Source organism: Macrotis lagotis, chromosome 6 (assembly GCF_037893015.1).
Source record: "Macrotis lagotis isolate mMagLag1 chromosome 6, bilby.v1.9.chrom.fasta, whole genome shotgun sequence".
Classification (NCBI taxonomy): Eukaryota; Metazoa; Chordata; class Mammalia; order Peramelemorphia; family Peramelidae; genus Macrotis; species Macrotis lagotis.
Window position 1 is genome coordinate 82,826,352 of NC_133663.1, and position 144,179 is coordinate 82,970,530.

The 144,179-nt window shown below is 36.5% G+C and overlaps 2 protein-coding genes across 11 annotated transcripts; one reads left to right on the forward strand and one right to left on the reverse strand.

Moving 5' to 3' along the window:
• Window positions 1–16,224: 16,224 nt before the first annotated feature.
• Window positions 16,225–47,841, reverse strand: FASTKD2 (FAST kinase domains 2). 5 transcript variants are annotated; one of them, XM_074191520.1, is made up of 13 exons: window positions 46,788–46,951; window positions 43,190–43,239; window positions 42,142–42,990; window positions 39,210–39,313; window positions 38,579–38,687; window positions 37,843–37,966; window positions 36,274–36,413; window positions 28,572–28,744; window positions 27,266–27,429; window positions 23,304–23,522; window positions 22,262–22,349; window positions 18,417–18,531; window positions 16,226–16,705 (listed from the first exon to the last, which is right to left on the reverse strand). In XM_074191520.1, the coding sequence occupies exons 3-13, from the start codon at window positions 42,895–42,897 to the stop codon at window positions 16,595–16,597; spliced, it is 2,103 nt and encodes a 700-aa protein (XP_074047621.1). In that variant the 5' UTR covers window positions 42,898–42,990; window positions 43,190–43,239; window positions 46,788–46,951; the 3' UTR covers window positions 16,226–16,594. The 5 variants fall into 5 exon arrangements, with proteins under 5 accessions (XP_074047624.1, XP_074047621.1, XP_074047622.1 ...); XM_074191523.1 differs by lacking the exons at window positions 43,190–43,239; window positions 46,788–46,951 and having other exon boundaries at window positions 16,225–16,705; window positions 42,142–42,551; window positions 42,802–42,891; XM_074191521.1 differs by lacking the exons at window positions 43,190–43,239; window positions 46,788–46,951 and adding an exon at window positions 47,359–47,841.
• Window positions 47,842–48,532: 691 nt separating this feature from the next.
• Window positions 48,533–92,627, forward strand: MDH1B (malate dehydrogenase 1B). Of its 6 annotated transcripts, none has more exons than XM_074191524.1 (13): window positions 48,544–48,731; window positions 52,695–52,807; window positions 61,608–61,742; window positions 62,787–62,929; window positions 63,838–64,337; window positions 76,478–76,619; window positions 77,799–77,962; window positions 81,663–81,802; window positions 84,903–84,954; window positions 86,206–86,289; window positions 88,989–89,024; window positions 90,086–90,122; window positions 90,777–91,645. In XM_074191524.1, the coding sequence occupies exons 1-12, from the start codon at window positions 48,710–48,712 to the stop codon at window positions 90,088–90,090; spliced, it is 1,536 nt and encodes a 511-aa protein (XP_074047625.1). In that variant the 5' UTR covers window positions 48,544–48,709; the 3' UTR covers window positions 90,091–90,122; window positions 90,777–91,645. The 6 variants fall into 6 exon arrangements, with proteins under 6 accessions (XP_074047629.1, XP_074047625.1, XP_074047627.1 ...); XM_074191526.1 differs by having other exon boundaries at window positions 86,206–86,283; XM_074191527.1 differs by lacking the exon at window positions 52,695–52,807 and adding an exon at window positions 54,606–55,723.
• Window positions 92,628–144,179: the final 51,552 nt, after the last annotated feature.

Sequence of the window (144,179 nt, forward strand, 5' to 3'; positions counted from 1 at the left end):
AAATCCTTAGCTTGGGGCAGCTAGGTGGCACAATAGAGAGCAAGCTAAACCTAGGGCTAAGATTTGAGTTCAAATTCTACCTCAAATACTCACTAGCTAGGTAACCCCTGGTCAAATAGTTTGATTTTTCTCATTTGTAAAGTGAGGATAATTGTACCTAGCTCACAGGGATATTGTGAGGATCAAATAAGATGATAAAAGGAAAGTGTTTTACAATTGATATAAAATAAAAAGCACTATAGAAAAGTTAACTTTTAGCCTGATAATCTGAGTCTTCTGTGTTCTAGATCGAATGTTACTTTCAACTTTATCTCTCAATGCACTTTTTGAGTACTCTGGTTAACCCAAACTCAATCATTTTAAAACATTTTATTGGTGTTTTTTTAATATTCTAATCACTTTCAAATGACATTCTCCTTCCAAAATTACACCCCCTTGTTACCAAAAAAAGTATAGCTGAGCAAACCTAATCAATATATTTGCTATTTCTGACATTGCATGCCTCATTTAGCATCCATAATCCATCACACACCTAATGAGAGGAAGTTGGCATGCTTTACCATTAGTCCTTTCAAGTCATAGTCACCTGCTGTTGTTCAGTGATTTTCAGTTCTGTCTAACTCTTTGTGACTTCATTTAGGGTTTCCTTGGCACAGATACTGGAGGGTTTGCCATTTTCTTCTCCAATTCATTTTAGAGATGAAGAAACTGAGGCACAGATGGTTAAGTGACTTGCTGAGGGTCACATAGCAGGTGAGTGTCTGAGGCTGGATTTGAACTCATCATCTAGGTGCCCTCAGTGAATGTTAGAAAATGAAGCTCCTACTTTATAGCTGAAGAAACTGATATCCAGAAAGAACTGAATCCATTTCCAGTTAATGTAATGCATTTTACAGTGCAAATCTTTCCAGATTTCATTTCTGTCATTTAATATTAGTTATCTCTCTTTACCTTGAGAAACATGCCAGTTTGAGAAGCATTTCATCTGATTCCATCCAAGCCATTGATAAATATTTTGAAAAGTACAGGCAAGTCAGGTAGAGGTGGAGGGAAGGGGTCCTCTAATGGCTGTTTGAATACAACTTAACTTTGGTCCACATTTCTTCATTTTGTTGTGAAGGATAATATGAATTTTTTCTCTCAAATGTGTTGCTAGTCTGGTGTTAAAGCTTTCTCTCATTTTTGTCATTAATTATTAGGCATTGATGTTCACTTACTGTACCTCTTTATACCTTGTTCAGACTTCCAAAGAAATAATTTGCTGCTCTCTCCCACCTCTCAATACATGTTTCTGGGTTACTAAAAATGCTAACAAAAAAGGCCACAGTTTAATTCCATAGAAAGATCACACTTGAAGAGTTGTAATCCACTGCACCCTCCCCTTCAGAAAATCACTTTTTTTCAGAGCCTAAGTGCAGTTACCATGACAACCATAATGCAAAATCCGCACCATCTTTATGAATTGCAAATTCCTCTAAGGGTGTGAACTCCCCCCCACACTATTTTTTAACTGTCTCATGTACATTATTCCAACAATATGTTTAAACAAGAGTTTGTTGGTTTTTTTGGGAAACCATGCATCTCTAAGAAACAAGCTTTGTTTAGAACCCTTAAATCCCATTGTTCTAACTGAATGGAACTAGATTTGGGAAACAAGCCTTATTGTTTTTTTAGCCTAGTCTGAGTTTTAACACAGCTCTTATTTCATTTCAAGGACACCTCTTCTCCTCACAAGACACAAAGATGGTGGAATAAAGCACAATCAGTATTTGATATGGTCAACCCTGGATGGTAAAGGGCAATCTAAACTAAGTTTAGAAATCACTGAATGGGGCGGGGTATGGGGGACCAGCGGTTTCAACTTCCTCTACCACTAAGCTTATGATGAAAAACAAGAATCAGATGGAGGAATTTCACGGTTTTCTATTCCTTTTTTTCTTCTTTGGCTAGATGTATCAGTGAACAGTTAAAAAAAAGCATCTCTGACTATCTTGCAGTATTCACTCATCATCAATTATTTGGTTTCGGATGTTCACATCAAAATAGCTTATTCAGCATCAGTGTCCTTTGTGGTATTATGTCTTCAAAGCTCTGAAATTTAGAGCTGAAGAGGCTTTACAGATCTAGTCATAGTAACACAAAATCAAAGAACTTGAAAAGAATTCAGAGGTTAGCCAGTCCTATCCATAACTAAAAAAGACTCCCCTCTACAATGCCCAACAAGGGGTCATCCAGCTTCTGCTTGGAGACTTTCAACAAGGGGCAAGGCACTCCACTTTTGGATAGCTCTAAGTACAAAGAAGCTTTGCATTGCCTCAAGTCTAAATTTGTCTCTTGGCAATATTGATCCACCTGTTACTTGTAGTTCTGCCTTCTTCCATCTCTCTTTAACATTACAGCCCTCCAAAATCCTTGACAACAGCTCTCATCTCCTCTATGTCTAACTAATGATGCCTTTCCTTTTTTGTAATTGGGAAACTGGCTTTTTAAATCCAAGTAGAGGATGTTATATTTATCCCTCATAATATTGTTATATTTGCTTCAATGTTCTAAACCAGTGATATCAAACTCAAAGTTGAAAAGGGGGACACTAAACCATACGATAATGATCTCAGTGACTTAGAGAACCCATCTCCCTCCTCTCAGTCACTTTTCTTTCTCTCTCTCTCTCTCTCTCTCTCTCTCTCTCTCTCTCTCTCTGTCTCTCTCTCTCTCTCTGTCTCTGTCTCTGTCTCTGTCTCTGTCTCTCTCTGTCTCTCTCTCCATCTCTATCTCTCTCTCTCTCTCTCTCTCTCTCTCTCCCCAAGCAAGATCATCTATTTTTTTTTTACTCAAATGGGGTCTCCAGGTTGCATGGTAGATATAATGCCCAGGACTAGAGTAAGAAAACCCTGATATCAAATCCTCTGGTGTGACCCTGGGCAAGTCACTTAACCTCTGCCTCAGTTTTCTCATCTGTAAAATAAGGATAATAAATAGGATCTACTTCCCAGGGTTGTTTTGAATATCAGGTGAGATAATAATTGCAAAGTGCTTAGCACATAGTAATGCTATATAAATATTATTTACTATTGTTATTAATTAAAATGTTAACTATCACAGGGTCAATCACAGAGCTGTAGGGGCACAACACTAGAGATCTTCCAGGTTGAGATAGGATCATTAACAATTAAGTACTTTATGGGTCCAAATATTCAGCCAACTCTAAATTCATCTAACTATACTATTGTCAAATACCCTGCTAAAATCTAGGTAGATATTTACGTAAATTGCACCTATAAAAATCTGCCAGACTAGTAATTCCAGATTGCAAATCCTCTTTAAGCATCAGTTTCTGATGCTGTAAAATGAAGATAAAAGTGACTATTCCATCTTAAAATGTGTAAAAGGAAAGAAAAGCAGGGTATAGTCTGACAATCATCCTAGCAAAATATAGTTACTAAACTGGTAGATAGATCAAAATTGATCTCCAGCAATTCAGATTCCTCCTCCCACAAAAAAGTGAGATTAGTCTGACACTATATTATAATTAACATCCCTTCAAAAATATGTTCTGGAATTTTTCCAGGAAACAACATCAAGTTCACAGGTCTTTTAGTTTGTAGATTCCTCTTTTATCCCCCACACACACCTTTTTTGAAAAAAAATTTGATATTTATCACCCTTCAACCCACATTAACTCTCTCATTCTCCATATTTAAACCTCCCCAATAGAATGTAGGCTTCTCAAAATTTTATCTTTAGATACTTAGTGCCATATTTAATAAATGTTTATTGAATTTCATTTCATTTCATTGATTTATTTAATTTAAATCTGACTCTGTCACTCCCACCCCCAATTCATAATGTCCCTCCCTGTTCACTCCAGGATCAAATGCAAAATCCATTAGCATTAAAGTCTTTCACAGAGGCATCTAGGTGGTGCAGTGGCTAGAGCATGGGCCCTGGAGTCAGGAGTACCTGAGTTCAAATCCAACCTCAAACACTTAATAATTACCTAGCTGTGTGACCCTGGGCAAGTCACTTAACCTCATTGCCTTAAATAAATATTTTTTTTAAAAAGTCCATAACAACTGGCTTCTTCCTTCCTTTCTATTCTCCTAGTTCTAACACTTTACTGCCCTCCATGCCGGCAGTTCCAGACTATTTGCTGCTCTTTACACACAACAGTCCACCTGCTGTGCCCCCTCACCTAGATGCTCTTCCTTATCATTCCTTATCATTTCCACCTTTTGCTTCCCTTGGCTTCCTTCAAGATTCAGCTTAAATCCCATTTTCCACAGGAAGTCTTTTCTACTGGCGGATGCCAGCCCCCCCCCCCCCAGTGCCTTCCCCCTGAGAATACTTACTCTTTAGATTATATATATTTTGGATTTACTTTTTCCCCCTGGTTTTCTCCCCTCAGTAGAAAATAAGCTCCTTAAGGGCAAGAACCATATTTTTTTGCTTTTCTTTTTATTTCCCAAGCAGAGCAAAGTGCCTGCCACGAAACAAATTGACAAGTAATCATTTTTTGGTGGGGCAATGGGGTCACAAGGTCACACAATTAGTATCAAGGGTATCAGGCTGAATTTGAACTCAGGTTCAGTGCTCTGTCTACCACCTAACTGCCCCAGAAAAGCCATCTTAATTACCATATGGGGTCCTTGAGCCAGAGGGTCATCCTGCCATATTTTTCATAGTACTTAGAGAAGATTCTGAGAGTGAGGGGTGAGAAGCCAGAATCTGGTGTACTCCACACACAGCATATGATTGCTATCAACTAACAAGTGAGGAAAAGTTTGGGGAAAAAAACAAATCTCTCAGGGGAAAAGCATGCAGAAAATAGAACATTGCTACCTTTCCAAACTTGGAGTTCTAACAAGAACCTGGTATGTTCCCTTCACTCTGAGTAACTCACACCAGATGTTAACAGCTTCTCAGACCCGATCGAGGGCTATAGAACCAAGCAACTCATTTATTTAAGAATGTCAAGCATATGGAGCTCATTAGGTCCCTCCCTCCAAAATGTTACCTGGGTCGCATTTGTTTGGAGGTGCCATGGAAGGGGCTGAGCTGCAGGTATAGCTCCTCCAGCCAGTCTAAGACTAGGTAAGGCAGACAAGGTTGCTATCAGTTTGGCTGGTGGTTTGCCCAAGTTGGCATGGCGCATCCCAGGAGTGGCAGCAGGAGGGTCAGACCCTGACCCTGCCATTCACTTCAGAGGTAGAGTTCAGAGTTGGCTAATAGGTCTCTTCTGTCCACCCAGGTAGAGAAATGGGAACTATTCAGGGTCAGACAATGATAAAATATGCCAATACTGGAAAAGAAATGCAGAATCAACACATTCAAATGTATTCTGGGAAAAGAAGGGAGGGGAAGAAAAATGGCAGGGAATAAGCTAGGGTGGCAGTGGATAGAACACCAGCCTTGAAATAAGGAGGACCTGAGTTCAAATTTGGCCTCAAAATCTTGACACTACCTGCGACCTTGGGTGAGTCACTTTACCCTGATTGCCTCATATCCAGGGCCATCTCCTGTCATCCTGATTTATATTTGACCAATGGACACAGATGACTCTGGAGGAGAAAGTGAGGCCTGACAGCACAGAAATCCCCCCCCACCCACCCAATCAAATCCACTTCATGTGCACCTCCCTGATGCCATGGTCTTCTTCAAGAATGAAGGACCTGGGGCAGCTAGGTGTCACAGTGGATAGAGCACTGGCCCTGAATTTGGGAGTACCTGAGTTCAAATCCAGCCTCAGACACTTAATAATTACCTAGCTGTGTGGCCTTGGGCAAGCCACTTAATCCCATTGCCTTGCAAAAATAAAACTTAAAAAGAAAAAAGAATGAAGGACCAACAGCATTAAGTGATTATTTGGGGTTTGTTTGGTTTTTTAACAAATATTATCACATTTTGATCCTTATCACAACCCTGGAGGTAGGTGCTATTGTTATTCACATTTTAAAGTTGAAGAAACTCAGAGGTTAAGTGACTAGCCCAGGGTCACACAAATGGTAAGTGGGTTGAATTTGAACTTGGGTCTTCCTGATTCCAGGCTCAGCACTCTATGAACTGTGACACCACCCCACTGCTCAGGGAGGCTGCACTTTGATTTTTAAAAATGTCTCAAAACAGTTTTAATATTCCTTTTTTGTAAGTTGTGCTTAAGGACCTGGGTCACCCCAAAAATCATTTTTGTATTTCTTTGTTTTATTTGTCAATGAAAGCATCATGGATACATCTATATACACTCTTTGTTGATATAATGGAAAACCTAGTTTACAGTGGACACAATACATTGTTGATGCTAATTGACTTACTAAATGAACTTGTAAAAAATGAAAAAAAAATCTGGGTTCAAATCCTTAGTGACCTTGGGCAAAAAACTTAATCTCTTAGGAAATTGGTTTCCACTTCTGTGAAATTGGGGTAATGATTTAACATTCTGCCTCAAGGGTTTGTTGAGAGAAAAGTAGACTTTAAAGTGATATCTGGATGTTACTACAAATAAATTTTAAATGAAATATTGCTATTGTGATTACCCTGCTCGCAGGTGTGCAGGAAGTGGGAGCACATACCCGCAGGTGACCAAATTCTCCTCTTGTCAGACAGAGGCACAAACGCTTAAATAGCAATGAGCAATTGACATTTTTCTAGTAGTTTGGATGTGACTTCATTTGTGTGGAAAATATTTTGTAATTGTGTTTATGTAGTTCCTGTGTTTGTCTTGGCAGGTAGACTCCCTTAGTCCTTAATATTGTTTACAATTAGGACAGTGGTTCTTTTTGTTTGTTTATCTGTGTGTATTTGTGTGTGTGTGTGGGGGGGCAACAAGGTTAAGTCTCGCCCAGGGTCACCCAGCTAGTAAATATCAAATGGCTGAGGCCAAATTTGAACTCCTTCTGCCTCCAGGGCTGATGCTCTCTCCACTGCACTACACTCAACCATGGTTCTTTTAAAAGCAATGGCAAATGGTTTCTGGAAAATAGTGAGAAGAGACATCTGACCAACCTAAGCACCACATGAGGATAGGAAAGAAATGGTGATCCTTCAGAGATGCCATCCTTTGTCGCAGAATGCAATCTGGTCCTCATGAGAGAAGTTAGTAGAATAATACTGACAGACATCCCAAGTTCATTCCTACCTCCCCAGAATGCCACATCTTCCTTACTTTCTACCCTCATCACTCTGCTATACTTCCTCCTGACCTTATTTCTATCTACCCCCAACCTGCACCCCCTCCAGACCAAAAGCATAGAGTCCCCCCCAATAAAACAAAGTTTTGGGAATCTCAAAACCCACAAAGAGGCAAATTTATCCCTCAACTCAACTCTCTGTCTCTCTCTCTGTCTCTGTCTCTCTCTCTCTCTCTCCCCCCACCTCCAACAATTCCATTCTGTTATCACAACCCCCTTTGCTGCACCAGTGTTTAATCATGACTAAATTACTAAACAAAGAAAAATTCTCTCCCCAGTAAGCACAAATGATCACAAATGAAGACACTGTGTGCCATAGCACCATGTAACATTATATGATATTACGTGTCATATTAGGGAAAGGTTTATTGCAACAGAGACTTTTGCTAATGAGAATGTTTACCCTCCTCAGATCCCAAACCCATCACACAAGCTTAATGAAGTTATATCATAATGGGGAGGGGGGGTGGGAAGGGGAGAAGAGAGAGAGGGAAAGGAGAGAGAGCAGGAGCATCAGACTATTGCCTTTAATTTGTGAAAGAAGAGAGTCCTCCTTTCTTTGCCATAATCAAAAGGGATCCAGTCTGAGGAAGGAAGGATGCTAGTGTTAGGAGAAATCTGATCAGTTGAGGAGAGAGAAGGTGCATCAGGGTCTCAGCTCAAGGAAAGAGACCTTATACAAGTCTTAATTAAATTTCACATCTCTACTAGCACCTAGTAGGGCTAGCTATCCATTAAAAGGACCCAAATTTAAGGATACTTTGAGAGAGCAAGATGTGTTACTTGATCCAATGGATTTTTTTGCTTGTTTTTTTTGCAAGGGAATGGGATTAAGTGAATTGCCCAAGGCCACACAGAGCTAAGTAATTATTAAGTGTCTGAGGTCAGATTTGTACCCAGGTCCTCCTGACTCCAGGACCAGTGCTCTATCCACTGTGCCACTTACTGCCCTGATCCAATGCATTTTTAATCCATGAAGTAAAGAGATAGTAGAATGACCATTTTTATTTCAAAATAAAATTATAATATATAATATGTAATTATATTTAAAATGCACAGATAGGGGAAATTATAGTAAAATTATTATATTTTTATTTGTATCAATTGATACGTTAATTTCTCATGTTAATAAATATTTGTTGAATTGCTTTTGGAAACATTTCTTCTCTTCCTCTTTGCCTTAAGAAGAGACATCAGTTCTCTTCCTGTCAGTCTTCAAAATAGCATAAGGGACAGGGTTCTGAACCTGAAATCAAGAAATCTTGGGTTCAAGTTGACTATCACTTAGCTCCTGTGTAACTCTAAGCAAGTAATTTCACCCCTCTGAGAATCAGTTTCCTTAGCTGGAAAATAGATAAAATGAAGTCTTGGGCACCTATATCCCAAAGTTGTGAGAATTAAAGACAGGCAGAGTTTTGCTTATTTTTAAGTGCTACCTATTCATGATTATTCAATTTCTATAGGTGAAATGGGAATAAATTTCCCTAAAGAAAATTCAGAGGATTAATCAAGTTCTAAGCTTTTCAGATGAAGAGCCTCAATAACTTGTGAGACTTGGAATTCAATGGAAACTGCCTAATGAGTGGGAGGCTGACATTGAACCTATATTTTAGTAAAATCACTTTGGCAGCTGCATGAAGAGCAGAGTAGAGTAGGGAAGACAGGAGGTGGAGAGCTGGGCTGGAATGCAGGTCTTTTCAAATCCAAGACTGCCCACTGTACCAATATGCCATGGACATGATGAAGTACCAGCTCTTACAAAGGTCTACAGCCTGGGTTTAAAGGACCAGTTCTTTCACTTCTTGGCTAGGCAAGCTTCAGCAAAGTCAATTCCGTTTCATCAAGTCCGATGCTTCATGACGCATTTGGGGTTTTCCTGGCAGAGTTACTGGAGTGGTTTGCCATTTCCTTCCCAAGCTCATTTAATAGAAGAGGATACTTGAAGCAAAGTTAAATGATTTGCCCAGGGTCACACAGCTAGTGTCTGAGGGGAGATTTGACCTCAGGAAGATGAGCTTTCCTGATTCCAGACCTAGCACTCTATTCAGTGAGTCACCTAAACATTCCTCATCTATAAAATGGGAGGGATGATGAAGCAGTACCTGCCTCACAGGCAGTTTTCAGGAAATTGCTTTATAAGTCACAAAACCCCTTAAAAAGGTTGGATGTTAGTAAAAGGAGCGCCAGACTTGGAGCAGAGGACATGAGTTCAAACTTCAGGTTCCACACTTTCTACTTGTCTGACCTTGGGCAAGTTACTCTGGTCTTTGGCTTCCTGCTCTGTAAAATAAAGAAGTTGGACTAAATATCTGCCAAAGACACCTCTAAATTCGAAACTGAGAAATCCACTGTCAGATTATCTATTGTTTAGCTCTATGTCTATTCCAAATTGGTTCCAAATCTGAGTCTCCATCAACATAAGGAGGGAAAGGTCATTTAAAAATCAACATGAGTTTCTTTGAAGATTTGAGATTTTTTTAAAATAGAAAAAAAACCCTTTCCTTTTGATGACAAATGCCAAATCTTCCCCAGAACATAAAGGAAGTCAAGGATTTGAGTTTCAGAAAAGGAACATAGCCCAGTCTTCTCCCTGTCTTGCCTCCCAGTCCTTTCTGGCCCTTCCCCAGCCCAGAGCTGGAACTGCCTGTCCCTTGTCTCACTCAGGACCTGGCTGTCCTGTTACAGGGTTTGTTGTCAGTTAGCATCTGGGCAGCATATTGAATTAATTTCTTTGGTAAAAAGAAGATAGAGTGAATAATATTGCAGGCTGACAAGTCTTATGTCTTTTAGGAGAAATACAAAGCATCACAGGAAACAAAGATGTCTGCTACTAATGTAGGGTCAAAATTTGCAAACGTGTTCTCTGTGTGTGTGTGTGTGTGTGTGTGTGTGTGCATTTATTACCTTAGGTACTGTGTCCTTCAGTGCTAGTGAGTGGGTTTTGGTCTGTTTGAACAAATCCAGTGATTAGGAGGGGGAGTATTAAGGACCACCATCACTACTAACAAATCTAGGCAAACTGAACCCTACAATTTATTAGCATTTTGAACTCTGAATCCCAACTCAGGAAACTTTGGTCAATCCTTGTAACAAGGGATCTCAAGCAAGACCCCAATGCTGGATCATTTAGAAGTCAAACAGATCCACCAGATGAAAAACCCTCTCCAAAATAAATTTCCCACTTGCACTTTTGCAACGATTGAGCACCACCTAGGGGATATTTGAGCACATTTCTTGGTTTGTTGGTAGGTTTTGTTTTGTTATCTTGAGTGCACAACTTCCCTTTAAAATAGCACAAAAGAAATCAAGACATCCTCTGCCTTCTCTTCACCAGTCCATGTAGTCTTTCAAATCCTCAGGTGACAAGAACTGTCCAATTGCCCTGCTGATCCCTCACCAGCTATGTTCAGTATCAGCTGTCTATACTTTCAAAAGTACTTTATTGTATCAATGGTACACAGGTGAGGTGGATGTCTTGATTTGAAAGAAGTCCAGCCTAGCTCTCCACCTCCTGTCTTCCCTACTCTAATCTGCCCTTCATGCAGCTGCCAATGTGATTTTACTAAATTATGGGTCTAACCATGTCAGCCTCCCACTCATTAGACTTCAGTGGTTCCCAATTACATCTATGATCAAATAGAAATTCCTCTGCTGGGCATTTAAAGCTTTTCAAAACCTGGCCCTTTCCCACTTTTCAATCTTCTTACTTTTAATTCACCTTGATGTGACTTCCAGGCATTCTGGCCAGTTTGGAACTATCATTTTTCTTTTCTTTTTCAACCTAAATATATCCGTTTGCTCCACATGATACTCATATAACCCTGAGCCTCAAAACCTTGAGGATTCAGCAGTGCCCTCCGGAACACTGGTTCTATTTCCAGTTCATTTCCTGAAACCATCTTTGGGGTGAGAAATCACCATAGAGGAAGGCTCCATCTTCCTTGATACCAATTGCTATCAATGGACAGGTAAAACCCAAAGCCCTGGGACAGGTAGCATTCCTCAGACCACTGGTTCCACTTTAACCCTCTACCAGTCATCAAATGTGGCCTGGCAATTGCTTCTGTGGATGCTGCAGCCACAGTTATCAAAATCCTAGAAGAAGAGTTCTTGCTACTGTGTTAAATGGTTCAACACCAGAAACTGATTTTAGCATCTGTTTTGCCAGTGTATCAAAGAATTATACCTTTCCATGTAACTTGCAGCTGAGACTTTCTATATGATTTCTCCCCCTGCCCCATTAAAATAAGAACTCATTAGTAGATGATGCTTCCTGGGCCACCATACAAGACTGTTGGTGAAGCCAGTGCTCAGTGTATCACAGTGGGGCACTCAGGTCTTAGAGTACCTTCCTCTTAGCTAAATGTGGTTACCATGGTTTGGGGAGATTATATTGTAGTATGTGGTGAAGAGTCCCTGAGTTCTCATTTTATGATACATGTGGAGTCCTAGATAAGGTTTAACATCAAGAAATCCCATAAATCAAGTGCCAACTTCCCTAGGTTCCTAATTCACCAGCCCCATATCAGACACTGGATTACAGTTTCTTGATTTATTTTTTCATGAGATTTAATATATGACCAATTTTTTGAAAGACATGCCAAAATTGAATGTTGTCCAAGACACTTTGCAAGAGCACCGTTACCATTGCACAATCTATTTTTGATTATCCTTGTCTGATTTACTTTATTAGTAATTTTCTAAGTCATGAGAAATTCATCTTCAATTATAGTTTTTTTTTTACCAAAAATAGTATTCTAATATTATTAATTATCCATCTTATTCTCCAGTCTCAACTCTAAATGATTTTTGGTTCTTCTTTAAATAAAAACCACCCTCAAATGACAGACTTGTCACCATTAAGAATATTCAGGACGTGCCATTGGCTCTGATGGTAATTCTAAAATAAATGTTGGGTCCCTGCCCTCAAGGAACTTAGAATTTGTGTGAAAACAGAAAATGAACTAAGGTATTATGAGATGATACTCTAATATGACAGATTTTTATACAAACATACTTGAATGAAAACATCTAAATCAGAGTTCTTAATCTCTTAGGGTTCTATGATAGGTTCAGGTCCAGGTTAACGTAGATGGGAAAAAATGCTCCCCCCCCAACTTTAATTGAAATTTAGCATTTCTTTTAATTATTAAAAACTATTATTCTGAACAGTTTGAAGTTTCACCAGACTGCCAAAGTGGATATATGACACAAATGATGTTCAGAACCCCTGAGCCAAATAAATGGTTTTCATTACCCATCCAAACTGTCCTCTAGCAAGTCTATGGTTAGAACAACTTTTCTATCATTTTTAAAAATTTCTAGTGTCTCCCTTTCAAAGTCTATGACACATTCTTTGAAATCACCTCAATTACAACAAGTCTTTTGTCACTAAAGGGTGGATTTGATTAAGTAAATTATAAAATTATTTTTCTATGTATCATCTACAATATCTAACATAGTACTGTGCATACATTTGGCAATTAATGTCTATTGAATTATGTCAGAAGAAACTTCTGTAAATGGATTAGCTTATCTTCCCAAAGAAAAATTGACCCATACTTTTTCTGAATACTAAGAAATCATGATGATGAGTTATTTCTAACTTGAGGTCCTCAAACAAACTGTACTCTTGGATAGGTAATATGTTACTACAAGAATCAGGAAGACCTGGATTCAAATTTGAGTCTGGATAAAGTTTCTTAAATTTGTTAACCTCAGTTTCTTCAGCCTAAAATGAGGATTAAAAATCATATAACATTTAATACTTACTATGTTGCTATAAAGAAAGAAGATAATGCATATAAAGAGTTTTGGGAATCTTAAAGTGTTAGTGGCAGTTATTATTTGTAGTATTTATAGTTATTTCTGCTATCATTGTTATAGAGATGTCCAAAATACAAATTCAGAGGAAGAGAATTATTTCAAAACATCTTATAAGGAAAGCCTCAAAATCTTGGCACAATTTCAACTAGAATTCCTAGAAGAAATGAAGCAAGAGTTATTTTTTTAAAAAGTTTAAAAAAAAATTTGTAACATAATGAAATCATTAAAGGAAAGAATTCAAAAGAATTAAAAGCTCAGGCCAGAAAGACTAGGAAGGGAATTAACAACTTACCACAAAAGTTACAAAATCTTATCCAAGCAATAAACACTCTGAAAATCAGAATGTGCCAAATAAGTTCTGCTAGTGATTCCATGAGACAAGAAATAGTTCAAAACAATAGCAAGACTGAACAATGAAAGAAAATGGGATATACAAAAACAAATGACTTGGAAAATAGACTAAGGTGGGTTAATTTACGAATCATTGAATTATCTGAAAATTATGACAAAAAAAAACCTAGACATATCAAGAAATCATGAAAGAAAACTACTTATATTTCTTAGAACTAGAAAGCAAAAATGAATTCACTAGTCACCTCCTGAAAGAAATCCCAAAGTGAAAATTTCCAGGAATACCAGGGCAAAAATCTAGAAATTTCTAGGTTAGAGGAAAAAAAATACTATAAGCAGCCAGAAAGATTTTAAACACTGAGAAATCAGACAGCATTAAACAAGATCCAGCAACCACCACTGTATTAAATAATGATACTTAAAAAATAAGTTTATAAATAAGAATCTCTTATCTGGCAAAACTATACAATCTCATAGGAGGAAAAAATTCATCTTCAACAAAATAAAGCACTTTTAAGCACCGTTGCCAGAGCTGAGTAGATACTTTGAAATACAAACACAGGATTCAAGAGAAATTTCTTAAAAATCTTAGCAAGTAATCATGAGACTACAAAGGATGAAGTGTTTACATTCTGATAGAGGGATACTATTATTTAAGTAGCTTCACAGAATATTATCATCAGAGGTCGTAAGAGGAAATTCAAAAAGAGGGCTTGGGAATACTTTGGGTGATCTTAAGAGAGGAATGGGAAAGGAACATACTAGAGGGAAAAAGAGGATGGATAGGGATAGTTCACATAATTGGAATGTGCAAGCAAGGGAAAAGGGCAGGGCACTTGAAACTCACTTTCATGATAACTAGTCAGAGGCAATATACATAGACTCAGTAAACAAACCATGGAACAATCCTTCCCCACAATATGATCAGATATATTTAATGTGGAAAGGCACAATGGCAGGAGCAGAACTCCCATGCTGAAGGAGGTAGACAAAGGCCTTGATGAAAAGCACTGGTTCTTCACTGTCTAATAACGATTTGAAATTTTTAAAAACTTTACTTGTCCCCTCCCCTAACAAGTTCTACAAATTTATTTGTTAATGTACAAAAGTCTAAGTGTTGCATTTCCCAGAATTAATGGATACATTCGTGGCTTCAATAATAGTGCATTAGGGCAAGTCTTCAAACCTTTTTGATCATGTACCCAAATCAGTTAAAAAAAGTTTGAGTATGTACCCTTCAATATACATATATTTACTTATTTATAAATATACATGTACTGTTTTTAATATAATTATGAAACTTAACAGAAATTAAGAATAATCACAATAGTGAATATTTATATAGTTTCAGTTAGGGCTTACAAAGTGCTTGACATGTATTACTTCATTTGACAATCACAATCCCCTGTGAAATAAGTGCTATTATTCCTCACTTTATAGATGAGGAAACTGAGGCTTAGAGATTGGGGGGTGGGAGAGCTTAACTCAGGTTGTACAGACCAAGACTGCCCAAAATAGGATTTGATGAGCTAAAGAACATTTGATCTTAAATTAATAAGGCAGAGAGATATAGTTAAACGTGTGCTTTAAGAAAATCATTTTGGTGGCTGTGGATGGAATGGAGAGGCGAGATATAACAAAGAACAATTAGCAGCCTGCTGCACTAGTGCAAGCTAAAAGGTAAAGAAAGCTTGACCTTGGGAAGTGGCTGTATAAGTAGAGCTGTGGAAAGATGGAAGAGAAACTGTTCAAGTAGAAGTGACAGTTTGAGAAAGAGTAAGGAGTTAAAGCTTGGTGGCTGAAAAGATGATGGGGAATTTGAAAGAGGGAAACGTTTCTGGGGAAAGATATCAAATCTGTAATTAAAAACTCAATCCCACACTATTCATCCTGGGTGATTCACTGTGTCCCCTGTCATTGCTCTGGGGTGCAGAGTCCACCATCAATTCTCCAAAACTAACTTTAACATTCAGTGGTTACTCATACAGACTTCTCACATAGGTCACAATGATGCAGGTGACAAAGTGTTGTACTTGAAGAAGGCAGGAAAATTTCAGATTAAATCCTACGTTTTATATTTACAATTTTGTGACCTGGGCAAGTCACTTAATCTTCTACCTCTTAAAAACTGTTAATATTGATGATCTTTTTCTTATTTATTTTTACCCAAAAAACTAAAGAATTGACAACTCAATTTTATCAACCTGGAAATCATCATGAGACACTTTAAAAAATAACCAAAATAGGTTTTCATTATTTATATTTCTTTTTAGACCGTACTATGTATGGACAACTATAGATTATACTTGACAAGGCAAAGAATACTCCCTGTCACAGTAGTTTTGTCTTAGTAGTGGAAGAAATGTACTTTATAGGGTAGCAACCCAAGATGGCAGCTAGGTGGTACAGTGGATAGTGCTAAAAGCAGCCCCTATCCCAGAGCTACTGTGAGGCTCTAGAGAGAGAATATTTGTTATAAAGCAGTTGACAATGGCATATAGAGGGTACTCTATCAATGTTAGCTATTTTTTTTTTTTAGGTTTTTGCAAGGCAAATGGGGTTAAGTAGCTTGCCTAAGGCCACACAGCTAGGCAATTATTAAGTGTCTGAGACCAGATTTGAACCCAGGTACTCCTGACTCCAAGGCCAGTGCTTTATCCACTACACCACCTAGTCGCCCCTATGTTAGCTATTTTTGTCTTAATCATCATCATTACTACTTACAGCAGCTACTGGCAAGCTGAGCTGGCAGCACACTGGGGGAAGCTCCATTCTTAATATGTTATACTTATGGAAAAGAATGAAAATCAACTTCTAATAGCAAGTACAGATAAAAAAATCTGAATTTTTATACTAAAAATGCTGTACAACTTTTAGTCCAGGTCTAAAGAGTAATTTAATGAAACTCAAAGCAGGGTCTAACTATAACTTGTTATACAGTTTGGTAGTTTTATGGCGCATTAAACACAAAACATTTTAATGATATTTTATCTGCTTTGAAATTTTTATTTAAAATTAATTAAAAGAAAATTCCTAAACTAAAATTCGTCCAGGTAATTTTTAGCAGTGCACAAATCTAAATGCACCATCTTTTTCAATGAATTACCCAAAACACATCCTTTAGCAGTAGATGTAGGAACAAAAATCAGGCTTTAGTAAATACAATCCATCCCTGAGTTCCTTCTCATAATGGAAACTCATTTCCCATGAAGTCTTCTTTTTATTTTAACAACTTATGTTGCAAATTCAATAGGAGTCGGTAAAGATTCTGGTGAGAATATTTTGTTCTTTAGAAATGTGACTGCCTGGTCCATATCCAATTTCTTAATCTCCCAGGTATTGACCTTACAAGAGAAAAGAGGCAAAAGTCAGTTTTTACCCAAAACAATTAACAAGACAACACAAACCAGCTGACTTAGGGAAGAAGACCTGCATGTAAGGACACAACTGTAGACCCAATTGTTGCTTTCTAAGAACTTGCAGTGGACCATTCAAAAAAGATCTATTTTCAAAGTGACTCAAGCTCATAGTGCCAAGTTTGGAAGAAAAACCCCTCCAGGCACCAACAAATTTAAAAAGGCTCCCTTCTCTAGTGGGAGAACATGAGGCATGAATGCTATCTAAAAGCATAGACACCCAACCACCATGTAAATTCTTTTCGGCCCTACCTTTCATATCTTAACAATAGACTCTCTCCAAACCTCAACAGTGTTCAAGTGCACTGTAGCTTGTAATGTATGGTATATTTTAAATGCTCTCTAAGCCTATTTTTTGAGGTTCAGTTTTATTCTTGGGACATGACCATCAGAGGCTGAATTCAATTGAGACCATCATGTAATCTAAACCTTTCTTAAAAACATTTTGGCTAATTCAAAGGAATCTAGAGTTACTACAAGACTATCATGCTCAGAATGAAGTTATTAAAGAAAAAATATATATACATATCTACACAATATAAGCATATTTGTATATATGTATATATGTATTATATATTTTAAATATGCATCTATGTATGAAGAATACAAGGACCAATCAGTTTAAGTGGGCAAACACTTCTCAAAATGTTTAGATGTCTATGATAGTGAAGACAGACAGGAGGAAATGACAAGTCATCACTTCCCCTGAATTTTAAACTGCTCATCACAAGGACTGCCACATAGGGGTGATTAATAATGCCTGTTCCCTTCCCTTCAGACCCCAATGGAAACAGTCCAGGTCCCTGTACACAAAAGCCTCAAGAAAAACAGAGCTTCCAACCCAGTGTCCACAATCATTATCCTGGAAAAAAATTCCTGTGGAGATGCCACTTGCTAAGTATTCCTGCAGCTGCTACAAACACAGCCATCTAAAAATCCACCAAGGTCCTTGGCACTGTCAAATGGTTCATTGTCAGAAACTGATATTTTTATCAATGGAAATGGCATAAAAGAAGAGATATTTCCATTATCTTTGTCATTGTTCCCTAAGGATCATGAAACCTTCCCACCTGGCTTACAACTGAAACATTCTCTGTATTATATTCTCCAACAGAATTCGAATCCCTCTAGAACAAAGCCTGACTTATTTTTCTACATGTACATGTCTACAAAGCACTTTGCATAGGGTTTTGCTTCATTCACTCAGAGTGAATGGGAAACATACTCCATAACTGACCCCCATTTTGTCTTCCAGTGATCATGGACTTGTTTACAATGTGTAGGAAACAGAGTTTAATAAAATAAAAAAGGTATTCAGCTGAGAGGCTACTTTACTATTATTAAAAAGTCAGTAAGTCAATCCAAAACGGGTTTTAATCTTTTCTTTTTGTGGAACCCTTTGATAGTCCAATGAAATCTATGTAGCCCTTCTCAAAATAATGTTTGCAAATACATAAAATATCTTGATTACAAAAGAATTTAACTATCCTAAAATATTGTCATCAAAAAACAAGCTAACTTCAGATGTAATACTTGGGTCCTACACAGGCCCTTCTCAAACCCAGAACCAGTTTTTTACTTTGTCTTGATTGGTAGTGATTATTTTCAAGTGATGAGCATGGGCACTTTATCTTCTTACCAAGATCACATGAAAACCCAAGGCTTTTAAGTGACGCATCTTCATTCCCAGTACTCCTCTGGGGTGAGAGGTACTAAAACAGAAAGCAGATCTAGGAACACAAAGCAAAGCCACTCTGCAAACAAAATATACAACACAAGAAAACAGTCACTGGGACGTTCCTACTGTCACAGATTTAGAGCTCAAAGGAAGTTCTGGGACAATCTAATCCAATCCCCCTCCTTTTAAAGGTGAGGAAACTAAAGCCTGAAGGGAAGTGATTCATCCAAGTTTTATACAGCTAGTAATTATCAGGGTGGAATTTGAACACAGGTCTTCTGACTTGAAAATCATTGGCTATTCCATTGTAATATGCTGTCTCCATAAAATAGTGTCACCATAAAAAAAAAACTACATTTTGAGAACAGTTTGAAAATACTACACATGTTAGATTAGTAGCAGTAGAATGGTACAGTGGGACAAAGAAGTGGGCTGGGAATCAAAGGATTACAGTCCTACTTCAAGTCCTGCTTCAAATATCAACTAATTGTGTAATTGTGAAAAAATCCTTTAAACCACTCAATTCTCTGCTTCCTGAGATTTAAAAAGAAACTGGAACAATTGACTACTAAGGTCTCTTTTGGGTGTAAAAACGTGAAGATTTCAGACTCTAATATTTTATATATATATATATATATGTGTGTGTGTGTGTGTGTGTATATATATATATTTCATTTTAGAGTGTTTACAATATATTAGTTTACTATAATATACAAACAACAGTCACTCACTAAGCATTTTTGAGATATTATACTTAAAAAGCTGAGTATAACTTTTAAAGATTTCACTTTCTTTGTTCTACTATCTATCCTCAAGTGGTCTTTTTATTCTACAGATGTTCCCAACTTTAGAAATAAACATAATTTCTACACCATTTCAAATGTTCAAAACTGAGAATTAAATCAGTTAAGTTAGGCAGTAATTATTATAAAAAGGATTCCTCCATTTAAAAAAATATTCTTCAAGTATAAAATGCCTTATTTTGTTAACTACATGAGAGGGTTGAAGAAACTGGGAATAACTGCCAACTCAAGATGAATTAGAAATGAAAACAGAGCATCTATGAATTATTATAGTGGATACCATTAGAAAAATAGGATTGCAAAAAAGTGTTCAAACAATAAAAAACAAACCCTCACAGAAAGCTAAAAAAGGAAAATAGGTATGGCTGTGCCAGCATGTCACTGAAATTTGGCCTGAATATCAACTTTGGCAGGTGTGGCAAATAAAGACTAGTAATCTCTGAATAGACCACAATGATCTATGCCATGAGTGAGAAGCTTGAGCATGGACAATGCTGAACAGTCCTCTATGTCACCTCCTCTCTCCTCAGAAGGATCATCTCTGTCCTGAATACAAGGGGACAAAATGGTAAAAGCTTCATGGAAAATCCCAGGGGAGTGTCTAAATGATCCTGCTTTTAATTCCTTATCATGAACTAACAGGCAGCAGTGAAGTCTTTGGAAAAGACAAATTTGTTTGACTGGCCAAGAAAAAACAAAACGGTGGGCTGATTTTGCCTGCTTTTCATCACTAATCTCCTCTCTGTCCATTCTGAAATGTGAAACTCAGGGACTATAAAAGCAGTCACTGCTGCTCTCCTCTGCTAGAAATGAGCTACTGCTAACCTTGAAGACTGTAGGGAGGCTTTTTTATCTGCCCCCACAGGAAGGTTCAGCTCAATGCCAAAATCTACCTCCTCTTCTTCCTATTTGCTGACAATTTTTTGCTGACAATTGATTCTTCTTATCCCAGTAATTACTCACTCTCTCTCTCCAAATATATATACATATATGTATATATATATGTGTGTGTGGTATATGTAACTATGCATGTATGTATATATGCATATCTACATATCACTATGGCAGGCAAGAGGCAAATTTGTTCTCACTATATGATCCTGGGAAAGTCACTTTAATCTCCCTGTCTAAGAATCTTCAGTTATAAAATGGGAACTAAAAATAGTTTCTACCTGCTAAGGTTGTTGGGAGGATAAAATGAAGTAATATTTGATACAGTACACAATAATGCAGTGAAGAAAGTCCCAAATCTGGGTAAGAATGCAGGAAGGAAGATTTCCTAAAGTAAAGAGAAAGTCCATCAAAGGAAAAGAGGCAGCAGTTGGAAAATAGATCAAAAAAATCTTGCTAAGTTTTAATGTCTTCATATGCCTCAAAGGAAAAAGTGGTCTGACCAGAGAGGGTGTCTTCTCCTAAAACAAACATATTCTTTGTTCTAGCAAGATAATACAAGTATGGAGGAACAAAGACAGAAGTTGTGGTTTCCTAACTTCCAAAATACAACATAAAATTACTTCATTTATATAAAAACTAAGGTCCATCTATCTCTTAGCGTACTTTAGTAAGGTCAAATGCATGGGTCAAGACCCTTCTGAAGCTGCTTCAATTCTTTAAGGTCACTAAGAAATTATGAAATCCACATATTAGGAGGGTAATGACAGACAGATGTCCAAGAGAAAAAAAGGAGAGTGAGGATCTTGAAATCTTTATCCAAAGAGAAATAGAATAAAAATTGGGACATGAAAACTACAAGGAGATGTGTTTTAACTCAATTTATCCAAAGTTATCAAGTTATCCAAAAACACAGCATGAGCTCCCTCAGGAGATGGGTCTATTTCTTATTGGTCTTAATATGGAGGTATGATCACTTGCTAGGGAAGCTATGCAGGATATTCATAACCCTAATAAGGGGTTGGCCTCCCAAGGTCCCTAAGTCTGTGAATTTACTATGTCAAAATCTTTCAGAGCCAGTTTAGAGTAATATTACTGTATGATTTAACCTTAAAATCTTGTAAAATAATGTTATCTAATTTGGTGTTTTTTTGAAATCCTTTGGCACTTGTAATTCAAAAAGCAGCTCAAATACCACTCCTGATATTTCCCTTAAACTTAAAAGGTAAAATGAAAATTCCTTCTTCTGATTGGCATGCTGTGCTTGGCTTGGGAAGAAGGTGGCAGAGCTGGGTAAGAAGAAGCTAAATTTCAGAGTAATTCCAAGAGTATAAAAATGAGAAGGTAGTTTTCACCAGATGCTGAATGACTTCACCCAGAATGCTCTATATGGAATTCTTGCTGCAAATTGGGCTTGAGCTATAGGATCTCCAAGTTTCCTCTAAATTCTGCACTATGAGTTCCCTGATGATGCAGTCTCTCACTCTCTTAAGGTTGATTCATACTACGTTTTGGGCTATAGTGACTTGTCTATGATTCTTTTATTCCATCTTGCAAAACTAAAAATGCTTCAGGACTCATAGCTCTTCAGTACCCTATGCCTTCCTGACTGGACTTTTGATTGGCAGTCAGGCTACATTGCTTTCAGACCTCTCTCTCACATGGCCCTTGCCTCTTTTCCTCCACAACCACCTTTTCAGTTTCCTTTTGCATGCTGTCTTCCCCTATGAGACTGTAAGCTCCTTGAGGACAGGGACTTTGTTTTTATTTATATCTTAAGCTCATAAAAAAAATGCCTGTCAAAAAATAGTCATTTGACATTGCTGCCTGACCATGGCTATTTTATAAGCTCAAAGTGCTCAGAGGGCTTCTCACATAGAAGTAAGGATAATTACTGGTCATATCCATCCTTTAATAATTCTTCTATGGAATGAAGTAGAAAGAGCACCAGACCCAGCTAGATTCTGCCACTGATCATATAACCCCCAGTATCTTGGTCTAGTCTAAAATTCTACAAACTGATGAACTATCATTATTAGTGCTAATATTGTAATAGAACATTCTGGAGTCAGATTAAGAGAATACAGCAAATAAAGAGCATCGCCCAGTAACCTGAGGATATCTGGTTTGGTCGTGAACACATCTGCTTCAGAAATTGGAAATAATTGGCTTCTCTTAGAGTCCATTCTCAATTCAAAATCTGAAAAAAAAAAAAGCATTCAGATATTAAACCATCAAGTGTTAACCAAAATGAAAACCTAATCTACTTCAAGAATCAATACTAGAGAAAATTCACAATTCTTTTACTTATGATTTATCTCAGTCCTGAGAAGGTGCTACTTGAGTCTGGGGCTGGGATGGAGAAAGAAAGGTCAAATATAAAAGGAGAAAGAATGAAAAAGAAAGAACATGGGGAGTTTATTCTAAATGCTAAATGAAAATCTAACATGTTGCTCAATAATGAAAACTACTGTTAGGTTCCTATTTAATGTTAGTCTCTGATAAAGTAAAAAAAACAGTAAAAAGATTTTAAACAAATGAATCAGCACCTCACAAACTAGTTTTCAGATGTGTTTGAAAACCTCAAGTAGACTGACCAAGAACAGAACATTTGCTACTTCATGTCATAGGCTGCCTCTCAGCATTTTCCAGTAACTGATACTGAATGAAGTACTTTTACACTAGAAAAATATGGGATAAACACCATTTCACATGTGTATACATGTAGATGCTTTAAAAAAAATCAGCTGCACCTACTTTAGATGTCAGTGACAGAAGGCAAGAATTCTTTTGTATTAGTGAGGTGTGAAAGCACTCCATAAACTTTAAAGTGCTAATAGGCTGAAAAGGTGGATTAGTTAAGTCTGACACAGGATTATTTCATTTTCTTGCTTTATAAGGATCCCTATCCTCTTAAATGCTAACTGTTTTGCTACATATTACATTTCAAGTCCAAAGTAAAGGGGTAGGTGTGTACATCTTCTCTATTATGTTATGCCTTGAATAGCTAGAAAAAAATAAAATTCTCTTAATGATCAAGATTAATTAGGAAGATTATAAGACCACTAATAGATGCTACTAGTGTAACAGCACAAATTAACAAGCTCTTCTTTAACTGAGAAAAAAATTAATATAAAGCAAATAATTCCCTTACCAACAAAATAATTATATGGCAGCTGTACATTTTTTAAAAATAGACTCTTATTTTCCAAAAGATTTAATAATATGTTTTCAACCTCTACATTTGAATGAAATAGGGCCGAGGAGCATTCCTTCAATGTTATAGCTGTGGATTTTAGGATTGAAGTATCTTCGAGTTCCAAGCAAGCATTCACCTGACGAAGCATGAACTCAGCCTTTTCACTTTCCTCATCTAGAATACATAGGGAAATCATTTGAAAATATGAAAGATCTAGAATTTCAAGGGAAATGTGAAAACAAAAAAGCAAGAACAAAGAGGGAAGAACATTTATAGACCTCATTATACTAAATAATAAAAACCATCAAAACTACTGGATACTAGCTAAAACTTAGAACAGTATATCAGTGAAACAAACTGGATAATAAAGAATCAGGTACAACTTAAGTCAAGAACAAATCATTTGGAAAAGAACTCTTTTTTTGATAAAAACTACCATATTTCCCCATGTATAAGATGCACCTAATTTGGGGGCCCAAAATTTGAAAAAAAATGTGTTACATAAAGTTATGGAACTCAAGTTTTTTCCAAAATTCAAGGACATTCTGCTCACTGCTTTCAGACATCTTTAGGGTAAGTCTGGTGCATGGGCACATCCATTCCATTTCATGAACATGAAGCACCAATTGTGTCCTCCTTTGAAAACAGTCACTTCTTTTTCATCATCAAGTCTCCTGACCTCCTGTTGAACCATTTTTGTGGACACAGGAATTCCAATGACCCTTTGCTCTTCAACCCATTTCTTCAATTCCTTCTCTAGATCTGGTCATTTGGCTGACTTGCCTCTCACAGCCTTCTTTTGCTGGGGCATCTTCAGTAGGGTTTCTTCTTCCCGTAGCCACACTCTAAGATTGTTTTCTCAGTTGGAGGAGGACCAAAATGACATTCAGCAGCACAATTTCTATTCACTTTTGCAAATTGGATCACTTTGAACTTGAATTTGGCACTGGCCGAAAATCTTTTTGGAGCCATTTCTGGGCAGATCATGGAAAAATATAACCTAATATACTGGTAACAAATGCAAAATGATAAGCACAAAGACAACAAGTGCAAAAAAGCAGGAAATTGAAGTAAAAAAAAATCTACAACCACTGTATAAGATGATCCCAGTTCTTAAGCCCAAATTTTTCAAAAAGGGATGCATCTAATACATGGGGAAACAGGGCACTGGGAAAACTATAAAGCAGCTATATTCCTTTTCACAAACTCCTTGGAAACAGCCTGAAATTTGTCTTCTGACTGCAACAGTTAAAAAAAAAAAATTCTCTAAGTTGACAAAAAAGGCAAATAAGTTGTTCCAAATACATGAATTTGGAAAGTTTCTGTAGGGACAAAATTGATATAATGAGAATAAAAAGCAAAATTGTTGACTATTTAAAAAAATTTGCATCAAATATCTGATATTTATCCCAACCATTCTGGAAAACAATTTGGAATCATGTTAAGAAAACATCTAGGGGCAGCTAGGTGGCGCAGTGGATAAAGCATCTGCCCCGGATTCAGGAGTACCTGGGTTCAAATCTGGTCTCAAACACTTACTAATTACCTAGCTGTGTGGCCTTGGGCAAGCCACTTAACCCATTTGCCTTGCAAAAAAAAAAAACCTAAAAAAAAAACATCTAAAAATATCCAAAGCTAGGTGTATACATCTGAATGCTAACAATGAGAGAAACAAAGATAGGGATCCACCCTGACACCACATGTAGTGATTCAGGACCCATGGGCATAACTGGCACCTCTAAGCTGACCTCACCGGTTTTCCCTGATTGTGATTCAAAATCAATGTTTGGTAAGGCAAAAAAGTCTCATTCTCCTATGCCTCGTTATACTCTCATTCCCATTCAGATCAATCCTCCTCCATACAATTTTCAACAAATTGCAATTTATACTTTCCTCTCATATAAAGGAGAACTGCCAGGTTTTGTGTGATCCTAACTTAGTTCTTTCTGGAAATGAATCGTTTCCTTCTAGATTCTGTACTTCTCTCTTATGAGGAAGCTCTGAATTTTGGTTATGCCATCCCTGGGACTTTTCTTTTGGGGGTTCCCTTTAGGACAGAAATGGTAAATTGATTTTGCCCTCTGATTCCAACAGATCTGGGAATTTTCAATTATGACTTCCTGAAAAAGTGTCCATGATTTTTTATCACTGTTTTCAGGGAATCCAATCTTTATTATTATCTTTCCTTGACCCGATTTCCAGGTGAAATGTTTTGATATTAGTTGCTGTTTTTCTACTTTTTAGTCTATTAAATTCTATCCTGCTATTTTCTGTTCTCTCAGTCACTGATTTCTTTTTCTGTTTGTTCTAGTTTTCTGGGATTTCATTTCTTGGGTAAGGCTTACCATTTTCTTAACTAAGCTACTTTTCTTTATTCCAATTCTCTCCTCAAAAGCTTTTATTTCAATTTTAATCTTTGACGTTATTTTTTCCAGGTCTTCATGTACTCCTTTTAATAAATCTATTTTTTCCTTTGTGTGTATGCTTGAAGCATGAAGTTACTCTTTCCTTCTCATGAAGACCCTGGAGAACCCTTTATCTGAAGAAGTAAAAATCATGGGTCTTCTTGGTTTGCAGGCTTGCTTTGTTGGAAGAACCCCCCTTTGCCATAGCTGTGGGCTCATTCTACTTTGCATGGAATAAGATGCCCTTCCTAGGATAAACTCATCACTTCTAACCTCAGCACCAAGTTACTAATCTCAATCTTGAGTGACTAGAATTCCCCCATTTTCCTTTTAACTGTATCCTCAGAGCTTGGCACAATGGCTGGCACAAAGTACGTACTTAATAAATGTATACTGGCTTGGCTTGGCTTATGGTAGATTTTTCACTCAGTTCTGGTGAAGATGTCACTGGGTCTCATTAGCGTTCCTGATCATTATTTGGTCTACAGACTCTTCATGTTGCTGGGGGTGGATATATGGGCACTGTGCCATTTACCTCCTATTTACCTCTTGGAAAGAAATCCCTCAGAATCACATTTAAAGATTTTCACAGGGACAGTTAGATGGTACAGTGGATAGAGCACTGGTCCTGGAGCAGGAAGGACCTGAGTTCAAATCCAGCCTCAGGCACTTAATTACCTAGTTGTATGACCTTGGCCAAGTCACTTAACCCCAATTTGCCTTCCAAAAAAAAAAAGACCTTCACAACTCTGGTTCCCTTCTACCTTTCAAGTCTTACATCACATTATTCCCAAAGTGGAAATCTAGTCAGCAAAATTCAGTTTCATAAATGATTAAATGAAGTTTCTGAGAGGAATTCAAAATTTTAGAGGTATAACTAGGAAATCAGAATTTTTTATCTTTTTTTACTTCATAAACCAATAAAAAGCTTAAAAACAAATGTGAATTAACCAATGCCCATTATTCAATACCAAATTCATAACTGCTCTGCTTATATTTAATATATATATATATATATATATATATATATATATATATATATATATATATTTGTTTGGTTTATTTTTCTAGCTGGATGTATTTTGAAAATGGGCCATGAGAATTCATTAACAAATTAACCTAATTTTTAACTCTTATAACATGCATTCCATGATAAAAAGTTTAAGTCAACTCTGATATAGAAATTTCTTGCACAAAATACACAAATTAATATTTTGGTTTTTTTGTAGTTTTAATCACTCTGCAATGAAAATTGAGGACACTGGGGCGGCTAGGTGGCACAGTGGATAGAGCACCGGCCCTGGAGTCAGGAGTACCTGGGTTCAAATCTGACCTCAGATACTTAATAATTACCTAGACGTGTGGCCTTGGGCAAGCCACTTAACCCCATTGCCTTCAAAAATCTAAAAAAAAAAAAAAATTGAGGACACTAAGATACTTATGATCACTTTAAAGATGTAAGCAGATCATTGTAATACTTATATCTTACAGTCACAAATAATAATTTCATACCTGACACAAGCAACTCGTTAATAATATTCTCTTGGAGAAGTTGATTAAAAAGGTGCTGGGGAAAATGCTCCAAAATGCAAAAGTAGTATACTGCCTTCAATAGGTTTAAGGATAAAATTTTTGGAAGATAAGGATTCAAAGCACTTGTGATAACCTCTAAGAACCTTTAAAGAAAGGAAAGACCATAATCAGAAATAAAGAAACAAAAATCATAAAGTCTCAGAAGAACACCATGGAGTCTCTTTTTTTAAGCTCAAAGAAAAGGTAAAATGGAAATCATAAAAGCAAGTAGGTAACTTACTTATAATCTTTCCATTTCTCAAAGTCTACTATGTGAAAGTTTTCTAACATTATTCTTATTCTATATAAAAGACTTATGCAATACATAAATATCTCTGCATTGAATGGAAAGGGAAAAACAGGATGATACTTTCAAATCCTCAGTCACTACTGTTTTTCATCATAGATGAAACTAACTCACTAGAATGGTCATCCAACCATTATTACCAGATTTAATTATTACCTTAATTCCTTTTTTGTTATCAACTGAACCAGCTCAATCACTGCCCAACTCCCATTTTCACTTTCTGCTCTCCAGATACTAGGAAAGTCCATAGACCTGGCTGTCATGTCAATCCCACCCGAAGTCAGGTACACAGCAAACGTGCTGATGAACCTCATGAACTCAGGACAAAAGGCCAGAATGCAAAAAGCAGAAAAGCCAAAGTGTGAACAGGAATGAGGAGGGAAATCAAGGAGTAGCTGCAAAGACAGCTCATGAAAGGATGGGTCAACCCACTATTTCAAGAGTTTGCAAAATTCAACTACAATGTTGGAACAATATTAGCAATTATATCTAATGTTCACCCTTCGAGCTGAAAGCATAATGATTAGTCTGGTAAGGCAGTTAGTATGAGCTGAAAAAGTTCTACATGAACTAGAACCAACTGGCACTTGGACTTCACTCTTTGATTCTTCAGCCATTTTATCTGCACCATCTCATCTGAGCCTCAGAAGGCCTCCATGGGGTGTGTATTATGGGGTTTTAACAGAGGAAGATAAAGTTCAGAAAGGTTAAGAAGTCCATGTCATGCAGATAACAACACCTGATGCAGAATTAGAATCCTGGTTGCCCTGATTTCAACTCTAGCAATCTATTCACAATGTCATGTTATTTCTTACATGCTGCTGAAGATTTCAGAAACCCAATATTCAAAAATATTAAATATCACAAGTCAAAATAAAGAATCTTGTATAAATATCTAAATTCACCAACTGGAAAAACAAAACACAACATAGTACTTACTGTTGGTCCTTACAATAGTGGAAGTGGTTGAGAGAAGAATATATATGAAGAATATATAAAATTTCTTTCTGATTCAGAGACTGAGATTCATCCAGCACTCTCTTAATAAACCGGTTCATCAAATTGATATGTCTAAATCTCAAGGACTCAAAAGCAAACAGAATAGAAAGAACCTAAGGAGAAAATGAGAAACACAAATAAAAAAATCACAAAGGCCTTAATTGTTTTTTTGTTTCTTACAAAAAGAAATAGAAAACGGGGGTGTCCATGAAGTGGGAAATGGTTAAGCAAACTACGATAAATAAATGTGATTGAATTACTCTCATGTCCAGGAAATAATGAAGAAGACATGTACAGAGAAGCCTTGAGAAGATATATATGAGGTAATGAAGAATGATGTGAGCAGAATCAAGAGAACAGTATACTTAGTATCAGCAACACTATAAAGACAAACTTAGAAAGACTTGAGAACTCTGATCAATGCAATAATTATTCATAATCTTAAAGGACAAGTGATGAGAAATGCTCTGTTGCTCCTGATTAAGAACCTAAAAAAGTCAAAATTTAGAATGAAGTATACATTTTTGGACACAAGGGCATCTGAAGTTTTCATTCATTCATTCGTTTGCTTATTTATTTAAGTTTCTGCAAGGCAAACGGGGTTAAGCGGCTTGACCAAGGCCACACAGCCAGGTAATTATTAAATGTCTGAGGCCAGATTTGAACTCAAGTACTCCTGACTCCAGGGCCGGTGCTCTATCCACTATGCCACCTAGCCACCCCATCTGAGGTTTTTAAAAAAACATTTCAACTGAGGCTTTAAAAAAAAGTAAGATGAGGATGTGGTTATTAAAACTAAATGAAAAAAGGTAAATAAAGCATCTTAAGGAAAGCCTGGAACAGGACAATCAGAAGAAATCACAAAACAAAGCAGCACCACTCTGAAAGTTACAATTTCATTGCTTTTATAGTAACAAAAGCACAAAAAAGCAAAGAAAATGCTTTTATTATTTGTCTCCTTCTAAGCAATGATCTATTACTTTTGGCTGTCTTTTTTTCAGTTCTTGCTAAATATTTACAGTGACTTATAATTCTGCCTTTTCAGATTTCCCTCCATATTATCAGTTTTTTTAATTTTTTTGATTCTAAAATCACTTTTCTGGATAATATTCCATTAATTCAAAATTCAGTTATTCTTCAATTTTTCATATATGCTATTTGTTTTTATAATTGCTATTTCAAATAGAATACACAGAAAAAATTTTTACAATCAGTTCTCATTTCCTTTTTTATTTTTATTTTCCTTTTTAATCAAAATGTTTTTGGAATGGTTTTAGCACAAAGGGTATGATCAATTTTGTGACTCATGTAAATTGTCATATGGTACTATAAAATAGTATTCTGGGGGCAAGGCAATAAAGTTTTCTTTTTTTTTTTTAGGGTTTTGCAAGGCAAATGGGGTTAAGTGGCTTGCCCAAGGCCACAAAGCTAGGTAATTATTAAGTGTCTGAGACCGGATTTGAACCCAGGTACTCCTGACTCCAGGGCCGGTGCTTTATCCACTGTGCCACCTAGCCACCCCTTAAAGTTTTCTTGATTTGTCTTTTTCTGATCAGAAAGGAGTTTGAGTTTCTTTTCCATTGACAACTTTTTATATTTATTCTTTCATAAAACTGCCTGTGCTTGATTTTTTACCTCTGTTGTACTGGAGAGTGTATATTAGTATTACAGATGTGAATTATTTCCTTACAAATTCTCCTTTTAAAATTTCTGGCAAGTTTGAAGGTATGATGGTATACTTGGAGAATCAACTCGAAAAATTAACAGCTTTAGTAGAGTTGTAGGATACACAATAAATCCGGATAAATCATCAGTATTTTGATATAGTACTAAGTCAAGAAGCAAGAGACAGAAAAAGAAATTCTATTTAAAATAACTGCAGACAATAAATACAAAATACATGGGAAGTCTACCTGCCAAGACAAATATAGAAAGAATATGAAGAAAATTACAAAACACTTCACACAAATAAAGTTAAATCTAAACAACTGGAAAAATATCAATTATTCAGACCAAGCCAATAAAAAAAAATGACAGTGCCACATCAATCAAACTAACACATTTTAAAAAACTAGAAAATAAAAATAACAAAATTCATCAGAAAGAATAAAAGACCAAGAATATCAAGGGAATCAAAGAAAAAAAATGTGAAGGAAGGTGGCCTAGCTATACCAGATCTCAAACTGTGTTACAAAAATACTAATTATCAAAACAATCTTGTACTGACTAAGAAACAGGTGAAATCAGTGGAATAGTTAGGTACACAATGCAATGTAGCAAATTACCAAAGTAATTCAGTGTTTGATAAACCAAAGAGTCAAGCTTTGAGGACAAAAACTTTTGGGAAAACTGAAATCATTATGGCAAGAACTATGTATAGATTACTATCTTATACCATAAATTAAGGTCAAAATAGGTCCATGATTTAGCCATAAAGGGGACACAAGAAAAGATGAAATAGTTTACCTGTCAGATCTACAGAAAAATGTATAAGGGAACAAAAAGGATACAGAAAACATTATGAAATGTAAAATGGATCATTATGATTATATAAAATTTAAATATTTTTTGCACAAACAAGACTAATGCAATCAAAACTAAAAGGAAAGCAGAAAATTGGGGAAATTTTTACAGCAAAAATCTATAAAAAAAGGACCTTATTTATCAAATATATAGAAAACTGAATCAAATTTATAAGATTACAAGTAATTCTCCAATTGACAGATAATCAACAGATATGAACAGGCAGTTTTCAGAAGAAATCAAACCTATTTGCTCTAGATTACTATTTTTATTTTAGGTTTTTTGCAAGGCAAACGGGGTTAAGTGGCTTGCCCAAGGCCACACAGCTAGGTAATTATTAAGTGTCTGAGACTGGATTTGAACCCAGGTGCTCCTGACTCCAAGGCCAGTGCTTTATCCACTACGCCACCTAGCCACCCCTTCTAGATTACTATTGATAAGAGAAATGAAAATTAAAATAACTCTGAGGTACCTCTGCATGCCTATCAAATTGGTTAACATGGCAAAAATTAAAATAAAATAAAATGTTGGCTGTTGGATGGGATGTGGGGAAACTAGGACAATAAGGCACCGTTGAGTTGTGAACTGATCCAACCATTATGGAGAGCAATATGGAACTATACCCAAAGGATTATAAAACTGTGCATATCTTTTGATCTAGCACTACCACTTCTAGGTTTTTTATACATCCAAAAAATGGGGAAAGACCTATTTGTACAAATATTTATAATAGTTCTTTTGGTGACAAAGAATTGGAAATTAAGAGGATATCCATCAATTGCAGAATGGCTAAACAAGCTGTGCTATATTATTGTAATGGAATATTATTGGGTTATAAGAATTGACAAGCAGGAAGATTTCAGAAAAATCTAGAAAGATTAAATGAAGTGATACTTAGTATAATGAACAGAATCAGGACACTGTTATACACAGTAACAGCAATATTGTTTGACAAAGAACTGTTAATGACTTAGCTATTCTCAGTAACAGAATGATCCAAGAAAAACCCCAAAGGACTAATGATGAAAAATATATACTATCTGCTTCCAGAAAAGAACCAATATTGTTAGAATATAGTCTGAAGCATGTTATTTTTTTTTACTTTCTCTTCTTCTTCTTTTGAATCTTCTTGTATAAAATGACTTAAAATAGAAATGCTTTGCATAATTATACATGTATAACCTCTAACTGATTGCTGTTTCAGGAGGGGGGGGAAGAGAAGGAAGAAAGGATAAAATTTGGAACTCAAAACTCAAAAAAATGTTTTAACACACAGTTGGAGAGGAAATGAAATATTTTTTAAAATGTACAAATAGGGGGCAGCTAGGTGGCGCAGTGTATGAGTATGTGTGTGTGTGTGTGTGTGTGTGTGTGTGTGTGTGTGTGTGTGTGTGTGTGTGTGTGTATCTGTGTGTGTGTATGCACAGACCCCTCCAACATCAGATACTTAACAATTACCTAGCTGTGTGGCCTTCGGAAAGTCATTTAACCCCATTGCCTAAAACTAAAAAACTAAAAATAAACTAAAAAAAAAAACAAAAGAACTAAAAGAAAAATGCAAAAATAAAAAGAATGTTCCATAACTAACTAAATACTTGTTGATTTATCTGGTCTCTTCTAATTGGTTTTCTTTCTTAGTCCCAACCAATTTTCACTAAATTTCTTTGGGTCATTTATTCTTTCAGGGGATTTCACAGGTTTTATAGTCTTTGGTTTCCTTTTTTTCAACTTTATTGCTTCTGGCATTTTGATTGATTCAACAATCTACAAGATTTTTAATTATTTAGCAATCTCCTTTGCCCATTTAAAATTTCTGTTTGATTCATCCTTGACTTTTATTCCCTCTCCCTCATATTTATAAGGAGCAAAGTCATGTTGACTTTTTCTCTGCAACATTTTTTTTGTATTTACAGAGTCACTATGCTAGTAAAAGGCCCTCCTTGCTTAGATTATTATTATATCTTAGATTATTGCAAATCAGGCTGAAAATCAATCTCCCAGGTTTCAGGCTTCTACCTTTATTATGCTTTTCTCACAAAACCATAAAACTTCTGTTCCTAAAACACACAGCACTACTGTATTTAAAAAAATCTTCAATGGCTCTCTATTGAATCTAGGATAAAAACATGGAACCTTTGTCTCATCTTCTGTAATTTCTATTACTCTTTTAAAACAAATTTTGTGGGCAGCTAAGTGGTGCAATGCCAGGTCTAGATCAGGAAGATCCATCTTCCCGAGTGCAAATCTGGCCTTAGAGACTTACTGGTTAAGAGATAAATCCAAAGACTAGTTTCTGTGATAAGAACTCTCTATTTGATGAAAACTGGAAAATAGTATGGCAAAAATCTAGGCACAGACCAACATCGAATATCTACACCAAGACAAGGCTGAAATGGGTAAAGGATTCAGACATAAAGGGTGATATCAAAAGCCAATTAGAACAAGAACTATTCTATCTGACAGATCTATAGAGGGGAGTAGATTATGACTCAACAAGAGATAAGAGGACATTATACTGCAAAATGGATAATTTCAATTACATTAAAAAGGTTTTACACAAATCAATGCAAAAAAAAGATTAGAAGGAATGCAGAAAGCTGAGAAACAATTTTCAGTTAGTCTTTCTAATAAAGGATTCATTTCTAAAATATAGAGAACTGAGTCAAAATTTATAAGAATACAAGCCATTCTCCAATTGAAATATGGTCAAAGAATATGAAGACAGTTTTCAGATGAAGAAATTACAGTTATTTAGTCATATGGAAAAATTCTCTAAACCATTATTAATATTAAAGTAATGCAAATTAAAGCAACACTGAGGTACCAACTCACACCCATCAGATTGGAAAAAATGACAAAAAAAAAGGACAATGATCAATGTTGGAGAAGATGTGGGGAAAATAACATTAAATGCTATGTTGGTGGAATTGTGAATTTATCAGATCTTTCTGTAGAGCAATTTGGAACTATGCCCAAAGGCAATCAAAACTGTGCATACCTCTGATCCAACAATAACACTATTAGTGATACTATATCCCAAAGAGATCATTAAAAAAGGGGAAAGGATTCATGTGTTCAAAAATATTTATAATAGTTCTTTTTGTAATGGCAAAGAATTAGAAATTGAGGGGATGCCCATCTACTAGGAATGGCTGAACAAATCATGGTATATGAAAGTGATGGAGTAGTAGTATTGTTCTGAAAGAAATGAGGGAGAGGACTTGAGAAAAGCTTGGAAAGAATTGCATGAACCAATGCTGAATGAAGTAAGAACAACCAGAAGAACATTGTACACTCTGTAACAGCAATATGAGGGTGATGATCAACAATGAGACTTGCTCATCTCAGTGGAAATGGAAAAACAACTAACAAAAGGAAAAAATTCTGACATAGTACCCACACCTTTGCAAATAATAATGGGAGGTGCGTCTCCTCATACCTCTTCTTTGGGATTAAGTCAAGTATACTTTCAGGGCTTTCTCTTTCATTTTTTGCAATTGTTTTTCTATCCACTTACATTACATTCACTGTGCATATTCTTTTCCTGGTTCTAATTATTTTACTTTGAATTTATTCTTCCCGTGCTTCTCTGCATTTATCATATTCATCATTTCTTAAAGTTCAGTAAAAGTGTTACAAATATATACCACAACTTGCTGAATCATTCTTTAAGCTCTACATATCTACTTTGTTTCATCCTATCACTACTACATGAAGTATTACTATAGACATTCTGATGTATCCAGCCTCAGACACTTAGGAACCAGGTGAACCTGGGTCAGACATTTAACCTCTGTCTGCCTCAGTTTCCTCAACAGTGAAATAGGAATAATGCTGGCACTACTCTTGTATTGCAGTAAGTCTCAAAGGAGGTGAGATTGGAGTGCAGGGCACACAGCAGACACTTAATAAATGCTATTTCCTCCCTCCCTTCATTTTCTGGGTCAAGTAGCATTATTATTTTAGTAATTTTCTTTGCATTCTCAGAATAAGTTTTAAAGTTCTCCACAATAGGAAATTTATATCCAAAATTATTCTTGTGTGTGTGTGTGTGTGTGTGTGTGTGTGTGTGTGTGTGTGTGTGTGTGTTTAGCTACTTCTGTTGTTTTGGGAATTTCTTTTTATTATGTTTTTTGTTTTTTTCTGGGCTATGTAAGGATTCTGGTTCTCTTGAATGTTCTCAAACATCTTAGGTCTTCATTCTTGAAATAGCAGTAGACAATTTTTTACTGATGGAAAATAAAAATATAAAGCAGATACTAAATCAGTGAAATATAAATCCCAAAATACAAAATATGTGTAAAAAAATAGTTTTGGGAAAATGTTCAACATTAAACAGATCAATTTTAGATTCTGTCTCAACTCATGCACGAGGGAATGTATCACCTAATTTCCTTTTTGGAGATTTCTCCTCTCTAAGAATTTAAGAGGTACACACTCTGGGAATGAAAGCAAGAGTTAAATCACTATGATGAAAACGTAATTCCCAATGTATTCCACATTCTTCCTTTGCCCCTCTATTTTGGGAATTTTTTTAATACCCAATTTCAATGTAGAACAGAATGTTTCATCCCTTACTTTCCTCCCACATAGGCCATTGAAAAAACAGGATTTAAAAAGCTATACCATTTACTTCTACTAAAATAGAGGGAAATTCTTACTATTCCATTAATTAATGTCTTTAAAATGAGATTCTAAAAATACCAGAACTTCGGAGATTGAATTAAGTTTTGAGCAAGAGAAATTATATTTCTCATGCAGTTGCCTGATCACCAAATGTTAAGTAAACTACGTTTTACAAAATAAATAGGCTAAATTTGACCAAAGTAAGTAGAATCACCATTACATTACAGAACAACACTAAATATCTGTAAGCTATCAAAGATCATTTTTTAAAAAATAAACATGAAAAAATGAAGACCTGTGTATGATCTTACTTTGAATTCTTTAGACTCACACATAAAATACAGATGGCTCATCAAGAAAAACTTGAAGTTATTCTCTCTGACATTTCAAGTTTTGTGGTAAAGTTACTTAAAGAATTCAAAAGAGCACAGTACAGAGAATGAATCACTGTTATCCAGTTTTATCCTATACAGTCAATTATGAACAGACTCACTTGTTTCATTTTCCACATGTCAAAAGTTGTAGTTACATAGTCAGCAATTGCTGTAAAGAGATCTAAATTTTGATACTGGAGATCCCTACAGGACTGCAGTATGTTCATTAACATCCAAAAAGGACATCCATGGATATTAGCTGTCAGAAAGAGGTTAAGGAAGAAAGAAAAAACGATCAGTCTGATTAGAGAATTCAAGTGTTAGTGAAATGCATATACTTGAAATAAAATGCTCTCCAAACCAGTGAAATTTGCCATCAACATTGCAACTATTTACAATCATAACAAGGAACACTTCCAAACAGTCCTCAATTAGGATTTCAAACAAAAGGCCCTGAACTTGAATCAGGAATCATTTAAAGCGACACAGGTATAGTGGATGGGGAAAATCCTAGAAATGTCCATTTAAGTTGTGATCCAACCATTCTGGAGAACAATTTGGAACCAAATCCAAAGGGCAATCAAACTGCATACCTTTTGATCCCTCAATACCACAACTAAGTCTGTTTCCCAAAGAGATCATAAAAAAGGAAAAGACCCAAATCAACAAGAATATTCAGAGCAGCTCTTTTATGTGGTGGCAAATAACTGGAAACTGAGAGAATATTATGATTCTACTAGAAGTAATGAGCAGGAAGATTTCAGAAAAACCTGGAAAGACTTATATGAACTGATGCTAAGTGAAGTGAGAACCAGGAGAACATTGAAGACCTTATCAGCAACACTGTGTAAAGATCAACTTTGCTCCTCTCAGCAATACAGTGATAAAAGAGTCATGACGGAAAAATGCCATCCACATCCAGACAAAAAACTATGAAATCTGAATGTAGATCAAAGCATATTATTTTCACTTTTCTATTTTTTGTTTTATCCTTTTCATGGTTTCTCCCTTTGTTATGATTCCTTCACAGCAGCATGACTAATTTGGGAATATGTGTAACATGACTGAACTTTGTATAATCTATTTCAGATTACTTGCTATCTTAGGGTAGGAGGAAGAGAAGGGTTGGAGGGAGAAGACTTTACAAAAATGAATGCTGAAAATCATCTTTACATATAATTGGAAAACAAATAAATAAAATTAAAAAAAAAAGAAATGTTGATTTAGACACAGACCATTAATGTCTAACATCTTGATTTTGTCTGGTCCACAAGAATAATTAGCAAAAATAGAGAAGGAGATCCCCTCAGGTACCATCTCTGTTCTGATTCTTCTGTTACAACATGACTAATATGGAAATTTGTTTAACATGACTGTATATGCATAATCTATATCAGATTGCTTGCTGTCTTGGGAGACGGAGAAAAATTTGAAACTCAAAATTTACAAAAATGTATCTTCACATGTAACTGGAAAATAAAATACTATTAAGATAAAAAAAAAAGAAAGAAGGACAGCTAGGTGGCACAGTGGATAGAGCACTGACCCTGGAGTTGGGAGAACCTGAGTTCAAATCTAGCCTCAGACACTTAGTAATTACTTAGTTGTATGACTGTGGGCAAATCACTTAACCCCACTGCCATGCAAAAAACAAAAAAAAAAGAAAAAGAAAGAAAATGTCTACTTACTAACAACCATTTTACTGCACTCATTTAGGAGTAGGAGAGAACGATGGTTCAGGGCAGCCAGAGCACCAAACATGTGCTGGCTATTTGCAGGAGAAAATTTATCTAATTCTTTCAAGGCTTTTATCTGAAAGAGAGTAAAGTTTAATTTCTATATTTATAGCAAATAAAAGTAATAACAAAACTTTAATTCTCTTACTCCAAGAAATAGAATGAAAAAGGAGTTTGAACAAGATTACAACAATCTATATTCAATAGAAACTGACTGCTGTATCAATAATAACACTGGCAATTACTTGAGCAAAGGGCTAATCCCCACAAGATCTTATTATTCTGGTGAAGTCTTTTCTACTCAGGTTCACTGTAAATTGATATAAATTCACTGTCCTTTGAAGGACCAATGAGTAGAAAGAGCCCCCATTTCTGCTACACATGTGTTCATGTAAGCTCAGAGTTCTTAAGTAATTAGTTACCTGAGCTCTAGCAAAGCTTGATCTTAGCAGTCTCAACAGGGAGCAGAGCAAGCATTACAAGAATTTCATTTCTTTTGAAGGGCAGAGAAAGGGTCTTATTAGTCCTTGCTCCATCTATCAACATTCCTTGCGGGAAAATATTTGAATTAATCATTTACCAAGTGAGTTACTTACTGTTCATAAAGGAACTGAGTTAAGTTAGTCATAAGCACCTTTCTTTCCAATCACCCAAAAAAAGTAAGTGAATTTAGCTTCTTTTTCTTTACCTCTATTTTCTTTTTAAGAGAGAATGGGGCATCTTTTCCAACACATTTCATCATGGTTTGTAGAGTAAAGATGTGTTTTAGTGTCCAAATTTGTTTATCAACTAATAGCCTATTACGAAAGAAAATAAATCTTAGAATTGCAGAATTTTATGTTTGGTAATCATCCTTAGACATCATTATGTTTCCTCTCATCCCTCATTTTATAGATTAGAAAAATGAGGCCCTCAGAGGTAAGTTAAATTATAATCTTGGCACCAGTTAGTGACAAACATGGAACAAGAACCAATGTCTCCTGACTCATACATTGGCCACATTTTACTATGCTATCACTAATGGAATGCACAGGTTCAAAGACTTTAAAAAAATAAAGGAATGAAGCAAGAATCTAACTTTCAACATTACCACTTCCTTTGAATACTGATCCTAATGTAAATAAGGTGTTTTTTTTTCCTAATCTAGGGTCAAAATATTAAGCTGGGTTGAAAATTGTAACAAATACACTACAAAGGCCACAGGCTTTCTATTGCCTGTTATACAGTATCTACTTGCTAAGTATGTGTTGAACTAAATTCATTGAATTGAAAGAAATAAAGAAAATTCCTTAGAGAAAACTCCAGGGATGTCTCCTTACCTCAATCCTGCACGAAGGGCTTCCACATTTTTGCATTCCTCCATGGCTTCTAAGGTACGTGATAAAACTGAAAGACAGGTCTCATCACATTCATTGATACGTTCCTATCAAAATATATTGACAACTATTTTAGTTCAAGTTACCCCAACTTATATACTGAATCAATATTTTCATGTAAAAGGTTAACTATGAATAGCAAAAGTATATCCATCATCTTCAGGGAATGGCATATTTCTCATAAACCTGATAAAGAAATTTTCTAGATAAGTGAAACTTATTTGTTTTGACAAAACTTTTTTTTAAAAAAATTAGTCATCTTGTGAATTTACTTCATATTACTTGTTTCTTCAACAGATTACAATTAATCTTTTAACCTTTTCTTGAACTCAGATCACATTATAAAGATTAGCAATTGAAACAGACCAGAACAGTCACAAAGATACACACACACACACACACACACACACACACACACACACAGACAAGCTTACTTCTAAATCATCAGACTTCCATCAAATCCAGTTTTCCAAAGATAGTTAAGTTGGAGTTGATGAAAGTCTAATGATCTAATAGTAAGTGTTAGTTAATGGACAAATTCCTATGTTCACACATATTCCTAAAATCTTTTACTTTTGGTAATAGTATGCCTTTGCAGAATGTATCTAACAACTCATATTCACTGTTCAGTGAAAGGATAATTAGTTCAATTCTATAACTGTTTGATATTAATTTACATATGCAGAAGGAAGATGAAAAGGGCTACAGATCTTAAGAGGGAGAAGACATACACACATACACACACACACACACACACACACACCCCCAATATAATACTGTGGAGAGAGTAGAGTGTGCAAATTGCACTCCAAGTACCTCAGGGAAAAAAAAAGACAAGAGCAATAATGCTTTCCCAAGGGGCCTAGTGGTCCAATCTTGTTAGAATGTATTTTGGGGTTCTGTTACAGTATAAAATGAAAAAGAGTTGCTTTTTTCTGTTGGTTTCTTGGTTTGGCAACAACACTTCAGGAAGAGAGAACAAGAGAACCAGAGATGAAAAAAAAAATCAAATATGTTTGGGATGGGAGATCTTTTAAGGTGAGGCATTAAATACCTTAGATGCTCCTCTCCATTCCACAAAGGAAAAATATCTATTATAAATTCCTCAACTCCAAAAACATAGTACCAGGAACTTGGAGGGAGGGCAGGAGGGGAATCCAATAAAAAAAAAAATCTAACAGCTCCTCACTGGAATATGTGTCCATATGTATATGCATTTTTTTTCCCAAACTGAAGACTGCATAAATCTTATTGGCACACCCTTCTTTCTCATACAGAGAAGGCATAACCTCAAAGTTTAAGAGGATGCTATAGCCAAAGGAGACAACAAAAGCTTTAAAATCAGTCAGAATTTATTATTTGTATCTAGAAAGCACAATCTTGAAAGATCAATCTCAAGAGATTTTTTTGGTTTTTAAAAAAGTTCAATTTGCATCCATGATTAAAAAACCTAACTGAAGGAAGGCTAAGTTCAGACCAAGCTAGAACTGCAGAGCCACCAAGAACAATTAAACGTCTTGTTTAGGAAATCTTCATATGGTTCTAATGTTTACATCTGCATATTATTACAACAATATCCTGATGATCCCTCAATAATCTAAGATGCTATTTTGGTATAAAAGAGTTTTAAGGAAAGATGAAATAATCACCCTTTGTACAAAAGAAATTCATTAAAGATTATAGTTCCAATATTTATAATTTTTATTACAAGTATCATTATCTTCAAAGAAAACCTTCTGGTTAAACCTATATTCAAGTTCTAGGCACCAATCAAAAGACTGTTCATCTGCATAAATCACCTACCCAAAACTATCACTTGAGTTTGCAAATAAAGGAGTTTTCTCACATTGCAAAAGTTTAGCTACCAACATTTTAATTTTATTCAACAATCTTTTCTTTGCTCTGCTATATATGTATGGTTTCAGTGACCCAATAAGGAAAATAATCTCTAAAAATTATAGTCTGATCCATGACAAGGGCATATTTTTGAAGATGCTTTCAATTAGCTTTAGGATAATATACAATCTCCTCTGTTTAGTTTTTGAAACCCTTCACATTTTCACCTATATAGGTATCATAAAACCAACCTATCTTTACAGCCTCATGGTATGCCACTCCACCCCTCCCTCACTTTGTAATCCAGGGAAAAGTGGCTTCCTCTCTGTTTCATAGGACTCTGCACTATTTGTTTCCATGTCCTTGCACTGCCCATCCCCTAGACCCAGAACACACTCACTCCTCACCCCTGCATACTGGAATCATGCTCTTTCTCTAAGACACAATTCAGGTACTGCTGTCTATCTACATGACAGAAGTCTTTCCTGGTCCCCTCCAACTACTAGTATCTTACCTTTCAAATCACTTTGTAGTGAACTATTTTGTATTTATTTTATGTATTTATACGTATATTTGTACATCCCATTAAAATATTAGCATTCTTCCAAATAGGGATTGTTTCAGTAATTGCATTTGTATCCTATGCATCTAACAGCATCTGACACAAATTAGGAACTTAATTGATTTATCTACCCAGCAATATTCCTTTTCGTATATTTCTCTCTCATAATTCTGCTCTACCCTGCTCTGCCTACCTTTCTTCCCTTGCCTTCTGTATTACTACTTAAAACTGAATAAGAAAAATCAGTCTGTTGAGGTTTTAGCAGTAGAAATAGAAATGATTAGTAGTCAAGACAGAATTTCATTTAAAACAAACAAAAAAAAATCAGTACCACAGAATTAGAGACCATTGTTGTAAAAGACATATCTCTATACGTATAAGAGCTAGTAGCATCCATTGTCCAGATAGCCTTTGTCAAAAACTCTCAGGTTTGCTAGGCTACACATGTAAGGATTTCACTTCTTCCATTTATCTTACCTGCACTACCCTCAGCAAGACTTGAACTAGGTAAGTGTTCTGAGGGATTCCGATCTTGATCAAAGCATACAGAGTGAACATCAACTGCTGAAGCTTTACAGTCTTGGCTTCTTTCATTACTTGGTCACAGAGCTGATTAAAAGAAGGATGTTGATAAAGCAACTGTCTTTCAAAGCGCTTCTGATCTTCAGACATATTTTTAGCAACTTTCCACATAGTTATGAAATAGTTACAGCTAGATAATTTGGGGAACTTTGCAAACATGTCCAATACATCACTCATGGAATTACACTGCTGAATGAGGCGCCTATAGTTGACAAAGTCAAACTGCTTTTCCGTTTGGGAGAGAGCATGCTCAGCAGGGACCATCATTTTCTTCATCCCATCAACATCAAGTTGAGGTGTTGTATCTGACACAAGAAAACATTGTGAATCAAAAGACAGTTGTCTGGGATACAGGAGTTTGCAAACTGAAGTTGATGTTAATGTGTTCAGTCTTCTTTTTTGGATTTCATTGCCTTTCAACCAAAAAACTGATATACCTTGACAGAAAATACTAACAGATAACTGAGGTTTTTGAAGAGGGTAAAGTAAAAGAAAATTTCGTAATGTGCTATTTTGATAAGTAATTTTTGGTTTATGAAGTTCCAAAAGGTCTACCTTCATAGTTCTTCTAATGCTTGTGGAACCAAATGGATATATGCTTTCATTCAATTGTCTGAGGTTCAGTAAAAAGGAACTTGCTTTGTTATTCATTTTGCTGTTGCTTTAAGATTGCTGACAAGTCACCAACAGTCAATACTTCTACCAGGAAAACCAGAAGGAAAACCAGAAGGCCATTATTTTTGTCTAAAAACAAAATAGAATAGATTAGTACAGTTTTTCAAAGAAATATGCAGGCACAAAATACATTGTTAAACCATTGAAATAAACCTAGACTATCCTCCTGAATCATTAAGTCTTTCATTAAAAGAATCTGGACAAGTCAACCCTCTCTTTAGTATTATTTGAAGAAATCTGCTATTCCATCAGTTCAGGTATACTTTACCTGGAGGGACAATAATTTTCCCTGTCATAGTAGATTATCTTCAGGAATTGCTGTAGTTTATTAAAAAAAAAAAAAGCATTCATTAGTGGCAACCCTTTTGGTAACGAGTCTTTCTCAACATTATTAGAAAAAATATCCCCTGGAAACACAAACTCTATCCCTAGGTTTCTATTTGATAATTTCTAGCTTGGTAAGATGGGTTAAAGCTGGTAACACAATCTTTATGGACATATTTCCATGCCAACGCTAGGCATGAACAGGACTTCAATGGATGATGCTTCTACCATTAACTTCCATGTTTGCTTAAAAATAATAAAATATAATGGTAGTAATCTTTGTGTAACTACAAGAAAGTAAAAGCAATCTTTTATGATGTCTTGCATATAAAATGCTCAAAATACAACCCCAAAACAACTACAGAAAAATTGGACTTTTAACAGAAATCTGTGTTCACTGAGAATTTCTCTTAGAAAAATATATTTAATGATAAATTTTAACTGTTTTCTTTAATGAAAACAAAGTATAAAGACAACTAGTGATTTAAAACACAGCAACCTGACACTGAAAGAAATTCATCCAAGACTTGGATCATAAAATTTTGAACTAGAGACCTTAGAATCATCTTGTCCAACCCTTTCATTCTCCAGATGAGAATGAAACTGCAGCTCAAAAGGTTAAATAATTTGCTCAAGTTCATATAAATAGCAAAAACAGTATTTGACTTCAAACCCACTCCTCTAGTATGCCACAGCTTGGAATTACTTTTTTTTTTCCATTCAGAAAGCAATAAGAATCTGTAACATTTAAGGCATTTGCAGGCATAGAAAGAGATTAAATGAATGAATAATGTCCCTATCCACAAGGGACTAACTAAAAAGGGAAAAGGCATGTCTAAAAAAAAGAATATGACTCAAATCTATGAAGAGTAAGTCTAGGAGAGGTAGTAAAATCATAATTAAAGGAATCACTGAATGTGACAATGCTTTTGAGCTTGTGGGCTTACTTGGAATGTTAATGTGGTAAATAACTAAATATTTCAGCAGCAACAACTAATACATTGCCTTCACTGCTAGTTTGATCCACTCCAACAAGATTGTAAGCTCCTTGAGGGCAATGTTCACATTGAATTCTTCACAAAATCTAGTATAGTATATACAAGTTTTACCAAGTAAAACTAATAAATTAGGACTTTTAATTCTGGTTAGTCATTTACAACCCTAGTAACATAAACTATGACAGAATTTCAATACTTTTAAAAACATGGAATAGTTTTTCAAACCTCTTTTGGTAATCTTTGGGTTTCTTTCAAGTAAGAAATATGAACCAAACATACAACAGAACCATAGAATATTACAACCCAAAGGAATGTAATTCCATAATTGTAATCCCAAGACTTTACAAATGAGGGAAAAGAAATATAAAGAGGTGGAATGATTTGCCCAGGCTTACACAGCTCGAGTTTGACATAGGTAGGTAACATGTCTGAGGTATGAAGAGAATTCACATCTTAATGACTTCAGATCTAGTGCTATAATCATACCATCACACTGATGATCACCTAGGTCAAGTCATCTAATTTTAGATTTAAGTAAAATGTGATCCAGAAGGGAAGTGGCTTACCCAATGTCACAAAGCATTAGTATGAGCAAAAGAGCGTTTGCATTATCAGGAGGAGGAGGAAGGAAGAGAAGTAATTTGAGTATTGAGATCAAATGAAGAATAAAACTGAGAAATACATGTTTACCAAAGATTTTAACGAGTATCATGGAAGATGCCATGTTTAAGATCCACAGAAAATTTAAGTGCTTATAAAGCACAGGTTCTTAACCTTTTTTGTGCTATGAACCTCACTGACAATCTGGTGAAGATTATGGACACTTGCTCAGGATAATATAAGCAACTGCATTAAAAAAATACAATTAATTGAATTATAGTTATCAAAAATTATTTCCAAAATAAAAAATTGAGAACCCTTATGATAGAGGGCCTCTTGCAAGATTTCCTCATGATGGTAAGGTTTTACAAATGCCCTTAATTGCAGATGACATAATATTAATAGGATCACGTCACAGAACAAGTACAAAAACTCCCCATTGAATTCCATAGCAACTCAAAAGAGATTCCTTTAATTATCTACAATGGAGAAAAAAATGTATACTAAAATGCTCATTTTTCAGATTATGATCAGCAGTTTGTCTACACTTTAGACATTAAGACAATTAAATCACAATCCACCCAGAAAAGCAACAGAAAGTGGATAATGGAAATGTGTAAGCCCTAATAGTTATTAATGATGTCTTGTAATAAGAAGTGATATATATATGTCATCTAAGGTAAGTGTGTGATGGAAGGTTAAATGGATTATATAATAATAGTTAATAAAAGGATGGCTCAATTGGTATTCTAGAAAAAAAAATCATGCATTAAACTACTATGTAGGGGTGGCTACTGGCCCTGGAGTCAGGAGGACCTGAGTTCAAATGTGGCCTCAGACACTTAATAATGACCTAGCTGTGTGGCCTTGGGCAAGCCACTTCACCCCACTGCCTTGCAAAAACCTTAAAAAAAAACTACTGTCAAACAATGTGCTCTCAAGGAACTTACATTTGATTGTAGAAGAAAAAATGTAGACCTGTACGTAAAATACAAACATGTCTAAATATACAGATAAGTATATACATGGTAATTTGGGAAGGTGGGCAGCTTGGGTGATCATGAAAGGTTTCAGGTAGGAAGCGGTCCTTGAACTAAAGTCTGAAGAAAACAAGGGAGTCTTAGAATCAAAAATGGCAGGCTACACATGGGGGGCATGCCTGTCAAAGGCATGGAGATGAGAGCTGGATGGCAAGTTTGGCTCGGACCACTGAATGGGTAAAAGTGAGTAATGTGTGACAATAAGCCTGCAGGGGCCACTGAAGACCTAATGCTTTTGACAAGCATGTAAGAGATGAATTAAAGGGATACAGGAGAAAAAGAGAAAAAGCAGGAGGAAAGTCAATTGTCCTGGTAGAAGGAACCAGGACTTGGAGCAAGAGCTATTGGATAGGAAGTGTGGACACAGAATTTACAGCCCAGGGTGGGAGTAGGTGAAGAGTGAGCATGACGCAGAGGGTGGCAATCTGTGCCCTGGAAGGATCCCGCCCAAAGAAATAAGGAAGTAATGGGTATTAGTAAGTTGAAGAGTTCAGAGTGCCAACAAGAAACTGGTGGAATTGGAATCCAAAGCTTTCAAAAGGTGCCCAGGGAGGAAAGAAAAGGAAAAAAAATCACAGAGAGTGGAGTTAGAACACGTGAGAGCTGATGGGGTGAACAAGCGAGGGGAAGGGGGTGGCGAGGTGGCGCCCTGGATAGAGCCCCGGCCCTGGAGTCAGGAGGACCTGAGTTCAAATCCGGCCTCAGACACTTAATGATGACCTAGCTGTGTGGCCTTGGCCAAGCCACTTAACCCCATTGCCTTGCAAAAACCTAAAAAAAAATTTAAAAATTAAATTAAAAAAGAGACAAAGGAGTCCAGGGCTAATTAGCCCCCAAGGGGAGGGGTGCAGTGAGGCCCGGCACCCCCCAGGGCCGCCCTGGCAGGCAGGGGCTCCGGCTTTACCTGCCTAGTCTCGGGAGGCCCAGCCCGCTCGGAGCCCCCTGTCCCGGACTGCGCGGGGCGGCACGGAGCGCTCCGGCGCCCTCACCGCAGCCGCTCGGCGGAAGCGCGCCTGGGCGTCCCCATGGCGCTGCCGCTCCCGCGCGGCGGGTATCGCGAGATTTACGGGCTCCTTCGAGGCTCAAAAAGCCTCGGCCATGTGGGCCGAGGCGGAAGTGACGTACGAGATTTCCGCGGTCCGGAGAGGCTGCGACCCGCCCGGAGTCGCGCGGCTACTAATTATCGCCCCGCCCCCCTCCTAGTTACTTTGTATCCACTTCGTACTTGCTCCGCCCCCACCCCCGCCTCGTCCAATTAGACGTGAGCTCCTCCAGGACTGACAGCTTCCTTTACGCCTCCAGGATGACGCTTGTCCTTGTTCCCCAAGGGTCCGCCCAGGACCTCTGAGGGGCCGCGGGACAGGCGGGAATCGGACTCGGTCCCCCGCCTCGCCTGCTCCTCCAGAGCCAGACATGAGCCGGGGCCACTGGAGATGGCCCCGGGGGGCGGGGGCAGTCCCGGTGAAGGGACTCACCCAGGGTCACACAGCCAGGACGAGGCAAGTGTCTGAGGCTGGATTCGAACTCCCGTCCTCCCGACTCCGGGAGCAGTGCCCTGGCCACAGCGCCCCGGGACGTAACGGGCCCCCTCAGTTAAACCGCTTGTAGAATAAAGTGGCGGAATCAAGACTCGAACCCAGGCTCTCTGCATCGGAATCATTTCCAGAAGGAGAGAAAGAGGGAGACAGACAGACGGGGGGGGGGGGGGGGGAGAGACAGAGAGAGATAGAGAGACAGAGAGAGACAGAGACAGAGAGACAGAGACAGAGAGAGACAGAGACAGAGAGAGAGAGACAGAGACAGAGAGAGACAGAGAGACAGAGACAGACAGACAGAGAGAGGCAGAGAGACAGAGACAGAAAGAGGCAGAGAGAGAGACAGAGAGAGAAAGAGACAGAGAGAGGCAGAGAGAGAGACAGAGACAGAGGCAGAGAGAGACAGAGACAGAGAGAGAGACAGAGAGAGACAGAAAGACAGAGAGACAGAGACAGAGAGAGACAGAGACAGAGGCAGAGAGAGACAGAGACAGAGAGAGAGACAGAGAGAGACAGAGAGACAGAGAGACAGAGACAGAGACAGAAAGAGGCAGAGAGAGAGACAGAGACAGAGAGAGAAAGAGACAGAGAGAGAGAGGCAGAGAGAGAGGCAGAGAGAGACAGAGACAGAGAGAGAGACAGAGAGAGACAGAAAGACAGAGAGACAGAGACAGAGAGAGACAGAGAGAGACAGAGAGACAGGAAAGAGAGAGAGAGACAGAGACAGAGAGAGAGAGACAGAGACAGAGAGAGACAGAGAGACAGAGACAGAGACAGAAAGAGGCAGAGAGAGAGACAGAGAGAGAGAGAGAGACGGCTAGGTGGCGCAGTGGATAAAGAACCGGCCTGGAATCAGGAGTACCTGAGTTCAAATCCGACCTCAGACACTTAATAATTACCTAGCCCTGTGGCCTTGGGCAAGACACTTAACCCCATTGCCTTGCAAAATCTTTAAAAAAGAGAGAGAGAGAGGGACAGGGAAAGAGAGAGACGGACAGAGAGAGAGAGAGAGAGAGAGAGAGAGAGACTGAGAGACTAGAAAAGGGGGGAGAAGAGGAGGGGAGGGGGAGAGAGGAGAAGGAGGGAGGAGAGGAGGAAGAAAATGGAGGGAGGTAAGAGGGGAGAAGAAAAGAGAAGAGGAGGAGAAGTATGGAGGGAGGAGGGAGATAGGTATTGTTTGTTAGAATGGAATTAAGCCTCCATCACATCAGGTTGCTAGGAGACGACGCGGCGTCCCTCACTGGTCGCCTCGCTGGCTCCTTCCCTCTCCAAGCCCTTTCCTCTTGCTGCCATGGCCAAGTTCGTTATTGCGGGTAAGTCGCCCCCTCCCCCAAGCACCCCGCCACCGCCTCAGGGAGCCTCAGGTCCGGTCCCACTGACCCGGTCGCTTTTGGCCCCACTACTCGAAAACTTTCTCTTGGTAGTTTTTTATGGAGAAGGACTGAGAGAGCACCCTTGTTCTGCCCCTTCTGAGCTGTGCCACTGGAACCTTTGTGGATCTCTGCTCCCCCCTCGATACAGTAAGGGGCTCAACCTTGTGGCGCTGCTGTGAAGATCAAATGAGGTAATGGATGGAAAGTGTCCTGTAGAATTTAAAAGGCCAGTTAATAAACTGTTATGCAATCTAATGTCAGAGACTGTCCAAACAAGCTATACACAGAAGAAGAAAATAATGAAGAGGAGTTGGAAAAGGCTTCCTCTAAAAGACGAGGTTTTATTTGAGTCAGTAGGGAAGTTGAAGGGGGAAAAGCATTCCAGGTAGAAAGGACAGCCAGAACTCAGAGAAGGAAGGTCTTGTTCCTGGAACAGCCAGGAGGCCAATGTGAGTGGACCAAAGAGTGCATGGTGGAGAGTAAGGTGTATGAAGACTGGAAACATAGGAAGAGGGCTAGACAAAGTATTTCATATTTGATCCTGGAGGATTATCATCATCATTCCCTCTTCTCCTTTTTCTTCTCCTCCTCATCTACTCCTACTTCCTCTTAAGATCCCTAAAGAGATATAATGGAGGCTGAACCTGCAAATTACCGTCTTTAGTCACACACACACACACACACACACACACACACACACACACACACACACACAAACACACATATACACCCTGAACACAAGAACACATACTGCAGGCACTAGCCTGCAACCAAAACTGAGTTCAAATCTAGCCTCAGTCAATTAGTCAACCCATAACAAATTGCTTCAGTTATGACTCAATTTCTTCATTTGAAAATTAGGATGATCGCACCTATCAGTATTTTGGAGAAGGTAAAATGAGCATTTAAAGTGTTTTTCACTTTTTAACAGTGCTTATATAAATGATAAGATGATGTCCACTGAAAGACATTCATTTGTATTTAAGCCATGAGTTTGTCTCTGTGTTCCAGAGATCTTGATGTAGTGGGGGGGGGGGGAACCCTAGATTCTTCAGTCAGAGAATTTATTTGATTTAGAGTGAGAAGAAGCAGTCTTACCGGTTATCTAAGTCATTCTCTTTATTTTTCATTTGAGGAGATTGACATCCAAAATAGGTTGAATAATGAGCCCAAGTTTACTCAGCTAGTAAGTTGACAAAGTCAAGGATCAAATCCAGTATTCTTCCAGAGGATCTAGAGTTGCCTCCCAGTTCTACTTCTTACCATTTATGTGGCCTTGGTCTTTGTGCCTCAGTGGATGAATCTTTAAATCATTCCTAAGCTTTCAATACTGCCCCCAAATCTATATCTCATTTTCAAACCTCTTTGCTCCAATCCTTTATTTTTAGAAGTCAAGTCATCTAATTGATAACCAGAAATCTATATCCAAAGTAGTATTTGTAATCTTTGCCCCCTAATTCATTTACCTTTCTAAATTATTCCATGTGTAGCAACCCCTTCCCCTAGTTTCCCAGGCTGAAATCCTGGGAATAGTTTTCAACCTTTTCTTCATCATCCTCATATTTAATTTTCACAAAATCCAGTTTTTAATTTCAAAGAAATTTTTTTAAAAAATCCATCCCTTCTCTATCTACTGTCTACTATAACTGCTCTTCCTGGCTTCATTTTCTCTTTCTAGTCTGTCTCAAATACCTCCTCTAGAGTATTCTTTCTTAAAAACTACTATTCCAGACTCAAGAACCTACCATGGCAATGACTCTCTTGCCTGCTTTCTCAAGACAAATTCCTTGGATGCTAATTTGATCTTACACTCCTTATACAATTTGATTGTTAACTCCATTTCAGGCAATAGACTTGCTCAGCATCTTCCATCCATGTGATACCCATGTTGTTGCTTATGCTGTGCTGCTACTGTTCAATCATTTCAGTCGTGTCCAACTATCTTTGACCCCTTTTAAGATTCTCTTGGCAAAGATATTGAAATAGATTGCCACTTCCTGCTACAGCTCATTTTACAGAGGCAAACAGTGACTTGGCCACAGTTACACAATTCATAAGTGTCTGAGGCCGGATTTGAACTCAGGATAATGAGACTCTTCCTGACTCCATGGGTAGTGCTCTATCCTCCTCATCACCTAGCTGCCCCTGTTTTTGCTTTGGTCTGCTTTTCTGAAATTCATCATTCTTCAAGCCCCAGTTAAAATCTCATTTTTCCCCCCAGAAAGATTCATTTCACTGCTTCAACAACTTCACAATCTTTCCCTTCTCGATCCTTCTTTTTAAAAACTTATTACATACATTATTATCACACAATTTGTTACTCTATATCCTCTAGTTTCAGACATGTTTTATATTCCCAACTACATTATAAACTCCTTAAGAACAGACTCTGTGTCTTGTTTTTCTTTTATATCCCCTACTGTACCTAATTATTACATGATAGGTGCAAAATATGTTTTATCTGTTGAATACATATGCATATAAAACATGTTTACATGTATACATATCTGTACAAAGCATATATATGATATCCACACACCTACTTAGATAGAGAAAAATACCCAGCAGAATCTGGACAAGAATGGTATCACAGACATCTTCACTTTCTTCCTGCTGTTACACCTATACCTTATTTCCTTTCCCCTAGCCACTAACTATAAATATTTTCTGTTGTCCTCTTATATTTCTACATTAATCAGGTTGGGTGTTGCAGATGAAAAAGTAAACCTACCTGGATAAAATTGAATAGTAGTAGTAGTAGTAGTAGTAGTAGTAGTAGTAGTAGTAGTAGTAGTAGTAGTAGTAGTAGTAGTAGTAGTGGCACCAGGAAATAAACAAAAACTTCCTCAAAAACAGAAGCATGTTTTCTACAATTCAATTGTTTATGTCTCCTTCAACTTTAACGAAATATTTGCTACCTTTTGCTTCAAAAGTTGTCTGCACATGGAGGACTGGCACATAGAGGTCATATAAAGTTGTGAAGCTCAAAATGAGTACTTGATCCAAAAGGGAACAAAAACTTAATTTTCTCCTTTTTTCTCTAAAATCAAGTTTAATTGAGCTTTCTGATGTTCTAGATCATCTCCAGTTTTTTTAAAATTTCCATCCCCAAACTTTTCTCCTTCCAAACATCATAGTTGAAAGCAAGAGGTGTCTACATCAAATAAAAAGAAAGCTTGTGACTTGAGTCCATGAATTCATTTTTTTTAAATGCTTTTTTCACACATCTTTCCCCATTAGAGTATAAGCTCTTTCAGGTCAAGGATTGTCTGCTTTCCTGTTTTTGTATTTTTAATTTAGCATAGTGTCTGTGCTAAATCACACCATAAGCACTAAAAAATGTTTAATGGTTTGACTTGAAAAGATTTCCTGACAAGAGCTATTCAATTCCTTAAAGATGGAATGTCATTTGGGAGAAATTCAAGAAAGTTGTCTTGTCTCTGTAATGTATTCTTTATTTCTTCATCACTGATTCATCTCTATTCAAAAGAACCACCCTTGCCTCCCTTCCATGCATAGAGACTATTTATTCCTCTGCCCAGAGGGTCTTTCAAGGTTCAACTCTGGTGCTCTCCATGAAATCTCTCCTGATTGTCCTAATTTTAAATGCTCTGATATTACACTTATGTTTATTTTTCTATTTGTTCCTTTCTTCCTGCCTCTCAAAAAAAAAAAGGAAGCAATTTGAACCCAAGCATATTTTCTTTTTTTAAATATCCTTATAACCTATCACATTGTTTTACATACAGTAGGTGCTTAATAAATAGTTAAATTCAACTCAATTCCACCTGATTTATAAGTATGATAAGTACAAAATTGGGATATCCAATTTGTGGGATTATCAATGTATAATAGCATCATACAGCAGTAGGTAAACTCTCCTCTATTAATTTGATCTCTTAGGTAGTGCAAATTGTCCATACTTTGCTAAGGCAGAACTTTTGGCAGATTATCTGCAGAAAAATCTACCTGATTTCCAGGTACACAAAATTACTCAACACCCCGATGTTTGGGAGGTAAGTAACTATTACAGACTGTTAGATTCACTAAATGTTCATTATATCCAAATTAGATTATAATTGCTAAATGAGTTGTTCTAATCAGTTATCTGTAACAAAGTTTAGCTTATTCATGTAATACAGACAAGTGGTTATCTTTTGTGCAATTCTCTTCAGATCAACTTTTATATCCCAACTTAAATGTTTTAATATGCTGCATAGAAATAAATATGGTTTCTATTTGGCAAGGATAGAAAATTTAATTTTCCCTTGAACTTCAGTATCTCTTATTTTTACTAGTGCTTGATATCTATCTTCCTTAAAAAGTCTTCAGATTTTATTTTGAATGTCTTTTGAGAAAGCCAATTATCTGTGAAACTGCTATCTTCTTTGGACATGTTTGAGACCTCTTTAAACCATTATCTGCCTGAAAATAGAACTCAATTTGTGTTTTGTTTTTTTTTAAGTGACTTGCCCAAAATCACACAGCTAGGTCACATTTGAACTCAGGTCCTCCTGACTCCAGGGCCAGTGCTCTATCCACTTCACCACCTAGCTGCCCCCTCATCCTTTTAGGTTTTTGCAAAGCAATGGGCTTAAGTGGCTTGCCCAAGGCCACACAGCTAGGTAATTATTAAGTGTCTGAGGCTGGATTTGAACTCAGGTACTCCTGACTCCAGGGATGGTGCTCTATCCACTGCACCACCTAGCTGCCCCATCCTTTGTTTTCAAAGAAGACCAATGACACCACAATGTTGGAATCAGAATACATAGTATGTTCTGCCGTGGTCAGTCACTCCAATATGATTTCAGAAGACACTATCATGGATTGGGCACAAGTGGTCCTTCACAACATCAGGAGTGGAAGTGGCTCTGAATTTGCACTACTCACGCTTCCTTTCTACTGATATAATTCTATTTTGCTCATGGAGAACAGCACTTTCTTTGATGCAAATCTACCATGCTGGATGGTCTTATGCTGCCATTTCCCATGTCTCACAGACAGTATTTTTTCCAAAGATAGCCTGAAGGTCCTTATACCACTTCTTCTGATCACCATGTGAATAGTTATACCTCTGTAAATAGTCTTTGGTGGTAAGCATGCATTTGGTATTAGAACAATGTGGCTAGGCCTTCAGAGTTGAGCTCTCTGCAGTAGATTCTGAATGCTTGACAGTTCATCCTGAGAAAGTATCTCAGTGTCCAGGACCTTCTCTTAAATGATCTTCAAGATCTTCCTAAGGTAATTCAAATGGAAGTGATTTAATTTCCTGAAATCCTCCCAGTATGCTGTCCTGGTTTCACAGGCATACATCAATGAGGTCAGCACAGTAGTTCTGTAGATCCTCAGTTTGATAGACAGTCTAATATCTCTCATCTCACATTCATTCAGAGACTCCCAAACACTGAGTTAGCTTTGACAATATGTCAAAGCTTCATTTTCATTTTCATTTCATTCAACAACTTCATTTTCATTTGGTTCATTCCTGGAAAGTATACTGCCAGGATAAAAGAACTTATGTACAGAATTCAAAATTTTTTCATTTGTTTACTGATGATTCCACATATGGATTATGTGGTGCTGTCTGATAGAGAACTTATAGGCCAACGTTAATGCAAATGGTAGAGAATCAATCCATACTCTTTTGCATCTTGGCCTTAGAGGCCAAGTGCACTTAGGGGAGTACACAATTATCTACAGATGAAAAATCATTCACCAACTTCCCCTTCACTTTGGTCTTGGCTTGTAGCCTTTCCAAGTTAAAATGTTTACTGTTAATGCAGAAGCTAATCTTGATGCCATTTTCATCCTCAGTGAAGGACATCATAGAAAATATCATGCTGAAGAGCCTGGGAGCAAGCACAAAACCCTGCTTCACTCTACTGGTGACTGGGAAAGCATTGTCCTTCATCCAGAATCTGTGTGAGCATACCCTCATGAAACTGGGTTTCATGCTGGTGATCTCCAGGCAGCCCAATTTTTGCCATCTCTCCAAGCTAAATGTCCACATTCAGCAAAAGTGGTATTTCCAAGACAAGACATGTCAGGAGACTTAACATCACCAGGCTATAACATTTGTGCATGAACAGTTCATTGACCTGGAGAGAAAGTTGATTCAGCACATAGTTGGCAACAGTGGAACAGAAGAAAAGTGAACAGCTTTCAGAGACTTGGTGTACTCATCTGATCCAGGACACCTAAAAACATAATGTTTTGTGTGACAAACTGATGGGGAAATTTAGAACTTGCTAAATGCAAAACAACTCTAGAGGGTTTACCCTGGAATCACACTGATCAGGGATAAGGACATGATCCTGGAGAGATGGGGTGAACATTTCCTTAGTGTTCTGAATAGACCATTATAAATCAATGCCAAAGCCACTGACTGTATGTCTCAGATTGTATTCTAGCCGAACCTCCAAGTGAAGAAGAGGTGGGGAATGCCATCAGGCTCTCCTCTTCAATGAGTGGCAAAGCAACTGAAACTGGTCCTATCTCACCAGAGATCTTCAAGGCAATGGGTCTGTTGCTTATACAGAAGCTGAATGAAGTCTTCCAGGTCATAAAGCAAGAGGAAGTTATTCCCCAGCAGTTTGAGAAATACTTCCAATATTCATCTCAACAGAGGAAAAGGAAACAGGTTGTCCTATGACAGCACAAAGGGATATCTCTCCTACTCATTGCTAGCAAGATCCTTTCCAGAATCTTCCTTAATCGGTTGATTAATTTTGAGGAAGATGGTCACCTGTGCATGAGAATCAGTGTGACTTAAGAAAGTGCTGCAGAACAGTTCACATATTATTTGTGGTCTAAGAACTCCAAAAGAAATGCCAGGAACAGAACAGAAGTTATATATACGATGTTTGTTGAAGTGAATGAAGCCTTCGGTACTGGTGGTTGTGAAGGCATGTGGAAGATCATGGAAACATTGGGTAGGAATTTTTTATTCCAATATCAATGGGACTGAATCATCAGGTACAACTCTTTAGAGCAGTCTTACTTCATGTACCCTAAAGACACTAAATGAACTTATTCCAAATGAAAATTGAACTGCTCTTCAAACTTTCAGTTGACTTTTACAGACAAGGTCCATTTTAAACTTATTTTATTTTAATTTATTTTTAATAAATACATTACTCTTGACTTAATGAGGCTGATTAACCACAATATCCTCACTAAAATGACACAAGCAGCTTTTCTTCAAAATCTGAGTAAGAACAAGGGGCAAATAGTCATGAAATTAGTTCTTAGTTTTTAAAAAGTTAAATTTCTTTTTATTTTTACTGTTATTTATCCTTCATTCTTGAAGAGGACCATGACATCAGGGAGATGGATGATACCATGGCATGCAAATGAATTGGATTTAAGTGAGGGAGGACTGTGTAAAGTCACCAACCTCACTTTCTTCTCTGGAGCCATCTATGCCCAGTGACAAGATGTAGATCAGAATGACTGGAGATGATTCTAAATGATTTCTTTTTAAAAATAACATTTAAGATAGAAAATGAAATTCTATATTCTTGTTTTTTTATTTTTTAATTTTATTAATTTAAAGCAATGGGATTAAGTGACTTGCCCAAGGTTATACAGCTAGGTAATTATTAAGTATTTCATGTTGGACCTCCTGACTTCAGGACCAGTGCTCTGTCCACCCTGCCACCTAACTGCCTGTCTTGTTTTTTTTTAAAACATGGTTTAAAGTATCCCCTGATATTTCAGTTCTACTAACCAACTTGAACTAAGTCTGACTAATCTGATAAATAAGGGCCAAATTCACTTTCTTTTTCTTGCTTTTTTGTGGCTAATATGGAACTATGATTTGTATGACTTCATATGTATAATGAATAGCATACATCTTACCTTCTCAATGGGTGAAGGAGGGAGAGAATTTGGAACTGAAAAAATATATTTAAAAAATTAAAGATAAACATAAAGTATATTTTACTTTTTTTAACCTAATTTGCTTATTTATAATTCAGTGCTATTTTAAAATTTAAGGCAAACTTTTCTTTTTTTATATTGAAATAATATTTTTTTTAATATTTTATTTGTTTTCCAATTATTCAACAATAGTAGTTTCTAACTATCATTTTCTGCAAGGTTTTGAATTTTACAATTTTTCCTCCACCCTCCCTTCCCTTCCCACATCCCTCCACAGAAGGCAGTATGATAATATTTGCATTGTTCCCATGCTATACATTGATTGAAATGGGATGTGTTGGGAGAGAAATCATGTCCTTGAGGAGAAAATAAAATATTAGAGATAACAAAATTATGTAGTACATATGACACTTTTAAAAAAAATTGAAGGTAATAGACTTTTGCTCAGGGACCTATCCCAAGCCTTCGCCTGGATACATACCTTTCCCTGGTCTTCGGACGCACAGACCCTCCTTTGGGGAAGGAGGGCAATAACTGGACAGAGCACCCGGTTGCAGTCTAACAAGCAGGTCTTTATTGCTTACATTGTAGCGAAAAATGGCTCTGGTGTCGGGACCCCCATGGGGAGGGCCCCTCCTCCCATTTCCTGGAACCAATGTTTTCTTAGATCTACAGAACCTTGCCATATGTCCGACTTTTCCACAGGAATAGCAGGTGGGCTGTTTACTGCTCCTCTTTTGACCTGCACGACACTGTGCCTTAAAATGCCCTTCTTTTCCACAATTAAAACAAACACCCTTTCATTGTTTAAGGCCTTCACTAATCCCCTGAGCTATAGCTATCACCATGGCTTGGTGTTCTCTACTTTTAGGGGGGGCCTCTAAGAGGCGCTCGATTATATCACTTACTGAGGGATTAGCACCCAAACCAGCCAAGAGCTGTTGATATTTAGGGCAAAGACCTTCTTTCACCAACTGCAGAATAAGCAGTTTGGAACCAGTTGCGTGTCCTAAAACACGTACGACTGTTTCTTGTACCCTGCTGATAAAATCTGTAGGGGTTTCATTGGCTCATTGTTTAAGACCAATAAGTTTCTCCCTTTCTGCCCCTTGGGCTTCTAGCTTCCCAAAGGCTCTGACATGGCAAAGTTGAATAGCTGCAAATACCATAGGCTGTAAATGTATTTGGTCTCTAGGTCTTTTCCATCTTCCTGTCCCTGTAATCATCTCATAAGCCTCATCAGGGTTGGTGATACCTCTCTCCTCTATATACTGTTCTGCTTCTCTCTTTACAAAGGCAGTAAAGGTGACTGCTTGTCCTGGGGTGAGCACTGCACCAGCAACCTCTTGCCAATCATAAGGGATCCAGGGCCATGCAGTAGTGGCATTAGTTAATAAATGTTTCACATATGGCGAAGAGGGGCCGTACTTGGCAACAGCTTCCTTGAGTTCTTTCACTACTTTAAAAGGAACTGGCTCATGACAGCGATTGCCACCCTGGCCATCATCAAAAACAGGACAAAGAGTTGGAGTAATACCCCAATCTTCCCAATCTACAATTTCCCCTTCTTCAGCAGCCGCTTTAAGACTGCGTGCTATGAGACTTTCTGGAGCAGGGCCCCTAGAAGAGCCAAAAGTGGAACTGGCTCGGTGTTTCAGAGTCCTGGCAGACAGAGAGGTGGAGACTTCTTCCTCATCTGTCTCTGCCTGTGGGTGTGGCCTAAACACTCCCTCCTTTCTCAATGTTTGCTGCGCCACAGCCCTGGGTCTTAATTTCTGCTGCACCACAACCCTGATTCTAACTTCCTCCCTACTCTTCCTTGCTCTTACTTCATCCTCCAAATGGCTACTTCCTCCTTTTTCTTCAAGTGGCTCCTCATAAGATACAAGATACTAGCCCTTATCAATACCTTGGTCACACCCTTAGTGAAGGGAGGGCATCTAGAATACCCCCCAAAGTGAATTTAGAGAAATGTAGGACCCTTAATGATTTCCAGAAACTTATGGTTCCATACAATGGAAACGTTCTATTATGTTTCTTAAAGTTTCTCTAAGTTCTGCCCAAGGATAAATCAGAGGAGGACCTCCTCCTCCGATTTATCCTTGGGCAGAACTTAGAGAAACTTATAAGAATTATAAGGATTGTAATAATCCTCCTCCTCAGAAGATTCTCCTGATGATTCTCCCACTTGTGTGCCAATAGTTTCTCTCCCACAGGGAGGAGAAGCCCCCTGTAGCATTGTATTTATGAGAGAATAAAAGGAGAAGTCCTGGTCAGTTAGGATTCCAGGGCATGACTCATCAAAAGAAGCCAACTGTCGCCCAACTGTCTCCCAGTTCTCTTTGGTAATCCCTGAATGTCCTAACCAAGGGGAGACCCCCCACACCTTATCTACAAATTCGCAGTACTGCTTAATGTGTGGCTTAAATTGATGCCGCTTACCTAATTTATATAACTGACAAGCTAGAACTGCCTTTTCTTCGGGTCTAATCAGGGGAAAACCCATCCCCTGCCCCGTAACTTCGTCCCAGATTAATCTCAAATTAATCTGAGGCTGTCCAGCTCTTCTCCCTATTAAGGGAGGCCAGGTGGAAATTCCCTTTGCCCCACGTTGGGCGCCAGCATCGTAAATTTACAAGGGATGCTTCTTTGACTTCTCTGGAAATATTGCCATTCTATGACACCTTGCTTTTGATAGAGACAACCAATATGTGACCTTTGATTTAAAAAGGTAGCAAATATAGGTTTCTCAGGATCAAATTGAACTATAGACCCATGACACCTGGACAGGATCTGTGTCATGGCCTCTTTTGCTTGTGAGGTCCAATACCTGGGGGAGGTCAATGTGGAATCTCCTTTCAGGATATCATAAAGAGGATACATCAAATCATCAGGAATAGGAACTTAGAACGTATCCATTGTATGGAACCAATAAGTTTCTGGAAATCATTAAGGGTCCTACATTTCTCTAAATTCACCTTTGGTGGTATTCTAGATGCCCTCCCTTCACTAAGGGTGTGACCAAGGTATTGATAAGGGCTAGTATCTTGTATCTTATGAGGAGCCACTTGAAGCCCATATTTACTCAAGGCAAGGAGCATTTCTTTTGTTAATTCTTCTAGCTCCGAGGATTGCTTAGTAGCCATGAGAATATCATCCAATAACTGCAACATATGCTTGGCACATAGTTGGACTATTGGCCATTCCCTGAGATAATACAGTAAACTGATACCTGATTGACGGGCTTTGAAAATTTTTTTGATGGTACCGAGAATGCAAATTTATCCCTATCCTCAGGGTGACGGGGAATGCTATAAAAACAATCCTTAATATCTATTATCTTTATAACAAATTCTCTAGGTATAAAGGCAGGAGAAGGAAGACCTGTCTGTAGTGGGCCCATAGGGACCATTCTTTTATTCACCGCCCATAAGTCAATAAGCATTCTCCAAGTGCCAGCTTTCTTTTTTATTAAAAATACTGGAGAATTATAAGGGCTAGTGGTAGGCTCGATTCTGTGTTGTAACAATAATTCCTTAACTATATCTTTTAATGCAGTGAGCTTCTCCATATAAAGGGGTCACTGTTCCACCCACACAGGGTTATCACTCCTCCAAGTAATCTTTGGGCAGTAGCCCCTAGGAGTTTGTTGCCAAATGTTCAGGGGTGGTAAGATATAATTGTAACTGATGTAACAAATCTCTACCCCACAGGGCAGAGCCTAGTCCCGTAATCTTTAAGGGACAAATAAAACCACTTTGTCCTTCATAACTCCATCTCAAATGATGCTCTGCTTTTCTAGCCCCTTGATGGCCTCCCACCCCCAAAATAGGGGTGGTAGATGACATAAGCGGCCAAGAAGGGTCCCACTGTACTGAATCAATAACGGACACATCAGCTCCAGTGTCAATCATTCCTGACACTAATTTGCCTTCTATATCTATCTGTATAATGGGCCGTTGTAATCTGACTTCAGTGCACCAATTTACTTGTGGGACACTCTCACTCTCAATCCATGGCAAAGATATTCCTCGGCCAATAGCCATGCCAGGGGGAAGGGTTACTGGGTAGCAGTGTGGGTTGGTAAGGTACACAGTAGTGTCACCAGATGGCAGTAGTTGGGTGTGGACAAGTACAGGAGAATATCCTGTAGCACCCACTACTAGTCGGGGAAATGTAGCTGGGACCACTTCTATAGGGGGTGATTATTAATGAATCCTCTTCCTTTCCCTGCTCGGCAACTGTTAGAATAGTTTGACCTAGATCCTTTCGTTCTGTAGTTCCCTCTGATATCGCTCCTGTAACCCTTTTGGTTCTGGGTCTGGCCCCATGGGCATCTCTGAAGCTACTGTAATTGGATAGGCTCTTTGTTTAAACTCCACAATTCTTTATCAGGGTACAGATGGTATTCTCTGTCACAGGTGCTCTAAATTGTCCCTGATTATTGCATTGATGGAATGAGCAAATTCATTAACCCCCATGTTACTGTTGTGGTATACAATGTTTTTCTGGTTCTGCTCATCTTGCTCAGCATCAGTTCATGCAAATCTTTCCAGGCTTCTCTGAATTACCATCCGTCCTGGTTTCTAATAGAACAATAATGTTCCATAACGTACATATACCACAATTTGTTCAGCCATTCCCCAATTAATGGACACTTAACTCAGTTTCCAGTTCTTTGTCACCACAAAGAGAGCTGCTATGAATATTTTTTGTACAAGTGACTTTTATCATTTTGCATGATCTCTTCAGGATTTAGGCCCAGTAGTGATATTGCTGGATCAAAGGGCATGCACATTTTTATTGTAAGGCAAACTTTTCCAAAGAACACTAAGACATCTTATTTAAGTTGAAACTTATTTAAGTTAAACTTATAGAGGCTAAATTTCAAGTAAATTTTATCACATTAAACTTTCTTCGGCATGTTTTTAATAGAAATGGCTGCAAGATCTATGTGAGAAGAATAATTGGAAACACAAACGTTCTCCAATAATTTGGAGAGAATTATTAGACCGTGGGGGAAAGAGTCTTCTTCTGGGAGGATTTAATGATTTCTTGGAGCATGCTGAGGTAATAAGGTTGTTCAGTAGTTAACATCTCTTTGAAATTTTATCTTCTCTGCCTCATACTTATTTTTGTTTTGTAAATGCAGTCAGTCTTAAAAAGTTTTTGTCTTTTACTTTTTCATGTAGTGTCTCTCTCTCTCTCTCTCTGTCTCTCTGTCTCTCTGTCTCTGTCTCTGTCTCTCTCTCTCTCTCTCTCTCTCTCTCTCTCTCTTTCTCTGTATGTGTGTGGGTATTGATTTATCTATCCCAACTCCACTGACACGTTGGATTCCCAAAGCAAAGCTATTACTTTCTTCTCCTTCAGAGGTTTGAGGGGATCTCTTAGTTTTAGGTGGGGCAGAGCCTTAGGAGGAGTTGCTCCCTTGCTGAGGTCACAGCATTTTTATTGGGCCAATCTAAAAGTGGTGAACTGGATCACAAAGTTGCTTCTTATGACTGACTGGCTCCTCATATTAACAGCAAACTCTTGTATGGACTTTATATAACTCCTGAACCTATAGTAGAATTTCTGATTTTATGAAATTCATGAGGTAACCTAGTCTCTTTGGTCTTCTACACCTGAGAGCAGAAGTTAGAAACACAAACAGGACAAGAAGCAGAGGCACCAAGAATTCATGGGCATATGTTAGCCTTTAAAAGGTTAGTAGACTGCTAGTGCTCCATCTCTCCCCTCCTGCAGACTTATGGCATTTCTTCTTCACTTATAGCCAAGGAAAAGATGATTTGATTGTTTAAAATTTCATGATTTAACCTGTGTGTGACTTTTATGTGCATACTTAGTTCCAGTTCAGTATCAGATCAAGGCTTTTCTTCACCACAAAGTAAGCAGATGAGAAAGTTAAAACACCTGCACATGCTCTGAACTGGGGGGTATATCTCCCCTAATATTCATGATCATGAATTTCCAAAAGCAGGCTCGCCACATTCCCTAGATGTTATGGCAGCAGAGTATACTGTGGAAAAGGACCCCCATTTCCTTCAATTTGTATGAAATAGAATGAGTCTTTGTATGTGCTCCTTTGCTAATTTGGGCCTTCTCTCTGTCCAGCTTTACTATAACATGTCCTCAAAGATGATCACTGAGGAGATGATGCTTATTAGTGGCGAGAACTTGAAGACCCATATAGAAATTGAGCAGGAGCAAGAAGACCTTAAAAAGGAGATCAATCCACTAAAGATCTGGATCACTGGGTAAGATAGTAAAGTCAATGTAATTCTTTATCATGATAAATGAATAATTTCACAACAGATTAGGCAAATATTACTTTTGAAATTTATTTCAGTGATTTATTTAAAATGCACGTAAATGAAAATTTACTGCCAATTTAGCACCATTTAGAAGAGTTCAACATTTCTTTATTTCTGAATACAAAATTAACATTCTCACAAAGCATTTTGTTTGTTGAGTAGACTTTCCAAAAAAAATAGCTCCCTGTTACCCATGTCTATATTATGGCAAATTTTAAAATGTTTTACTTTTTTCTATGACTTGACTTAAAATCCTAGTTCTATAATGTACTTATAAATTTAAATCCTGACTAAATTTTGATTGGTTTAAAACATATTTCTTAGTATTTTTTCCCAAAACTTCTCCAAAACTTTTCATAAACAATAGTTTAGAGACTTGATCATTTTTATTTTCACATGAGAAAATTTAAAAGGACAACCAAAGCAAATGGTAGTTTATTAGAAACAGCTCCCTAGAAACATAAATTTTTATTTCAGTTATTTGAAAAGAGACAGCTGGGTCGGCTAGGTGGTGCAGTGGATAGAGTACTGGTCCTGGAGTCTGGAGGACCTGAGTTCAGATGTGACCTCAGACACTTTATTTAGAATTACCTAGCTGTGTGACCTTGGGCAAATCAGTTAACCTGTTAATTAACCAGTTAATAAAAATATGTACAGTCTTATTGTATTTATAGAACAGAATGGGAATTAAAATTAACCACAAATTAAAATGTTAACACAAATGTGAAGGATGTAAAACACATGTTAAATATATGTGGTCTACTGAATAGAAATAATTGTTTGGTAAGAGTAAAGGTTTAAGGGGAAACATCTTTTTATAATTTATAATGAAGTTGTCACATTTTCATTAGTGCATCTTGTCGTACATGCTACAATCTGATTCCATTACTGGTAAATGGAGAAGTATTTGGGATGAAGGAAGAAATAAGCATCCATCTCTTAAACAACAACTTTGAAGAAGATGATCTAGATAGCATTGTGATGGAGGGCCAAGACTTGGCAGCACCTCTTCTGTGGAATATCTCCATGTGCACAGTAAAAGAAGAGGCATTTCTTGAGGCTGAGGTTATCATTATACTTGCTGATGATGTTGAAGCTGAGTCTGAATCTCTAGAAAATAGAATCAAAGCTAGATATTCTCTGTGTCAATTATATGGATCTCTGATTGAGAAAAATGCTCATCGATCTGTGAAAGTTATTGTGGCAGGAAAGACATTTCTAAATCTCACCTCCAGTTTGCTTATTACATTTGCACCATCTATTTACCCACGGAACGTCATTGCTGTGGCCATGATGATTGAAAATGAAGCAAAAGCCATGTTGGCCAGAAAATTGAAAACACCAGCCAATGGTGAGTCATTTGTATTTTTAATAGATGGTGTTTTTGTTCTCAAAACAGCTAAAACTCTGCCCTCTGAGGTCAAGTGAGAGACTGGCTATTGGAGAAAATGCAATGAACAGGGATCAGCAAACCTGGGGCACAATCCTGGTTGTGGCCCCAACAGAGGGACCTCAGATCATACTTAACCTGGCTGAGCCTCAGCTGTCACATGAGAGAACTGATGTAGATTTTTCCAGGATGATGATTGAGAGACCAAAATGACCATCTAGGCCAAGCCATTCCTTTTACAGATGAGGAAACAGAAATGGCATGCTGGAGAAGTCCCAGTCATTAGTCCTAAAGTTGCTGTCCACTCTAGAATTTCTAATTCTATGATTCTTGTGTATAATCTGATTAGTTGACAAACCCTTGGTGGTAAATGTTTAATGAATGTTTATGGTTAATTTATTTATCATGAGAAAAGATAAAGGAATGTAGACTATATGCTTGCCCTTGACCAAATCACTGGAAATTATATAAGTTTCCTGGGGCAGGGTATGCCTTTTATCTTTGCCCATCTTTCCAGCATTGGCATAGTACTCCCAGCTAATAAATTGACAGTTAATAGACTCATGGCCAGAAGGAGTCCTGGGTGAAAACACTTGAGTTTAAGTGACTTACATGAGGCTATACAGGTCAAGGGGCATTTATGGAATTCCCAAATGCAGTGCTGCCTCCATTTTGCCAAGCTGTTAAATCAATATTCACTGATTAGCAATAATAATAATAATTATTATTATTGACTGTTTATATATATATATATATATATATATATATATATAGTTCATTACTATTTCAAAGGACATTATATCACATCACATTCAAATCATAGAACAACCTTAGGAAATTAGTATTAAAATATTATTGTCTTTATTTTACAAAATATCTGAGACCTCAATATATAAAGTAATTTGCTCATGCTTCACATAACTACTGTCAAAGATGGGATTTGAATATAATTCTTCCTAATTCAAGTCCAACATTACCTGATGCACAACATTAAACTGAATTGAATTAAATTTTCTTAAATCATGCATCAAAATTTTTAAAATTATAATGCATTGTTAGGTTGATATTTAGATTTTTAAATAATTTCATACTTTCATATGTTTTAAGATTGTGTACCATATCACAAGATCTGCATAGACCCAGTATGTGTGATTTATGTGCCCTTTATTTTTTTAAAGATTTTGAACCTAATTTCCTTAAGTCCCTAAGTTCCCCAGTTTGTGTATATCCAATTAAATTCAATTCAACATTTACTAGGCATCTCCCATGAGCAAAGCACTGTTGTAGATGCTGGAGCTGATACAAAAATAAATGACCATTTTTCTCAGGGAGCTCAGAGAAATGATATATATGCACATATAACTATAATATAAAACCAAATTTGATTAAGTATAATACTCAATAAATGCTATATGGAATTTGTAAAGGAATGGAGAAAATTCATGTTATGTTGGTTAGGCAAGGAGCAGCTAACTTGGAGCCTTTCACATACTAGGTACTTAATAAATAAAATGATAGTTTATGGTGTTTGATAGATGCTGAAATGGATTTTTGCTCTTTTCAGTCATCATCCTTACTAGTTAGTGAAATGGCAAGTGTGAAAGTTAAGTGGATACATGAGTGGGTTGGAAAACAGGCATTTTGCAAGTAGCAACAAGGTTCAGTTTAAAAAATGCTGACTTTGGATTCAGAAGCTATAGGAAGGTTTCACTTTCTACCTAGCTTAGTTAACCTCCAACATCCAACAGTAGATGGAATCTGAGCAAGCCAGGTCCTTGGGGAAAGGATCAGTGGACATTCGAGAATATAAAGCATTATTTCAGGCAACCAATGGACTCTGCAACCCTTAACAAATGACACAAAAACTGCATTCATTACTACATAAACCTTATAAACAAACTTTACAAACATATCTGATTATTAGTTATCAAATTATTAATTTGAACCTACTATGTGCCTGAGTATACAAAGACAAAGACTAAACAACTCTTGCCTCCATTTTACTCAAAAATCTATTGCAGGAAAAAGATACATCTAATAATAATAATAATAATAATAAATAGCTAATACATAATTTATATAATGTCATGTGCTGGGTACTCTGCTAAGTAAACATTTTATAAACAAGAGAAGGCGTATTATATGTCAGGACCACCCTCTAAGAAAGCCCCATTGAATGGGTGAAGAATAACATATAATGAAATTGGGAAGAAGGACCAGAGCCAAGTTATAATGGACTTTAGAGCCCAAACAGAAGATCTTGTATTGATTCTAGAAGAAATAGGGAGCCAGTGGAGTTTACTGAGACTCAGAGCTGCACAATCAGAGTTGTACTTTAAAAAAGTCACTTTGATGGCTTTGTGGAGGTTGGATTGAAGTTGTGAGAAATTTAAGACAAGGAGACCGATTAACAGGTTATAGAAAAGTTCAGGAGAGAATTTGTGCAAACATAAACCAGGTTGATGGCTGTGTAAGTAGAGATAATTGGAAGGATGTGAGAAGATTGTGGGCACAGAGTTGATAGGACCAAGCTATTGATATGTGGGGTGAAAAAAGATAAAGAGCAGTCAAGGATGACTGAGATTGTAAACCTAGGAAAGTGGAAGGACAGTGGCACTCTCAACAGAAAAAGAACATCCAGAAAATGGGTGAATTTAGGGTGAAAGATGATGAGCTGTGCTTTAGATATGTTGAGTTTGAAGTGTCTATGGAATATCCAATTTGAATGGTCTATAAGCAATTGGGGATGTGGTACCAGAACCCTGGACTGGATTATAGATCAGTTGGTCATCCCTATATAAATATTGTTTAAATCTAAGGAGGATACTGAGAAAGAAGAGATTCCAAAACTATAGTCAGCGGTTCACTTACAATAATGGGGCACAAAAATGATAATCCAGGGGGAAAAGACTGAAAACAAATGGTCAGATGTATAGGAAGAGAACCAAGAGAGAGTAGAGTCATTAATGTATTTGATCAAGAGGAGGAATCAGTAAGTTTGGATGCTGCAGAGATTTCAAGAAGGATGAGGAGTGAGAAAAGGTCATTAAATCTGGCGATTGAGATATAGTTAGTGCCTTGAACAGTTTCAGTTGAGTAATGAACTTAGCTGCTACATTGCCAAGTTTAAAAGTTACCAAGAGGAGAAATGAAGGCAAAGAAATAAGACTTTCCCCTTGGGAGATAGGCCACAAAAGGAAGGAGACATCTATGATGACAACTTGAGAAATAATGGGGTTAGTGAGTGTTGTTTTTTTGTTTTTGTTTTTGTTGATACTATTTTTCAAGGAAGAAGAGACTTGAGTGTGTTTATAAGCATAAGGAAGAAATCTGGACATAAAGGAGAATTTGAAGATTGGAGGGGGCATGATGATGATGATGATGATGATGATGATGATGGAAGTCTACTGTTAGGGGAAGTTGACAGGGAATGGGAGCTAGGAAGAGAATTACACTTCAATGTAATTCTCATACCTTGTATTTTATTTTATTGAAATATTTTACTTATTTTGTATTGCATTTTTCCCCCATTCTTGTTTCCCCCACACACAGAAGGCATTCTGTTAGTCTTTACATTGGTTCCATGCTATACATTGATCTCAGTTGAATGTTATGACAGAGAAATCAAATCCTTAAAGAAGAATAATAAAGTATGAGATAGTAAAATTACATAATAAGATAACAAGTTTTTTCCTAATTTGAAGGTAATAGTCTTTGGTCTTTATTCAAAATTCTTTCTCTGGATACAGATGGTATTCTCCATTGCAGATAGCCCAAAATTGTCCTTGGTTGTTGCACTGATGAAATGAGCAAGTCTATCAAGGTTGATCATCACCCCCATGTTGCTATTAGGGTGTACAATATTGTTCTGGTTCTGCTCATCTAGTTCAGCATCAGTTCATGAAAATCCCTCTAGGCTTCCCTGAATTCCCATCCCTCCTGGTTTCTAATAGAGTAATAGTATTCCATGACATATACATATATACATATATATGTATATGTATATATATATATATATATATATATATATATATATATATATATATATCACAGTTTGTTAAGCCATTCCCCAATTGAAGGACATTTACTTAATTTCCAATTCTTTGCCACCACAAACAGGGCTTCTATAAATATTTTTGTACAAGTGATGTTTTTACCCCTTTTCATCATCTCTTCAGGGTATAGACCCAGTAGTGGTATTGCTGTATCAAAGGGTATGCACATTTTTGTTGCCCTTTGGGCATAATTCCAAATTTCTCTCCAGAAAGGTTGGATGAGTTCATAGTTCCATCAACAATGTATTAGTGTCCCAGATTTCCTGTATCCCTTCTAACATTGATCATCATCTTTTCTGGTCATATTGGCCAGTCTGAGAGGTGTGAAGTGGTACCTCAAAGAAGTTTTAATTTGCATTTCTATAATAAGTAATGATTTAGAGCAATTTTTCATATGACTATGAATTGCTTTGATCTCCTCATCTGTAAATTGCCTTTGCATATCCTTTGACCATTTGTCAATTAGGGAATGGCTTTTTAAAAAAAAATATGACAGTTCTCTGTATATTTTAGGAATGAGTCCTTTTTCTGAAGCATTAGTTGTAAATATTGTTTCCCAGTTTACTACATTTCTTTTAATCTTGGTTACAGTGGTTTTATCTGTGCAAAAGCTTTTTAATTTAATGTAATCAAAATCATCTAGTTTGTTTTTAGTGATGTTCTCCATCTCTTCATTAGTTACAAACTGCTTCCCTTTCCATAGATCTGACAGATAAAATAATCCTTGATCTTCTAATTTGCTTATAGTATTGTTTTTTATGTCTAAATCCTGTATCCATTTGGATCTTATCTTGGTATAGGATGTGAGGTGTTGGTCTAATCTAAGTTGCTTCCATACTACCTTCCAATTTTCCCAGCAGTTTTTATCAAAGAGAGAGATTTATCCCAATAGCTGGACTCTTTGGATTACTATAATCATTTCCTGCCTTGCACCTAGTCTATTCCACTGGTCCACCACTCTATTTCTTAGCCAATACTAGACAGTTTTGATGACTGATGCTTTATAATATAATTTTAGATTGGGTAGGGCTAAGCCCCCTGCTTTTGTACTTTTTTTCATTATATCCCTGTAAATTCTTGACTTTTTATTTCTCCATATGAATTTACTTAAAACTTTTTCTAACTCATTAAAGTAATTTTTTTGGAATTTTTGTTGGTAGGGCACTAAACAGGTAGTTTAGTTTTCATAGAATTGTCATTTTTATTCTATTAGCTCTACTTATCCATGAGCAGTTGATATTTGCCCAATTATTTAAATCTGATTTAATTTGTGTGAGAAGTGTTTAATAATTATTTTCAAAAAGTTTCTGAGTCTGTCCTGGCGAATAGATTCCCAGGTATTTTATATTGTCTGAGGTTACTTTGAATGGGATTTCTCTTTCTAGTTCTTCTCGCTGTATCTTGCTATTCATATATAAAACCTTGAGGATTTATGAGGGTTTATTTTATATCTTGCAACTTTGCTAAAATTGCTAATTGTTTCCAGTAGTTTTTTGGATGATTTCTTGGGATTCTCTAGGTATACCATCATGTCATCTGCAAAGAGTGAGTTTTCTCTCCTTCCTTATTCTAATTTCTTCAATTTCTTTTTCTTCTCTTATTGCTGAGGCTAACATTGCTAATATGATATTGAATAGTAGTGGTGATAATGGACATCCTTGTTTCACCCCTGATCTTATTGGGAATGCCTCAAGCCTATCACCATTGCATATACTGTTTGTTGATGGTTTCAGATAGATTCTGATTATTATTCTAAGGAACAAACCATTTATTCCTACACTCTCTAGTGTTTTTATAAGAATGGGTGCTGTATTTTGTCAAAAGCTTTTTCAGCATCTATTGATATGATCATATGATTTCTGACAGGTATCTTATTGATATAATTAATTATACTAACAGTTTTCCTAATAATTGAACCAACCCTGCATTCCTGGAATAAATCCTACTTGATCATAATGTATTGCCCTAGTGATAATTTGTTGTAATCGTTTTGCTAAGATTTTTTTTTAAAGACTTTTGCAACTATATTCATCAGGGAGATAGGTCTGTAATTTTCTTTCTCTGTTTTAACTCTTCCTGGTTTAGGTATCAACACCATATTGGTGTCATAGAAAGAGTTAGGCAGAGTTCTGTCTTCGTCTATTTTCCCAAAGAGTTTATATAGAATTGGAATCAACTGTCCCTTAAATGTTTGATAGAATTCACTTGTGAATCCATCTGGCCCTGGAGATTTTTTTCTTAGGGAGTTCAATAATAGCTTGTTGAATTTCTTTTTCTCAGATAGGGCTATTTAGATTTTGGATTTCCTCTTCATTTAATCTGGGCAACTTATATTTTTGTAAATATTCATCGATTTCACTTAGATTATCAAATTTATTGGCATATAGTTGGGCAAAATAATTACAAATTATTACTTTAATTTCCTCCTCATTGGTGGTGAATTCACCTTTTTCATTAATGATACTAGCAATTTGGTTTTCTTCTTTGTTTTTTTTAATCAAATTGACCAAAGGTTTATCAATTTTATTGGATTTTTTCATAAAACCAAGTCTTGGTTTTATTTATTAGTTCAATAGTTTTCTTGCTTTCAATTTTATTAATTTCTCCTTTAATTTTTAGAATTTTTAATTTGGTATTTAATTGGGGATTTTTAATTTGTTCTTTCTCTAATTTTTTTAGTTGCATATTTCATACATTGATTTTTTCTTTCTCTAATAGATCCCCTGAGAGCCACCTTGAGTGTATCCCATAGGTTTTGGTATGTTGTTTCATTATTGTCATTATCTAGGATGAAATAATTAATTCTTTCTATAATTTGTTGCTTAATCCACTCATTCTTTAAAATGAGGTTATTTAGTTTTCAATTAGTTCTGGGTCTGTATCTCCCTGGCCCAGTATTGCATATGATTTTTATTGCACTATGATCTAAGAAAGATATATTCACTATTTCTGCCTTTCTGATCATTAGGTTTTTAATACCCTGTTACATGGTCAATTTTTGTGTAAGTGCCATGTACTGCAGAGAAAAAGGTATATTCCTTTCTAACTTCATTCAATTTCCTCCATAAGTCTATCATATCTAGGTTTTCTAGCAATCTATTTACCTCCTTAACTTCCTTCTTGTTTATTTTATGATTCAATTTGTCTAAATCTGAGAGTATAAGGTTGAGGTCTCCCACTAGTAAAGCTTTGCTGTCTTTGTCTTCCTGTAGCTCTTTCAACTTCTCCTCTAAGAATTTGGATGATGTCCCATTGGGTGCATACATATTTAGTATTGAAATTACTTTATTGTCTATGGTACCTTTTAGGAGGATATAGTTTCCTTCCTTATCTCTTTTAATGCTCTATTTTTTCAGCTGCTTTGTCTCAGACAAGGATTGCTACCCCTACTTTTTTAACTTCAGCTGAAGCAAAATATTTTTGCTCCAACCTTTTACCTTTACTCTATATGTATCTCTCTGCTTCAAATGAGTATCTTGTAAGCAGCATATTGTAGGATTCTGGTTTTTAATCTATTCTGCTATCTGCTTACATTTTAAGGGAGAGTTCATTCCATTCACATTCAAAGTTATAATTACCAACTTTGTATTGCCCTCCATGCCATCTTCCTTCTCTTTGTATTTTTCCCCTTTCTTCCCTTTATCCATGTTCCAGTGTTGTGTTTCTGAATACCAATCCTTCAGTGTGTTTATCTTCTTATATCAACCCCCCTCCCCTTTCTTTCCCCTTTCCCTTTTCCCCTTCCTTCTGTTAGTTTCCATTTTTCCTCCCCCTCCCTGTCCCCCTCTCTTTTTCCCCTTTTAATGCTTGAAAGGTAAGATAAGTTTCTTAACTAAGTGTGTCTAAGTTAACATTTCGCCAAGTCTGATGAGATGAAGCTTCAGGTGGTTTTCACCTCCTCCCTTCTACTCCTCTATTACAATAGGTCTTTTGTACCCCTTGATGTAATGAGATTTACCCCATTCAGTCTCCCTCCAACCTCCCTTCTCCTTACTGCCCCCCCCTTTTTAAGGAGGTATTGTTTTTAAATCATTCTATCAGAATCACAGAAAAGTTATGAGTATCCATCACTTCTGGATATAGAGTTTCAATTCTCAAGAGTTATGAAACTCTTTCTCCCAAGTCTGTATATAGCCAGTTTCATCTTATTGGATAGCAGTTTTGTTTTGTTTTTACCTTTTCATGGGTCTCTTGAGCCTCCTGTTTGATGTCCAAATTATCTATTTAGCTCTGGTCTTTTCATCATGAAATCTTGGAAGTCTCCCATTTCATTAAATGTGTATCTTTTTCCCTGGAAGAGAAGGCTCAGCTTTGCCAGTTAGTGGATTCTTGCCTGCATTCCAAGCTCCCTTGCCCTTCGGAATATCTCATTCCAAACCCTTCATTCCCTTAATGTCAACTGTGGTCAGGTCCTGTGTAATCCTTACTGTGGCTCCTTGGTATTTAATTCTTTTCTTTCTGGCTGCTTGCAGGATTTTTTTCTTTTATCTGGTAGTTCTGGAATTTGGTCACAACATTCTTTAGTTTTTTTCATTTTAGGATCTCTTTTTGGAGGGGATAGATGTACTTTTTTAAATAACTATTTTGCCCTCTGGTTCCATGGTATCAGGGCAATTTTCCATCATTAACTCCTATAATATTAAGTCCAGGCTTTTTTTCTCTTCAATGTTTTCAGGAAGGCCGATAATTCTTAGGTTCTCCTGTCTTGATCAGTTCTTGAGGGCAGTGGTTTTACTGATGAGATATTTTGCATTTTTTTCTATTTTTTCCATCTTTTGATTTTATTTAAGACAATTTTTTTGTCTCATGAAGTCATTACTTTCCACTGATTCCATTTTTTTTTAGAAAAGAAGATTTTTTTTTCTTCATTTATCTTTTGCAACTCCTTCTCCAGTTGGTCAATTCTATTTTTGAAGGATTTTTCTATTTGCCCAAGTGTAGGGGTTTTTTGGGGTTTTTTTTTTTTTGCATTTGCCCAATTGAAAATCTGAGAGAGTTATTCTCATTTTGTATTTGTCCAATTTGTATTTTCCAAGGATTTGTTTTCTTGTTGCGAGATATTAATTTTCTTTTGCAACGTGTTAATTTTCTCTTGATATTCTTTTCCCAATTTTTCCAATTGATTTTTAAAATCCTTCATGGTTTCTTCAAGGAAGTCTTTCTGGGCTGGAGACCAATTCATATTCTCCTCAGCAATGCTAAATCTCTATGGGTTAGAATCTGTCTCTTCTAAGTATTTCTCCATGGCCCCCTTTTCTATGACCTTTTTTCATCTTTCTAGGATCTTGTATTGGAGGGGGGAGCTGGCTCTCAGAGGTTTGCTTTTGAAGATCCTAGAGGCTCTGTTTACTTGGTTTAGTAATTCCAAGGGCAAGCCAGTAAGGGGCATGGTTGCTTTCTCTGGAGTGTTTGAGGTCCTCAGCAGCAGAGTCTGAGTTGACCCTGAACATTTGTTAATCCCTTTCTACTGAGTGAACTCTATTGCCCTGAGGGGGTGGGAGGATTGTTTATTGTTTGTTCTGGGAAAAGGGCTCTGCTGAAAGTATGGAGCTCAGGTCTGCAACCCAGCTGGTTGTTGTTCATGTGTGCTCTGAGACTCTGTGCTGGCACTCACCCTCCTGTAGCTCCTCTCCCCCTGGCCAAAGACTCTGCAGCTAAATTTGGATCTCACACTCACCACTCACCAAAGTCTCTATGGCTGAGGCTTGCCCTCTGGCTTCCCCTAGCTGCTATCCCCACCCTGATCCTCCACTCTCATCTTCTGGTTCAACCACTGTCCCCTGAGACAGACCTTCTTGGTAGGTGTTTTGCAACTAGCTTTTTTTTCTGGGTTTTGTTGATTGAATTTCTGTTAAGAGGTTTCTCTCATGTTATTTTTGAGGGGAAAGAGAAGCACTTATCACAGTACCTGTCTTCTCTCTGCCATCTTGGCCAGAAGTTCTTTGCATTGTATTTGAGATGGCTCTTTTTCTTTTCTTTATTTTTTCTTCAAAGGAATATTGGTTTGATTCAGTGTGACTGAGATCATCATGTGACTAAAAGATTTGAAATGAATCTCCTATGAAGTGATACATCATGAGCACAGTAGTCTAGAGATTAGATATTATCAGTTACTTCTCATAGATTGAAAGTGGAAGGAGTTTGCCCTCTTGGTTTACATTTCCTTAGGATATGACTTGTTTCCCCAGAAGGAAACAATATGATTCTTGCAAAGCAAGTCAAAAAAAAGGAAATTCCCCAAGATGATATATGAACATTTTAGGGTCCAATCTTTCTGTTTGTGGGAGTTTTCCTACCAACACCATTCCTCTTTCCTTAAGGCTATGCCTGTTTCAGAAGTTAGGGCCTCTTGACAACCCTACCAGTCTTTGTCCATTCAATTTCCCTTCACAGTCTATTTACCTGATCCAGCAGTTAATACCAGTAGTTCAAAATTAGAGCTACTTAGAGTCTGCACATTGAATCTCCTTTCTACCTGGGAATTGTATAAATGTTCTAGTTCCTGGTCAAATATATTAGATTTTCATCAGCTATGAACCCTCTTGAGCTGATAGTTTTGTAGGAAATGTTTATCTTTCTCCATTCTAACTAGGAAGAATTGTTAACCCAAATGATCATGGGGTAGAAAACATCACAAAAGCCGGAATTTAGACAATTTTGAAAATATAAAATGAAAAAGATTTTTAAACAGAAAATCATTAGTTTACAGTGAAGAAAAAGTTTTGTTCAAATATCATTGATAAAACTATTATATCTAAGATAGAAGGGAACTGATGCAAATAAAGACCTACAGCCGATCTCAATAGATAAGTGACTATTTAAAAAAAAATTAGGTTATAACATGGAAACATATGAAGACTTGCTCCAAATTACTTTTCATTCATTTGTTTGTTTGTTTGTTTGTTTATTAGTTTTTTGCAAGGTAGTGGGGTTAAGTGGCTTGCCGAAGGCCACACAGCTAGGTAATTATTAAGTGTCTGAGGCTGGATTTGAACTCAGGTACTCCTGACTCCAGGGCCAGTGCTCTATCCACTGCATCACCTAGCTGTCCCCTTGTTCCAAATTACTAATAGACACAAATGTAATTAAAATAAGTTTGAGGTTTCAATCCCTAACAAATGGCAAATATTAGAGAAAATGTGGAAAGTTCATGTTAAACAGACTATTGTGCCTCTGTTGCTAGGGAAGACGGGCACACATTTACATTGGCAACAATTTGGGACTTGCTAAAGCTTTGAATTGGTCTCATTTTGAATACCAATTTGAAGTTATACAAAACCTGCTATACTCTTGCCATTTGACCCAGCAAACCTATTCCTCAGTATTTATATTACAAAGAAGTCAAAGACAAAAAAAGTTCCAATTTTACCAAAACATTAATGGAAGTGCTTTTGATGGTAACAAGAGGAGAGAGAAATGAGATATTCATTAAATGAGGGAATGCCTCAGTTTTTTATCTTTAAAATAAGGAGATTGAACTTTATGGTGTCTGAGGTATCTAATATGATCTGAATGCCAATGAAAACTTTGGAATGTAAATGTAACAGAATGTTACATAAGAAATAATGACTATGAGGAATTCACAGAAACATGAGGTTTGTTTAACTGATGCAGAGATAAAACAAAGTAAATAGAACAGTCAAAAATGAAGCTGAACACAGGAAAAAAATAATGAAAATACAGATAATGAAATATCTACATCTTCTCAGCAAGGAGAAAGAAGACCTTTAGGGTACAGGGTACATACATTGCTGTATGAAGTAATTGATTTTGCTTAACATTTAACTTTAATTATAACCTTTTATGATAAGAGTTGGAATTATAGAGGATGGATTATGTTTCTATAAATAATTGTGAAATAAAAACAAAATTTATTCATAAAACATTTTTAAAGGTCAGCACAAAGAAATAAAAGATGAATGAGATCCTTTCATTTATTTAAAGCAATTTCCTTAGGTTAAGATCCCAATTAAGGAGCTCTCAGGTGATGAAATTTCCATTTTTACATGCATTGTTATATTTGTTAATTGAATCTTTTTCTTTTAGACATCAAAGATGTGATAATTTGGGGCAATATTACTGGTTCTCGCTACATTGACCTGAGGAAAGCAAAAGTTTTCAGATATAACAGTGCTATTTGGGGACCTCCAAACTTTTCACGTTTCCTATTAAACTTGATATTTGATGGGTATGGTATCTTTTAAAATTGTATACTAGTAATTACATATTAATAGATGATAAAATCAGATTCTTTAAAATAATTTTCAGCTATCTTGAATTCTGCAAAACTGTTATTGAACAATTAAACTTCTCGATTTTTACCATGTTATCAAATGAAGTGAATAGATTAGATATATCCATATGATGTATCTTGGCCACTTAGCTTTTATATTTAACTCTGTACTATTTTCATGTGTTGTCTGTGTTTGTGTGTGTGTATGTGTGTGTGTGTGTGATTTCCTACAACTTCTCACTAAAAATATTTTCAATCATATGTAATTGTTTTAGGATTAAGAGAAACCAGAAAAATATCTCAAAAATGTTTGGAATTTTAACCCAATTCATGTGATTCCCTTTGGCCTGGGAGAAGTATTTGCCATATACATTTTTTTTAAAAAATACCATGGTATGTCCTTCTATTTTAGTCTTAGGATAGTTGGTATCCAACTCCACACCACAGAGCTCTGGGCAATGATAAATGACATCTGTTACCTCTCAGAATCAATTTTGTGGGCTGCTTTCCATTACCCAATGTGCACTGCATGCTTTAATGTTTTCTGATATAGATATAAAACTGTGACCTGGAATGTACACAATTTTTTATTTTTTATATAGTTGGCTAGGTGGATGACGGCCATGAATTTTTCGGTCATAGCAGCTCTTAAAGAATATTGAGTTAATTGTATCAATGGCTAGAATTCCTCCAGTGACAAATAGATACATTCTTGAATTATTAAAGTTGGCAGCAGTAGACAAAATGTATTCCATAGTGTATATTTTCCCATAGTATCATGGAAAATAGACTATTTAAATAGAAACATATGCTACCTATAGACTTATTTAACACTTTAGTATTAGTCATTCAACAACCATTTATTATTTGTGCACTCTGTGCAAAACAATGTACAATGTCCCAGAAGAAATATAAAAGAAATTAAGGCATATTTCTTGTGCTTATTTAACTTATAGTTTACCTGCTCAATCATCTAGGATATAAAGCTAGCACTATGTGACAGAGTTCTTAGGGTAGAGTTAGTATGTGATTATACTTATGTTTATGTTTCAATTTTCCATTTCCTGTTGTTTTTTGCTTCTTTTTATTTTAAGCATTGAATTGTAGTAAAATTATCTCTTTGACTTCTTTCAGTGAGTGGGTTACCAAAGAATTCGAGGCTGCCCTCAACTTGTGGAGTTTGACTGAATATTTCAAAAGGGGAATTTCATCTGCACACTGTATAGCCACCATACTGAAGTTCTGGTATCACAGTTCTCCTCCAGGAGAAATTATATCTCTAGGATTAATAAGTGAAGGTGAATCTTTCTTTCACACATCACATGACAAAATTTTCTTACTTTTTCCTGTGCTTTGTACAGTCAGCATATTGTCTATGGTCTTATCTCTTCCATTTGAACAAAGCTCCAACAGGTCTGATTTCTTTTCCTTTGTTTAACTTTCCTATTCCAGAATTTGGTGAAGGAAGGAATAAAAAGGCCTCCTATTTCATAGGTTTTCCTGGATTCAGTCTGGAAAGATCTGAGAACTGAAGTGTTAGAGGAGGGCTAATAGCCCCCTTAAGTGCCTCCATCTTCCTTTCTCCCTAGACTTCCCATGTAAATGTAGGTTGTTTAGTCCAGTAAGTATCAAACTAAAATACAAATGGCTATCAGTGGGCCACATATTAACCTGGGAAACCACGAATTCTATTTTTGGCCCCAGGTGGTAAAATGAATAGAGCACTGGAGTCAGTAAGATTCTTCTTTCTGAGTTCAAATCTGACTTCAGATACATATTAGCTGTGGGATCTTGAACAAATCATTTGACCCTGTTTGCCTCAGTTTTCTCATCTAAAATGAGCCAAAGGAGGAATCTTTTGCTATATATCTTTACCATGAAAACCCCAAATGGTGTCATGAAGAGCTGGACACAACTGAACCACAAAAATTTTATTTTTATTTTTTTTAAACTGGTTCTGATCACATGCAAGGACCAGAGCCACACTGAGTTTCATATCTCTGGTTTAGCCCTTTAAATGTTACTTAGATAGAAAAATAAATGATTATTCATTAATTTGTTTTCTGTGAAAACCATCCTCCCTCTACCTCTCTAAGAAAACAACTCTTTTTGTTGTTGGGTTGTTTTTTTTTTGTAAGGCAAACAGGGTTAAGTGGCTTGCTCAAGGCCACACAGCTAGGTAATTATTAAGTGTCTGACACCAGATTTGAACCCAGGTACTCCTGAATCCAGGGCCGGTGCTTTATCCACTACACCACCACCTAGCCACCCTGAAAACAACTTTCTTAATAATAAATTACTGACTTTGTAATTTTAGAACACAACTATAAGTTGAGGATTCCCTATAGTTGCATACTTATGAATTTATTTTTTTAAAGTATTCTTGTATTCCTATTTTAGGGACATAAATACAGGTTAAAGTTTTAATTACATATGTAATTCGGTCATTAGCTCAATAAAGAGTGTTGTGCTAAGTCAATGATTAGGATTCTTAATTTTATTTAAAGCTCTTATAGACCAGAGACTCATAGAATTTTGAACTGAAGGTACTTGAGAGAATCACAAAATCTCAATTAAACTAGACCTCAGAAACCTTTGGATCAGTCCTTAACTAAATAAGGATAACATCTTAAACATAACTAACAATAGATTCATTCAGCTTTGCCTTGGGGATTTTGAGTAAACGGGAAACCACTACCTTCTGAAGGAAGCTATTCTACTTTTTTGAGGCACTCAAAAGTTAAGTAGTTTAGTAAAGTAAGTTAAGTAGTAAGTTTAGTAAGTTAAGTAGCTTAGTAAATGGAGGGCTGAGGCTCAAGTCAGGTAGAATCATCTTCCTGAGTTCAAATCAGAAACCTACATGCAGTGTGACCCTGGCCAAGTCATTTAACCTTTTTTTGCTTTAGTTTCCCCATCTATAAAATATGCTGAAGAGGGAAATGACAAAGAATTCTAATATTTTTTGCCAAGAAAACCCTGAATAAGGTCATAAAGAGTTGGATGTGACTGAAAAATGACAATTGTTAATAAGTTCTTCCCTCAAGTCTGAATCTTACCCTATAACTTCTTAGGAGCTATTCAGGTGCTAGTTTCTGGGGCCAAAAACAAACTAGTTTGAAATATTTCATAACTGTTTTCATTGCTCATCTCTACTTACAGTGCAGAGAAATAACTAGATCCAGGGATATAAGATTTTTTCTAGTCCACCTAACCTCTAGGATATCCTTGGGCCACCTTGTTCAATCCCCTGGTCGTGATTTCTCAACAGCAACTTCAGGGTGTCAAAAGGTCTCTCTCCAATACCGAGTGGTATCCTGGAACCTTTCCCTACTATAGGGCTTGATGCCCCAAGGAGTTATCTCCCTAAGGTCTTGTTCCCAAGACTTCCCTCAGCCAATTACTTGCCCCAGAAAAATGGTTAACTACAACTCTGTCCTGGAGCATTTATGATTTACCTTTTGAGGACAATGAGGTTGCTGGGTCCTATAGAAATGAAATAACCTCTCAAAGTCACATGGATAGCAGAAGCAGACCTTGTCCACACCTGGTACCCTTTCTAGTATACTATACTGCTGGTGCTATCTTATTTTTATAATTATTCTTCTCATTCATTCATGTCAAAAGAAATGTTAGCCCAAATAATACAAGAGAGTGGCTAATAGGTCCCCTAGGAATTTCCTCTCTGCAAAACTTCCATTTGAATATGGGACTCAGAATCTGGAACTACCCCCAGTAGGCAAAATGTTGAAGAGGGTCCAAGTTCAACCCCCTCAATTTTCATTTTCACTATTCTGATGTTCCCTCTCATCTATTTCAGATTCCTAGGGACTATGTTCCATAATTCTCCTATCAATACCTGCTATTATGAAAGGATCTGATATTAGTAATTTACAAATGAGTGTGAATATATCGTTGAATTCCATTTTAAGCTTTATGTCTAGCTGTAAATCCTCTTATAGGGATGCCAAGTATCAACCAGTAGGCAAGGATGATACTTAAGGCAGCTTGGCCTTTTCTCAGACAAATTAAAGAGTAAATAAAGCATAGAGGTTGGAGACTATCCTCTGGAAGCATTTGGATTATGGGAAATTCCAACATTTTTTACCTCTTTTAGATGTATGTCTCCTTAATGAAGTCCTCCCATTTATTCTAATGGAAAAGAACAAGTTTGATTCAGAGAATGATAGAATTGAAAACCAAATTGTAAAGCATCTGGTCCAACTTTGACCCACCCTACCACCCTCATATTAGAGAATGAGAGGCAAAATCATCTGCCCAAATACATAAGTACAACTATCAGCAGAAGAGAAGTGCTTAAGATCCAACTCATTCACTGAACAGGACTTTTTTTTTTTATTGCACAACACTGCTGGGAAGCCAGCCACAATTTCTTGTTTGACAAACAAAAAGAATATTCTACATAAAATGAGTCAACTCAATTGAATATTGAATGCTCCTCAGTAGTTGCCAGATTTTCCTATCACCTGCCACAGTCAGGTCATAATGATTGCTTTAAAAAACATTCAATATATACCTGGAAAATTACTATTCCTAGAGTCCCTGTTTTTCCCTTCAAATCATATAATTTGGTCCACAGATAAGATAAAACTCCCTTATAGGTTAGAACATGGTCAGAGAATGCAACCAAACAGGACTCTATGAGAGATGACATGGGAAACATAGACTGCCAGCTCATAGACTCTGGTCTCAAGAAAATGGTCATGGTGCCATCTAGGTATTAGGTCTCATACCCCACAATTTCTACTGTCACAAAATCTACACATTCATAATTCAGGTATATATACATAAATATACATATATATATATATATATATAATACAAATATAAAAACTGGTGAGATTACATTCTGATATTTCAGCATAATCATAATCAAAAACATTTATTTTGGGATGTTTTATAATTTTTCATATTCATAGGGCCATGAAGAGGAAACAACTAATTGTATTTATTATTCTTTCTCTTATGGGGACACTCCAGGTGAATTTGGCATTCCTGAGGGAATGGTGTTTTCCATGCCAGTAACATGTGAGAATGGAATATGGTATCCTTGTGTGAATTTGACTGAAACTGAATTAGCTGAAGATGTTAAGGGTGCAATAATCCATGATCTTGAACAGGTAATTTTTTTTGCTAATGTAACTGGGGAGAGGCAGAATTGATTCCGTACAAATCCCAGCTCAGATGATATAGAGACAGATGACAAGGTGTTGATGTTGTAACAAAGGCCATGATCCCTTTACAAAGTATGAAAACTTCTCATGCTAATGGATTCAGAAGGGACAGTGCAGTTGGCTAGGCTATAAGTTGATCATCCCTTTCAAGATAAGCCTTAGAGGAAGTTGAAACAATTCTAGAACAATTCAGTCAAAGAAGAACGCAATTCTTTAGTATTGGAAGAGAGCTTCAATTCCAACCTTATTCTTGTCTGATTGGCCCAAACAACCTAATTCTCAATGTTGGCTCTCTTCCCTGTGGCATCTGCCTCTGCCTATGTGCTCATTCTCAGTTCCACAGAAGTTCTGGCAGCCTCCCCTTCTCCATACCATGTAAGATTATACTATTACATTAATCATTAATTTGTGATACACCCTTTTCCTTTCATTTCTCCTAAAACCCAACTCCTGAAAAGATTGATCAGACTCTGAAGAGCATAGCTGATTGATGAGAGTGCTCCTAGTCTTCAAGGAACATGTTCATTTGGACACCACCGAACTCTGAGACCCAATTTCTGTTTAGAGAATAAATCTGGATTCACCTTTGCCAGGGGGAAGAACCACCCTGTCCTTGACCCCCTCCATTACAGTTTAGGGCAACCCAGCTCATAAAGGAGAAAACTAAGTAGAGAGAGTTCCAGATGGCTTCTTCTGTCCAGATGCCTTGAGGTGATCGAGTCTCATGATCAAGCCACATTCCCAGTAGGAGGAAATGGTCAAGATTTTTTTGGGGGGTGGGGTTTGCAAGGCAAATGGGGTTAAGTGGCTTGCCCCAAGGCCACACAGCTAGGTAATTATTAAGTGTCTGAGACCAGATTCGAACCCAGGTACTCCTGATTTCAGGGCCAGTGCTCTATCCACTGCACCACCTAGCCACCCCAATGGTGAAGATTTTAACCTATCTTTTCATTAAATTTCTACCAAAGAAGGTAGAGTTTCACTTGTTATCCTTGGGGTCTTTGATTACCTAGAGAAACCATTGATCAACTTATTATAATTTATTATAAGCTAACCAAATTAATATATAGATATTAATTACCCAGAAACTCTTTCATGTTTTTCATTTATCACAATTTTCCATCTGTCTCAACTAGACCTGGTTTCTTTTTCAAATCTGGACTCTTGAACTATTCTTCTATTCGGTCCCCAGAATGTTATTCATAATTCTTCCAAGATGTTTCTTCCTTTCTTATTCAGTCAAGAGATTTGTGTATACCTCAAAAAAGGGTTCACCTGGTATGGAATCAGGTTTTTTGGGTTTTTTTTAGATTTTTCAAGGCAATGGGGCTAAGTGGCTTGCCCAAGGCCACACGGCTAGGTAATAAGTGTCTGAGGTCGGATTTGAACCCAGGTACTCCAGACTCCAGGGCCAGTGTTCACTGTGCCACCTAGCTGCCCCTTGGAAGCAGTTTTACAGTTGGTTTAATAATTTATCAGCTCCTTTTGTGTGATAAGGTCCTGGGTTTTCAAAACCAATTCCCTTGTATTCTCTTCCCGGCTAAACAGAAGAATTCATTTTGATCCTAAATACAACAGAGAGCCACTATAGTTTGTTGAGCATGATCAGATAGATCTGTGTTTTAAGAAAATACTGAGCTTTGTAAAAGGGAAAAAAAGACTTGAGGCAAGGAGATCAAATTATGAGACAATTTGAAGATATGATCAAATGATGAACTATCTCAAATAATCATGTAAATCATTAACAGTCCAGGTGAGAGGTGCTAAGTTTTGAAATTAACGCTATTGATACTGTATTAGTGTGAAATAGCCTCAGCGCCCAGATTCTTGTTGTAGTTTTGATCTGGACCTATGATTTCATCCACAATGTAGATTAGCATCTTAATCTGCAATTTTCAGTCTTAGAGAATCACTTAAAACACACTGAGGGGTTAATTGACCATCTCTAGGTATCAGAAGTGAAACTTTGCCCCAGTCGTCCTGACTCCAAGGACAACCTTTGGGGAGGAAACATGGTCTATAGAGAATACAGGTTTTAGAATTGGATAAACTAATTATAGGTATGGCCAGGTGGCACAATGGACTAAGCCCCAGCCCTGGAGCCAGGAGCACCCGAGCCCATATCCGGTACAAAAAGAGAATAAATAAATATAAAAAAAATGTAATTGGGAAATATATAATAAAGTATATAAAAATAAAAAAAATTAAGAAAAAAGAATTGGATAAACTAAGTTCAAATCCTATCTCTGAGGCTTTAATACTTGTGTGATCTAGGACTAACCCTCCTGTGTGCCTCAGATTTTTTCCTACCAAATAGAAGAATTGAACTAGATGGTGTCTGAGGGCTCTTCTAATTCTAGAGCTGTGGTCCCCAATGCACAACACCATGATGCCTCTTGAAATGGCAGATTCACAGAGAACATAACATATGCACAAAACAAAAATACAAAGAAATATAAAAAGAACATGCAACAAATACAAGGCCAGAACACTCAGAAAAAGCTTCACGGATTCTCTCTGAAGAAAACCTCAAAGGAGATCCTAATACATGAAATTGTGCTCCTGAGATTTAGAGTACAACCTCCCAGAGTGATGACTTTGAATGACACCACTTAGTCCAGGATACCCTTTCTAGATTATTTGGGAAGAAATGATTCATTACTTTATAATCACACTTCAAATTATCTCAGTGCCATTTATTTGCTCTGTAACCATTTAAAAGAGTCAGTAAAATATTTTATTTTAAAATTTGACTAAATTAATAATATTGATCATGAAGAGATAACATAATGTTTAAAGAGCCAGTTGTTTTGATCAGAAGGATCACTTTGTACAAGCTTGCCCTCTTGTACATAGTAACTGCATGACCATTTGTACAGCAGACCCAGACAACAGGAGTTGTTGAATTATTCTTGATCTTCTTTGACAAAGGGGGTTTTTCATACCAGTAGTTGTACACTAGGGAAATCTCCAGTTGAGACCAAAAAATTGGTGATTGTTGATTATAGTATCTGTGCTCTAGTCATGTCTATTTCTTTTTTAACAGGAAAAGCTAATTGCATTTGGAGAAGTATTAGCTTACCAGCCATATGTTCCAGGTAAAAAATTTAGATTGAATTTAAAAAAGATGTCACAAAAGAAATACCAAGGTACATATCATAAAAAATCTTTAAAATATGTACCCCCCCTCTGCAGTTAAATTTTATAATTTTAAAACTTAGTTCACTTAGGATATCCTCAGATGTCTCATAACAACAATAATAATGATGATGATGACAATAACAATAATTGTATAGCACCTCCAAGCTGTGGTGGTCACCCTGTGCTCTCCGAGTCTATGCCAATGTGATATAAGCTCTGATAAACTAGAAAGGTTTTTGATATATAAGATCCTTAAATAACTCTTAGGTCTATGGTTTGGAAAAACACCATCACAATAATTGTAGGATAGTAAACTGAATGAATAATTAAATTTAACCAATATGTTGTCTTGGAGTTTGTTACCTTGAATGTTTTTTTTCCTAGAGGTGATCTATGAATTCTTTCAATTAGAATTTCATTTTCTATATTCATAAGTTCGAGGTTGTGCTCTTCCATTATTTCCTTCATTACAGTGCTAAGGGTTTTTGTTTTATTTTGTTTTGTTTTGTTTTTTGTCATTTCATGTTCTGGGAGATCTATGAACCTTAAATTGTCTCCATACATCTATCTTTAATATCATAATGTTCTGCTTGCTTAGCAAGCATATTTTTCCTAATGTTAATGTTTTTACTTCTCTTCTAGATTGTCCTTCCCTTCCATATATTTGCATTCCCTATCTTTAGTCTTCTTTTTGTTTCTTTGATTAGACTTGTCATCAAAGTTTTTCTATTTTGTCCATTATTTTTGCTGGCTATAAATTCTGCTTTCATAATTCTCATTTCTCTTTTGAACCAGTCAGAAACAGTATACTGTTGTTTGTGTTCTCAAATTTCAGAGGGTTCTCTGTCTTATCAAGTGCTAGATCACTGGTCTTAGTTTTGTAGTATTTATTTGTAGACTCTGGTATTCATATAATAGACCTAGAGGTCCTATTTCCTTCTGCTGCTGCTACTATTTTTCCTGTTAAACTTATCTAGTCATTGTCATCATCTTGAGTTTTCTTCTTCCTGAAATCTTATTTTCTAATATCTTCTCCTCTAACTGTAATTTCCTAGGTTTGTTAGATCTCAAACTATCCCAGCCTCTTCCCCCTCTAGGCAATGCATAGGAAACCCAAGAAAGTAAACAACCACTATGGTAAAGTATAAAAAATATGATGATTTGTTCATCTATTTTTAAACATTTTATTTTTAATTTATATATTTTAGTAGCTGAAATCATACCACGTGAAAACAGAGTCAGAATCCAAATTGATGATAACGAGGAAGAAGATCAAAGGGAACAAAGTGGTAGTAATTGATTTATTTAAAAATTATCCATTTTCATCCCTTAATGCTAAAATTCAATCTTATGGAAATATAGAATGTGTTACTAGTTCATAAAATAGGATCAAAGAATATTACTTGCTGATCCTTTTTACAAAAATGCAAAGATCTATTGAAATATTTTCCATTCTTCAGAAGAAATGCACTGTTGAAGAAAACAATTGTCATTGATTTAGTGTGTCTACTCTGTGGAAGACATTATAGGATATACAAATAAGTTTCAAGTTTTAATTGGTTTAATAGTTTAAAACTGAGCTAAGATGTTTCGAACAAGTCTGTATTTTGTTTAAGAGCTTTAATAACTCTAACTACATAAGACTTTTGGAACATCCTGTTTATCTTAAATTTGGTTTCTACCTTTGGGAAACATAGCCTAATCTAGTTAGGAAAATAAAACCTATATAAGGGAAAAGTTAACTAACATGATGTTACTACTAATGGCAGTAACCCCCAAAGCATTTAGGATGCAGAAATGATGCAGAAAATAGGTATTCAAAAGAGTTCTTTTTCCAAGGGGTTGGGCTGGGTACCAAAAACAGAGAAAAGGAAAGAGAAGGGGATGTAACATTTTAGATAGAGGGAGATATGTTCACAGTACAAGTTGTTATTTGGGGAGTACAGGCTATTTTAGCCAGAACTGAAAGATGAAGAAAATGAATTAGTTGAAGGTTAAACTGAAAAAGTAAACTGAGATTGTGGAAGTCGAGGTTAAGGAGTACAGTCTTGGTAACAAGTAGGTGTTTGGGAGCCATGGAAACTTTAAATGTGGGAAGTGATCACTGAAATGGTTTAGAAAGATTTATCTTGCATAGTGTATAAGATGAACTGACATAGGAGAGAGTGAAACAGAAAAAGCATGTAGGAGACCATTACAGTAGACCAGTAATGGCTGCACTGGGGGTCTGAGCCAAGGGTGAAAAAAAGGGGATTCTTTTAAGGAAAAAGATCTACTGATTGACAGTGGATATGATACAAAGACAGCTGCCCAGAGGAATCAAAGTGTTTTGAGCTTGGATGACTGGAACAGTGATTATACCATGAATAGAAAGGGGGAAGAGGTTAGGAAATAAGGATTGTTTGAGAAAGAAGGTAAAGGAATGAAATACACATTGATATGATTCCTACCATGTGCCAGATTCTGTGATAAACTCTTTTCTACAAGTATTTCATATTGATGTTGAAATTAAAATGATCCTTACAACAACTTTGCAAGGTATAGGGGCTATTATTATTCCATTTTACAGTTGGAAAAACAGGCAAAGAGAAGTTGAATGACTTGCTAAAGAGTCATAAACCTAGTAGCTAAAACCAAATTTGAATTCAGGTCTTTCTGATTCCAGGCTTAGTACTCTGGCTGCTGTGTCTTAGTGGAAGACAAAGTGTTTGAAATGATGCTGGGAAGAGTGGGTATTGATGTTTGGCCAGTTAACTAGAAATTCGTGACTAAAGTTCAGGTTGAAAATTCAGATTTTTAAGTCTTTCACATAGGCTTGATCATTGAAATTGTGTGTGAATGAATGAGCTCTCCAAGTGAGAGAGGAAACTGGAAGTTAGAGGAGTATGAACATTTATAGGGTAGAAGAATAGAGAGAAACTTGAAAATGTGATGTAAGAGAGGTCAGAGGGGGAATAAATGAGGCTTTTATGATAGGATTTAAGGGAGAAGACAGTTTTTTAGAAAGAATAGGCTGATAAACAAAGCAGCATTTCTACTGAGATGTCAAGGACCAGAAAGACTTAAGAAAAAAGCCATTGGATTTAGTGATTTAGATAGGGGTCATTGGTGACATTTCAGATCACAGTTTCAGAAGAAAAGAATGTGCTCGGTATGTAGGAGGACTAAGGAAATAGTTGAGGATGAAGAATTTGAGCAGTGAGTTTAAATGGAAGTTAGTTTATTATTAACATTTTCCAAATAACAAAATTCTGTAATTTCTTTATATAGGTAGGATCTGTGTGTACACATAGCCACATTTACTTAGATGTGGGTAGCTGGGTAGGTCAATAAATAGAGCCTTCAACCTGGAGTCAAGGTGATCTGAGTTCAGATCTGGCCTCAGACATTTACTGGCTGTATGACCCTAGGCAAATCTCTTAACCTTGTTTGCCTCAGTTTCTTCATGTATAAAATGAGCTGGAGAAGGACGTGGCAAACCACAGGATCTTTGCCAAGAAAACTCCAAAAGGGATCAGGAAGAGTCCGATAGGACTGAAACTACTGATCAACCTCAAACAACATGCATATTTATGTAAATTAATATTTTTAAGCATCTACCTTGTGCCAAGGCTTTGTTCTAAGTACTATATATGGGGAGAGAGAGAGAGAGAGAGAGAGAGAGAGAGAGAGAGAGAGAGAGAAATATTCATTGAAGGAGGAATACTGAATTGAGCTAATCAGTTTCAAAATTGATTTCATTTAAAATAAAAACATTTCTGTATATTATAATTAATGTATTCTTATGAGTTAGTTTCTTACCCCTTAAAATTAGATAACAAAATTTTGTTTGAATGGCCCTCAGTTTTCTCATTTATAAAATGAGGTTGGGCTAGATGGTCTCTAAGGGACTTCCAGATCTGATAAATGATAATATTGATTTTATTCTTTTCATGACTTTATTTTTTGTTTCTGTTTTTTCCTGAACACTTCTTTGGGATACCTTCTATAGATATCTCACATCATAGTAACCAAGAATTCCTAACAGGTAGGTGACAGACATAAATAAAGCTGATACTGTATTTGTGCGATGGCGTCTCTGTTAATTGTTACTTGTAAAAGTGGTCCAATGGAACCAAGTTGTTGGAAATGAAGCTTGGGTCCTTCCCACAAAGTCCCTCAGGTATACTTGTTCACCCCTCAAAGGAAGTAGGTGCTAAATGTTATAGACCTAGCCAGTGGAGGATGAGGGGAGAGGGAGGGAGGAAGGTGCCATTGATTCGGAGACCAACTTTATATTAATATGATCTAACTGATAGTAATGAAAAGCCAATTAGAATTAATAAATAAAAAAGGAACCCAATATTCCCTGATAAGAAGCCCAGATTTCAGGTTATATATTCTAAAGTTCTTCCATGTAATTAATTCCCTTTAGTATAAAATTTCCATTCAAGAAAATTTCATTGTATAAGGAATCAGAGCTTCGTATCTAATTTTTGATTACTTCAGAATAGCCTTTAAGAATTTTATTTTTCTAAAAAAAAATTTATTTTTCATTGACATCCAGACCCTAAACAATGCCAAACAGGAACCAGGAAAGCTTTCTCTATTATGGACCATTAACTCATAGGAAAAAAATCTCCAATTAATCATCAATTAAGCAGGATGGTGTATATATTTACATTTTTATGTTTATACATGCATATATCAGACAGTAACATAGGAACTTAGGACAAAAATGAAACAGTTCCCATCCTTAAGGAGTTAACATTTGAAGAAGACATTATGCTTATAAGTATGTAAAAAATAAATACAAGGCAGTATTTTGGGAGAAGCTAGGTGGTGTCACAAGTGTCTAGACTGGAAGTCCTGGAGTCCGGAAGACCTGAGTTCAAATCTAGCCTCAGACACTTAGTAGTAGTGTGACCCTGGGCAAGTAACTTCACCTTGTTTGCCTCAGTTTCTTTATAAAATGAGCTGGAGAAGGAAATGGCAAATATTCAAATATATTTATCAAGAAAATCCTAAAAGGGGATCATGAAGAGTTAGAAATAACTGGGCAACAATATTCTGACTACTATTTGTATTAAAATTTCTTTTTTGAAATAGATTAAAGCACTCCCATCTCTGAACTGTTCTTAAAAAGGTATGTTTTTCTTGGGGTGGATGAAATTAAACAGTATGTTGAGGCAAAGCCCTCAGCTTTCTTAATCCAGTTCTAGAACAGCCAAACACTGACGGTGGGGGGGTCTCCTCATTCCACCCTTCCCAAGTTTCCCTTCCTATATGTGTTCTTTCAGTTTAAACTCGGTCTAGGAGCAGGACTGAGCACTTTGGGATTGGTGCTGCAGAATGAACCAGGGAGCAGAGTAGATCTAGAACAGAGAATAGCATTGGCTGTAAAACTAAAGGGGGGGGGGGGTCAATCTGAAGTGGAATCCACATCAGAGCAGGGAAATTGTTGGTGTTCTGGAAGGTTTAGGCTTCATTTTACAGTAGTATTGTAAAGAGCTAATCACAATAATGTAATAAAGTGAGAAAATGCTGCATTTAGAGGCGGGAGACAAGTTGGAGTTGGAGCTCCGTGGCATTGGGCAAGTTCTTTTGCCTCCCAAAGCCTCAGCTTTACTATCCATAAAATGGAAAAAAATGCTCTCTGCCATGTATAGCTCACTGGGGTGTTGTGAAGATAAAAGATAATGTATGTAAATGCTCTATTATTACTATTGATAGCTGTCAGAGCATAGGTAGCCAAACAGGCACTTAAACTGCTTATATTGCCTCATTCTTTTCTCTTCAGGAATGTAATTTGAATCCCTGGATTACCAAAAGAAAAATTCAGGTGAAGGATGACAAGTTTGGAAACAAAATATGATGTACCAGAGGTTGTATATGTCCATTGTTGGGAAAAATAATGGAATGAGAGACTGAGGTGACTTTTAGAATATTACAATAGGTAACTACATTAATATTAATGAATTGTCAAGAGGAATTTATTTCCCACCTGTATTGACCTATACTTATTTAATTTGTAAACAGTAGTTCAGTATTTTCAAATGAATTATATGTATATTTTGAAACAAAAATATAATAAATTGTGTAATATAGTTGAAACCATTGGCTAGACTTTAATTAACTACAAGTTGCAGAAGTTAAATCAAAATCCACATAAAATTTGAAAGAATCTTAATAATTTTTTTAAAGTGCCAATTAAGAACTTCCCCATCCCTACTCACTGACCATTTTCAATCTTCTAATGTCTGTCCCTTTTGCATATTTGGTAAATGACTGGTAGGATATATGTATCCTTCTGAAAGTCTTAATCAAAGGAGACAGTCTCAGAGATTTATATTATTTCATTGATGTAGTGAAACAAAGCATTTCTAAAACACAACAGAATTTACTTAGTTTCTTTTTACAGAGAGCATTCATCTTAATATTTTTGCAAACATAATTATGTCTATTTCCCAGCATTATTGCTGACAATGCATTTCTCAGAATGGTGGAGAATGACAGCAATTCTGTTGGAAAAACTGATGAACCAGCCCATTTCTAACTACAAGAATACTTCACTTCCATTCTCCTCTATACTGTCCTCAGTGTCTGAAAGATTTGAATGATATTAGAAGGGAAATAAAAATAAAAATCATTACTTAAAAATTCTTACACTCAAAAGCATTGCAAAAAATTAGGAAATGAACCCCACCCCCAGCTCTCTCCATTCTTTCTTATTTTACTTAGCCAGTGTTGTCTCAAGAGGACATGAGGAAACATGAATTCTTGACATGGTATAAAAATGTTTGCAGTCAGAAAAAATGGATTTGAATCCTAGAACTACCTAAAACATTTAAGACTAATCACAGCTCTCAGGGCATCAGTTTCCCCCCCTGTGAAATTAGAGAAATAGACCAGACAGGTGTTTTGAAGTGTTGGTTAGGGATGGGGCAGCAGACTTGTAATACCATTGGCATAGTGAGGAAACTGCCTTTACCATTGCATTTTGGCAGCTGCTTTGTATAGTCTTAGAGAGCTCCTTGAGAGCTTAGAGGTTAAGTGACTTTTTCAGGGTCACACAGCAAGTGTGTGGTCAGAGTTTGGACTTGAATCCAGATCTTGACTCGGAGGCCAGCTCTTGACCCCCTAATTCAATATTACCTCTGGGTAATATTCAGCTTAACATTGTGAGATTTTAATATTATTCTAACAAATAATTGGAAATAAAAACTTTTGATTATCTCTGTTAATAAATTTTACATCATGGTAATGATGTGAAGAATATATGTACATATTATCTACATACTACACATAGATAATAGAGTCATTAGAAAGATCAGGATACAGGGGTGACTAGATGGCACAGTGGATAAAGCACCGGCCCTGGAGTCAGGAGTACCTGGGTTCAAATCTGGTCTCAGACACTTAATAATTACTTAGCCGTGTGGCCTTGGGTAAGCCACTTTAACCCCATTTGCCTTGCCAAAAAAAAAAAACAAAACCTAAGGAAAAAAAGAAAGATCAGGATGCTTCTCATGAGTTACATACTTTTGTGAATAAATACATGATATCTCTCATTTATATACATCCTATTCAGCAAAGTTCCTTGGTTCAAACCCCTGGACAAATTACTCAACCCATCAGTGTCCCCAGGAAATTTTGTCTCAGAGTAGATGATGCTACTGCTACTGCTAATAACAACATTTATATATCACCTACTCTGGGCCAGGTACTGTGGCAACCACTTCAAAAATATCCTCATTTAATCCTCACAACAACCTTGTGAGCTAGGTGCCATTATATCTTCATTTTACAGTTGAGGCAACTGAGGCAAACAAAGGGTAAATCATTTAACTCAAGGTCACACCATATCTGAAATTGTACTGAACTCTAGCACTTTAATCTAAAATACCATATAGCTGCCTCTGACCAAGATTGGTAGAAGGAGCTTCCTTATTGCTTAGAATCAATCAGTCAATAGACAAATGAATTAATAAAGAAATTTGAATAAATGAATGAATATTTAGATAAAGACATTAATAGAAAAATATATTTAAAGTAGCTTATATATGGAGGAGCTATTGGCATAATAGTCCCTCTCTAAATTATAGTAATCAAAAATAACAAAATTCATCTCAGAGGAAAAAATGTCAAGAATAGCAAGGGAATCGATGGAAAAAAGCATGAATGAAGGTATCGTAGCCATACCAGATCTCAAGCTCTATTACAAGATGATAATCATCAAAACAGCTTGATACTGGCTAAAAAATAGGAGAGGTGGAACAGTGGAATAGATTACATATATAATGCACAGTAGTATGTGACCATAGTAATACAATGTTTGATAAAAGTAAGAATCCAAGCTTTTGGGACAGAAACTATTTCACAAAAAATTGCTGGGAAAATTTGACATTTCACACCATAATACCAAAATAAGGTTAAAATCTGTACATAATTTATACATGAAGGGTGATGCTATGGGCAAATTAGGAATTCATAGAATAATTTTCTCATATAATCTATGGATTAGGGAATATAATTTATGATTGAACAATAGAATGAGAGAGATGTAGAAAAGAAATACAGGATGTAATATATATTATATACAGGATGTAACATATTTTCTATAATTTTGACCACATTCAATTTTGCACAAAATCAATGCATTCAAGATTAGAAGGAAAACAGAAAAACTAGACTGGGGGGAGTGATTTTTACAAATTGCTTTGATAAAGACCTTATTTTCCAAATAAAGGGAACTAAGTCAACTTCATAAGAATACAAGTCATTCCCCAATTGATAAATGGTCAAATTTATCAGGAAACTTTTAGCCAATAAAAAAATAAAAACTTTTATAGTCATAAGGAAAAATGCTCTAAATCACTTGATTAGAGAAAGGAAAATAAAAACAACTCTCGAGATATCACCTCATATTTATCAAGTTGGCCAATATGAAAAAGGAAAATGACAAACAGAGGATATGGGAAAATTGGAACATTATTGCATTGTTGATTTATGAAGTAAGAGAGCCATGGTGGAAAACATTTGGTGGAGTTATTCCCAAAGGGCTATAAAACTTTGCACACCCTTTGACCAAGTAATTTAACTGCTCAGTCTGTATTCAAAGAAGATTTTTTTTTTTTTTAAAAAGGGAAAGGACTTGTATGTACACAAATATTTATAACATGTCTTTTTTGTGGTGGCGAAGAGGATGCCTATCAATTGGGCATGGCTGAATAAGTTGTGGTATATGATTATGAGCAGAACCAAGTGAACACATTGTGCCCAATAACAGAAATATTGTACAATGATCAATAGTGAATGACTTGGCTATTTTCAGCAATACAATGATCCAAGACAATTTTGAAGGACTAATGTTGAAAAATGCTATGTACCTCTAGAGAAAGAACTGGAAGTCTAAATGTAGATGGAATTGAATTGTTTTTTACTTATTTTTTGTTATTTTGGGGGTCTATGTTTTCTTTTGCAACACACCTAAGATGGAAACATGTTTTGCATGTTGGTACATGGATAACATAAAATTGCTTATATTCTCACTGAAGAACAAAGGAAAGGAAGGAGGGACAAAATTTAGGACTCAAAACCTTTTTTGAAATAAATGTCAAAAATTATTTTTACATGTAATTTGAAAAAATAAAGAGTCATACTACAATAATCAGGAAAATAAGAGGGATAATGGATGGCACACTGGATTCAACTTCTGACATTACTATAATTAGTTGGATGACTTTTGGCAAGTTTATTTATCTTCTGGATTTCAGTTCCCTTCTCTGACAAATTAGAGGATTGGACTAGATGATCCCTGAGGTCCCACCTCACTCACATTTAATAATTCTAAATGGAAAAACAAATCACATCATTTAAAAATGTTCAATTTCAAATTAGAAATTTCATGAGCAAAATATAAATTTGTCTGACTGAGCATGGGATGAATGAGCCATCTAATCAGGGGCAGTAAAATTATGAAAATGCAAGCATTTTCACTGTTTTCTTTGAGCCTCTTTAGGTTTTTCTTCCAGGATCAGCTCTTAATCACCCCCGATCTGGATTCCAATCACATACCCAATGGGTACCAAATGAATATTTCTCACCATGACCATCCACATTATTATAATATTCAATGAGTAGAAAGCAGACAATAGATGATACTCAATTATTTCCCCACTTGGATACTTTGAATAATTGTTGGCATCAACTCATTTTATCTTTTCATGTCCACTGCTAACTCACTTAAACTGTATTCCAACAGACTCTAGTTTATTCTTCTGTGTTCAATGCTTTCATCTGATAACTTTAGGATGTCAAATTAGCAGAAATTGTATCTTCCTCTGCCTTCCCCCACCCTTTTTTCTTTTAATTAAGGTAGTTAAGAAACTGAATTCACTAACAATATAGAATAACAAACTTTAGAGCTGGAAAGAAACTCAAAAGGCATATAGTTGAGGAAACAAAACTAGAGAGGTTAAATGACTTGTTCAGAGACTTCCCAGAATCCCAGTTTCACAGTATTCATAAAGATGGTAAAATTCATTTTTTTCACAAGTCTTCAATAATACCATTAGTTCAAATATTTTAGAACATAAAATTCTGAATATTATTTTTGTTCTAACCCAACATCACTCAAACTGACATAGCTTTTATGAGGAAAAATATACTATATATATTTATATTTTTGTTAATGCAAAAATATAATTTACATAGAAATGAGAAAAAGGAAAAGTTTTTCAACTTTTAGTTTCAAAGCCAATAATACTGTTTCTTTAAATATCCTATGCTGATTTCTCATGCAACTCAGGCTAGTTTTTTGTTAAAAGGCTTTGAGACCTTAAGACTTGGCTGGCTCAAGAGACTGAAGACTCAGACTGTTGATATTACTTTCTCATTATTTGAGTACAAAGCAGGCACAAGGAGCTCTGAGAGGTATAACTGATTCTTGACTCCTTGGAAAAAGGAGCATCCCTCATTTGAATCAAATCAAGATATTCTCGATGCCTAACTTTGATGAATAAATTCTGCTATGGCAAACTAGTTTTTTTTTTGTTAAACATTAAATGACCTTATTTTGTTCTATTTTCAAACCTAAACTAAGTCAGATCCAGCCCAGACAGTACAGTCTCTAGAGTCCTTTCTAATTCTAAATCTCTGATACTATTATTGTAGTTTTTTTCCTATAGAGAGCAAATGTTGATAATTGTGATCACTTTCATTATCAGTAATCTACAAGTAGAAAAGGTTAAAAAAAAAGGTTAATAAGTTATCTTGACTTAGAAAATAATCCCAAGAGCATTTTATCTTGTAATTCGATATCCTTCATTCTCTACTCTCACTAGCAAGGATATTACAAGCTTGTTGTTTGTCTTCTTAGCTTTAATAAGGAACAATAATGCTAACTGCTAGTTATCAGGGATCTGAGGAAAATGAAGCCCTTGGATTATCAGAATCTGAAGTTTAAAAATTCTTTAAAATAAAGGAGAAATGTGTTCACCCTGAAACCTGTCATCTTTGCAAAACATTTTAGTGAAAAACATTTATTTTTAATTATTCTGAACAAAATAGAAAATTTTCAAATGACATTACAAACTGGTCCACAGAACCATGCTACATGTTCTTCCCAAATAAATACTGCTATTTTGGAGACCTGTATTATTTTTTCTAATATTTTATCAAATATATAATATTTTACGAAAAATCAATATGAATTAACCTATGTCAAATAAAATACAATTATTAGACCAGATTCTTTTGTTAGGTCACTCCTCTTTTCCAGTCCCAATGGTTACCCAACAGTCACAACAATTTCTAGAAAGTCTACTGCTACTGAAGGTACTTTGTTTACCTCTCTTGTACATACAAATAATGAGCAAATGGAGAAGTAGTTGTCAATTATTCACGATATTTATTATTAATGAATGTGCTTTTCAGAGTTCTTAAACAGTGCAGCTTCCTTTCACCTGACCTCTTTTTGCATGCAATTACTGACCATTCAGAACAATGAGCTAACCACATAGGAAAGTGCTTCAATGAAATTTCATTACAATAATCAATTTAGTTTTTTTCTACTATAAATTCCTGGATTACTTCCAACCAAATATGTGACCAGAAGACTTTTTCCTGGGAAACCTAGAAAGGTAACAATCTTAAATATGAATGATAATAGAGAATATCTACAACCACATAATTGAATTGTTGAAAGATGGTATACTTCTCCCACTGACTCAGAGATTTGGGAGAAAGCCATCTCTATGACTAAAGGAAATATTTAAAAGACATGAAAATTGTGAGGTTACATAAAAATTACTTGGAAATTCATTTATAAATTTTCCTGTGCTGTTTTGGTTTTTCAGTCATTAAATTGCATCTGACTCTTTGTGACCTCAGGAACCATACTGTCCATGAGGTTTTCTTGGCAAATATACTGGAGAGGTTTACCATTTCCTTCTCTAAGTGTTGGCAAATATGGTAATTAATCAAAATTCTCATACTGCTTCCTAGTCACCTTTGAGCAACAGTAAAATAATTCTTGCCTGTCCTTATACAATGGGCAAATAAATGAAACAATATGCTTAGAAAATATACTATATTTTATTTCATGATATGTACTATCATTTTATTTCGTGATATATCTAAATTAGATTAGAGGCCTTAATAGGTTGAGCTTTCACTGTGGTTTGGAAATAAATTTTTTTTATATAATATTTAATGTCAACATTAACTAGTGGAAAGAATACTAGACTTGGTATCAAAAGATCCTTCCTCTTTTAATATCTTAAGAGATTTGGAACATTTTATTCCCTGACCCTCAGTTTCTTCAATTGTTATAATGAGTAGGTTGGACTAAATGATCTATAAGGTCCTTTCTGTTCCTAAGTCCTTTCATCCTGTGACCTGGTTGCTTCATGTCTTAAAATGAAAGTGTATTAGAATAAGAAAAAAATATATTTAACAGGAGGCTATTAACATGGTAGTCAATGATGGGTTGTTTATTTTTTATTTTTAATAAATTTTCCTTTATGTTTTTGGGGTTTTTATATATTGCCAAAAAAATAAACAAGGGAAAAGGGAAATGAGCATACAATATATTGAACAAGTCTGAAAATATGTACAAAGTAAAACATTTGTGGAATTCCCATCTCTTCAAAGGGGTGGAGTGGGGATGTCTTTTCACATCTCTTCAAGTTTTACTTGTTCTTCATAATTTTGCATCATTCATTTTGTTATTCAATTGTGTGAGCATATATGTATGTGGTGGGATTTTTTCCATTTCCATTTTTGTAGTCATGTGTCACTGCATCATTGCATCATGGCATGTGAAACTTTGCTCCTCTACATTCAACACATTTATCATTTTTTACAGCACAGTAATATTCTATTACATTTGTATACCCTAATTTGGTTAGTCATTCTCCCAGTTGATGAACATGCACTTTGTTTTCAATTCTGTACTATCACAAAAAGTTCTGTTCTAAGTTTTGATACATATAGGGACTTTCTTAGTGAACATGAACCCAATAATTGAATCTCTGGGTCAAAAGTATGAATATTTTAGATGGGCTATTTTTTTAAATAAAGTATTAAAATAAATTTGGAAATGGAAATCTACATTATACTGATATTCTTATTAGGGCATTAGATGGCACAGTGGATAGAGCACTGATCTTGGAGTCAGGAGGATGGGAGCTCAAATCCAGCCTCAGACACTTAAGACTTACTAGCTATGGGACCTTGGGCAAGTCACTTAACCCTGATTGCCTCGTATCCAGAGCCATCTCCAATCATGCTGAATCATTTCTGGTCACTGGACCCAGATGGATCTGGAGGAGAAAGTAAGGCTGGTGACTTAGCACAGCATCCCCCTCACTCAAATTCAGTTCATGTGTTTGTCATGGCATCACCTCCTCAAAGTAATGGTCTTTTTTGAGAATGAGGGACAAAAAAAAAAGCATTCTTATTACTGGACAGAGGTAAAATGTGGGAGATTTTTGTATAAAATCCTAACATGGCATTTTATGGTTTTCAACTTGTTGAAATTTAAGGATTTGTATGGTGATTTTGATTTGTGTGGTGATTTTGTTCCTCAAATGTATTTTTTCTTGCATCCAGAGTGCTTTTAAGGCTGCCTTAAAACTTACTAGTAGCAAAATTATAATGCTGCCTTTGACATCTGGATATTCTATTAATACTTAAAAGAGGGGCGGCTAGGTGGCGCAGTGAATAGAGCACCAGCCTTGGAGTCAGAAGTACCTGGGTTCAAATTCAACCTCAGACACTTGATAACTACCTAGCCGTGTGGCCTTGGGCAAGCCACTTAACCCCATTGCCTTGAAAATTCTAAAACAAAACAAAACAAAATACTTAAAAGAACAAGAACAGAAAAAAGAAGGAAGGATGCCATACCTCCTCTCACTCTCCCTATATATAAGCTATGGTCACAGATAGATCTTTAATTCTTTGTTTTGTACTGTAAGAAAAATGTGCCTTTCAGTTGCTTCTTTGAGCTGATGTTGGTTATTCTTTTATTAAAGAATCTTCCATTGAAAATACAGTTTGGCTTTGTAGGTACAAGTGCCCTATTAACACTGGTCATTTCAAAAAGTTGCTCAATGAACCTCGATAAACAAGGCAAATGTTATCAATTTTTAGACATTTTCTCCTGTGTGTATTTTATCAACACACTGAAGTATAGACTCATTCTTTTCAGACTTCTGGGTTGCTTCAGAAGAGAAATTTATGTACTTTGAAACTCTTCAGATGAGAAATATAAAGGAAATGAGTTAACATTTCCTCTTTCCTCTTGTTTTAAACATATTCACAATGCATTGAATAATATTTATTCTGTTCTAAAGATACTAAAATAATATTAGACAATTTTTAAAATATTATATTCAAATAAATATAAGCAGTTTGAGAGACATCATTTTATAATGGATAAAAAGCTGACTTAGAGTCTGGAAGACCTGTATCCAAGTCCCACCTCTGACACATAATGACTGAGTGACCCTAGATAAGTCAATCAGAGTATTCATCACCTTTATCATTTCTTAAAGCATTTCTTATATCATTTCTAGGCAGCTCTAAGCATATAAGTTGCATATAAGAAGTGCTGACTTGCATTAGTAGAGGGAATTTCCTCATCCCAAAATTCTCTATAGCAATGAAATAAGTTCAGTCATTATATAGAATATTTTCTCCTCTACTTGTACAACCTAACATTTAAGTAGAAGTGTATATAAGTCTAACATTAAGTATAACATAAAGGCTCCAATGCTTCATCAAATTGTAGTATGGCTTAGTATTTTGAATAAATTACCTTGGGCCCTTTAGGACTCCACCAGTAGAACATAAGCTCAGACAGGTTGCCAACCTTGTTGGTAAGACCTCAAGTATAGCCAGTACCAATAGACAGACTGTGTCTGCTCTCCAAGAACCCACTTCACAATTGAAAATCATTATCAGTAGGTTAGCATGAACAGATTAACTTTCTTGACCATAGCAACCCATGAAATGAAAATATAAAATGATTCCTGTTCCTGGTTAGTTCCTTTCCATGTTTGCACTGACTGTAACAGAGTAATGGAAAAGAGGGTAATAAGAATTATATAGCTTTTAAATCATATATCCATTAATTTAACATTTTGGTGCTCTAGATATTACTTTTCCAACAGGCAAAAAAGATGAAAAGGTAACTGGATCAAGATGTGAATATCTTTCAATGATGGATAAAAGTTTTAATTTTCCCCTAAAATCAGAGTTATTGAAGCGCTTTGATCAGTAAAGTGATATCGTCAGACATTTATTTCAAGAATATCAGTTTGCCAGCTTTATGAAGTGTGGATTGGAAAAGAGGAATCATTTAGAGTTACCTGGGTAACAGGGAAGATGGTGCTCTTGATAGAAATAGAGAAGTTAGGAAAGATGGGGTTTGGGGGCAGGGGAAGAGTGGAGAATGGATTCTGTTTTGGACATACTGAGTTTGCCATGCCTACAACACATCCAGTTAAAATTGTCCAATGAGCAGCTAGAGGTATAAGCCTGGAGCTCAGGAGAAAGGTTACAGCTTAATACATAGAACTTGGACTCATCTGTTTATAGATGATGAACCTTTGGCAGCTAATGAGATTACTGATACAAAAAAGTATAGAGGACTCAGAGTTCATTTACCATCTAGCATACAGCATCATAATCCATATAAAGGGGGCTGAGGAGAATCAATAAGACAGGAACCAGGAGAGGACAAGGCCATAAATACCAAATAGTATTTATAGATTATTACAATGAAATTTTGTTTCAGAAAGTCTCTCCTCCTATAAGGTGTTCCTCATGCTTGTGTCAAGATCCAGGTAATTAAATATGCTTGATGATATCTCTGATAGTGAGATCTAAAAGTAAAACATTTTTGCTCCTGCACGTGGGTTACTTTGTGCTGATTATATTAAGAGCCTCCTAAATGAAATCATGCAAAAGTTTAGTATAACAACCTACAAAGGAAAAACCATGTGGATTTTTTCAGCCACTTGAGCTGGTTCATCAGAACACCTATTGTGGACAGGCCTCGTAGATGAAACCAGAATTGAAATGGGGAAATAGAGCAGAATGGATTGTATCTGAGAAATAATAGTGGGCTTTTCAGGACCACAAGTTCTTCCATGATGCAAAGATGTATTTTAAAAAATATTTTAGTAAAACTAGGGCGGCTAGGTGGCACAGTGCATAGAACACTGGCCCTGGAGTCAGGAGTACATGAGTTCAAATCCGGCCTCAGACACTTAATAATTACCTAGCTATGTGGCCTTGGGCAAGCCACTTAACCCCATTTGCCTTGCAAAAACCTAAAAGAAATTTTAGTAAAACTAAAGAGTCTATGAATTATGGAATGACAGTCTTTGAAGCATCACATGACAATCAAGAGACATGGTAGTTGTAAAAAATCTACAGCACATTGCTAATGTATTTTTTTTTTTTGCACAGGAAGCAGTATAAAAGATATTATCTAGGAAATGTTTATTTGGGCAAAGAGATGGGTCAGCTAGAAATTCATGTAATGTTTAAAAAATAAAAGGTCCTAGAGAGCATAGTAGCTAGTGCTCTATGCTTTTTGGTTCAGCAAATTTGAGGTCAAATCTAGCCTTAGCTACCTAATTAACCATCTCTGAGATATTGTTGTTGCTTAACCTCTGTCAGTCTCAGTTTCCACATCTGTAAGATGGTAATAGTAATAATGGTATCTACTTCCCAGAGTAGTTGTGATAAAATAAAAGGGAATAAATTAAAAGAAAACTCCAAACACATTTATATCTACAAATAGAGGATCTGAGGGAAGGCATGTACTTGAGAGGCATTGAGACATGGATAAATTGCAATTCACTATTGAAGCATATTAATGTAGGATTGGTAGATGTTACTGTTCCTGGTTAAGTTTCCCAAAATGAAATTTGCCATGACCCAGAATTGGAGGAAAGAGTAAGTGGGAAGAATGCAGCTTTCTTTCTCAGCATTGACAAACTTAGGAGTGAATTTGGTTTTTTCCCCAATAGATATAACAAATATTACAGTCATTACCCTATTAAGTTGCTACTTTAAAAAGAAATTTAAGAATTAAATGAGATTTAATGTTATTGATTTTGATAAATATAAAAATAGTCTAAAAATAAGTGACTTCCTAAAATCTTCATTGTCCCAAAATTTTTGGCAAATGAACAAAACAGAGATATACAGTGATGACTTCAATATACTTATCAATTATGACAAGACATCTCCAACTGTCGAGACTGTACACCAGTCTCTCATGCCTGTAATGCTTTCTCTCTTGACCTTTGCCCAGTAAAATCTCTCTAAACTTCCCCTCTTATGCTACCACCAATAGAATACCTTTACTATTATCTCACCTCAGATAGCACTCTCACTCACCTCAAAATATTAATTTACATTTACTTACCTGTGTGCAATATTTCATAAAAACTATATGGTCCTTGAGGACAGAGACTTTTGTTTTTATATCCTTGAAACAAAGGACCTTGATCCTGTTAAGTGCTTAATTCTTTTCCTCTAAAACTACTCAGAATTTCTAACAATATCAAGAGTTTTATTTTAAATTGTGCCTCAATATTTTAATGCCCTCCTCAAAGTATGAAAGATTTGAAATATATATATATATATATATATATATATATATATATATATATATATATATATAGATATATATATATGGAGAGAGAGAGAGAGAGAGAGAGAGAGAGAGAGAGAGAGAGAGAGAGAGAGAGAGAGAAGTAAGAGGGAAAGAGAATTCAGTTGTGTCTGACCTACTCTTTGTGTTCTCATTTGGGATTTTCTTGGCAAAAACTCTACAATGGTTTGAATTTCCTTCTCCAGCTCATTTGACAGATGAGAGAACTGAGATAAACAGGGTTAAGTGACTGTTCAGGGTTACATAGTATCTGAGAGTGGATTTGAACTTAAGTCTTCCTGATTCCAAGCCACTGCACCACCTAGCTGTTGTATGTTTATCTATTTTGATAATATATCTAATCTATAACTATAGTTATAGTTAATCTATATAACTATATATAGTTCCCATGCATATACAATATAAATATATATATAAACACATGCAGGCCTATATATTTATATAAATATATATATATATACATATAAATATCTCTTTATATTATGTACTAATTTATAAGACATTGCAAAACTAAAAAAATTAGACAGGAAAACTAAAGTTTACCTTGAAAAGATCAGTTCATCGAACTTGGGGAAAAAAAATCTGTGATACTTGCATTGCCTACCCTTCAGGGAGAATACGACTTATTCCATTGCTATGAGGGGCCTCTTAAAGTCTATTCATTTCTCCCTTTCATGGATAATCTAATGACAGAAAAATAAAGAGCTTAAGAAAGTGAGTGAGCAAGTGGTGGTTTACCTGGGAAACCTGCTTCTTTTCCAGGCTGCCTTCTATCACAGCTTGTTGTGCCATGCCGCATAACTTCATCAAATGACACTATAAAATACAGTTTGACAAGAGTGAGAGATGACAGATGGCCCAGCAGATACAGGTTCACTCCTAGACCACGAGAAGCATCTGGGAACCAGCAGAGCCCATGGTTGGCTGATGATCAGCATTAGTTTGGTACATCTGTGAGGAACTAGTGCATAAAAGCTGGCCTGGTTCCATAGGGAAATAGAAGGTACAATTTGATGATGCTTTCACCCAATGATGTTTAGTGTTTTAATTTATTTCCTCTTCCCACAACTTTTTTAAACATCCCTTTCAGAATGGTAAATTCTCATGCATCAGTCAATCAATAAGCATTAATTGCCAATCTAAGAACTGAAAAAAAAAGAAAAGAATCAGTCTCTGACCTCTCACATTTGTTAGACTGATGGCAAAGCTAAAAATTAGACATGAAAACAAGTGTTCCTTTACTAGATCAGTTCATTGAATATGAAAATATCCTGTGATGCTTGCATTGCTGATCTATCACAGAAAAGTCAGAGAAGATAATCCAATGAGGGAGACATTCATGAAAATAACAAGATATATATAAGAGAGAGATAAAGGGTAGGCACAAGTAAATCGCAGAAGGGAAGGCACCAGCAGCTGCGAGGGTCTGAGAAAGACCTGTTGAAAAGGCTGGATCTTGAAGAAAGCTAGGGAATCTAAATGGAAGAAGGAAAGAATTTTAGGGATCAAGGACATTCAATTTATAGACATGGAGAGTGGAGTGGGGTGTTACATACAAAGAACAGTAAATGGGTCAAAGTAGTTGTGCATACATATTGGGAACCTGTGGTTAGGGAGATAGAAGGCAGAGCCTCCCCTGATGTCCCCCAAAATAAAAAAAAATATGATAAAATATAATAAATATTAACACTTGCTCAATGATCTGTTACATATGTAATTTCTATATGATACCAGTCATTTTGATAGACAAAAAAAAGCTGAATTTGCATATTTTAGTCTCAAATATGGGGGAAGGTGGGAAGTGAGACAGTGGCAAACTATGCCTCACTTCAGATTGCACAATCCCTCACAAACTGGATGGAGTGCATACACTAAGCATCTTTTATTGCTGTGTCTCTGTATGTCACCATTGCAATGTGTGTAAACCCTTTCCCTAAATATTCTCTTTGTCCATAGCCTAGACATTGCATTTAACATAGGCATATAAGATATTTAGTATTACTGATCTTGATTTTAACCACCAGAAAAACCACTGGATGAGGCAGTCAATACATCTGCCTCTCTGAAGAGGGTGCTAGCTCTATTAGGTTCATACAATGTCAATCCTGACTCTAATACTGTTCATGCCTCCCCAGTTATGGACCCCACTGCACATCACTGATTATATATGTATATATACAAATATGTACATGTAATGTGTTTATAAATAAATGTACATGTGTGGATTCATGTATGTATATTGTGTGTATGTGTTCAGATACAAATATGTGTCTATATGTATGTGTACTTTATATGTAAAATAGTATAAAATTAGAAACAAAATTTGAAATGGTTTGGATTTATAACCAATACTGTAAATAAAAAATACTTTTAATGGACCAGATTGTCACGACACATAAGATTTAGACTCTTCTGTGAAAACAGCCTTTTGTAAACAAAAACATTTGCAACAGCTTTTTTTGAACTATATTTCTTTTTAAAATATAGTTAATATTACTGAAATGAAAGATGATCAAGATAAATGCCTTCTGGAAATGAAATAAAAAGAATTATGAGAAATTGGTATCTATGATTACATAAAAATGAAAATTTGAAAGGAATGATTACTTAACCAAAAATTACTGAAATTGGAGAAACTAGGTGGCACAATGGATAGAGCCCTGATGCTGGAGTCAGGAGGACCTGAGTTCAAATCCAGCCTCAGATATTTACCTAACTGTGTTACCTTGGACAAGTCATTTAACCCCATTGCCTTGCAAACCCTTAAAATACTCAAACTTAAGCAAAGAAAAATAGAGACTTTTAAACAACCTGATCTCAGAAAAATGAATAGATCAATCCATAATGAACTACCAATAAGAAAACAATACAAAACTCTGGTCCAGATAGATGCACAAGTGACATATAAAATATTTGAAGGGTAATTAGTACCTATATTATCATAATAGTTATTCCCAATAATTAAGAAAGATCATTACAAAAATCATTTTATAAAAGCAAATTTAGTCCTAATGGACCAAACAGGAAAAGATAAAATAGAGAAAGAGAGTAATAGCTCAAAAATGTATATTAAAGCAAATTCTTTAAACATAATCTTAGCAAAGAGCACATATTCAGAAAAAAATAATGCTATGTCCAAGCATAACACTAGAAACCTTCCTAACAAACATGAGTACCAAATGAAGACTTTTCATTTCCCTACTCCTATTTGACAGTTTTGGAGAAATACTTTCTCAATCAATCAAAATAAATCCCTAGATATCCCAAGCACTGTGCTAATAGCTTCCTTATGATATGCTAAACAGGTCACAAGCACTTAGTGTTCCAACCACTTCCTAGGATTCTAAGCTATAAAGCAATTGTGGAGGGAGTTTTCTCACTGAGAGTGCCATATCCTAAAGAAAAGTAGTCTCTGGTCTGTGAGTGTTTCACCTTGCTGTGTTGCCTGATGAGAAAAGAAACTGGTCAAATTCAAAAACATCTTTGGACCAAGAATTTAAGATTGTTTTTATATTGTTGTTTTAACTTGACTTTCTATAGGTTTTGGGGTTTTTTGGCAAGGCAAATGGGGTTAAGTGGCTTGCCCAAGGCCACACAGCTAGGTCATTATTAAGTGTCTGAGACCGGATTTGAACCCGGGTACTCCTGACTCCAAGGCTGGTGCTTTATCCACTACGCCACCTAGCTGCCCCCATTAACTTGACTTTCAAGGTGTTTTTTTTTGTTTTGTTCTAAGAGTTACTTGGCCATTTCAGTCATGTATGACTCTTATGACTCTTCGTGACCCCATTTGGGATTTTCTTGGCAAAGATAAAGAAATAATTGGCCCTTCTTTTATGGATGGGAAAATAGAGACAGTTAAGAGACTTGCTCAGAGTCACATAATTAGTGCATGAGGCTGGATTTGAACCCTTGTTCAGTGCTCTATTTTGCCACCTAAATTCTAAGACAAAAATATCAATTATTAAAAAAATTGGTTCTAAATCTCTAATTAGTCATAAATAGGAACATTTAGGATGTCTTTTTCCTTGTTACATTTGCCTATTTGGGGGTCTATTCTTTCTGGGAAATTTCATGATAATACTAGCCAACATTTAAATAACATTTTTTGGATTCCAGGTATTGTTGATCCCCTTTTTACAAATGAGGATTATAGATTCACACTTAAGTGATCTTGGACAAGCCCTTTAAATTTCTTTGTCCTTAGTTTCCTTATCTATAAAGGTCATATGGGTTAACTGATAATCTATGATCACATAATACCATGATAAAAGTAAGATTTCAACCAGTCTTTCTGACTCCAATTCCAATGCCCTTTCAACCACACCATTCTTTTCAGAATTGTTTTTGCAAATATAAATAGAAGCAAAATATATGGCATTAAAATATAAAAGATACTTTAAGGAGCTCTCAAGAGCTTAGTATTAAACTCTCATTGTCACCTTGAAATGGGGAACAAAATCAGGACATGATTTATTGTTTTGTTTATCATCAGCATTAAGAAAGTGATGGAGAGAATTCAGATTCAACTGATAGATCTGTGGGGGTGGGGAGAGAGCTTGGTGTTAACATTTAACAGCACTTCCTAACACTTAAATTAGCTCAAATGCACCGAAAGTTTTTCTGTCATGATTCCATGATTCATGAAAACACTTTTTTTCCAAATTCACAATAATTAAAATATATGTCATATTCAGGACACCAAGCAATTGACCTATCTGCAGTTTACTTTAAAAGTTGATTTCCTTTATGTCATTTGACACTTTTATGGAAAAATATTTCACAGGAAAATCTTTCTGATATAATATTGTCTAGGACCTGAGAGAAGTTATGTGTGTACATGTGCTGTCTGAATTAAAGATTGAATTACTTATTAATTCTTGCTCTGCATCATTACTAATTTAAATAGTAAATGATATAAAATAATGTGTAGACATCATTCATTAGCTGTTCCTGCATTAGGAAAATGAAATTGTCTCACTAACAATTCATCATATGATATGCCCTTGTTTTGAAGAATCTTTTCTTATAAGATGAATGTCAAATGTTGCCAAAGGCTATATCAATAATACCTCAATTTCTATATTTAGGCTGGTAGAATTGAAGGTACACATCGGTGAGTAATTTATTTTTTATCAGTAGCTGCAGGATAAGTAACAACCATCTTTATAACAATGAAAATAGAACATATTGCTACAAGATCACAAAATCACATATTTCCAAAACGTCTGTTATAAGATATATATAACCAAATGCTGAAATTTAATTACAATTGTCCAATTTTGAGATAGTAACATGTGAGTTCCTAATAATATGTCTCTATTAATATTACAAAATGCATCTTTTAGACTGTGATAGAGCAGTATTTAAAAAATAATATTATATATTGTATTTTATTAAATAATGTAAAAATATCAAAAAAAGTTTAGATTTCCTTTTGCATAGGAGAGGTAACATGGCAAATTGGGAAGAGAGTTGAACTTGAAGAGAGATAAACCTGTATTTAAATTCCAGTTTTGATAGGAAGGTTCTGTCTGTATGGTCCTAAGCATTTCACTAAAGCTCTCAGGGCATCAGGCAAATCTCCTAAGACTTTTGTTGTTGTTCAGTCATTTTAGTCATATACTTCTCTTCTTGACCCCTTTCGGCCAGCAGTTCTCAAACTGCGATCTGATGACCTTGAAAGAATTTTTTCATAGTTCAGGGACACACTCAGAGTCCTAAAACTCCTTCAATAATTTTTAGGAGTTTAAAGAGATCCCAACACCAGAAAGTTTGAGAACCACCTTCTAAGTTTACACATTGTAAAGAAGGTATCAATGGAATGCAGTTTTTCCTGGAAACATAAAGAAACATACAAGAATGTATATATTTCTGAAGGCAGGAACTATATATTTTGTTATTTTGTAACTTTGGAATCTGAAACAATGTTTGAAAGATAGGTGACATGGAATATCAGATTTTTTTTAGGTTTATTTTTAGTTTTTGCAAGGCAATGGGGTTAAGTGGCTTGCCCAAGGCCACACAGCTAGGTAATTATTAAGTGTCTGAGGTCAAATTTGAACCCAGTACCTACTCCTGACTCCAGGGCTGGTGCTCTATCCACTGCGCCACCTAGCCACCCCGGAATATCAGATTAAAGACTTTTTTTTTAACTTCATTTACTTGAAAATGGAGAATATTGAAGGTTTTTGAACAGGGGGAGTGATATTAAAAGAAATGAAAGCTAGTGGCATATTGGATACAGTACTGGCCCTAGAATCAAGAAGACCTAATTAGATTTTCTTTTACAGTAGGACTAGTATGGAAATGTTTTTCATGACTACACACCACACACACACACACACACACACACACACACACACACACATATTGCTTGCCTTCTCAATGACGTGGGGTTAGGAAGGAAAAGAAAGAATTTGGAACTCATAGTTTTAAAAATGAATTCTAAAATTTGCTTTTACATGTACCTGGGGAAAATTAAAATCTTTTTTAAAAGACCTAAGTTCAAATCCTGCTTTAGCTAGTAACTAGTTTTATGACCCTCGGCTAGTCATCTAACCTCTCCCAGCTTCAGTTTCCTCATCTGTAAAATGGGGATGATGATAGCAACTATTCATAGGGGTATAGTAAGGATCAAATGAAATGATGTATATAATACATGTTGCAAAGCTATTTATAAATCTTAATCATAATTATTATCATATTGTCCATTAAGTTCTTAGCAGAAGATCTACCCAATATGCTAGAGGCCTTCTTCTACATCTTATAGTATTTTGTGATACCAGTGTAACCCAAAGTTTGGTCATGTGTTATCTTTTGCTCATCTTACATGACCAGCTCACTTCCTTTCCTTGTCATTCATTTCCTTGATGATGTCATTTAATATAACTTTCTTTGATGGTGTCATTTAAGATAACTTAAAAAAGTTATTGTCTCATCTTCCTTGAACCCACTGTATGTTTTTCATTTGGATCACAATTATGAGTCTTCTGAGAGTGGTGTTCCCCCATTCCTAGCTAAATAGAATCACCAGGAGAATACCAATAAAAAGCTATTTGTACACATTTAATTTGTCTTAAAAATAAGAGTTATTTTTAAAATATGCACCCTTAGTTAGAGTTTAGGTGTTGTATATTTTAGTTTGAAGCCTTTCCACTACCAAAGTGGTGGCTAAGATTATTATTTTTTCATTTCATCCACAACTAATTTGATTGACATCTCCCTGAATCAGTATGTCCTACTGAGTCCCAATTCTAGGGAAGCAAGAGAGAGTTCCTTTTGAGGGTAGCAGCTCATATTCTAAAGATATTTCAAAGAGCCAGACTCAATAAAGCAGGCCAGGTGGTTCTTAAAGCCTCACATGAATGAATGACAAATGAAAGAGAACAAATTCCCTTTGGTTATTCCCACCCCCACCAGTATAGTAATATTCATTTCTTATAAGCCTCCTCTATTTTTTAAACATACATACTTATGATCATCAGATTGCTGTAGGTGGTTATACCAAACAATTTTTAAGCATCATATATTGAAAAGAGGGAAATTATGTACAGAATTTTTGTGTCTTTTGTTTTGTTATGTTTGGACCTGGGGAAGCACAAACCATTCCCTAGGTGAAAGGTGTCACAAATGCAACCTGACACTTTCAAGCTAAGAGTTACATATTGTAAATGTAATTGAGATATATTTGCCAAAATTAACAAAAATGAAACAGAATATAGTTCATATGTGATTTTTAAAAAGATAATATGTAGCTCACAAGGCATATAGAAGAGGGTTAGAAGTTCAATAAAGATCCACCCAGCAGGATCAGTGAAGCATTCTGGCTGATCATCCCTCTTTCCTTGCCTTTACCACATAACCAACTTAGATCTGTCTTCTTAACATTCAATGGCATATGAATTACATGGGATAAAGCAAAATAATTATATTGTTTTATTCACTAAATTTTTATATCTTTAAAAAACATTCAGGGGGGCAGCTAGGTGGTGAAGTGGATAGAGCACCGGCCTGGAGTCAGGAGTACCTGAGTTCAAATCCAGCCTCAGACACATAATAATTACCTAGCTGTGTGGCCTTGGGCAAGTCACTTAACCCCCATTGCCTTGCAAAAACTAAAAAAACAACAACAACAACAGAAACATTCAGCATGTCCTACTTGGGATGCAATTCCCATCCAAACCAGTGGATAGAGTACTGGCCTTGGAGTCAGGAGGACTGACTGCAACTTCAGATGCTTGCCACTTACCAGCTATGTGATCTTGGGAAGCCACTTAACCCTGATTGCTTCACATCCAGAGCCATCTCAAGTCATCCTAATTAATATCTGATCACTGGACCCAGATATCTCTGGAGGAGAGAGTGAGATTGGTGACTTAGATAGCATCCCCCTCACTCAGATCCAATTCATGTGCTTGTCATGGCATCACCTCCCTGATGTCATGATCTTTAAGAATGAAGGACAGTTTCTGGAGAGCAATTTGGAACCATGCCCACAGGGCAATAAAAACATGCATACCCTTTGATCCAGCAATATCACTACTGGGTCTATACCTGAAGAGATCATGAAAAAGGGTAAAAATGTCACTTGTAAAAAAATATTCATAGCAGCCCTGTTTGTAGTGGCAAAGAATTGGAAACTGAGTGAAAGTTCATCAACTGGGGAATTACTGAAACAAACTATGGTATATGTATGTTACGGAACACTATTTTTCTATTAGAAACCAAGAGGGATGGGATTTCAGAGAAGCCTGGAAAGACTTGCATGAATTGATGCTGAGTGAGATGAGCAGAACCAGAGGAACATTATATACCCTAACAGCAAGATGGGATGATGATCAATCTTAATGGATTTGCTCATTTCATCAGTGCAATAATCAGGGACAATTTTAGGGTATCTACGATGGAGAATATCTCTGTATCCAGAGAAAGAACTGTGCAGTTTAAACAAAGACCAGATTACCTTCAATTAAAAAAAGTTGTCTTATATACTACATAATTTTGTTATCTCTAATATTTAATTTTTGCCTCAAGATATGATTTTTTTCTCTCAACACATTCAATTTTAATCAATGTATATATCATGGAAACAATGTAAGGATTATCAGATTGCCTTCTGTGAGGGGGGAGGGGGAGCAAAGGGAGGGGGGAATTGTAAAATTCAAAACCTTATAAAATGATAGGTAGAAACTACTATTGTATATAATTGGAAAACAAATAAAAAATTTATATAATATAAAAAAGAATGAAGGACAAAACATCATGATGTGATATTGAAGTTCACAAAATGTTTGACTTTTTTATCTTGAAACTGTACTTTTATCACTTTGGTTGTTAAGTGGACTTTTGGGGGGAAAAGACTATTTTTGTAAATCCTGTGTTGATTATAACAATGTGGATTTTAATGGGATTTGAATCAGATGAGTCTGTAGGCTATCAAAACATCTCTTTGTTAAAATTTCTAACTTTTCTTGACACATACATAGCATGGTTCAAGGTCATGTTACATTATCCCAGCTCCATTTGGGAATATCAAGAATTCTGGAATAGTTCTGCTTCCTAATATTTTAGTATTTTTTCCAGAATTCCTCATTCCTTCAAAGGGGACAAGACAAGGTCCTGTTCGGGTCACTAGACATAAAAAAAATCACCCAAATATATTTATGACTTTTTTTTATCATAAGAGATTCAAGTTTTATCTCAACTTCTTCTGATGATAGCTTTAGTATAGTGTTCATTGAAAAAATAACATTTCATTAGTACAAGTTACCTTTTTTTTGAAATCTTCCTTTCTTTATTGCCTTCCCTATAATAAACATTTTTTTCTTTATGCAGTTACTTGGGGTATTTTTGTCAGCTGATTCTCCCCAGTTTTCCTTCCCCTATGTTTTCCAATTAGAGTACTGGCAGACACATTTTTATAGAAGGAAAAAAGTAATCTTTTTAAAAATCCCACTAGATACTTCAAAAATTCTATATGAAATTTATGCATTAAAATAGAAAGATGCAAGATAGATTTATCTCAGTCCCCTGTTCACTCTAGATGAACTCATCCACACTATTTTCCTCAATGAATGATGACTTTTCCCATGGCCGTATGTCTCATGGTCTCTGAATGCTCTTTCCAGTTCAAATGCCTTCTATTGATATTGGTAGCCTCATTGTATAGACAAGGATATTGAAACTTAGAATGGCTGTCACTACTTGCACATATCAGTTGATGATGGAAAATTGACAAAAATTCATTGAGCTTAGGAAAATGGTTAATGAAAAAATGTTTACAGGCTATTTTTTATATGCCAGGATCAAAGGAATAGTTTCTCCCTAAGTCAATGAATAGAGTGCTGGGTCTGGGGTTAGGTAGCTTTGTGGTTTCAAATATGACCTCAGAAACTTGCTAACTTTATGAACCTGGGCAAGTCATTTTACCCTGCTTGACTCGGTTTCCTTATCTGTAAAATGAGCTGGAAAAGGAAATGGCAAACCATTTGTCAAACTCAAGTACTTGTAATTTGGGAGGGAATCTGACCCCTATGTAATGTTAAATTAAAATGAGAAATTCTTCAGAGGGCCAGAAAGAAGAAGGTTGTCTTGCATATTTGGGGGCTTTTTTATGCTTTTGTTTTCTGTTAAGTGACATCCTTCTTGTCTTTTATTCAGCGTATCAGTCCCAGTGCTTGCATGTGCTTGCACCAACTGCCTTTTCCATAGAGACCTAAACACAAAATACAAAGAATTCTTTTGTGACTCCCAAGATTCAATTCAATGCCTGTAAACCCAGAGCTGGGTTAATGGAGAACAAGCTATATCTTAGTTATGGTGTGTTCCATACAATTAAACAGAAACCAATAAAGACTATAATTTATACTTTGTGTTTAGTACTTCTGTGTGTGGTTATGAGTTTACAAACATACATGAATACCCACTTCACAAATAACAGGGTCTTTTGCTTTTATCTACATCTTTTTTATATTTTTAGAATAGCAATCTATTTTCTCAAACTTTTGTCTATTGCTGACTGCCCTTAATGTTCTTTCGGTAGATAGCCTTCTTGTCAAATCCAAAAGTAACAAAGTACCTAAAGGCTACATAAAATGGACACTTAGAGGAAATAGGATCTTTTTTCTTGTCATTGTAAAAGATAGTAGTGTCATGTTTGTTTTTATTTAGATTACCCTTCTTGTCCACCAAAAGACAATGGGATAAGCAAACTTTCTGCTTCACTGTGCCTCTAAAGAGATGGGTGGCTCTCTTTCATCTCACCACTGGCATTCTCAGAGATTTTCCTTTGACATCTCAAATGGTTAATTTAATGAAACTTTGGCCAGTAGTAACACAAGGTTGTGAAGGTATGACCAGTGAAATAATCTTGAGGAAAAAAAAAAGCTTATCATGTCTAAAACAACTCATTATCTTTTCCCCCAAAGTCTCTCTTTTTCCTAACTTCCCTGTTACTATCAAGGAAACCACCATCCTCCCAATCACCCAGGCTTGTAACCCAGGTTTCATTCTTGACTCTTCACTCTCACCCAACTACATCTAATCCGTCATCAGTAATTAAACTTTGGAGGATAGATAGGATTTGAGTAAATGGAAAGAATGGGGAAAATACACTCAAAATATAAGAAATGTTGCATATGTTTATAATCACTGGAGAATGTTATCTTTAGAAAACTTAAGATTTTGTCAATCTGAAACAAAATTCACAGAATTTGAGAATTGGAAGGGACCTCAGCAACCATCCTATGCAATCCATGCCCAAAAGTTATCTTGATGATACCATAGCTGATGAGCAGCTACTGAGCCTTTGCTTGAGGTCTTCCAAGCACTGAGGCAGTCTATTCACCTAACTTTAAGGGCCAAGGAGTATTTTCAGGCATCAGGTCTCAATTTTCTTCTTTGTAACTTTCATCCAGTGATTCTGGTTCTGGTCTCTGGGGTCAAATAGAAAAAATCTAATCCTTCTTCTATATGACAGCCCTCAGTTGTGTCCTTCCAATGCAGACACCTCCAATCTTCTCAATCAAATCTCTATTAAATTGTGGTGACCACAACTGAACATAGAACTCCACTATGACCTAACTGGACTATATCCTCTGTTGTATAATTCAAGATGTCTAGTAGGGCCTTCTATGTCTTCATTCTTGTACTCAAACTTATTATTTATTCATGGAGACACTGTTCATGTACCTACTACCCAAACAGAATCACCAAATTTATGATCTGCTTTTAAGTATATAGAAGAGAGAAAGCAGATTCTTAAAATCAGTTATTAAGCTGCCAAATCATGAATGGAAACCATTAACAAGAATTTAACACCCTCTCTTCTTATTATCTCAAGAAAATAATTACAAATAATTACAATTTTTAAAAAAATTACAATTTAAAGTATATATTCTTTGTAAAAATCCTCTATTTGACATTTTTCCTTGGTCATTTCTAACTCCTCTTTCAGCTCTATGAGGTCATTGATAGGAGAAGCTGTAGTCCTGAGGCCATATGACTCAAAGTGACTGGAGACACCTTCTATAACATTTGCAGCACATAAACTCATTGAGAATGATGAGATTGTGACAAAGCTATGGTTTCTATCCACGGGTTCTATATTTGTATTTCATTAGAAAATCATTATTAGAAATATTAGATGTATTAGAAAAATGTATTAGAAATGTCTTTCCTGGAAATCACTTTTAAACCTAATTTTTCCTGAGTTTTACAATGCAATATCCTAAGATCACATGGGAGAGACGAATATAAATGTTATGTAATATGTACTGTAAATTCTGACTAGTCAGTAGAATGAAAACTCCTTAAACTAATAATAATTTTAAAATGTAAAATTGTATGCATTCTGGTAATAGATATAGTTATTCAGTTAAATTTTTTTGGACTACATTTGTGATTTTATTGGCACAAGAATTCACAGTGAAGAAGCTTTTTCTACCAATGCCCAAGAGCACCTTTCCTACCACTTCCAGTATTAGAAAGTTGTCTGGGAGGGGGTCTGAGTAGTTAAGTGACATGCTCTGTCACATAGTATTTGCGAGAATTTGGACTTGATCTCAGGCCTTGATGCTGAGGTCAGTTGTCTAACCATAATGCTGTTTCCTCTCGTTGATCACCAAAACAAGTTCCATATTGTAGCAAGTGTGTAAATATTTTCTACTCTATTACACCATAGGAAAGTGAGTTAACTTTTAAGGGTCTTAGTTTTCATATCTGTAAAATGGAATGGGGAGGGCAAAGTCAAACTCTTCAAACTCTAGCTCTATGTTTCTTTGAGCATATTACTTTTCTTTCCTCTAAGGCGATGGGGTTACGTGACTTGCCCAAGGTCACAAAGCTAGGTAATTATTAAGTATCTGAGACTGAATTTGAACTCAGGTCCTCTTGACTTCAGGGCCAGTGCTCTATCCACTGGGCCACCTAGCTGCCCCAATCTTACTACTTCTTGCCTCTTACTCTAGATGTTGTAGCAACTGTAAGATGGCAATGCCATAGTAATTCCATACCAGCATACCATGCTAGCAATTCTAGCACCCCTAATTCCCACAGCCATGAGCATGATGTTCTCTGAAATATTATTTGCTGGTCCTAGTTTAGTAAAGTTCATCTGAACTCTGGAGTTATTCTGATGACCACTGGAGACCTGGGCATCTGTCATCTGCTAAATCATGGTAGTCCTGGTAGTCTCCAAAGCAAAATATTTTCTAGAACTAATAGTACAGACCTAGATGGTAACCAATGTCATATGAGAAAGTATCTTTGGAGACAGAAGGACAAGGTGTAATGTGATCTTCCTTCATATAACTCCAAACTATGATCTTGTTCATCATTCCAATCCTCTTGCTGTTGTCCTTTGTTCTTTTTTTTGTTTGTTTTTTTCAAGGCAATGGGGGTTAAGTGACTTGCCCAAGGTCACACAGGTAATCATTGTCTGACGTCAAATTTGAACTCAGGTCCTCCTGACTCCAGGACTGGTGCTCTATCCACTGTGTCACCTAGCTGCCCCTGTCCTTTGTTCTTGAAGAAGACCATGATATCAAATAAATGGTGTCATGACAAGCACATAATTTAAAGTGAGGGGATGTTATGCAAAGACACCATTCCCATTATCTCTTCCAGAACCATCTGAATCCTGTGGCTGATAAGTAAGGCAAGAACAGGATGATTGGTGTTGCTAATTCCAATCTAAGACTCCCATGATTCACTTCATGAATAATTCTCTTTGTCTCTTTGCCTACATCTGTATTCATTTGATAGATTAGGACTTGTAAGAACTTTGACAAACAGATCTAATTATCATTCAAAAGCAGAAATTAATTCTGGGTAGTGAGGGTTTTCTCTATGGAATTTGACTGACTTGGGGTTCAAGTACTATATGGAGAAGAGCTCAGGAACTGAGAGAAGTCCAATGTTACTACATAGAGAACAAATAAGACAAGTAGGTCTCCCACAGAAAAGCCCTTAATTAGGACATCTTTAAACATAAAAATCTTTATTATTAATTGCACATGTGTTCAATTACTATTGGAAACACAACATCTAAGTGTCTCTTTACCAATTAGAAAGGCATTTATAGAGTAAAGGGAGCTAGTAGAAGAGCTTGGAAAGTATTTTTATAACACCCAATTCTCAGATTGCAGGTGATGGCTGCTATTGTCTTGTCTAACAGCAGATATGGGATTTCTAAAGAGATCATTTTTGCTTTTGATTGAATGAATACATTTGAAATTGCGAAGTTAATGAGACCAAAGTGAGGCTGGCATGTCTAATGTGCATGTGAGGGCTTGTGAATTCACAACAACTACAAAAAGGTCAGTGTCACTGTTGTCTTGGGTGTCATCACATATGTCTTTAACTGGACCAGCTGCAGTGATTGTGGAAGGGGTCTGGCAGCATACAGGCACAAAGTCCAGCAGATTCATTCATTCATTTTTGTTTATTAAATAAATGTTCCAGGCACTGTCCTAAATGATCCTAAGGGTAAAAATAAAGTAAATGAATTTAAAAAAACAAATAAAAAATCTTTACTTTCAATATAAAATACAGAACCTCTGGGTTTTTTTTAATTATTAAAACTTACAACTGCACTAAGACTTTTGGGATACAGAGCAGATACTGATAAATACAAAGCAATTATTGAAGGAGACACTAATGAAGAAGACAGATGGAAAGGTCAATCTAGTGATGTTTGAACTGACCTTGAAAGAAGTTAGGGGTCTTAAGAGATGGAGATGGATAAAGAGAGGATACATTCCAGGTCTTCCAGTGAATTATAAGAGAGATTTTGCAAAAGCATAAAGGGGGGAGATGAAATATCATTTATTAGGGAAGGGAAGAGAGGAAGGAACAAGCATTTCTTGAAGCCCCCTGTATTTAATCCTCACTACAACCCTATGAGATAGGTACCATTATTATCTCATTTTACAGTTGATAACTGAGACAGCAAAGGTTAAATTACTTACCTAGGTCCTCATAGCTGGTAGTTGTCTGAGGCCATATTTTAACTCATGCCTTCCTGTCTTCAGACCTACATCTATCCATTGCACCACCTAACTGGGAACATTTTTGGCTAAAATGTAGATTGTAAGGGATTGAAGAGAGAAATAAATCTGGAAAAATAGGTTGGGACCAACTATGAAGGGTTTGTTCTTTGTCTCTCTTTCAACACGGCACAAAAATCTCCCTTGGCTTTTACTTCTTTAAGTTGAAACAGATTTCATCCAAATCTGGGGGGGGGGGGTGACAATGAAAATGCTTTGCCGCTATGTATATGAGTGCAGTCACTGTAGCATAGCAATTTCAGCCACTTTTTATTTCTCCATTTTCTAACAGCTGTGAGAAGGGGGAAAGTTTTTCCTTGTCTTTCAGGCTCCCAACTGTTGTGGGTGAAAGTCATGCTCTGTGTTGTGAAGAAATTGCTACCCACAGCTGTTTCCATGGGGCAAGTCGAATGCAAATGTCCCTGGGATTTCACTGGGGGGATGCTTGAATAATTTGCTGACTGATTGAAATTGCAGACATATTACCAGCTCACTACCCAGACAACCTAATTTAGGAGATAGAATTGCTTCTTACCTTTCATGTGATAAACTTGGGCAGCAGAAATGACAAATAGAGCAAGGGACAGGGATGAGAATACATTTTCTACTACAACAGAGGCAAGATTTATGCTCCAAATCTGATCTGAGTCTGATATTTTTCAGGTGTTGAACCCAGCAATTAAAGAAGAGAAATTTCTATCCTGGCTGTGTTCTGAACCTCCCATATTTTTATGGCTCCCAACCTACTACAGATTATCAGTCCCCAAAAAGGTCACTCACCAGGTTGGATGTGGTGTCTGCAAAAATCTTCTTACCACTGGACTTAGGTATTTTCAATTTATCATAACTTATTTACTTTATTCTTTAATATGTCTTAAAATTTGGAGAAATTTTTTTTCATATTTTTTTTAACCTTTCTTAGAAGTATGCCTAGTACAGTGGATAAAGTACATACTTTGAGTCAGCAAGATCTTGGTTCAAATACTGCCTCTGATGTTGACTGTGTGACCAAGGATAAGTTGTTTAACATCCTTGAGTCTTAGTTTCCTGCTTGTAAAATGGAGACAATAATAAATTCAGTACCTACCTAATGAGGTTAGTAGGAGACTCAAATGAGTATAGTCAAAGACATTGCAAATGTACATGTTGACTATTTTCACTACCTCTCCTTATAGCTTCTTTTGTTGCCCAGTCATTTTTCAATCATGTCTGATTCTTAAAGACCCCATTTGGGCTTTTCTTGGCAAAGACACCAGAACAATTTGCATTTGCCTTTTCCAGTTCATTTTTCAAATGAGGAAGCTGAGGCATACAAGGTTAAGTGACTTGCCCAGAATCACACTGAGATCACACTAAGAGCCTGAGGCCAGAATTGATCTCAGGATGTCTTCCTGATTTCAGGCTGAGAGATCTATCCACCATACCATCTTAGCTGCCCTCTTATATGTTCTAGAAGTCAATTTATAGATTAGTTATACCAAAAGTTTTCCTTCACAAAAGACTGATTGATAAGTAATTAACTGAATGTTCAATTTTTTAATTTCTATTTTATCCTGTAGTCCCTCTAATAAAGACATTTCCTTTGAGGCAGAATAAAAGCAAACCTTATCCTTTCTTGTATATCCTCTGTTGGATTGGAACATGTGCACCTACCAGTAGCTGAGAAGAATGTTTGATCCCAAAAGAATAATGGCAAAAAATGGTTTACGGTTTTTTTTTTCCTTTCAGACACAGTTTCATGCTTAAACCATCTAAAGTAAAAGCCCAGTACTACCTAGGCAATATTTGAAATTTGGATCTTTGAAAGAAAAGTGTTGCAAAGCTTTTTGGGACTTTTTTGAGAGGTCCAGGAAAAAGCCTAGTCTCAGAGAAAGAAGTTCCCAATGAATAGGAGGAGAAGCATTTCATCGGTGGTTTTCAAACTTTAGTGTTCTTGGTCATGAGGAATCATGGGACAATTGAGTGTTTTAGTTGGAATAGTGCAATTTTTCTTCAAAAAGACTAGATATTTTGGTTGAGTTCTTTGTGAATGAAATCTGATTTTTTTTTGTATAGAATACATATAATAAATAGTTCAATTGTTTTTGTTTGGAAAATATATTTATTATACTACATATTCTAGGTATGCTAGTGATTAGTCTGTTTTGGCCAAAAATATACAAACCAGTGATACGCTATGTATAGTTATAAAGGTCAATTGAAACCACTTGTGGTAGCCATTTAATCTTCAACTAAACTTTATGTAACTTTATTACATAAGCAATGAGTACCCACAATAGATTTTTGTGCAGGAAAGCCACGTGGTCAAATCTATATGTTAGGAAGAATGTTATGGTGGCGGTGTGGAGAATGAATCAAAAAAGGGAGAGACTAGAAAAGGCTTTTAAATCACTTCATTTGAAAAGCAACTAGAGCCTGAACTGGTTTGTGGCAGTGGGATTGGAGATAAGGAGCTTGATACTTGGGAAGATAGATTTTGTTTGACTTGGCTATATGTGGCAGTGAAACTCAAGAAAGAAAACAATAAAAATCATTTAGAGATTTTGTACTTAAGTTACTAGGAAGATTATAATACTGTAAACAAAAATAAGGAAGTTTACGGGAAGGACAGGTGATGATGATGATGAAAAGTATTTTAGGTAATGCTTTAAGGTTTAAAAAGCACTTTACAATAATTTTCATTTTATCTTGACAGTAGCTAGGTGCTATTGTTTGTATCCCCATTTTACAGAAGAGGAAATTGAGGTAGTAATAGTTAAGAGTCTGGCCCAGTACCACAAAACTAATTAAGTGTTTGAGGCAGGATTTGAATTCAGGTCTTGCTGACTCCAAGTCGAGCACTTTTATCTACTGTGCCACCTTCCGTGGTTGTGAAGGGAAGACCACAAGCTTTCCAGAGCTAGATGAGATCTCAGAGATCATCTTGTAATCCCTTTATTTTCCAGTTGAGGAATCAGAGGACATAGAAGTTGAATGACTTTGTCCAAGGTAACATGGTTTTATTATCCTTTTGACTTTGATTGCCCCCAATAAGTTTGAAGAACTAGTGGGACAGTCATCAAGAAATCAGAGGTGGAAGACTAATTTTCAGGACAGAGGTCAGGGATGTAGGTGTAGATTTTGGGATCATTTACAGAGTTTGGCATCAAAAAGCCTCCATCATCTAATTTCAACTGAAGTTTCAAGGCTTCATCACATTCTGCTTCCCTTCCTGGCCTCAATGTTCTAGTCAAATCAGGTTATTCATCTTCCTGTCCTTTCCTACCTCCATGATTTTCTATGTAAGGAATTCATGGGACTAAAGGAAATTTCCAAAATTTTAATTGTAAATAAGGAAGAGCTGAGGGTCAAGCCTATGCTTGAGGATGCCCATTGCAGATTAGTGGGGAAGGACAGAGAAGTCAGAGTAACCACAGAAATGAGAAAAATCAGAAAAATGCAGTACCCCAAAATTTAAGGGAGAAAATGTCTAGAAAGGAAGAATGGTCAATAGGAATAGATAGTTTGGAGAGATCTAAAAGAATAAAGGCTAAAAAGGGTTTGGGGGGTTGTTCATTCCAATATCTAAAACAATGCTTGACTCATAGTAGATGGACAAAATGAACATCATTGAGGCCCTAGGAGGAAGTAATTGACCTGCTATGCTTTGCCTACCCACGGGTAAAATTAGGGAATGTCACTGCAGGTAGGGAAATCTGATTAGCCATAGAGTATACTATATGAGTTAAAGAACAGGGTTTTGTTGTCAGAATAAGAGAAGTGAAGGCATACATTCCAGAAGTCAACCTTAAAGTCTTTGGGAATGGAACTGAGGAAGAGCTGAGGGTCAAGCCTATGCTTGAGGATGCCCATTGCAGATTAGTGGGGAAGGACAGAGAAGTCAGAGTAACCACAGAAATGAGAAAAATCAGAAAAATGCAGTACCCCAAAATTTAAGGGAGAAAATGTCCAGAAAGGAAGAATGGTCAATAGGAATAGATAGTTTGGAGAGATCTGAAAGAATAAAGGCTAAAAAGGGTTTGGGGGGTTGTTCATTCCAATATCTAAAACAATGCTTGACTCATAGTAGATGGACAAAATGAACATCATTGAGGCCCTAGGAGGAAGTAATTGACCTGCTATGCTTTGCCTACCCACAGGTAAAATTAGGGAATGTCACTGCAGGTAGGGAAATCTGATTAGCCATAGAGTATACTATATGAGTTAAAGAACAGGGTTTTGTTGTCAGAATAAGAGAAGTGAAGGCATACATTCCAGAAGTCAGCCTTAAAGTCTTTGGGAATGGAACTGAGGCCTGTCCATCAATTATATCTGAGAAGTCATATATATACAATAAATCCAGGCTCAAGTACAGAGTAGCAGGTGAACAACTGGAAAATGCTCAGAACAGGATCAGTGTTAAGGCACTATAATGGAGAATACAAGATGTCTAGTCAAGAAGGTGATCTGGGTTCAAATTTACCTTTGATGCTTTCTAGCTTGTATGAACATGGGTAGTTTATTCAACTTCCCTGAGTGTTTACTCATTTGTAAATGAGAATTTAACTTGGGATTGAGGGAAGCTAGTAAAGCTAAGAAGTAGAAATGGGGGGAAGGAGCATTTTAGGCATTGGGAATAGACAAAGGACCCAAAATCCAGAGATGGTGTCTGTTTAAGGAAGAACGAGAAGGTCATTATCACTGAATTGAAGAATATATGGATAGGGGGCAGCTAGGTTGCTCAGTGGATAGCGCACTGGCCCTGGAGTCAGGAGTACCTGAGTTCAAATCTGGCCTCAGACACTTAATTACCTGGCTGTGTGGCCTTAGGCAAGCCACTTAACCCCATTGCCTTGCAAAAAAAAAAAGAATATGTGGATGGAAAAGGGAGTGTAAGGTATAAGAAGACTGGAAAAGTAGGAAACGGCTAGGTCAAGGATTTTGAATGCCAAAGGTAGGATTTTAATATATTTGATCCTGATGATAATAGGGACCCATAGGAGTTTATTAAATGGGATTGGGTGGGTGATATGATTGGACCTGAGCTTTAAGAAAATCCTTTTAGTTGTTGAATGGAGGATGGACTGGACTTGGGAGAGACTTGTGGCAGGGAGATCGACGAACAGGTGGATGATGCTGAGTTCTATAGTCTAGGACACTAGGCTGGCAAGCTGGCATGGGGTTAGCTTAGCTTGTCTTCACTGTCAGTAAGCCACACATCTGATGGGTTTTTAAGGACAGAGATCAGATTGCAGGGCTTGAGGAGATGGTGAGGAAGGGCAAACAAGTAGATTTAGAGATAGAAACTTTATATAAACTAGAGGTTTCTACTTTAGCCTGGAATAGACAAGCAGCTCATTTCTAAACCAGAAAGCCTCCAGTTAAAAAAGTTTCTATTTATAAACTAAAGTATATAAACTTATAGCATATATACACAGATGCATATATAATGTTTGTCCATTTTTGAAGACCTGACAAGTTATATGAATTGGATTTGAGAGTGGGGGGTCACCAGCCTCACTTTCTCCTTCAGAGTCATCTAGGTCCAGTAGCCAGACATGAATCATGACGACTGGAGATGTCCCTGGATGTGAGGCAATCAGGGTTAAGTGACTTGTCTAAGTTCACACAGCTAATTAGAGTCAAGTACTTGAAGCCAGCTTTGAACTCCTGTGCTCCTAACTTCAAGTCCAGTGTTCAGATGGGCAGATAGACGTGTCTGTGTCTGTGTCTGTGTGCAGTATGTAAACTTTCTAGAGATTTGGACCTAAAGACAATGAGAAAAATCAGACAAAAATTGGGGGAAGGCTTGATTTGAAGGTTCCATAGGAGAGTAGGAAAGACTTGAACATATTTGGAGGCAAAAGAGGAAAAGAGAGCATGCCCACCTACAACAACTAAGAGAACCAGACCAATTAATTTTCTAATGAAAATTTCTATCCCATCTCACCTCAGAAAAACAAATTTCCTTCCCTCCGAATCATCCTCTTAGTCATGGCATCATTTGTAAAGCTCTCAATACCAAAAGAAATGGATTAATCCCTCTCAAGGAAAGCAATTTTACCTTTTCCTTAAACTCAGGAAGCCAGTCTTCCCAAAGCAACTGACTAGCATCCTAATTTGGAGACTGAATAACAATCCTCATAGAAATTCTACTTATGAATCTGAACTGTGTCCATGTTGGGAGAGCTGATTTGCCGCATCATTCTTTTTCTAAAACGTAACAATGGAAACAGGACTTTTTTATGTCACAGTGACATCTTGTGGTTATTTCATTGCTGTTATATTAAATCCGAATACTGAAATCAAGAGATTATAGCTTTTAGGGTTAGAGGAGACAGAGATCAAATTAGTAAAGTGGGGCCTAGAGATATGACTTGAATGAGAAAAATGACTAGGAAAAACCAGGGAGAATTTAACCTCTGGTCTTCTGAGGCTCTTTCCATTACATTATTCTATTTAACACCCAACATTTATGTAGTGCTTTTAAGCAAGCAATGAATTTTATACATATTAATTCATTTGATACTTATACCCTATAATCTCCATTTTACAAATAAGGAAACTGAAGTTGAGAGAGGTTAAGTAACCTGTTCATGGTCACATGGTTATTAATCGTCTGAAATATGATTTTTTTTGTTTGGTTTGCAAGGCAATGGGGTTAAGTGACTTGCTCTAGGTCATACAGCTAGGTAATTATTAAGTGTCTGAGGCTGGATTTGAAGTCAGGTACTCCTGACTCCAGGGCAGGTGCTCTATACACTGTGCCACCTAGCCACCCCTCTCTTAGTATGTTTTTTAAAGAATTTTCTGATTGGATGGCCAACCTCCCATTTTTGCCATTTCTGATCTGCCCATGGTATCAAATGGCCTAGATTTAGAATGGAGAAGAAGAGAGGAGTACATTACCAGCTTCTGCCTTCTTTTCTCCATACCCAGGCTGCCCAAAACATACCTCTTCATTATGCTCTTCTGTTTCCATTTTCACTCAGCCTACCCTATAACTTGGAGAACTTGTCAACTTCTAGAAGGTTCTCACTACCATTGTCACTACTTCCCCTAATTTCCTTATGGTTCCCTTCTAACAGGATTCTTACAGTACGGAAGGTCAAAGAAGTTTGGTGTTTTTTTAAATTTCCCTTTCCTCAATGCCTTGCTCTCTGTTATGGTAAACCCACCTCCTAGTCAATAGACTTTCCTACAAAGCAATAATCACCACTCATAGAACAGATAAGTCAGGGTTACCAGTGCAGGTCCCAGGCAGATTCAATTGCCACTACTGCCTTGACCACTAATTTCCCTCATTCCCTAATATAGACAGGTCAGGACCCTGACCCAAAGAGCCCTGGAAACAGCAGCATCCCCCAAACCACCAAATTTGCTTCCAGCACCCTACAGCCATTATTGAAAAGAGAAATCATTGTGGAGAAAGGGCCCACCTTCTTTATCACCCTTGGCAACAACTGTGGACCAACTACCACTATAAAGTAGCTGAGCAGAGAGTCCTGGGAAGTGGAAGTCCCCAGACTATCTGCTTTCCATCCAGTCCTCACAGAGATCAGCCAGGGAGTCAAGCCCTATGGAGAGGGGACCAGGCACCCTCATCAACTGCTAATCAACTATCACTTAGATGACTGGCTGACCAGCCTAGCTGAAGTATTAGGGCACTCTGAGGGCAAGACAGGGAGCAGCATGTGCCAACTAAACTGAACAATCATCATTATCTTGAGACCCCTCCCCCCACCTTCTCTCAGAGAAAGCCCTGAATCAGAGTCTTAGGAATAACAAAGCTTCCAGACCAGTACTTGCAGGCTTCATCCTGGGAAGGAGATAGATACAGCCTGGCAACTGCTCCTGAAGGTGCTTCAGCAACACCTACTGAAGACCCATAAAATAAAGTTCTTATCACCTAGAGTTTAAGGTTTAAAGTCAGACTCTGATGTTTTTATCAATGAAAATGACATTAAAGAAGAAACAGTACTGTATGCTTTGCTGCTGTACCCTAAGATCCATGGGACTCTTCTATCTGACTTGCAGCTGAAATCTTCCATATGTGTTCTCCTCATTATAATGTGATCCTCTTATGAGCAGGCACTGTCTTGCTTTTCTATTTGTATGTACAATGACGAGTACTTATTTGTTCATAGTTAAGAGTTTAATAAAAGCTTCATTCATTCATTATTCTAGGAGAAATATCATTTTTACTAATTTGTTACTATTATAGAGAACAATACTGGAAAGGGTTATTGTTGCAATTGTAGAACAAGACAATAATTTTATAAGTTGCATAGATTTTTATAATTTGAAGCTGTTCTAAACAAAAAATTTACACCCAAAGTCTTATTCTTCTTAAACTCTCTCTTACTTAGTATGTGACTTGGTGTTCTTCTTGGTAAGAACTCAGTTCTAGTTCTTTTGAGGTAATTTTGGTTGGCCCAGAGGATGTTGTGTGTTAGCCCATCTAGAATCTGGGCTTTTTGGCTTGAATTGTAGATGTGGACTCTGGTCACCCCTCCTATACTTCTATACCTGCCAACCTTCAACTTGGTCATTTCCTGGATGTCTTCCGATGACCTTACCATAACTTGAAGAAAATCCTTCCTTATTTACCCAACTCCTCAAAAGAAACACTGTCCCCCAGTTTGAACAAATAAATTAATAAACATTTAGGTACCTATTATGTGTCAGACACAAAATCTCCATGTCTCTCTTCCTTTTAGGCTTAGTCCTTGGACCACTAGCCCAAGATAATTACACTGGAATTTACCCTCTGGTTCCTCTGCAAACAGCTCTCTTTAACATTTCACCCAATTTCCCCAGTTCTATCTGCCTAAAACAAATTCTACTCAATAGATTTTCCTGACTGGCAAAATCTTTTATGGTACTACATAAAATTACAAATTCTTGGATTAAGATGGAACTGATCTCTGAAGTTATCTAGTCCAAGTCCCATGCATATGATAAGTTCCACTAGCAATGCCAACAAGTGGTCCTCATTTCCTTAAGTCTTTAAGCATGTCTATTAATGGAGAACTCATTATAGCTCTATTTATTAGGAAGTTTTCCCTCTTGTTGAGACCAGAACTGTCTCCCTCTAACTTCTTTCCAATTAATCCTATTTCTGCTTTCTGGTGCTAAGCAAAGTAAGTTTTAGTCCACTAAGCTGAACCATTCTCCCCAAAGCATGAAGGATTTAAAAAATTTTTCAATCCAATGGCCTTTGCCCCTCTCTTTATTCTTCTTGATTTTTCTATAGCATTTTCCATTGTTGACTTCCTTTTTTCTGGATAGTCTCACCTCCTTGGGATTCTTCTGACTCTGTTGTTTTGTAGTTCTTTTCTAATGCCTGACTACTCCTTAGTCTCCCTTGAAGGATAAACATTCAAAACCTACCCCATTCTATAAGAGTTCTGTCTTGGACCTGTCCTTCCTGTCTTTGAATTCTCCCTCTTAATGCCTCCATTAACTCTCATAGATTCACCTATTGTGTCTATACAAATGACTCCCAGATCTATATATCTAGGTCTCATCTCTCTCCTGAGTTTCAGTTCCTTATCTCCAACTGCTGGTTGGCGAGCTTTCCATCTGGATTTTCTTCAACGATCTCAAACTCAAAATATCTAGAAGAAAACTTATCTTCTCTTGAAGCACATCCCTCTTATCTAACTCCTATTTCTTCTAAGATTATCACTATTCTTCCAGTCATTTTCAGATTTCCAACTTTCATGTAATACTCAACTCTTCACTTTCTTTCATCTCACATATCCAATCACTTGGCAAGACTTGACCAAAGCATCACTCAGATCTGCCCCTCTTTTTTCTATCCACATCACAATGACCCTAGTTCCAGCCCTCATCAGCTCTTATTTATATCAGTCTCTTAATTGGTATCCCTAAGTCTCTTTCACACATGAGTATTTCAAAGGCAGAGGTCTTATCATATCAGCACCACAGCCTTCCCACCAAAGAAATTGCAAAGCCTTCCTATCTTTTCCTGAATGGCATGCAAATTATTTTGTTTGGCACTTAAAAACCATTCACCTTTTAGCTCCAACCTTTCAGGCAGACTAGTTATGCTCTATTTCCCTGTCTTCATTCTATATTTCAGCTGAACCAAACATCTTACCATTTCCCATATTTGAGATTCTTTCTCTCATCCCTGGGCCTTTAAATAGACTGTCTCCTATTCCTGTGATATGTTTCCTCTCTCTACCTTTATCTTTTTTTTTTTTAGGTTTTTTGCAAGGCAATGGGGTTAAGTGGCTTGCCCAAGGCCATGCAGCTGGGTAATTACTAAGTGTTGGAGGCCGGATTTGAACTCAGGTACTCCTGACTCCAGGGCCAGTGCTTTACCCACTGCGCCACCTAGCCACCCCTATACCTTATCTTTTGAAATTTCCTAGCTTCCTTCAAAACCCAATTCAAGTGACTCCTTCATTATGGAACCTTGACAGTGTCTTCCACCCCACATTATTTTCTCTATATTTAGTATTTATTTATCTGTATACATGTTGTTTCTTATAAAGCACCTTATTAGTATGTGGTGTACATGATAAATATTTAATGTATTTAACTCATAATAAATATTTGACAAATACTAATAGATTGCTAAAAGTTTTATCTCTTCCCAAAAGATGCTTTTATGCTTCATAACTTTTCTCCCCAGTTTCTTCAAATGATTCTCATATGGTATCATTTCAAATCATTTCACCTGGTCACCTTACCCAACTATAATCTGGTTTTCAAACAATGCTCCTAAACTATGGAACTGAGAAATAATCTGACCAGGTCAGAGTACTGGAGTACCATCATCAGCTTCATTTGAGTTCTTTCAATATCTATTACAGTCACAGTAGCTCTTTTGACTACTATATAACATTCTTGACTCATGTTAAGTTTGGGGCCAATAGGACCCAAGTGTTTTTCACAAAAACTACTTTCTAGTAGTTCACTGTCTTTCAATGCCTCTACCCTAAATTTTTTTCAGTTGATTTTATAAGCTAAATATAAAAGTTTACTTTTTCTATTTAGTCTCAATTTAATTTCAACCCACTATTCTATCCTGTCAAGATATTTTTGAATCCTATTTCTGTCACTTGACATGTTACCTTATCTCTCACAGCTTTTTATGTCATCCACAAATCTAAGAAGCATCATCTATGTTTCCATCCAAGTTACTCATTAAAATGGTATCAAACAACAGAATTAGAACTCAAGGGTACTCTATCAGTGACTTTGCTCAGTTGTCATGATCTCAATTCAATTGGTTAACTAGACCTGAATCTTCTTTTTTTTATCTATATTCTTTTACAGACACTACTGGAATTTATACTCCATTCCCTCCATTGCATTATTTTTTTTCAAGGCTAACTTGTTCTCTAGCATTTCTCAAAATCTCAGGATCATTTACTCCCTTAGAAAAAATTTTTGATTCCTTTTCATATAAAAATTATTGAAAACTCAAAGAACTTTTGTTTGTGTGGGTTATATATATTGATATGCAATATTTTAGAAATTAGAAATGGGTAACTTCTTTAAAAATTTGTGATTAATTTTAAAATAACTAAAAAATTCACTATATGTTATCATAAAGAATAAGAAAAAAAGTTTTGTGAGGAAAATTGCTATACATGTTTTGCCAAATCTCTTTAATGTCTGGCTAAAGAAAGACATTAAGGACAGTTGGATTTTTCTTTCTCTTTCTGCATCCAATCTATTGAGATATGTTGCTTTAGTTGAAGTATAGGAAGGAAATGCAGTCTTATACAAATATATAGTTGCAAAAATGGGCATATGAAATATTTATATTAAATAATTACTATCAATAATCTTTATTTTAAAAATAAATGAGTAAAAGAATTAGTCCTTTTTAAAAATAAATGACAAGAATTCTATAATCCGATTGTTTGTGCTACCTACCCCAATTTATCTTAGAATCATGAACTGTTAGAATTGAAAGAAATATTAGAAATCATCTATTACAATTCCTTCATAAGACAGGTTTAAGGGGACTCAACATGGATCCCATGTTGCTTCCCTTAGATTCTAGTTAATAAGTTGACTTTCTTCTTTTCTGGCAATTATTCCAGCAGATGTCAGTAAAGGAGAACACAAGGCTGTTCACTCAACTTCTTAAGACAACTTACTATAAAGGAACAATAAGAATAACGAAGTCAGGAGGCAATGGCTACTGAATAGGTCAATAAGAAAGGTCTCCACCTTTCCTCAGGACCAAGAAGGTTGAGTGCTCGTTCCCAGACACTGATAAAGTTTGTCCTTCATTCTTGAAGAAGACCATGATATCAGAGACAAGCATGTGAATTGGATTTCAGTGGTGGGGTTGCTGTGCTAAGTCACCAGTCTCACTTTCTCCTCCAGAGCCATCTGAGACCAGTGGCCAGATATGGATCAGGATGACTGGAGATGGTCCTGGATGAGAGGGAATCAGGATTAAGTGACTGAGATTGCATTCGAGTTCCTTTAATATTTACACTGATTTCTGTCTGATGCTAAACAGGAAGCAGCCTTCAGAGTAACTTCAGAGTGAACCCATTGCAACGTACTAAGTATTCAGATAACCTGAAGGGAAGGGGGTAGTCTCTTTTGGAAGAGTAGAGTTCATTCTGATATTTCTCCCTTACTGATCTGCTGGTTTTAAAATATATTTCTCAAATGGCAAGGCCTCACCTTTTAATGAATCAGCTTCTTTGTTTTATACATATTCCTATTGTATCAAAAAAACTGAAAGCTAAGATTGTAAAAAAGTTTCTATAAACCCTAGAAGAGTTTCATGTTCTTCTTTGAGTCATAAGAATAGCTACTTCCTCATATTACACTGCAGCAGAATATAATAGTACATGGAACAAAATTCTGTTAATAAAGTCTGAATTATTCAAGTGAAAATTATTTTATTAACCTATTAGTAATGAAAATATATTAAGTTGAATTGAGTGATTTTTTCCCTATATTTTTCTGTATTTTTCCCCCACATATTTTTGCTTCCATTTTCTCTTCTATTTTAGTGGTCAATTCAATATTTCACCATCTACAATTTGGTTTAATTTTTCTTTATTCATTTTTCTTTATGCATTTTTCTTTATTCAATTCTTTTTTATTTATCTATGATATGTATAGTTTATTTGGGCACTAATTGTTTTTTTATTTATTTTTTTATTCTCATTTCGTACAAATGTTTTTTTTGACATTAATAAAATATTCTTGTTTACAAGTAAACAAAATACCCCTCCTCCCCCATGAATATAGATAGACTTGCTTGGGCGAAAAAAGTAAAGGGGAGAGAAAAAAAATTAAAATTAAAAAAAAGTAATAGTAATAATTGTAGGTATGGCCAGGTGGCACAATGGACAAAGCACCAGCCCTGGAGCCACGAGCACCCGAGCCCATATCTAGCATTGTAAACCCAACCATCACCCAGCCGTGTAACATGCAAGCCACCCAATCCCCACTGCCCTGCAAAAACCAAAAAGAAGAAAAAAAAAGACACGAAATAAAATAAAATAGTAATGATAGTAGGGGTGGCTGGGTGGCAGACAGAGCATTGGCCCTTGAGCCAGGAGCACCTGGGTCCAAATCCAGCCCCAGACACCCAAAGATCACCCTGCTATGTGGCCCCAGGCAGGCCACCCAGCCCCACTTACCCTGCACCCTCCCCCAAATAATAACAACAAAAAATGTGCTTGAGTCTTTGTTCCAACACCAACACCTCTGTCATGGGTGGATCTCATTCTTTATGATAAGTCCATGGCAAAAGTTACTTCCATATTTTTCCACCGTTGCCATTGCTGATCACAACTCCCTCCTTTCTTATTTCTCCACTACCATGTACTCTATTTTCTCTCTCCTTTCACTCTGACTCTGCAGTAGGGTCACTGAGTGTCGCAGCAGACAGATCCCTGGTCCTGGGGCCAAGAGGCCCTGAGCCCCCATACCACCCCTTAGGCCCAGAATCCACCTGGCCCTATGGTCCTGGGCAGGCCTTCCAATCCCAGCCCCTTGCATGAAGTAAGAAAGAAAATGTGTTATATCTGGCCACTCTCCCCCCATGGTCCATCCTCTCCTCCTTTATTCACATCCCCACCCCTTCCCCCTGCTCCCCCCTCCTTCTTACTCCAGATGCCTATACCCCATTGAGTATATATGCTGTTTCCTCTCCTAGCCATCTCTGATGAGAGCAAAGGTTCCCTCATTCCCCCTTGCCTCCCCCCTTCCATATCATTGCAATAGCTCATTGTAATAAAAAAAAAATCTTATGTGAAATATCTTGGACTATTCCCCCTCTCCTTTTTCTTTCTCCCATTCCATTTCCCTTTTTTTCTATTGACTCCATTTTTTACACCTTATTTTATCGTCGAATTCAGCTTTCTCCTGTGCTTCAACTATAAAAGCTCTCTCTCTACCTGCTCTATTAACTGAGAAGGTTCATATGAGTATTATTAGTGTCATTTTTCTATTCAGGAATACATGCAGTTCATCCTCATTAAGTCCCTCATATTGCCCCCCCTCCAATCTCCATGCTTCACCTGAGTCCTGTATCTGAAAATCAAACCTTCTGTTCAGCTCTGGCCATTCCAAAAGGAACATTTAAAATTCCCCTGGTTCATTGAAAATCCATCTTTTTTCCCTAGAAGAGGACATTCAGCCTTGCTGGGTAGTTCATTCTTGGCTGCATTCTAAGCTCTCTTGCCTTCCGGTATATTGTATTCCAAGCCCTACGAGCTTCCAATGTAGCTGCTGCTAAGTCCTGTGTGATCCTGACTGCAGCTCCATGATATTTGAACTGTGTCCTTCTGGCTGCTTGTAATATTTTCTCTTTGACTTGGGAGTTCTGGAACTTGGCTATAATATTCCTAGGGGTTGGTTTTTTGGGGATCTCTTTCTCAGGGGGATCGGTGGATTCTCTCCATTTCTATTTTGTCCTCTGCTTCTAGAATATCAGGGCAATTTTTCTGTAGTAATTCTTTGAAAATGATGTCAAGGCTCCTTTCCTGATCATGACTTTCAGGTATTCCAATAATTTTTAAATTATCTTTCCTAAGTCTGTTTTCCATATCAGTTGTTTTTTCAATGAGATATTTCACATTTTCTTCTAATTTTTCATCTTTTTGGTTTTGAAATATTGATTCCTGATTTCTGGTAAATTCATCCATCTCCCTGAATTCTATTCTTTGTCTGAAGGATTTGTTCTCCTCAGAGAGTTTTCTTATCTCTTTTTCCATCTGGCCAATTTTGCTTTTTAAAGCATTCTTCTCCTCAATAACTTTTTGAACTGTTTTATCCATTTGACCTAAGCTGGTTTTTAGCATGCTATTTTCTTCAGCATTTTTTTGGATTTCCTTGACTAAGCTACTGACTTCATTTTCATGTTTTTCCTGCATCTCTCTCCTTTCTTTTCCCAGTTTTTCTTCCAACTCCCTCATTTGATTTTCAAAGTCTTTTTTGAGCTCAGTCATAACCTGAGCCCAATTTCTGTTTTTCTTGGAGTCTTTAGATGCAGGAGCTTGTGTTTCCTCATCTTCAGACTGAGTATTTTGATTCTTCTTGGGCTCATTTGCAAAATATTTCTCAATAGTCTTCCTTTTGTTTCTCTGCTTGCTCATTTTCCCAGCCTGGGCCTGGTTTGGGGTGTTTCCTGAGCTTTTGGGATACTCCCACAAGGGTCTCAGTGTGTGAGGCTCTGTCCTCCCTCCTGGTCTGTGAATGACCATAAGCGCCCCGCTCTGCCACAGGGCTGAGGTGGGGGGGGCCTGCTGTTCTATGGGGGGGCCTAGACTGTGATCAGGATCTGAATGTGGTCAGAGCCCCAGAGTCCTGTTCCAGGGGCAGAGGACCGAGCTCGCAGTTTCTCTTCACTCCCTTCCCTCAGCTCAGTGGGCTCATGACCTAGGGGGCTCCTGCTTACCTGCTTACCTGCTTCTGTTCTTGGATCTGGGCTGCCAAAAGACCAAGTTGCTTGCTGTGTGCCCTGAGGGCTGGGCTCCACGTGCTTGCTCTGGCAGAGGTCCCCCACTGTTCCCCCACTTTGTGCTGGTGCTCCCCGGGGTGCAACTCAGGAGACTCCCCCGCTGCTGTGAGCCACAGCTCCCAGTGCCCTGGGGCTGCCTCCAGGAGGCTGAAGTTCTTTCACTCTGGCGGGCCACCCCTCTGGCAGGCCGCCCCTCTGACCCCGGGGAGCAGAGCCTTTCTGCTCTTTTCCAGGTTACCTTGAGTAGGAGAACTGCCTCACTGGGTCCCTCTGTGGGTTCTGTCTCTCGAAAGTTTAGTTAGAGTCCTTAGTTGATGAGTTTTATCAGAGAGCTCCTAAAACTCCATCCCTTCATGTCGCCATCTTGGCTCCGCCCCCTCTTTATTCAAGTCTTTGAAGGAAATTACACATTGACAACAAATTGTAAATAATTTATTTATATCAAATTATAGTAACTATAAAATATTTAGTTAACCAACTCACAGAATTTCAAAATTGGAAGGGACTTCAGAGATAATTAGCTCAAATTCACTTAAAATATTTTTACCTCTGATAGGTGTATAACCAACAGTAAGTCACGGGTACAGCAACCAGGTCCTCCAATCCCAAAGCCAATTCTTTCCACCATCTCCATACTGACATCTAGCAAATGTTTAGAACTAAAAGTACTTCCACAAAATCTGAATTTAATTCTTCATCAATACTTCATCAGCCTCAGTTGTGGAAGGTTATACCATGGGATGTCAGTTCTGGCAGCTTCTCTCACATAGAAAAAAATATCAAGGAAGGTCCAAGGAATAGTCAGGTTTATAACACCAGCCAAAGAGGCACAGCACTGCTATGTTGGTGACCTGATAGTAAATTTGGGGACTTTTTTTTGGACCTGGAAGCATGAAACAAAGAAAAAAACACACCAAAAAACCCTACCTTCCTTTGTGACTTCCCCTTTGCTTCTGCAGTACTAATGACACAACTCTCTAAAAGATGACCAAAGTTGCTAAATAATCCAGTTTTTAGTCTTTGAACAAATTTTGACTGTTGGAACCATAAATGTTAGACATCTGTCCAATGACCAGGTATAACTATTACAGAAAAAACATCATATCAATCTTGACATTCTTGCTATCATGAAACTAAAAGAAAGAAAGATGTTTTAACTAAATGGAAGGACAGCTCACAAGTATTCTTTAAAGAAGCAAAGAAAAGAGTTGATAGAGTTTTATTTTTCTCCCAAATGCTATATAAAATCTTATTTCATGAAGCATAAGTATTTGCAAAAATATGTTATAAAATGATTGAAAATAATTGAAGCTTAGACATTAAAAGCAATTAAGCTTCTATGAACAGGGAAGATTCTATGAACAATTTGATAAGACATCTTCCTATCCCTGAATCAAATTAAGATATATATTTTGATATTTTGTTACTTCAAAGCAAAAGGAAAAATCTGATTTACCAAAAAAGTAAGAGAGAATAAAGTTATTTAGATTAAGAAGAGAACCTCATACCACTAAATTATGAAGATTTTCTTCAAAAATATTTGGTGGAACATTAGCAGCAACATTAAGATGATCAACTATGTTTGATGAAACTCCTTTCAGCAGTTTAGTGATCAAGGACAAACATGAGAGACTTGGTATGGAAATGCCATCCACATCCAGAGTAAAAACTGTGGGATCTGAATGCAGAGTAAAGCATACTATATTCACTTTTTAAAATTTCTTTTATGTTATTTCTTTCTGTCTTTCTTTCTCATGGTCCCCCCGCCTTAGTTCTAATTCTTTTTTTTTAACAACATGACAGCTATGGAAATATGTTGAGCCCCACACATGTACAATTTATATCAGATTATTTATTTACTCTCTTGGGGAGAAGAGTGGGGGATAGAAAAATGTGGAACTCAGGAGCACAAAAGGGATGAATATTGAAAATTATCTTTGCATGTATTTGGAAAAAATAAAATAAATATTAGACATGAGGAGCACCAAATATCACAAAGAAACTACTTTTTAACATGTATGAAAGAAATTATTGGTATGATTAGAATTTATAATAAACAAGAAAAATGACAATGGGAAAATAGATGACCTACAATTAAAACTTTAGCCTAAATTATTTCAACAAGCTATTGAAGAATAACAAATTGGAAATGGGCAATTATATCAACATAATTACAATAATTTCATCCAGAAGTTAAACCAGTGGGAAAGGATTTTTACAATAAAGAGAGCAAGAGAGCAACTCAACCAATAAACATTTGATTTATGTATCAAATGGAGAGAAATGACTGTAAAGGCAAAACTATCTTAGAATATGAATTTGTCTGTAAAATTTTATAAAGAATAATAATGGATAATGTTTTGATAAAGCAGAGAGAGAGAGAAGTGGTGAAGGGTAAAACCATTTTAAAGAAAGTTTGACAAAATAGTTAACTAAATAAAGATAGGATGGAGTATTTAAGAATGAAAATGAGAAGAGGACTATAATTTAAACCACAACTACAACCAAAAGAATAAAAAAAACATTTTTTTTCAGTCAAAGAGAGTGCACCCACCACATTTGACCCTAACATCTTTGGCAGAGGGCAGAGGAATGCCACTAAGTAAAACAAAAATGGGGAAAAGTAGTGGGTTGGATTAAGTGTATATAAAGAGATCCATTCTGGAAGTAATAACAACCCTGAGGGACTGATATAAGGTATCTGAAGGGAACATGAAGATATCAAAGGCATGGGGAAAATATTGGACCATCAGTAGCCCAAAAGATAACTGAGAGAACTTCTGATCTATATGTGTATTTATCCATCTATATATAATTTGAGAATTATCTTTGATGAAAGTATTAGTATTTTTCACAAGTGATCTTTAGCATTGAATCACATCTTTTTCACAATTTACTAGTTTAAGGAATATAAGATCACATTGTGTTTATTTGTTGATTATGAAAATTATGCTACTGAATTGAGATAAAGTTGCAGTCTTCCAGAATGCAGTCTTCCAAGAAAGTGTCTCCCACACATATAGCAAAATCATTCAGAATTTCTTTATAACAAAAGAAATAACCCTCTTCAATGACATTTTAATAATAAACACCAGGAGCATCATAAAACAGTGAGGTATATGCTTTCCCTATCATAGAAGAGATCCAATGTAAAGTCAGAGAAGACCATGGAAGGATTCCATCTAGATGGTGATATCTTCCAAATGGATCTATTTGTAAATGACAAAGCAGTCTGGAACTAAACTGAAGTTTGATCTGTCCATCCACATAGGAAAGATCAAATGGATAAAGAATATCTATTGCTCAGATTTGAACACATATGAATGGACATTTTAGCAAACCTGTCCAAAATATCAAAGTAATATTTACTCATGTCCACAGGGCAAAAAATATTGCAGAAGGCTGTCTGATAGTCTCTACATTGTTGTCATGCCATACATTGATGTAAATTGAATGTGCTTTAAGAGTAAACATAACCCCCCCCCAAGAAGATGAGAAACCTCAAGAATAGAGAGAGAAAAAAACTTGTACTTCAGTCTGTGTTCATATTTCAATGGCTCTGTCTCTGGGGTGAGTTGCTTTCTTTATCATAAGTCCACCAGAAAAGTTGCTTCAATATTTTTCCTCCAGTTGCTATTACTAGCTGTACTTCCACTCTATTCCTTCCTGCTCTCATTTATTCTATTCTCTCTCTCTCCCCTTTCATCCTGGCCCTGTCCAAAAGTGTGTTGAATCTGAGTACCCTCTCCCTCGATCTTCCCTCTCTTCTGTCATCTATTCCCCCCCTTCCCTCCCCACATTCCCCGTCATCCCATTGCTTTCCTCCCATCCTTCTCCAGGGAAAGATAGATTTCCTCACCCTATTAAGTGTGTATGTCATTTCCTCCCTGAGCCATTTCCGATGAGAATGAAGTCTCACTCATTTCTCCTTGCCTTACCCCCTCCACTCCATTGAAAAAGGCTTTTTCTTGACTCTTTTGAGAAATCTCTCAGCTTCTTTATCTCCTTTTCCTTCCTCCCAGTACTTTCCCCCATCACCCACTGACTCCATCCCTTTACCACATCATACTATTATATTCTGCTCCTTCCTATGTCCTGTCTCCTTTTAACAGTTCTTATAAATGAGAAAGCTCATGAGCTATCAGTATCTTCTTCCCATGCAGGAAGACAAACAGTTCAACATCATCAAGTTCTTCATAGTTAGTTCCTCTCTTCCAGTCCCTCTATGGTTCACCAGAGTCCTGTACTTGGAGATCAAACTTTCTGTTCAGCTCTGGCTGTTTGAATAGGAAAGTTTGAAAGTCCCTTGTTTCATTGAAAGTCCATCTTTTCCCCTGAAAGAGGATGTTCAGGTCTTCTGGGTAGTTGATTCTCAGTTGTAAACCAAGATCTTTTGCCTTCTGGAATATCATATTCCAATCCCTATGAACCCTTAACGTAGATGCTGCCAGATCTTGTGTAATCCTGACTATGGAGTCTTGGTAGTTGAATTGTTTGTTTCTGGCAGCTTTTGGAATTTTCTTTGATTTGGGAGTTTTGGAATTTGGCTATAATATTCCTGGAAGTTTTTCTTTTGGGATCTCTTTTATGGGGTGACCACTGAATTCTCTTGATTTCTATTTTACCCTCAGCTTCTAGGATCTCAGGGCAATTTTGATGTATTATTTCTTGAAAAATGAAGTCTAAGCTCTTCTCCTGGTTGTGGCTTTCAGAAAGCCCAATAATTTTTAAATTATTTCTTCTGGATCTGTTTTTGAGTTCAGTTGTTTTTCCAATGAGATATTTCACATTTTCTTCTAATTGTTGACTTTTTTTGAAAGAGTTTTATTTCTTCCTGATTTCTTGCAAAGTCACCAGCTTCCTTTAGCACCATTCTGCATTTGAAGGAGTTCTTCAGAGAGTTTTTTTATCTCCTTTTCCAGCTGGCCAAATCTGCTTTTTAAGGCATTCTTCTCTTCATTTGCCTTTTGTTTTGCTTTTTCCATTAGGCCTAAACTTGTTTTTAACATATTGTTTTCTTCAGCATTTTTTGTACATCTTTCACCAAGCTTTTGATTTGGTTTTCATGATTTTTCTGCATCACTCTCATTCTCCTCCCAATTTTTCCTCCACCTCCCTTAATTGCTTTTCAAAGTCTTTTTTGAGCTCATCCATAGTCTGAGCCCATTTTCTATTTCTTTTGGATGTTTTGGATCTGGAAGCTTCAATTTTGTCATCATCTGAGTATGGGTTTTGATCTTCCCTGGTACTAAAGTAATTCTCTATGGTCAGATTCTTCTTTTTCTGTTGTTTATTTCCTCAGCCCAAGACTAATTTACAGCCCTTCCAAGGCTTTAGGGATTTTTTTTGGGGGGGGGGGGAACACCCCACTGGGACCTTTATTCCTCCAAGGTTTTATGCTCTCTAGCCTGTGCTTTGATATGAAGATAACCACATGCACTCCCCCTCTGCCCTGGGGCTATAAGGAGCAATCCAGCTTGGTTATTTAGTATGGAAGCCCAAACTGCAATATGTGAGTGTAGGCAAACAGGAGAGTCCTACCCCAGGGAGATCAGAGAAATCTCTGCAGACTTCCCTTACTGTCTCTGGGGGTGCAGGTTGCTTTCTCCAGATTCTCACTGCAGATTCTGCAGCTGTGCTCCTCACTCTACACTCATTCTGGTGCAGCAGAGTTATCTCCCCACCCCTTCAAGCTGTTACTGGTGATCTCTGGGCTGGGCTGGGCTGGGCTGGGCTGTGGCTGCATCTTTTTTCCCCCAACCTCCTGGTCCTGGTGAAACACACCTTTCCTGCAGAACGTCTAAGTTATCTTGGACTGGGAAATTGTATCACTGAGTCTTGCTGTGGATTCTGCCCCTCTAAATTTTGGCTAGAGCCACCTTTGTTTGGTTTTTTGGAAGGTTGGGGGGAAGGAGTTCCTGGGAAATGCTGCCTTCATGCCTCCATCTTGGCTCCACACCCCCCCCCAATGTAGTATTTAACAATAAAAACCAAAATCAAATAAAACAATTTTACATACATGATTAAATAGAAGTAAAAGAGGGTTAGGCAAGTAATTGTCCATTCCTTTAGGCTAGCCTGTTCCTCTAAGGATTTCTTTTACTAGAGCAAAGAACCCACAAACACAGATTCACACACACACACACACACACACACACAATTATATATCCCATGGTTTGCCAATTTAAAAGCAATCTATCATAGTCTTAATGAATACATCATTGCTGCAATGGAACCATAGCCATCTTTTTCATTCTTTATTCTTCTTGAGAATCTCCTAAACCCCTACCAGAGCAATACAAGACTACTTTTACCTTCCTGTCAAAGAGATACTGTAAATTAATTTTCACTCTTCTAAAACTAGGAAGAACTACAAATTTCAGGGAATTTTATAGCCAGTCCACTCACCAGAGGCCATTGCTTTCACATTTAAGTCAAAAAATACACCAATGGACAGTGAATTGAAAAAAATGAGAGAGAACACCAAACTAATTCCAGTGATAGTCAAAAGAGGTACTGAGATTTTAGGAGATATTGGAAGAACCTTATAAACAAAATGAGATGGGTGATGGTACCTCAGTACTCTGATCTGGTCAGACTATACTCAGTTCCATATTTTCACAATATTATAGAAAACTAGATTACAGCTGGGAAAGTAAACAGGTGAAATGATTTGAAAATGCTATCTTATGAGGATCAAATTTTGCTTCTGAGGCTTTCTTAAATGGGAAACTCATTTAAACTACCTTAACTCTAATATGAAGATGATGGACTTGATAGCCCCTGAGTTTTCTTTCAACCCCAAATCTTTTGTGTTATTTTAATTGTTCAGTTTTGCCCAACTCTTTGTGACTTCATTTGAAGTTTTCTTGGCAAAGGTACTAAAGTGATTTGCAGTTTCCTTCTCCAGCTCACTTGACAGATGAGCAAAATAAGGTAAACGGGTTAAAGCGATTTGCCCAGGGTCACACAGCTAGTAAGAGTTTGAGGTCAGATTTGAACATAGAAGATAAGGCTTCTTGACCTCAGATACTCTATTCATTGTGCCTCTTAGCTGCCTTCTTTGTAGGTCTCTAGTTCCATAAATATCTGCACTGGGTGGATTGATTGAGAACTTTTCTCTGGCTACAATTTTTGTTGCAGTTACATTTTTAAATCATACTGTCCAGAAATGTATATAAATTCTTTTTTTAATTTAATAAAAAAATTTTTTCAATTACACATGAAGACATTTGAACATTCATTTTTGAAAGACATTGAATTCCAATTTTTTCTCTCTTCCCTCCCCAAGATGGCAAGGAATTTGATATAGATTATACATATGCAATCTTGTAAAATATATTTCCACATTAGTCATGTTGTGTTAGAAAAATCAGAACAAAATGGAAAAAAACAAATGACCCCCCAAAAGTGAAAATATTTGCTTCAATCTGCATTCAGATTCCATAGTTCTTTCTCTGGCTGTGGACTGAATTTTTTATTATGTCTTTTGCAATTGTCTTAGATCGGTGTATTACTGAGAAGAGCTAAGTCAATCATGCTGATAATCTCACAGTTTTTCTGTTACTGTCTACAACGTTCTCCTGTTTCTGCTCACTTCACTCAGGATCCGTACAAGTCTTTCCAGGTTGGTTTGTGGTTTTTTTTTTTAATCCCCTTGCTCATCATTTCTTATAGGACAATTGAATTCCCTTACAGTTATATACCACAACTTATTTAACTATTTCCCAATTGATGGACATCTCCTCAATTTTCATTTTTTTGCCACCACAAAAAGAGTTGCTACAAATATTTTTGTACATGTATGTCCTTTTTCTTTTTTGTGATCTCTTTGGATCAAAGGATCATAGTGTGAATGTCCTTTGGACATGGTTTCAAATTTCTCTCCAGAACAGTATGGATTAGTTCACAATGCATTAGTGTTCCAATAGACATACCATTTTCATCCTTTATTATTGACTTTCTCATCTTTTTTTTTTTTTTAGTTTTTGCAAGGCATTAGGGTTAGGTGGCTTGCTAGGTAATCCTACTCACCTTTAATTTCTTATTTAGACTGGAGTAGAGAAAGGTGACTTTTAGGGCTTTGTTCCATCTTAGCTTTATAACTAAGCTTTACTAATGTTTTTAGGATGCAGCAGCAAACTGGCTATGGATATTTTTAATGAATGATTATATCTTTTAACTTTTGCTTTCTTTCATTGAGAATAGTTTGCACAAGATCCAAATGCAAGAAGTATTCCTTGGAGTGAGATCATCTAGATTTGTCTATGATTGTGTGCTGCTTAGACTAAGCTCTGGAATATTATAGGACCTCTTCAATGCTAACAATTCATATAAGGGAAACTTAGTGGGTGAAAAATACTCCAGACTACTTTATGGTGTATCATATATGCATTTAACTTGTATGAATTCAACTTTTTGTTCAGAAAAGAAACACAGACACAGAAAGACCCAGGTGCAAATATATAAGTATAAATGTAAACTGCTGAATTTCACACCATTCTACTTAGTTGGAATGAGAGAACTAGGTGGAGAGCTTCCCTTAAAGAGCAAAGGAAAGGGAAGGCCATGAAGGAAAGGAGTAGATGTAACTCATCTCACTTAGAGAGGCACCTAGGTGAGAGGACATTGGACTGGGAGTCAGAAAGAACAGAGTTCAAATCCAGTTTCAGACTCTTAATAAGTGTGTGTCCTTGGGCACTTAAGTCACTTAATTTGTTTGCCTCAGTTTCCTCAATTCAATGGGAATAAAAAGAGTATGTATATATATATATATATATATATATATATCAAAGGATTGTGTTAAAGATCAAATAAGACAATATTTGTAACATGGTCAACACAATATCTAGTATTATGGTAGTAGATATTATAGGAATGCTTATTCGCTTCCCTGGTACTATGTTCTTCATGCCCCAGTACTACTACAGTCTTTACGACAATCTTTGACCCAAAACTATGAACAGAGCCCACCAGTTTTCCTTACCCACTTGATCCAAATGCCACAGAAAGTTCATCTTGAAAACCTGCTGTGGACAGAGGATCATTTTTATTAAACACATTTCTTTCCTTTCATGCTCTCTTTAAAACCTAACCCATACATAAGCTGCTATTCCATTATATACCCGGAACTAGTAGAATTAGATAGAAAAAAAGACTCAACTGGGAAACTACACAGAAATTTGAACAATCTGAATTCAAAGCAATGACCCCACTTTCCAACATAAAGGTTCTCTTGAGAGTAAGTTTTGGAATAGCAGTCTTCTGTCCCCAAAGTTGTCAGTGACTCAGATTACAAAATGAGAAGAATCAACATCATATTCCCAATTATAACCTTATGTCAAAAAGTAACTAAAGGGAAATCACCGAGGAAATGTATAATTGAAAAGAGAATGGACTAATCATATTGCATGAGAGAAGGATGACAGATGGACAAAACAAGTTACTCATCTGTTTTTGTTCACTCATTTGTCAGTGTGTCTGATTCTTCATGATCCC

Bases quoted from the DNA above. Each gene is read 5' to 3' on its own strand.
- FASTKD2 (XM_074191521.1), bottom strand. From the start codon at position 42,897: ATGAATAACAAAGCAAGTTCCTTTTTACTGAACCTCAGACAATTGAAT. The intron at 39,314-42,141 runs GTAAGATAAATG...ATATTTTGATAG, and splicing joins TCTTGCTGAGGGTAGTGCAG to GAACGTATCAATGAATGTGA. The intron at 27,430-28,571 runs GTAAGTACTATG...CTTTCTTTAAAG, and splicing joins CACTATTGTAAGGACCAACA to GTTCTTAGAGGTTATCACAA.
- MDH1B (XM_074191524.1), top strand. From the start codon at position 48,710: ATGGCCAAGTTCGTTATTGCGG. The intron at 48,732-52,694 runs GTAAGTCGCCCC...TTGATCTCTTAG, and splicing joins GGCCAAGTTCGTTATTGCGG to GTAGTGCAAATTGTCCATAC. The intron at 81,803-84,902 runs GTAATTTTTTTT...CTTTTTTAACAG, and splicing joins TAATCCATGATCTTGAACAG to GAAAAGCTAATTGCATTTGG.